This window comes from Anopheles merus, chromosome 3L (assembly GCF_017562075.2).
Source record: "Anopheles merus strain MAF chromosome 3L, AmerM5.1, whole genome shotgun sequence".
NCBI lineage: Eukaryota > Metazoa > Arthropoda > Insecta > Diptera > Culicidae > Anopheles > Anopheles merus.
This window is the reverse complement of record NC_054085.1, coordinates 6,768,785-6,912,578: the sequence shown is the minus strand read 5'-3', so window position 1 is coordinate 6,912,578 and position 143,794 is coordinate 6,768,785. Positions and strand designations below refer to the sequence as shown.

The window sequence follows — 143,794 nt, the reverse complement described above, 5'->3', positions numbered from 1 at the left end:
TCTTCTTGTCCGAATCTTTTAGCAATCCTTCGAATGTACGAGGCTTGATCTAACAAATATTGCCCATTCTGTCCTCGTTCGATTCGAATACCCAGATAATTCCTTACATCGCCCAGGGTGGTTATCTTAAAATGTCGTTTCAAAGTGATTTCGATGTTTTCATACTCTCTGTCCTCAGAGCAAGCAACAAGCATGTCATCCACATACAACAGTATGAATGACCATCGATCACGCTTGTTCTTCACAAACAGACAAGGATCTGCTTCTGAAAAATGGAACCCCAAACTCCGAAGCACTTCGGTTATAGTTTGGTTCCATACTCTTCCTGCTTGCTTCAAACCATATAGACTCTTTTTCAGCAGACACACGTCATTTTTTGAACCAATTTCAAATCCAGTCGGTTGTTTCATATAGATCGTCTCTGCCAGGTCTCCATACAAGTATGCCGACTTAACGTCCACATCACAATCAACTTTCTTCTAGCAGCGATTGATAACAACGTGCGAAAAGTGGTCTGCTTCGCCACGGGGGCAAAAACTTGGCCGCTTCCCATACCATAATTCAAATGGCGTCTTCTTGATAGACCTCGATGACGAAATGTTTTAGAGATATACTGCTGCATTGATTGTGTTACAGTTCACACGGAGAGCAAATAAAAGCCAGCTTGCTAGTTTGGTGGTTAACTATGAACTGATTTATTACTAAACATGGCATAAGCTACTATGCCTAGGAAGTGAAATTCTGCTGAGGCAAAATCCCACTGTTAGGCAGTCATAGCCTACTACATCTCCCCCTTTTTAATAAAGGTCGTATGATGAGAGCCATCGAGGGATTCTCGGTGTTCGTACGGAACGACGTAGTAAGCTTGCGATGGATTCGGATGCGACGGATTCAGATGCGATAGATTCGGCTATCACGGATTCGGATGCGATGGATTCCGATGCTGATGCAGATGGTTGTTCATTGGTTGTTGGCGGGTTAAAATCGGTTGGCGGATTTTCACAAACAGGAACATCAGCTGGCACCGTAGAGTTCAAATTAATAGCAACATGATTGCCAGCTGGTTTCACTGCAGCAGTAGTACCATTTTCTTCTAATAAAACTTCCCATGGAAGTTGTTGTTGTTCTTGCCCAGGGGTTTCGGAACCGTAGCGAGAACGCATTTGGTTGACATGCGATCTAACCAGCTTCTGTCTTCCATGCAAGTCAAGCGACACGACATAGTGAACGGATCCTTTTGGTTCAATGACTCGACCAGGAACCCACGACTTTTTGTTGTGTACGTGTTGTTCAACGTACACCAAGTCATTCTCTACAAATGATCGCTTGACCGCTCCATGCCGTTTGTTGAATTGTTAATTTTGTTTGTGGTTAACGGCTGCAGTCGGAGGAGATGGTTTCCTCAACAGATCCAACGTAGTGCGCATCGTTCTTTTTAAAAACGCTTCGGCTGGAGACGTTCCCTTAGGTGTATTCCGGTTGGGTGTTGATCGGTACACTGAAAGAAACGTCTGTAGATGTTGTAATGTTGGTGATTCCCCCTTACCTAACTTCTTAAGGCCGCGTTTGAGGGAATCCACGAAACGTTCAGCTTGGCCATTCGACTGCGGGTGGTATGGAGCAGTACGAATATGGTTGATGCCATTCTCACTGCAAAACTGTTGAAACTGTCCGCTCGTAAACTGCGTTCCGTTATCTGAGACTAGCGTGTCTGGATTGCCGTAACGGGAAAATGTTTCACGAAGCAGGTCCAATGTTGTTGTCGTGGTGATGGATCTAGTGCGAAAAATTTCGGGCCACTTAGAGTAGGCATCTACAATTACGAAATAGTGATGTCCGTCGATTGGGCCAGCGAAATCGACGTGTACTCGTTGCCACGGCCGGTCCGGAAGAGGCCATGATTCCAGGGTTGCTTTCGTCGGAGCCTTCGCTGCTTCAGCACATGCATCGCACTGACGAACGAATTGCGCCACATCGTCGTCAACATTCGGCCAGTAAATGTAGCTGCGAGCCAGAGACTTCATCCGCTCCATTCCTGGGTGCCCACGATGTAGCTGGCGGACGATCCGCTTCCGGAATTTTGATGGAACGACGATTCGATCGCCGAACATGACGCAGTTATCGACGACTTGAAGTCCCTCACGTCTGACGAAGAACTTCTTCACATCAGGATCGGTGATTAGCTTCACGCTTGCTGGCCATCCTTCATTGATGTAACTAATCACTTGCTGCAGAACAGCATCCTTACGTGTCTCAGCCACAATCATCTGATGTGTGACTGGCAGATTGTTGATGGAGTCTTCGAGAATCGCCTTTGCTTCGGATTCGACATAGACGGCAGCCATGACGTAATCCTCATCTGGTCTGCGCTGTGATGACATCAGCCGGGACAGGAAGTCTGCGTAGCCGAAATTCATCGTCGAGATGTGCTTGATCTCGAAGTCATACAGGAGAAGTGTCAAAGCCCATCGTTGCAGACGATTGGCTGTGTATACTGGTATTCCTTTTTTCGAGCCGAAAACTTTGAGCAGCGGTTGATGATCAGTTTGGAGAGTGAAATGACGTCCGTACAGCATCTTATGGAAACGGGTGACAGCGAATATCAACGCCAATGCTTCCTTTTCCACTTGGCCGTAGTTCATTTCCGCTGCCGTCAGTGAGCGAGAAGCATGTGCGATTGCCTTCACCTCACCGGTGGGGAAACGATGCATGACGACAGCGCCTAGACCATACTTCGATGCGTCTGCCGCGACGATGATCTCCTTAGATGGGTCATAGTGAGTAAGCAGCAGGTCGGAGAGTAAAATGGTCTTGAACTGCTCAAAAGATTTCTGACACTCTTTTGTCCAGTTCCAGCAAACATCCTTTTTCAGTAGGTCATCCAGGGGAGCCCTGAGGTGCTTCATCTGTGGAACGAATCGACCATAATAGTTGATAGCTCCGAGGTAGGAGCGAAGTTGCTTCACGTCCTTCGGGGGTGGCATCTTGGCAATGGCTTCTGTTTTGGACGGGTCAGGCCGAACACCGTCCTTGTCGACGATCATCCAAGGAAACCGATCTGGGGAAGAGCGAAACGACATTTCTCAAGGCGTAAATGGAAACCATACTCACGGATGCGTTCGAGAACAGCATAGAGGATACGGTCGTGCTCCTCTTTGGTGCGGCCAGCAATGAAGATATCATCAAGGTAAGGTTTCACTCCAGAGATGCCAGCCACCATGCTGTCAATAATGCGTTGGAAAGCGCCAGGTGCCGACTTGACTCCGGGAGGAAGTCGGTTGTACTGGAAAAGGCCGCGATGTGTGTTCACGGTAAGCAGCTTGCGCGATTCCACCTCGACCTCAACTTGTAGATAGGCGTCTGATAAGTCAAGGTGTGTGAAATAGTGTGACCCAGCCAGCTCCGCGAAAAGATCGTCAGGATGAGGTAGAGGATGACGGTCACATTCCAGCGCGTTGTTCAGCCCCGTAGAATAATCACCGCACACACGGACCGAAACATTGTCCGACTTCCGTACGACGACTATTGGTGCTGCCCAGTCCGAGAATTGAACTGGAGAAATTATACCGTTTGTTTCGAGCCTTTCGAGTTCCGCATCTACTTTGGGAAGAGCCGCATACGCCACTGGTCGCTTCGGACAGTAGCATGGACGGGCATCAGGCTTGAAGTATAACTTCACTTGCGCTTTTGTGCATCTACCCAGCGTGCTTCGAAAAACCTCCGGAAACTGGTGCTTGAGGCGATCAACGTATTGGTCAGAGTTTTGATGTACGACGTTGACCAAGCTGTTAATCGGTACGGACCACAGATCAAACAGATCCTTAGTATCGATTCCCAAAACGTTGAGATCGGCGCTATCAGAGATGAAAATGCGCCCTGTCTTGGTCACGTTGTTAATAGTGATATCGGCTTGAAACTCTGCGAGGAGATTCAAATCACTACCAGACGCTGTGACAGCAGATTCATCGGTCGGTTGAGTGGGTGGTCGTCCGATGGTAGCCCATGTTTCGTTCGAAATGATGGTGATGTCGGACGCCGAGTCGTGCTGAAGCTTGACTGCTACCCCGTTGAGCTCGACCGAGACGAATTTGCGTTTTCTTCCGACGTTGCGAACAGTGTAAATGCCATTCGTCTTCATGCTCTCTTTGGGCTTCCATTGCTTGAAAGGCTTGGATGCAGCGGGCTTACTGCTTGAACAGTAGCCTTCTTTATGTCCTTGCTGCTTGCATCTAGTACACATGTGCGATGCAAACGGACATTCACGAACGTAGTGCAGTTCCCCCCATGGGTTCAAGCCCCGAATAGACCGTGCCCCCATACGTAGGACTGATTATCCTGCTATGGTAAAAATAAATCACTGAAATCCAAGCTCACTTCACTAGTGGGTACAGGCAGGCCTTGACCGACAGTGGTTGTTGTGCCAAAGAAGAAGAAGAAGAAGAAGTGCAGTTCCCCACATTTCCAGCAGGGTGTCTTTGTTGGTCTTCTTCGAAGAGGAATGATTCTAGTTGCGCGAAATGGCGTTTCCACCATCTGCGAGTCATGCTTGAGGTTGGCCACACAATGATATTCTTCCACCAGGTTTTCCAAAGTCACCTTACTTGCAGCTTCTCCTTGTTCAACAACTGCAGTTTCATCAGCTTCCAGTTTCGAAATCAATCTAGCTCGGATGTCCGCATCCCGTGGCGATTGGAGTCCACAGACAAATCGGAGAGCTTTGAATTGATCCGACGTGAGCTTGGAAAGTTGAAACGCTTCGCAGTGTTTGTTGACCATGGCAGCATACGAAGTAAAATCATCCGCATCACTCTTGGTGTACTGCAGGCACTGGTAACGGGAGTGAAAAACCGACTTCTGGCGACCAAACAACTTCTTCAGTTTTGTAATGGTCTCATCCAGAGAGAAATCGCGAGGATGCTTTGGCAGAATAGTGTTCACGTACTTATCGTGCAGAGGGGTGCTTAATTTGCGTAGAAGCAATCTCACACGGGCGGCATCGTCTAGAGAATGACCATCCTGAATGAAGACGTCTTCGTATCTAGCGTACCATGCATCAAAGAAAACTCCTGCGTCCGGATCGTACAGGAAATCTTGGATTCCATTTGCCAACGACTCGATTGTCTTCTCGCTTCCACTAGCCGCCGTCGAAAAAGTTCGATTTGCTAAATTTTCGATCTGCTGCTGCTGCTTCGCGACGAGATTCGTGAGTTGGACGATGGCGTTTCGCAGATCCTCTTGGGACATTTTCGTTATTCGATGATTTTGCTAAAAAGACCTTCGAGATGCTTCTGAACTTTTCCTCGTCGCCAAATGTTACAGTTCACACGGAGAGCAAATAAAAGCCAACTTGCTAGTTTGGTGGTTAACTATGAACTGATTTATTACTAAACATGGCATAAGCTACTATGCCTAGGAAGTGAAATTCTGCTGAGGCAAAATCCCACTGTTAGGTAGTCATAGCCTACTACAGATTGCTTCGGGCCAAAAACGATACCCTAGTTTCGCATCAATCAACATGCAGCGACCCATTTCTACCAACGTCCGATTTTTTCGTTCAGCGACTCCATTTTGTTGCGGGGAGTAACCTGCTGTAAACTGCGGAACGATTCCTTTGGCCCGATAGAATTGACCCAAACGTTTGCTTTTATACTCACCGCCTTGGTCTGAGCGGATGATAATTGGATTCCTTCCAAAACGATTATGGACCATAGTGACATACTCTTCGATCACTTCAGCTGCTTCAGATTTTCGTTTAAAAAAATACACCGTTGTATAGCGACTAAAATCATCAATCATTGTTAAGAAGTAGCGTGATCCACCTGACGTCACTGTATTCATGGGACCACAGATGTCCGTGTGCACCAGGTCCAAAACTCTCATTGATTGTCGTTCCGTAATCGGCGGGAAGGGTTTTCGAGCAATCTTCCCTTCAACACAACACTCACAGGTCTGGAAAATGTCGCATTTCTTGATAGAAATTCCCTTCGCCAAGCCTTCACGCACAACTCGCTGAATTGCGTTAGGGTCCCGGTGCTCTAGCTTGCGATGCCATGGATGAATGCAGTCTTTCGTGTGATGAACAACCTTCATGCTTCGTTCCATACTGCTTTTTTAACTGATACAGTCCATCTTTTTCTATAGCAACCGTTACTAGGATACCTTCGCATTCCACTACACAGCCTCGGGATTCATCAAACGTTACCTTCGCTCCTTTGTTGACGAGTTTTCCAACAGAAATCAAATTCAACTCTAATTCCGGGACATAATACACGTCGTTCAGAGTAATCTTCCGTCGATCTCCATTTTCGTCAGAGTAGTACAAATGACCGGAACCAACACCTTTGACAACCGTCTCATTGCCATCGGCTAGAGTGATGCTCACACCTGTGCTTTGTTTGAGCTCATCGAAGAATGCTCGATCGCAACACATATGTGAGGTGGCTCCAGAGTCTATTATCCAAGACTTCGGTTGCTCTCGTTTCTTGGATACCACGCCTACTGTAAACGAAAATTCTGAAGATTTTGCTACTTTACCCTTAGGCTTGGGCTTGAAAGACTCTCTTTGTCCACCGGAAGAAGAACAATTTCCATTTTTCCTCGAATAATCACGCATCGTACTAGATGTAGACGTATTATTCGATCCCATCGGACAATCACGTTTCATATACCCGGGTTTTCGACATCGATGACACGTAATCAGTGCTGCAAAATGTTACTATCTGCAGTAGGCTATGACTACGAAACAGTGGATTTTGCCTCAGCAGAATTTCGCTTCCTAGGCATAGTAGCCTATGCCTTCTTTAGTAATAAATCAGTTCATAGTTAACCACCAAACGAGCAAGTTGGCTTTTATTTGCTCTCCGTGTGAACTGTAACACTATCAATGTCATAAAAAAATATGACTGGAAAAAAATCCATATCAGCGTCACGTACTCAATTGTGATAATCAGAGGTGATACTCAGAACGATTGCTGTGACTAATACATGCTCATGACATGTTTGCGACCATCGCTTGGTCAGTCACTATATCACGACTTTTTTTTTGCTGTGATCAATTTTGCAAAATGTCACTGACATAGTCATGACAAATTCTGGCTGAAACAAAATCATCTCAGCGTCACGAGCTCTACTGCGAAGATCTGAGGCGAGCCTCAAACAGTTGGTGCGACCATCGCATGCTTGGTGACATTGTGTGCAACCAACTCGTGTTCAATCACTTGATCGCGACATTTTCAGTCGGTGATCATCGCGATGGTCACGGGAGATATGCTTTGCGTGCGAGTGGTTCCAAGAAACAAAATGAGCATGTTTTCTCGCTCTGTTTGACCCGACAGATAATCAAAACAGATGGAGAAAGCATGCTCATTTTGTTGTTAGAGCCCACGCGCCAAGTGTATTTCAAGAATGTCGCGATTATCGCCGAAAATAATGTCGTGACCAAGAGAGTGATCAAAAGTTGGGTGCTAAACTAAATGTCACCAAGCATGTGATTAATCCACCAACTGTTTGAGTATTATCACTGATCATCTCAGTTGTGTCACGTGGGCGCGGGGCCAGTCGGTCACGTGGGCGCGGGGTCAGTCACCCAGTCTCATGAAGCAACCGACTACAGAAAGCCAAAGAAATTTTCGAAACGGATTCAACGATATCGACCCTACGCAATGCCCCCGGACTACTCTAAAAATGGGCTCATGGAACGTACGCACTCTAAGCGAAGCCGGAGCCTTGAAAAAACTTGATGACGCCCTAGCCACACTGAGCATGGACCTCGTAGCTCTACAAGAGATTCGGTGGCTAGGGAACGGTGTGCAGAACAGGCGTGGTAAGCATTGCTACGACATTTACTACAGCTGCCACGACCGCCACCGCGTGCTCGGAACGGGTTTCGCCGTAGGTCCCCGGTTGAAACCCGCAATCATGGATTTCAAGGCTATAAACGATAGGCTATGCACCCTGCGCATGCGAGGCAAATTCTTCAATATAAGCCTCATAAACGTTCACGCCCCTACCGAAGATAAAGAGGAAGAGGAGAAGGACCTTTTTTACGGCCGCCTCGCTAGAATGGTAGATGCGTGCCCCAGGTATGACCTCAAAATCATCCTGGGGGACTTCAACGCAAAAGTCGGTAGGGAGCCAATGTATCGCCAATACACTGGCTGTCACAGTCTGCATGAGCACAGTAACGATAATGGTAGTAGATTGGTCCAGTTCGCCGCAGCGAACAATCTGGTTGTAGGAAGTACCAAATTTGCGTGGAGGGACATCCACAAAATGACGTGGGCGCACCCGGATGGCGAATCCTTCAACCAGATCGACCACGTGTTAATAAGCCGCCGACGACAGTCGAGTCTGTTAAATGTCAGAACATATCGAGGAGCCAATATCGATTCCGATCACTACTTGGTTGGCTTAGTGATACGTTGTAGAATCGCCCGCCCCCGCACCAATGGGGGTGGAGAAAACACGCAGCCTCGGCTCAACACGGACTCTCTAAGGGACATTACTGTCCAACAGGAATTCAAAGCCGCTTTAGACGATTCTCTACTACCAGAAAACAGTTATGAAACTACGAGCGAGATGTGGAACGCTCTAAAAACAAAAATAATAAACTGTGCAAGAAATATACTCCCACCACGTCGTGGCAACACCAAATCTGGCTGGTTCGACGATGAGTGCAGACAAGTGACCGAACGTAAGAATACTGCATACCGAGCAATGCAGCAACGGCATAGAACGTGGGCATGCGCAGAGGAATATTCACGGCTCAGACGCGAAGAGAAAAGAGTTCACCGCTCCAAGAAGCATGCTTTGGAAGAGCAAAACATGCGGGAACTCGAGCAAACCAGAGAGGCGTACGGACCGACACGAAAGTTTTACCAAGCGATAGCAGGTCACCGAAACAACGTTGTAGCTAAGGTAACCTGCTGTCGCAACAAGGATGGAGATCTGGTCAGTAACCAGCCAGAGGTCCTCTCGCGGTGGGCTCAGTACTTTGATGAACTACTCAATGACCAGTTTAGCGAGCAGCTAGAAGCGCCACTAGCAGATGGTGACATGCTACTGCCACCTAGCATAGAAGAAACACGAAAGGCTATCCGTCGGCTGAAAAATAACAAGGCACCCGGAACCGACGGAATTGCAGCCGAACTGGTCAAAAATGGAGGTGCACGACTAGAAAACGAGATTCATCAAATTGTTACTGAGGTGTGGGATAGCGAATCGATGCCTTGTGATTGGAATCTCGGCATCATCTACCCCATATACAAGAAGGGAGACAGGTTGGACTGCAACAACTACAGGGGTATTACGGTGTTGAATACCGCCTATAAAATATTCTCCCTGATCCTTCAGGATCGCCTTGTCCCGCACGTCGAAGAGATAGTCGGAAACTATCAAAGAGGATTCCGAAACGGAAAATCAACCACTGATCAGATCTTCACCATGCGGCAGATCTTGGAGAAGATGGCTGAATACAGACACGACACATACCATCTCTTCATTGACTTCAAAGCCGCATATGATAGCATAGCCAGGGTAAAACTGTACGACGCTATGAGCTTATTTGGAATCCCGGCCAAACTGATAAGGCTAGTTAGAATGACTATGACCAACATCACATGCCAGGTGAGGGTGGATGGAAAACTCTCAGGACCTTTTGATACCACCAAGGGTCTGCGCCAGGGGGACGGGCTTGCTTGTCTCTTATTCAACCTGGCACTAGAGAGGGCCATCCGTGACTCGAGGGTGGAGACTCGAGCAGGCGGCAGAGAGCCTCGGATTGCATATAAACGAGGCAAAGACCAAACTGATGTTGGCAACATCAGCGGGCCCACCAACAAATAATCAGAATCTACGTAGGCGTGACGTGCAGATAGGTGAACGCACTTTTGAAGTCGTCCCACAATTCACCTATCTTGGGTCAAAGGTCAGCAACGACAACAGCATGGAAGCTGAGTTGCGCGCAAGGATGCTGGCTGCCAACCGGTCATTCTACAGCCTGAAAAATCAGTTCACCTCAAAGAACCTGTCGCGACGGACGAAGCTGGGACTATATAGTACCTATATAGTACCAGTACTCACATACGCCTCTGAGACATGGACACTGTCCAAATCTGACGAAACCCTCTTAGCCGCGTTCGAGAGGAAGATGCTCAGAAGGATACTTGGCCCCGTATGTGTGGAAGGACAATGGAGGAGCCGCTATAATGACGAGCTATACGAGATGTACGGCGACCTCACTGTCGTACAGCGTATAAAGCTCGCCAGGCTCCGGTGGGCTGGCCATGTTATACGCATGGAAACGGACGACCCAGCCCGTAAGGTCTTTTTAGGCCGTCCACAAGGACAGAGGAGGCGTGGTAGGCCCAAATTGAGGTGGCAAGATGGCGTGGAGGCGTCCGCCATTAAGGCCGGGATAACGGACTGGCAGACGAAGGCGCGAGACCGTGAGCGGTTTCGGACACTCCTGAGGCAGGCCAAGACCGCAAAGCGGTTGTAGTGCCGGATAAGTAAGTAAGTAAGTAAGTAAGTTCAGCATGTCATGACGCACTTTTATTGACTATCAGCATGATGCTCATTATGCTACCACGGATGTGTTCATTGTTTTCGTTGGTAAAAATCTCGTGATACTCGTGACATTTTGCAGCACTGCACGTAATCTTCTTCTCAGGACCAACGCGTAAGATGGATTCGCTTTGATGGGATTTCTCCATCCTTTTCTGCGCTTCATCTAATAGCTTACTTTTCACCAATTCCATGGTCAGGTCGTCGTCAGAAAGAGTTTCCAACGTCGTTGTGAGATGATCGTAGGATTCTGGCATACTTTTCAGAACCATGGCCACTTTCAAGCTCGAATCCAGTTCCTGGCCCGCGTTCATCAGACTTGAGAAAAGTTCATCCATTTTAAACAAATGCGCCTCCATGTCACCGCTTTCGTCGTACTCCGCCTTGCAGAGTTTCTTCAGGAGCGATACCTTAGTAGACATCGTCGTTTTTTGATGATGTTTCTGGAGTACATCCCACGTACCTTTGGCCGTCTTGCAGTCACGGATCAAAGGGAGCTGGCAGTCATCCACAAGAAGAGCGATCGTAGCCCGGGCTTTAGCGTCACCTTCCTTCCAGGATTCGGTCAATAGTTCAGGGGCGGCCGTTGACACGAACTTCCACAGGTTTTCCCGGACTAGCAACATTTCAACTTTGAATCGCCATGTTTCATATCCACCGCTACGCAGCTTATCGATACAAAACTTTCCGCCATCCATTTCAAATGTTACTTGCTTCTAAAATAATTCGTCTAGGCCCATAACCTGTTGTAACGCAGTAAATGTGGACTATTCTCTTCTAGTGATGAAAGCGAACTAAACCTTTATTGAACATTTATATGACAACTATGATGAAAGAATCAATCGTGCATGCTTGGATTCCTTCATCTAGAAGTGTTGTGGTCCGATCAGACTTAGCCTTTCTGTCCACCTGGGTGTGCCACTCACCGACAGCAGTCGACGGCTGTCTTATGATGTGTGCGTGAGTTCCCGGGCCGCTGACCAGAGAAGCAAAAGGAGAGGATAAGGGAGCGAAGAGAGAGAGCAGCAACATTCGTGCGGCTGAGCTAGGGCAGATAGGATTGAACACGGGCCCGTGGATTAAGATTGTATAATTAGGGAATAAAGTTTTTATATGTTATGTCGATGCAAAGTGAATCGTCTTCGCCGTTGTAATTACGTCCATGCATACGATCATAAAAAGAAGGCAGCGAAAATTATGAAAGCTCGAATTCAGTGATATGTGAACCATGTTTGGTTGGAAAACAAACACGAGAACCGTTTGTAAGTCGTGAAGGAAAGCGAACTACACGTCCGTTAGAGTTAGTGCATAGCGACGTCTGTGGTCCCATCTCACCTTCGACGTGGGACGGTATGCGATACTTCATCACTTTCACGGACGACTTCAGTCATCAGACAGTTGTTTATCTGATGAAGGCGAAGGATGAAGCTGTCGATTATTTGGAGATGTACGAAGCTATGGCTACTGCACATTTCCAAACCAAGTTGTGTCGTTTTCGCTGTGATAATGGAGGCGAGTATAGCTGCAAGAAAATGAAATCTTTCTGTCGGCAACGTGGCATCAGGCTCGAGATGGCGGTTTCGTATACACCGGAGCAAAATTGATTGAGTGAACGGATAGAACCATTGTCGAAAAAGTACGTGCAATGTTGGCTGGAAGTAACGTATCGGAAAATTTGTGGGGTGAAGCAGTATATGCGGCAGTATACCTAATCAACCGCAGCCCGACTGTTGCCCTGGATGGAAATCGCACACCTTTTGAAGTCTGGTATGCAAGGAAGCCAAATGTAAGTAACCTTCGCATTTTTGGTTCAGAATGTTTCGTTCATATCCCCAAGCAAAAACGCAAGAAGCTGGATGTGAAATCCGAGAAGGCGATTTTTGTTGGCTACGCTCCGAATGGTTATCGCGTTTGGAACGGAAAGAAGGTGTTTGTTGCAAGAGATATTGTTTTCAACGAATGCATAAACAGAGACGTTTCATCTGATGACATGAAAATTGAAAAAGATGAACAAGTTGTACTTTATGAACGAGTCCAACTACCAGAATTAGTTCAGGCAGTGAACTGTAACAATGGTGTACAATCAGAACACAACGATATATTATCAGAACACAACGATGATGTGGAAGCTGCTTCGGATGAAGATCTGGATAGTACGTTGGTTGACGAAACTGCTGAAGGTATTTGCGAAGAAAACGGTGTACGTCGAAGTGCTAGAAATCGTGTACCTCCTGACTGGCACAAGGACTACAATATTTCAGCGTTTGCGTTGAGTGCTGAAGAGTATGTGGACAGCATTCCAAGTGATATAGATGAATTGAAAAAACGATGATTGGTCACTTTGGGAGAAAGCAATCGAGGCCGAATTGGAATCGCTGAAGAAGAATCAATCGTGGACCCTTACAGAACTGCCTGCTGGTCGACGCCCTGTCGGCAATAAATGGGTGTTCACTATCAAGCGTGATGGTGAAGGAAAAATTGACCGGTACAAAGCTCGACATGTTGCGAAGGGGTTTACGCAGATGAAAGGATTCAATTATTCGGAAACATATTCTCCTGTGGCGAAGATGATGACCTTGAGAATATTGTTGGCCCTGGCAAATCAGTGAAATCTACATGTTCATCAAATGGATGTGAAGACTGCGTTCCTGAATGGCGGCCTGACCGAATAAATTTATATGAGGCAACCGTCTGGCTTTGAGGCGGGAAATGGACTGGTCTGCAAACTGAACAAAGCCATTTATGGATTGAAACAAGCGTCTCGGAGCTGGAATTTGCGGTTCCATACGTTTATCACTAGCATTAGTTTTGAACGAAGTGGACATGATCAGTGTCTTTACTACTGGTCAAAAGGAGAGGTAATAATTTATCTAGTTATATATGTAGATGACATCCTGATTGTTGAAAACTCGATAACGGAGATAAAATGTCTGAAGGAAAAGCTGTCCAAAGAATTTTAAATGAAGGACCTGGCTGAAGTGCGATGTTTTTTGGGATTAAACATCAATCGAAATAGAACAACTGGAGTTATGACGATCGACCAGAAGCAATATGTGAAGAAAATTCTGGAATTCCCATGGATCCACATTTAAAGCTGCTTAAGTGTGAAGATCCAACATATTTCACGAAGAAGCCGTATAAGGAATTGATTGGATGCTTAATGTATCTAATGGTTACATCGAGACCAGATATCTGCGCAGCGGTATGTTATTTTGCTAGTTTTCAGTGTTGTGCCACTGAAGAACATTGGACACATCTGAAGCGCATTTTGAGGTATCTTCAAGCTACCGTCGATTACAGTTTGGTGTTTCGGAAGTCAACAGATCAGGAAATACTTTCTGTATATGCTGATGCAGATTGGGGAAATGATCCAAATGACCGGCGATCTGTTTCAGGATACGTGTTGAAACTGCAAGATGCAACGATTTCGGCTACAAGAAAACAAACGTCTGTAGCACTATCGACTACTGAGGCAGAATTGATGGCTCTTTGTCAAGCTAGCTGTGAAGCTGCATGGGTGGTAAACCTTTTGAAAACGCTCAAAGTTATTGTTCCTTTACCAGTGACTATGTATGAAGATAACTAACCATGCATTGCTATATGTGACGAGCCAAGGAAACATAGAAGAATGAAACATATTGATGTACAATATTTCTTCCTCAGAGACCTTATTCAACAGAAACAGATCAAACTTCAATATCAGCCAACTGAAGAACAAATAGCTGACATGATGACGAAAGGTCTTCCTGCACCAAGATTTGGCAAACTACGAACGATGCTAGGATTGATCAATTGAGGCGGGATGTTGAAGTTTACAATTGATTTAAGTATACTATGAGATACTGGTGTACAATTGATCATAGTACTCTATGAAATAGTGTTAACAGAATGTAGTTAATAAAATGTTCATTCCTCTTTCAACCATCAAACAGTAAAGGTGTTTTAGCTCTGTTAATACCCCAAACCAAAAATCGCGGAGTAGGCCGCTCGTTACTCGTAACACCCCCCTACACAAACCTTTTGAAATAGTTTTTAACATGCGATCAAAACAGAAATTATTTGGCATTTTACAACAGATGAGTCAAATCAGTACAATTTGCTCAAAGAACTGTCAAATTTAGGAAACCGCGTATCTTTCAATCCTCGTATAAGAGGTACCGTGTATCTCGGGGACCGCCTGTACAGTAGAACGTCGATTGTCCGGGCAGCTCGGGACCGTGCGGATGTCGGTTAATCGATTTCCACGGATAATGGTCCAAGAAATGTCAAATACATATAAAAATTACAAAATTCACTGGTTTTACTAAGTATTCACATTAAACCAATCGATTAATCACTTCTGGAATATTTTTTTAATCAATAAAGATGGATTTAACAATTATTCTTTATAAAAAATGAAAGTTAAAAATATCACTAGACACTACATAGCTGCACAGCAAATGATTTTGCTAACCTGACCATCACAGAAAATGACGATTGACCAACTGTCAAATTCATGCGCACGGTTAAGCCGCCCGCCGGTTAATCCCCAAATAGCCAGCTCGTACTTTATAGCTGATTTGGGGCTGTTTAACGAAAAATCATTCCGATGTCGTACTTTATGGCTGATTAAGAGATGAAGCGGTACTTTGCCGAACTATGGAGCTTTTTAACAGGCACATGGTACTCTTTGGAACTTTGCGGCTGATTAGCACTATGTGTAGGGTTCATGATGGAACTTGAAGGCTTGTTAAGAAAGGGTACTGAACTTGTAGGAACTTTATAGCTTTTTAATGCATGACATCGGTACAAGGTGGCTCTTGTCAAAGTGTCAAAGACGTACGCCGGCAATAATCTTATTGCTGCTGCACAAGTTAGATACGTTAATTGAAGAATGAATATTGAGTGAAGTGATTGTGAATTATCAGTAAATTGTGTAAAATTTTGTGTAATTCATCAATACAAAGAATTTAAAAATATACATATGTGTTTAAACGAAACAAATCTTGTTGTTTATTTCATTGATGACGCCTTGCTTGAAAATAAAACACAAAGAAAAATAATCCCTGGCATCGTGGCATAAGGAAGCTGCTTAGGCGCTGTTTGAAAGACCCACATAGATCTTTGATGCTGTTTATCTACTGCAAAAGGCGAATTAGACCAGCGATCTTTAGCGTGCCAAAATGAGCTGCTTAAGCAATTCTGGCTATTTGGGTCCGTCCTCGGAAAATCGACGTTCTACTGTATGTGGAAATTTACATAAATCCTGCAAATAGTGAAACGAATAAAAAAAAAACCAAGAAAACAAGAAATCACAAGACCACTATAAAACAATGGTGTAAAATCAGGAAATATCAAATCACTGGCAAACAATCGTAAAAATCCCCTGAAAACCCCTGTATTTGACATTTCGCCCCATTTTCGCCCAACGTCCGATTTTTAGAACGTTCTCAATTTTAGTACTTGATGCACTTTGTACGAATAAACATGAACTTATGGGACTAGATAAATGGTAAAACAATTTCAAAATATATATTTTTCTTACCAAACCGGCAAAGTCAATCAATACTTTTCTGAATGTAGAACAAACGGCAACAAAACTCTTATTATTGTAAAAAAAAATCGTCAACGAACGGTCGTGCATCCAGCATCTGTCAAAACAATCGCGACGCCACCTTGGGTGTTCGTGTTCGTGTTGTTTACATTTTCACACAAAACAAAATCGGCTCGACGAGTGGCGGTGACGGGCACTGGTAACGACGGCGGCGGCGGCAACAAGCAGTCATAAGCCCAGCAGTGCAGAAATCGCAACAACTAACGCGCGACGGCAAAACAACGCAAACCAGAGTGCGACCGAAACAGGGGCCACGCGAGTGCAAGCGAAGAGGAAAGGAAACAGTACCGTTAATCCGCTTCATCATCATCATCACCGTCATCGTCATCGTCGACCGCGGCCCACGTCTTTGTTCCCCGCCAGAACGAGGCCATTTCACAACTGTGTCTCCCTAGCCTCGGCCCCATTAGGTGGAAAGGGGGCGGGGAAAGCAACAGTTGGCATTGGCTGGTGTTTGGTTGTCATCATCCGGTTTGCCCATCGCGCGGTAGACGACGAAAGTGGGTTGCTCGATGCCGCGGGTTTTACACGTACACGGTCCGCAAAGCAAGGAACGACGCTGAAAGTACGTGAGCGTCTGGCGGAAGTGATTGCGTGTGTGTGTGTGTTTGTGTGTTTGTAGAACTTCCGAAAGATGGACTACGTCTACATGACCGGCGGTGATCCGGGCAATCCGAGGGCCGAAGACATCATCACACTTACGAGTAGGTATCGAAGAATCACAACTTAGCTGTGTTGGTTTATCAGTACACACTCACACACACATACGTACATATTCTACACTTTCTTTCTTTCCTTCTTTCCTTCTTTCTTTCTCTTGCTGTGGGCGAAAAGTGTACGACAACGATCCGACCGGTGCCGTGCCGGAGTATCCAGATGCTGCCGAATACGGTGCGTTTAACATTGGTTCCTCCGAGGCGGAGTACATCGAGCACGGCATGATGCTGGCGGACGGAGGCGACCGATTCGGCGTGTCTACCGTCTGCTTCGATACGCAGGAAGAGCTGTTCTGGATGGGTAACCAGGGTGGGCACGTGACGTCCTACTACGGCAGCGCCATGCAGAAGTACACCTCGTTCCAGGTGCACGCCAACGAAGTGGTACGGCAGATAGTGACGATCGATACGGGCATCCTGGCGCTTACGCCCACCTCCCTGCGGCACCAGCTACGGCGCGGCATACCGAAGTTTACCTTCCGCTCGGAGCGCATGGTCGATATGGTGTGCATGATCGAGCACGCGCCCGCCCGCCTCTTGATGGGCGGCCATCAGAGCGATCTGATCGAGCTCGATCTGGCCACGGGTACCGAGCTGACCAGCGTCGTGGCGGGCGTCAATGGGTGTGCGATCCTGCGCCGCCATTCGCGCTACCTTTGCGCGGGCGATGCATACGGCAAGATAACGCTGCTCGATCCGAACACACTGGCGATCGAGCACGAGCTACCGACGCACTCCGGCAGCCTGTCCGACTTTGACGTGCAGGGGAACTATCTCATTTCGTGCGGGTTGAGCGGCCGCCAGGGCAATCTGACGATCGATCGCTTCCTGATGGTGTACGATATGCGCATGCTGCGACTAGTGTCCCCGATCCAGGTGCTGGTGGAACCGCAGTTGTTGCGTTTTCTGCCCTCGCACTACTCCCGGCTGGCGGTTGTGTCGCCGCACGGGCAGCTACAACTCGTCGACACGGTCGAGCTGAGCGAACCACGGGTGTGCATGTTCCAGATCAACACGAGCGGGTCGCAGTGTTTGTCGTTCGACATAAGCGCCACCAGCCAGGCGATGGCATTCGGCGACCAGTCCGGTCACATCAATCTAATTACGGCGGCCAAAATCAACACCCCGACGCTGCAATTTAACCCGTACTCGCGGGACACCGAGTTTGCGGACACAATCGAACCGGCGACACCGTTCGTACCACTGACGGACACCAACTTCCCGCTGTCGTCCGTGCTGCTGCCCCACCTGACGACCGGCGAGCGGTGGCTGAGCGATTGGCCACCGTGGATGAACACGTACGAGCACTGGCGCACCAAGCCGATCGACCCGGTCGTGATTGCCACGATGAAGATGCAGGGTCCGATCGGGTACGCACCGAACCCGCGCACCGGACTGCGCTATCAGATCCCCTACCTGCTGGACGGAACGAATGGTGCGCTGGCGGCCGGCTCTGCCGCCTCGACCGCCCACGGCTCATCCGCTGCGAAAGGTGGCGCCGGGGTGGAGCAGCAGGGCATGAAGCTTGTGCCCCGCCGGTACCGCAAGGTGGAGGTGAAGTACAGCAAGCTGGGCACGCAGGATTTTGACTTTGAGCAGTACAACCAGACGAGCTTTGTCGGGCTGGAGGCAAACCTGCCGAACGCGTACTGTAACGCGATGCTGCAGGTACTGTACTTCATCATACCACTGCGCAAAGCGATTCTGGCCCACTGTTGCGCGAAGGAGTTCTGTCTCTCGTGCGAGCTTGGCTTCCTGTTTCACATGCTCAACGTCGGCAGCTCGAGCTCGCCGTGCCAAGCGAGCAACTTTCTGCGCTCCTTTCGCACCGTGCCGGAAGCGGCCGCACTCGGCCTCATCCTGTCCTCCAACAGTGCGAACGTGAACCTGATCAGCCTGATACAGAACTGGAACCGGTTCGTGCTGCACCAGATCCACTCCGAGCTGCTCGAGGCGCTCAAAAAGAACGAAACGATGCACTTTTACGAGCAACAACCGTCACTGCAGCAGCAGCAGCACACGCCCGAACAGGACAGTGTGCAAAAGTTTCAGATCCTTAACCTCGGCAACGGGGGGAAACCGGCCGGTGGTGCTACAGCCACCGCCACACAGCCCCACAGCACCGCCGGCGGGCAGGATGAGTCGGAAATTGGGCGACTGTTCGGTACGCAGCAGCAAACGACCCACCGCTGCAACAAGTGCAACACGACGCGCGTCAAGGACAATGTGCTGCTCGTGTGCAGCTTGCTCTACCCGACCGCCACCACCAACAACGTGGAGGGCACGTTCGGCACCATCTTGAAGCATTCGCTCGGGGTGGAGAAAACGACACCGGCCTGGTGCGAAACGTGCAACAAGTTTACGCCGACGAATCAGAAATCGCGCGTTACCGGTCTGCCCGCCATCCTGTCGATTAACTGTGGCCTAGACAACGAGAAGGAGCTGGAGTACCTGAAGCGCCAAATGTCCCGGTCGGCTGGTACACACTCTTCGCCGAGCAGTCAGCAGCCGGCGGGAGGAAATGGAGGGACAGGTACGCCGGCTGGGTCGGGAGCGGCAACGGATCAGGCAGCGGGATCGGTGACGTTCAACGGGTCCGGCACCGGCACGAAGATGTGCCGGTATGGGACGAACTGTTCGCGCGTTGACTGTCATTTCGCTCATCCAAGGTAACGACGTGCTGTGGTTGCTGGGATCGTTCGAATTAGTGGTGGAAGCTCGAAACCGGACCTATACGATTCCAATTCCGTGTTCGGAATTCATTTCGGAGCCGATTCCGATCCCGGAGTCGATTCCGATTCCGATTCCGAAGCCGATTCCAATTCCAAAGTTGATACAGGAACCAATTCCGGAGCCAATTCCAAAATCGATTCTAGAGTCGATTCCGGAATCGATTCCAGAGTCGATTCCGGAATAGATTTCGGAATATATTTCGGAAAGTGATTCCGGACCTACCATCCGGAATCGATTCCAGAAAACTTCGGAGCAAGCCGGAATCGATTCCGACAAGAACTTCATTATTCCTATCACTAGTTCGAATGATATTGAAATGTTTTTTTTTCTTTTTAGAAAATCGTCACCCTGTGTGATATCGGCCGCTTCGTCCGCCTCAACGTCTGCTGCTGCATCCCATGGCATGCAGAAGTCGTGGTTCCCACTCAGCTTCCAGATGTCACTCGATGAGCAGCAGGACCTGGACATTAGTTCGCTAAGAACTGCCTCAAACGGCGAACCGGTGATGCCGAACGTTGCTCCAGAGCCCGACACGCCCTCCGATGTGGAAGGAAGGGAAGAAACTACCCCGAACGGTATGCCATGCTGCCATAAATTGTTCCTCTTATTCTCTAACCCGCTTTTTCACATTCCAGAAGATCCACCGCCAGCTCAGAAAGTTACAAAAACCTACAACCTATCCGCGGTCGTTTGCTACATCAACGACGGTTCCCAGCACAATCTAGTGTCGCTGATTCACGTGCCCGCCTACTACCAGCAGCCCAAACAACAACCGGGCGACGCTGCCAGCACCGCAGGCAGTTGGTACATTTTCAACGATTTTAGCATTTCCCCGGTACCGGTGCAGGAGGCGGTCTGGTTTACGCTCGACTGGAAGGTACCGTGCGTACTGTTCTACACCAGCAGCATGCTGGCCGAGGAGCAGTGCCGTCTGGGGCTGGGCCTGCACAGTGAGCAACTCACGCAGTACGTAAATCCCTTCAGCACCGATCTGTACGAGGACGAAAGTACGGACGATGGATCCGTCCACCGCCAGACAGCGGACGGTGCTAGTGACGCGATCGATAAAGCTGACCCGGAAGTGAAACACCCGGACCACGGTGCGGACACTGCAATCCTGTTCAAACCGCTCGGACGCACCGAACGCTTACAGGCCGGCGATCTCGTTGCGATGGATGCGGAATTCGTGACGCTCAACCCGGAGGAGAGCGAGATCCGCTCGGACGGTAAAATGTCGACCGTGAAGCCGAGCCACATGAGCGTCGCACGCATCACGTGCATACGGGGGCAGGGCGACTACGAGGGCGTACCGTTTATGGACGATTACATCTCCACCCAGGAGCAGGTCGTGGACTATCTGACCAAGTTTTCCGGCATCAAGCCGGGCGATCTGGACGCGAACTTTAGCAACAAGCGGCTGACCACGCTCAAGAACTCGTACCAGAAGCTGCGCTTTCTCGTCGACAGTGGTGTCATCTTTGTCGGGCACGGTTTGCGGAACGACTTTCGCGTGATCAACATAATCGTGCCGCCGGAGCAGGTCGTCGATACGGTGCACCTGTTCCATCTGCCCCACCATCGGATGGTGTCGCTGCGCTTTCTGGCCTGGCAGTTTCTCGGCATCAAGATACAGTCGGAGACGCACGACTCGATCGAGGACGCCCGGACGGCGCTGCACCTGTACAAGCACTATCTGCGGCTGCAGGAGAAGGACGAATTTTCGCGCGCCCTCTCGACGCTGTACGACACGGGCAAGAAGCTGCAGTGGAAGGTGCCGGATTGATGAAGGAGTGAAAGAGGAAAGTGATAGAGGTAAGTGTGTGTGTGGGTGCGCCGCACTCAACACGTTCGTTTTATTCACATTTAATAATTGTTGTGTGTTTTTTCGTATTGTTTCTTGCTGTTTGCACAGTTCAACTGATGGTGCGTGTACGCAAGGGGGAATAGGTAAAGGCAGGTGGCATTTGTTGAGACGTTGCGATCCCGCCCACCCCCTCCCTTTGTTATATGTTCGAGATGTGTGTATAGAGTAACTATTTAATACTACAAACAATACAATACAATATTTTCTATAATTATCGCGTACTATTTCCTGCCTTTTCTGCGTCCGGAAAATGTGCTGTAGCTTAGTTTTGCAAATGGTAATTTAAGTGCATTTCCACTTCGTGTTGATTGAGTTAAAATTAATCCTTTTAAAATAAACATTTTTTAAGATTCTTTCCGCCAACGAAACGCCGGTTAAATGTCGTATCGTTGTTACAGTTCTGGTGCTAGTCACTTTAATAGTCTTTAGTGTGGCTATTCTTGGCTCTTGAAGGTAGTAAAAAATCTGATTGTGCATACACTTACAGCCCCTAGGACGGCACTCTGCTGGTTTGCTTCCCCAAATTCGACCCAAGTCATTTTTAAAAAAAATGTGTTTTTAAAGCAATCAGTAACAGAAAATCAGTTTCTTAACGAAAAACACACGACAAAGTGACATCGATCCGATGCCATCGACATGCGTCTTAACCTTTAGCTCTACGACCGGATTCCCCGGGAATGATTTTCATTTTCAAACTTTATAACTTTTTATTAGAAAATGGGAGCTACTTAATTTTTTCACGTATCTTTTGGAAATTTAATTTTTACTGAGGGCACATGATGAACGTATTTTTCAAAAAATCTAGAATATTTTTAAACATATTTTCTTTTGATCCCTCTATATTTCTACGACCGGCATACCCGAGCATCCCATATATTTTCTATGGGAAGTGATAGCTTTTAATATTGAAACATTCATAACTTTTTATGTAATTCATATTGAAATTTCAAATTTGGTTTAAATATAAAGGCACTAGTCTTATTTACTCTTTTAACGAAACGGGAATTTTAGAAGTTCAGTTACTATTTTTTTATATTTTGTAATATATGACAATCATTTTTTTTTTCAAGGGCAACCTTCAATGCTGCTATTGTATGTTATTTTATGCTGTTGTATATATGTTCTACTTTTTCCTCAAATTTACTCTCTTCTAATTACATTACAATTATAAAACATATTACCAACAGAGAAAAGTGTTGCAGAATTAGTATTCTTTATGTAATTCTATATTTATGAATTTATGTAATTACCAAGCATATATTCTTTATAATATTGACTATAGTTAAAAAAGAAAAGAGTATTATTTAATTAAAAATCATATGAAGAATGAATGAAAAAAGTTTCAATGTTCAACAACAGAAAACAATATTCAAAAATAGTAAACTAGATTTTAAAATTCCCATTCCTTCACTAAAGTAAATAAGACTAATGTCCGTACGTTTGTACAAAATTTGAAACTTTAATTTTCAATACAACAAAAGTTATTGTAGTTTTAGTTTGAAAAATAATAACATACAACATGTATGGGGTACCCGGGTATGATGCCGGTCGTAGAGGAGGTGAGGGTGTAAATTAGGTCATTGAGACATTGCCGGTTAACAGAACTTATAAAATAATGTGTGAACGATCTTCCATAACGGTATCGATGTAATTCGTGCCCCATCTGGTTGACTTCCCATCCTTGATAATCCTTTACTTCGTACACATATGTGCCTGTTGTGGGAAAGTACAAGGGAAAAGGTCAATCGACCACAAATGTGCGCGTGAGTGATACAAATTTTAAGCGCCCCTTGACATAATTCCCACGTGTTTGATACGATGAATAGTTTCCATATAGTTTTTTTTTAAATTCTAGATCAGTTCAGTGAATGTTACATTCCGTGTAACGTTTTAAGGGTGTAGATAGATTGAATTCCATTATTTTTTCACAACGCCAGCTATTACGTAGCTATGAAATCCTTTTTTGGTTTCATGCTGTCTTCTCTGTCCTGTATTTAATACAAGTGCGTGTATTATTTGGTTTTAAAATGTTTTCTTCAGTTGCACTTACGATTAAATACAGATAATATATAAATATGCAAACATCTTTTGTGCACTAAAAACGCGCCTGAAAATAGAATCCCCTTCTCGTTCTCGTGTTCACATTGTCTTAAGTTTAGATTGTACCAGCAGTGTAGTGTTATTCAAAGTTCATTTAAAAAAGTTCAATCTTTGCAGAAGAAAATACACACAGTCACCGTGAGGGAGAGAGAGAGGTTTAAGCTCTAAAATCTTACATCAAGAGATCACATCGAATAGTTCATTACGATTATTCGTACACTTGGCGTGTAAAGATCGGCGAGTGCGATCGTTTACACAATGAATCACCCTTACACACTAAAGCCAACACGAAAAAGGTGGTGATACTAGTGGCGATGTAGCATCCGGACACGTCTTCGCACTTCCTGCGGTGATCCATTGCTCGGCATGGGACCCGAATTCGCCATATCCACATCCCAGAACGCATCGATCGACGTGCGCCGTCCGTAGGTTGGCTGTGCCGCAGCAAAAGTGCTTGCCGCTCCACCACCACCACCACCCACCATTGCCAGCTGGCTTCGCATCAGTGTCGGAACGGATTGGCGTCTCAGCAGCGGTGCCGGAATCGATTTCCCCACCAACGACCTTCCGACCGGCGCTGGCGGCGGCGGCATCATCGGCGTATCCTCCATGCGTGCAAACGTGGCCGCTGACTCATCGACCGAGCGCTGTATGCTCATCGACGGTTGCGAGTAGTGTTGCTTCATCATACGGAACTGCTTTTGCTTTTCCCTTATCAGGGCCTGATAGTTCTGCAGCGACAAGCGACGCTGGGCATCCTCGCGCCTACCGCCCGTCCCGGTAAGATGTTTAGCAATGTCGACACCGGCCGCCAGCACCAACACCACCAGCACGGACAGAAACACGTAGATGGACGAGTTCGGTACACCATTGTCCGGCTCGGGGTCCTTTCGCTTGCCCCGCTCACCGCCCGACTGCTGCTGTAGTACCGTGCTCTTGTAGTGTAGCCCTTCCGGTCCGTCTCCGGCCATTCTCCGCCGCACGGTCGTCGTACTTTTCGACCCAAACACAAAAAACACCTCCACATCGAGACATCGTCCCGGGTACTGCTTGGAACGGTCCCACTGCCAGCTCGGTTCCTCACCTTCCACCTCCCAATCCAGATAGGAAAAGTCGAGGAGAAACGCTTCCCCAACACTCTCCACCGGATGTGGTCGGTTGAGTGCTCCGGCACGTTTCAGTTTTGTGGCAGCCCGAACCGATGCCTCCCGTTCGCGGCTCACATGGATACGGTTTTTGTAAAAGTTTAGCACAAACACGAATATCAGAAACGTTACACACGAGTACAGGTGCTTGTACGCCGTCGACATTCTGCTCGGTCCATCGAGAACTGGGCAGAACAGGTGTGAATGTATGGGCTGCAATCGATTCACGTTCACACTAAAAATCGATATCGCTTCACGGCTGATAAGAGAGCGATTGTGTGACGGACTGTTGTTGCTGCTGCTGCTGCTTGCTTTCTTGCCTGAGTCGGCCTTCAGGGAAGGTCGTGCGTATTGCGGTGCGGTGCTACTCACGAGGATTTATCTTTCAGAACAGGTGCCATTGCACTACTACCACTCGAACGACACGACACTTTTGCACATTACAGGTGGTTGCACCACTATACTATCTCTGGTCAGCGCGCGTCGTTTGCTCGCCCGACCTCGGAGAAGCGTTCTGTTTGTGGACGAGCGAAACATGTTTTCCCCTTTCTCTGGCTCGCACGGGGGAAAGTTTGTTTTCCCCGGCCCCTACTGGTGACATTGCAATTGGCTATTGGACATGCGCGCAAGAAACGAGCGAGCGCCCGTCTCTTGTCGGTTTATTTATAATAGATTTAATTTTTGGAACGGCGCCATCAAAACATGCCTTTTGTGTGTGTACTAACACTAAGATTATTTCGCTGCTGAAATGAAACAAATAGTAATAATATTACTCTTTTTTCTCTTCTGTTTGGTGTTGTGTCTGGCAGTTTCAAGTTCATGGAGAGCGAGAGAAAAGCAAATTGTGTTTAGCGCCTGTAACGGAACACATGTTTTGCTTACAGCGCAAAAAACGCGCCAAACAAGAAACGTCACGCGTTGCGAAAATACCGTTGCATAGTGTAGACAACATGGACATAAAAATTATCCTCTTTTTTTAGAGATATTTTTGTGTTTATATTTCTGGTTCTCTATTCGTAATTATTTAAACGAATTAATTTTTAGTATTGGTATAGTTTGAATGTTGCGTATTGCACTGTCAGTGCCAGTGGCGTCAAATTTCTGTCTCAGTGTAATTTTTTACTACACTATTGTATCGGAATGGGGTAAGTATTTTTAACCTTTAAGTTGGCAACCGGATACCCGGGTATTTTTTTCAACTTCGAACTGCAATAACTTTTGATTCATTGCTTTTATTGACCTGAAATTTTCCGTAGCCTCTCAACTTTTAATTTATGATTTTTTGGTGCATAAGTTGTAATTTTAAATAGCCTGTAAGTATTTTATTTTGAATTTTTTTTAACTTTACCACGTAAGTTGGCAACCAGCATTCCCAGGTATTCCATACATTTTGTATGGAGAATGACGTTTCTCTTCTTCCTCTTTTCGTATTGTGCTTATTTTCGAGTCAAATTCAAGCGATTCAAAATTTCAATTTGACCGTTATTTTTATAATAAAATGAAAAAAACTTAATGAATAAATAAAATAGAAGAGAATATATGGTCGGCATTACTTGCTTACAGCATTAAAATATAGAAAGCATTGTTTACCTATGAAAATCGTTAATTTTTTGCATCAAAACGTGTGGAATACCCGGGTATGCCGGTTGCCCACTTACGTGTGTAAATCTGGTTGCCAACTCTACGGTTAACCATGTGCGAAAAAACAAAACAATATATAGGCGGTCCCCTAGATACACGGTACCTCTTATACGCAGATTCGGAGATACGCGGTTTTCCAAATTTGACAGTTCTTTGAGCAAATTGTACTAATTTGACAAATCCATTGTGAAATACCAAATAATTTCCGTATTGATCGAATGTGAAATACCATTTCAAATCGTTTAAACCTGTTCAATTCAGTAGAATCATACCAAATAATTAATTTGGTGGCTAAAACCACCCCCTACTTGCAAAATTTCACGAAAATTAGTGATATTTTGGCTGGAAATCACGAGATTCGACTTACGCGGAAATTCGAGATACGCGGTATTTTGCGGCCGTTTTCGGTCCCCATTAACCGTGTATCTCGGGGACCGCCTGTACGCCTAGAACTATAGCATAGCAATATGGTTTTAGATATTTTTTTTTGTAAGGATAAATAATGAATCTTTTGATGAAATATGTAATTTGTAAAAAAAATAAATTATTCAAACAAAAAATATAATAGAAAAAAGCAATAAAAAACATAAGTAATCTCGCAGTTTTTAAGGGCCGTGTCTGCGCCTTGTCGCATGGCATTTAACGATGAAAAAATAGGTTGAAGTTGTTCCTACAAAACACCATACAATTAGTTTGACAGATAACATCGGATGCGACGTCCGACGAAATCAATTTTTATTATAAACGTCCGACGTTATCTGTCAAATCCCATATAAAATGTTGACAGGCCTTCAGATCAAATCGCATCTAACGGAGCACAGACACGGCCAATAAAACTGGAAAACCGGTGAGTGTTTATCTTTACTTTTTTCAATAAGCGTTGTCGGAAAGCGTGTACCTATATCGCTTTCTTACAAGTCGCGATTCAATATTGGGGGCCGAATTAATTTCTAGTATCGTTCCCGTCGTCCGAAGCTGTTGTAAATTTTTCATAAACATTTGCGATCTTACCCAGGTTTAGCTGTCCCTCCTAAATAATATTAATAAGTACTTGCTGTAGAACTTGCTTAAAAACATGCTTATAATTTGAATTTAAAAATCATACAGAATCGGCATCTCGATCAATGATGCTTAAAAGATGCAAAATATCATATATTTATTATCTTACGAATTTATTCTTGTTCTTTTGTTAAATATCCTAAAAACCAATGTAAATAAAAAATTTTAGAAAAAACCCTTTTCAGAAAAGTAAATTCCATTTAAAAAAGTCGGATCCGTCCAGTGATGTGTATGAAGGAAATAAAATCTATTATATAATATTTTTGGAAAACAGGAGGAATTCGTTTTTATATTATTAAAATTAATTTGGAAAGCATTAAACCTCATATTTATTTGATCAACAAGCATTTGATCCTTTCTATCTCCAGTGTGCATTTCAAGAAGTCAATCCATGGGTATGGCTACGTTTAAAAAATCGTAACGATTTGTTGAAGAGGAATAAGCGGGGAGGAAGAAAAGGGCTTTATTTACCTGGCGCATCACATCGCGTTGTTTTCTTTCTGCCGCGTATCTGTACGCAGCGCTGGTGTTCGGCTTCGTGTGCTTTTACATATCTGATTTCGTGTACAAAAAAGTGCCCGTTACCCTCCTGTTACTGTGTGGAGGCGTTCACAACCACACAACCACAAGCGGCCTGGTGTCGTCACATTCTAGAAGGTCATCAAAGTGTTATTACAACAAAGTTGAGCTTTACTGCATCGATCCCGTTAAAGCAGTGGTGGTTGCGTGGTGGCCAGAAATAGTTACCGAAATAACGGAGGAACGATTGTTTCGGTACCACGCGTGGGTTGGTATCGAAAGCGAAAACTAAGCAGAGTGTGTAGGTTGCAGCAGTGTGATTCAGCTAAATGCACCACACCACCGTAAACACGCACGTCGCCATCCCACGCAAGCGCATTCACAGCACACCGAGCGCATCACATACCGTTTGTGAGCGCGCGTGTTAGTGTTTGTGTATTTTGTTTTACAAATTTTATTCCAATTCTGTGTGCACCGGTTCGTGACCCATATCGAATTGAACGAAAAACAGCCAGTTTGAAGTATAATGTCGTCTTCAATACACGTTGAGAGTGCGGCACAGAATCACAACAACGGAACAGCAGTAGTCGGCGGTGGTATTATGCCCGTCGGGGCGGAAAAATGGTACGGCAATGGGACGAAAGGAATGGCCGATGTGCAACCGCACCAGCGTCCCCGAAGGCTATCGTTCAACGGGTCCGATATGGAGCTTTCCGACCTGAAGGGTGTCCAGGGAGCTCCATCCGACCGGGAGAAGAATGCCATCGACACGAAGCAAACGCTGATCTTGCTAGCCGTCGCCACAACGCTTGCGGTTTCCATCAAATATCTGCTTCCGTCCTTCGATCTGGGTTAGTACCATATACAAAGGGTGCAGGGAAAAGGTTGCAATACATCCACTATGTGTGTATGTGTGTGTCTGTCTGTATTGAGTAACTATTTACATGTGAGATATTACCATCCCACTTTTGGGTTGGGAGGAGGGCCATGTGCGTCCACCTTCCCGCCGGTTCGGCTCGTCGTGTGCCGTCCGTTTGTTTGTGTTTGCATTCGGTCGAATGCGTGGCAGTTGCCGGACGTGCCGCGATGTTTTCGAGAGGGTTTGATGAAATCATCAGCTTCAGTTCCTCAATCTCCTCCCGTACAAAGGTTGCATGTGTAGTCATCTAATCTTGTGCCTTTATAAATAACCTCGGTCTCGGTACGTTCCGTTTAATACACGCCCCGGTGTTTTGTAAGATACGGCGAGCTTAATCCAATTTGTATGATAAATCAATCGTTATCAGGTCCTAAACTAAAATCGAGATACTAAACATATTTTTTTCCGTTTGTTCCCCCTCACACAGAATCATACCGATCGATCGGTTCCCGAGTCGTCACAGTGGTGGATAATGTGTGGCAAGATTTCTTAGACCGGTGTACCCGTGTCCGACTGCCGACCTTCTCGTGGAAGATGGAAAACCTTCTCCAGCAGGCTGGTACGGTGTCGCATACGCTGTATGCGGTCGCTTTCGGGCTGCTGCTTTCGTCGTTTACCTGGTACATCATCTACCTGGACAGCAGCATTCCGGGGGTCAATCCACCGACACCGTTTTCGGCCTCGAAGAAACGGTATGTATTATTTGTTTATTACATTTTTGTGCATGGCCTACCCGTGTGGGTAATATCAATAAAGGCTTTAAAATTACAAATTTTCCCTAGTTTAATGTTGAAGAAATATTGCACTGAGTATTTAACGTAACTGTTCCTCGGTTCTTTTCTTATTGGGTGCTTCAAGTCCAAGTGCTCCTAGTCAAATAGGACTTTAGGGTGTAAGAGATTTAATATTTATTTATTTATTTATTTATTTATTTATTGAAAACAATCTATTGCAAGGCAATTAGTTTAAATTGAGGCCATGTATGCAATCGTATGAATCGAAGAAAAAATCAGTTAAAGCTATGCTCAACTAGGAGATGGAGCTAATATGGCTTGTGGCAAAGCAATCTTATGAGGCTCTTACTTAATTTGATAAGTCAAATTCTTCAAACAGCACCTTAAAGTTAACGATAGCATAAAGATTGAATACTCACCGTAATATTTCGTCCACGTTCAATCACGCATAATCTTCAAAAACTCTTCATGGGAGCTGTTGGAGTACCTAGAAATGGATTGAAAATATTCATTGATCTAATTTTCCAATCCTATTTGTAGCTACCGTGGTGGACCACCCAGCAAGGAACGCCGGTTTCACCTACCCTACATAACTGCCCTGCTGAGCGGCGTGGTTGGATTCTTAATTGTACTTCTCGTCAATGAGTAGGGCACGCATCGTGGACCATGGAGAACGTCCCCATTAAAAACAAAACAACACACCGTGTGTGCCCGCTTTGCTCCGAAAAGTGCCTCCATGTGCTCTAATATGAAACGTGGGCAGCTACATATACTATTGCTTTCGCATTCCGGCAGATGATGTAAGGCGATGAGATTTTTTGGAACTGTGCAATCCATTTGCATCAACTATCGTGGCGCACACCGCATTACTCGTTTATCTTATTTATTTTTTTTTTACTAATTATTATGCTTTAACATTTCGTTCCTTTTTGCAACGAAAAACGGACTAACGTGCGTATGTGAAGCTTAACTCGGGTGTTGTTTTAGTCTATGTTAGAAAGTAGAATAATCAACTTGTATTTTAAGGCTTTTGTTGGTCGCTTCATTTTGTAAATAACAAAAACACTGTACTACATCATCACGTGTGCGTCTAGGGGCAAAAAAAGTTCATTTATAGTTTTCGTTTTTACAATAATAGTGCATTTAGTACAAACAATTGTCGTAATAGTGTATTAATTAGCCGATTGTGCTGCAACGGCACCCGCAAGCGCGTTTTTTGAATGTAATAAATTAAAGATAAAAATAGGAACCGCAAAAAGGAAACCGAATTTCTATCGTCTCACCTTTGCAGTGAATGCGCTGACCGTCTGCAGGCGCATAATCGTCCGACCGTACGCTTCCGTGGTACGGTTTATTTTCAGTATCTGCAACCGGCTTCCCACGGGTTGAAGCCGTCCGACACAGCGTACCAGATCGCCCGGTGCCAGCGGTGGTAAATCTTGGTCGATCTCGTAGAACACACCCTGCATTACCGGGCCTTGGTTTCGGTGCCGCAGCAGGATAATCTTCTCCTTCCCTTTCGTGCCGGGTTTGATGCTAATCACGTTAGCAACGGTTTCCAGCAGCAACGGAACCTGTCTTCCCTGCTCACGGATCGCTTTCTGCAGGTGCTCGATCGTACCGGAAAGGATGCGCAGGGAAGCTGGTTTGAGGTTCTGCTGCTGCGTACCGCCGGAAACGTCACTGGTAGCTGCCGTCAGGGTTGACGATCCTTTTGGGAAGTTTGCAGCCGTAGTTTTACTGTATTTTGAAGCGCTATGTTCTGCTGGATGCTTTCGTTTTTCATGCCCAAATGTTGTTCCGGTGTAGGGAGGACAAGTGACGTTTGAACCTCCACCGGATGATGCACCTGAACGATGCAAGTTTTGCAATCCCACTGTCGGTTTGGATGAGGCCGACCATCCCTTGAGTTCAGCGTTTGTTTTAAGATTGTTGGTGCTTGAGTTAGCTAAAGAAACTTTTCTGTTATGTACCGGTATGGATGTAGTGAAGCTAGAACTAAAACTGCAATCCAGAAAGGAACCGTTTAATGATTGTGTAGCGTTCAAATCATGTCTTTGCTGATTAACGGTTGCTTTCTCTACACATCCATTTCTGCCATTAGGCACATTAGACGAATACGACATGATAAACTGCTTTGGAGCTGGTGGATGGGATGCATTCGCAGCACCGTTCGGTTGTTCCAGCTCTCGAAACGAGCTCATTATGGAGGGAGTTTCCAGTATTGCAGCCGACATGGGAAACCGTGGCCCGGCTTTCCGCGGTGCCGGTGTATGCGGACAAGAACGGTTGTTGTACATCGTTACTAAAAGAGATGACAACTGCAAGGTTTAATGAAATTAACAATAGGAAAATATAAAACTTACTGTTTTGATGCGTTTAATTAACGTGCTTGTATATATCAAGCAGGATTGCTACGTTGTAAAAGCACATTTTCATAACGGAACGCACCTTTGCAAGGTGATTTGTTTGGTTTGAACACAATTCCCAAGCAACAAATTGTCATAGTTGTACAGGCGGTCCCCGAGATACACGGTACCTCTTATACGCGGCCCGGATGACAATTTCAGCACGAAAAATCGGGTTGACATTTGATGCAAGTCGCTTTCCGTTCCGCTTTTCAGACGAAAGCGATCTCACTATGAGCAGCGTGCTGTGAGAAAAAAGGAAGGGGAAAATCAGTGCAATCATCGTCATGGTAGTCATGGCGAAAAAAAGGTATTCCCCTCTTTCACTTTTTCCACCGTTACATCCCTAGTACACTCTGACTCTTCCTTTCTATTCAGTTTATCTGTTGACTTGTTGTACTGCCATGGTTGGATTTGATCCGCAGTACATCAAATCAGAACAGCTCTATTAAACATGTAAACCATTGAAGGCTTCGAAATCTAGGACTTTTAAAAGGCACTAGTAGACACATCCAAGCTCGGAGAAGAAATAGATCAATGCACCAGTGAAATTATTTACGATGATATCGTGTTACCTTGGATGATTGCATGGAGTTTGAGAAACATCAATGGATGATGACGAGCAAAGGATGGAGAGTGCAAGCAATTCATTTGTTTTTCGTGAATTGTGGAAACTAAATTTGATTCTTTTTGAATGGAAGCTGCTGATTTAGGATCCAGGCTAGACAAAGAAAAAAAAAGAAGATTTGAAGAATTTGAAGAAAAAAATTGAAAACAGAATGTATAAATCCTCTATGTGCAAATAATGACTGAAGCAATTCCAATGTGACTAGCAGTGGAAAAGGAGTGTACGCTCTCTAAGCATGGATGAATTTGCAAGTAACGGAGGATGGAAGAACACTGCAAAACAGCACATGGTATGTACATGTGGCCAGCCGGCTCTGTCACTCAATTTACAATACAAACCATTAAAAGTACGTAATTTCATTTAGCTTTTTTAGGGTTCTTTGCCGCGTGTAATTTTCAAGCTTATAAGGCAGGCTTTTAGGCTTTAGGCCTTTCTGTGATTCATAGGAATGTTTTAGAATTGTGCATGCAGGTCAGAACTACAAAATACATCACGAATCAATAACAATTATACTATTTTTTTAAGTAATTGATTAAATGTGTATTTCCCTCAGTTTTAATGTGTTCCATCGTATTCGGTTGTTTAAGTGTCGATCATCTGTGTCGGCCAGGGGCCTCAAAACTGGCACCTACGCACCGCTCACAAGTAAAATTGCTACTCAATCCTTCTCTGGTTAGGATATTTGATACAATCCCCTGCTAGACGCTTCAATCAAGCCTCTACTTTCGTGTGACCGATTAGGGCCTCCATTCGTCTTTATCCGCCATTGCTAACAATCACACACAAAAAACATGGCCTTTCATGTAATATTAGATGGTGTTGCGGTCCCGCCGCACTCGTTTCCTTCGCCTTTATTTTCGCGTTTTGTGGACCATTATTTTCGGTTTTAAATTCGACTCGATGCGTATTCTCTCTAGGTATTTTCAATCCATGTAATATTCCTCTTGATTTTCAACGTTAACGGTCATCGCACAACTGGGTATCTTCTTCATCGTCAAACGCTACTTCATGTTTTGTTGATGCCTGTGATGGGGAAAGAATCATCCTCTGCAATTTTAAAACTTTTTTTTACATTGGTAACAACTCTCTGGTGGGTATTTTACACTTACATAGAGGCTGTAAATCAACTATTGGTAAGGGAGGATGTTCATCGTCTTCCCATGTTGGATTTTACGTTGTCTTCAAAGTATCTTGTGTCCGATACAACATTTCACTATATTTTAACTGATTTGGGATATTTAATATGCTATTTTAACAAAAGAATCGAGAAATGTGGCTCGCGGACAATTATTGCACGTTTTAAAATGTAAACTATTCGTAGATGACCCACTATTCTCCTCAAACCACAACGCAATGGCGGCTCGATGTGGGGAATATATTTTTACTCACTCCAAAATCCGACCTCATCATGATTTCATCATGTGAGCGGCTGTTGCTTGATCATCTCATTAGAGCAACCATCGACGATAGATTTGCTCACCATACAAACAAAATCATCTCGCCTCAGCGAGGGGAAAAAACAAGCTTGCTCAGTACGCAGGAGAAAACGATGATAGCCTCTCAGTATGGGTTGAAGCAGCTGTCATTGAGCTCGCCATAGTGAGAGTAGGCTGGATTGTCATTTGGGAGGTGTATAAATGACAAGAAAGTTGTTCAGAGCAAAATGACTTTTCTCGACTTGACATAACTGTTCCGGGGGTTTCGGTATAAAATTCGGCGAAGGCTGGTGAGGGGTAATGAAATTTGTATGCAGGGATTGACATATGTCTCCCACAATGTCACCCATCAAAAGCGATAAAAATCAACCTTCTAAATACATACACCTTGTTCAGGTGGGCTTATGGTGTTCTTTCTGACCAATACCGACACACAATTTGACGGTTTGTTTCATAACAAAATCTAGTATGCTATGCAGTTGAAAAGATATCTCGTAGGAATGGTTTGTGGTTTTATTGAGGCATAGCACGAAGAAATAAGCCAAAAAACATGACGGCTTGTTCTTGGATTAAAACGAAGATTTGAAGGCTATATATTCCAAAAAAGATCATTTCTGCCGCATCTGATACATAGGCAACAATTATTGAATCCTTTCTGGTAGAGCAATAATTATGGCAAGCAAGGAGCACTGTACCAACCGAACCAAATATGATTTTATACTGAATTTATCAGAGTGCCTGCGCATATCTCCTTTGGCCCTGTTCAACAGACCACCGATTGATCTCATCTTGATATCGAGTAAAATTGTGAAAATTGTGGATAGAGTTAGGAGTTAGTCCATAAAAAAATCATCAAAGCATCCAGTTTGTTATGGACCTAACTGTCAAACCAGGTTTTCTTCATATTTTCGTGTTTACGTCAAATTGCACTGGATAAGCCCACCTGATATATCAACTCACTTTGGATAAACAGCAGGCGGAATTCCGTGGCCGCAAAATTCTGGTCCGTGTATTTTCGGCCTTATACTAACTATTAACCGATTGATTAAAGGTGAAATAATCATAAAATTAGTGAATTTTATAAGTTGTATATGAATTTGACATTTCTTGGACCATTATCTGTGCAAATTGATTAACCGGCAACTGTCCGGTCCCGAGTCGACGTTCTACTGTAATTGAATTTCTATTCCAATAAACTCGAAAAATAAGTTGAGGTGAATATAATCCAACTCGACCTGCCCCATGGTGAATATATTTTCTGATTTGTTGTTTGGGTAGTTGACCAAAATTGTTTTGATTTCCTGTCATTAATTTTCGCGAGCTAAACCCGTCTGCTAAACTAAGTTTTATGTTTGAACTATTTACACCTTTATTACACATATTAAATGATACAAAAACAATATATTGATGTCTGGGGCCGCGCGCACGAGCCGCACCGTGAGCCCTACCGGGAGCCCTGCTCGACCGGTAGCCTGTTACACACTCCTGCGTTAGGTGCGCTCTGCACACACTTAGCGCGCATCGCTAAGTGCGGCGTATTAGTGTGCGTGAGCGCAGTGTCGATTCCTGGATGTCGACCAGCAGCAGCGCAACTGCTACGGCGAATCCAGGGCTCGGCACGTCTATCCACAACACTAAGTCTTTCTATATTCCGTTTAGGCTGAGCCCTTGAGTCGTTTAGATCTCGTTTAGTGGTCGTTTAGTGGATTTGTGGCACTTGGGGCATTCTTTTATAATGGCGCAGTCCCGTTTTTTGTTGCCATACCCCTGTCCATACCAGTGGATGGTTGCTTAGACAAAAAGGAAAATCTCACTTCAAGATTAACTCAATCTGTAGTACTACCGAACGATCACATCTTACCTACCTCAAATTACGCACTGCAACTACTTCACGCAATATTGACACAGCATGTCATTTTGTTAATCTGCAAGGTAAAGAAGAGCACGCATTGTTCATCTAATGCTTAAAATTAAACATTTTTTAGCAAACTTACCCCTCTCGCCGGATGTTTTGCCTCATCACATCTCGCTCAGCTACGCCCGCAGGCGTGCCAGCACTTTGAACGGCGATCCCTTGCGTTGCACAGTAATTTAAACCCTCTCAGCAATTAATAAAATTACACGTGTCTCCTTTTTCTGTTGATTTTCATCCAACCATATTGAGCACTTATATTTCGTATTAACCACCAGGTTGTTTACATTTTTCACGCGTCGATGTGCGCGAATGTGACGATACGACAAATCGAGCGAGAACAAGCGAGAAGGAGAAAGAAACTCACCTCGAAACGAGCACCGTAAGCGATTAAAGAACGGCTAGAGAAAATGAGCGAGATGCAGCTAGTTTTGAACGTCAAAAATTCACATTTTGTCCAACGGGGCGAAAACGTACACCAAAGTGAATTAAAAATATCAGGTAGTGAATAAGGGTCTTTGGGGGGTCGCCATAGTTGAGGGACTTTACGTCATTTTAAAACCGTTAACTATTGGTTTGCGTATACAAAGCATAACAAACAGAACAGATTTATTGGCTACTACGTGCATGTTTGTATGTTTAATGATTTTAACGAAAAAATGAGATATACAGTAGAACGTCGATTATCCGGGCAGCTCGGGACCGGACGGTTGCCGGTTAATCGATTTGCACGGATAATGGTCCAAGAAATGTCAAATTCATATAAAACAACACATAATACACAAGTTTTATGATTAATTCACCTTGAATCAATCGGTTAATCGTTATTTGAATATTATTATAATCAATAACTATAGTTTAAACAACTGGTTATGAAAAAATGAATTTCGAAAATACCATTAGATACTACAGAGATGCACAAAAAACTGGTTGCCCTCTTGACTATCGCTGCAAATGTTCGCTGTACGTTTGAACAGCTGTCACATTTATGCGCGCGGTTAAGCCGCCCGCCGGTTAATCCACCCCCGGATAATCGATGTTCTGCTGTATTAACAAAACATTTGATGATTTGTTTAGGTACGAAATTTAAAATCATGTGAATAAGAGTTCTAATCTCACTTTAATTGTCCATGAGGCTTGCAGATAATGAGGAAAAAATATAAAAACAGGAAAAATAAATAATTTAATATTTTTTACCCTCAAACATGTCGAAACACAATGAACTATAGAATAAATTCATGAAATAACACTCTTCAATCTATATTTTAATGTTAGATAAGAACTCGCAAAGCCCAACATATATTTTTAAAGAATATTTAATTGAAAAATGTGGGAGAAAAATATAAGGAATCAATTAACCGTAGAGTTGGCAACCAGATTTACACACGTAAGTTGGCAACCGGCATACCCAGGTATTCCACAGGTTTTGATGCAAAAAATTAACGATTTTCATAGGTTAACAATGCTTTCTATATTTTAATGCTGTAAGCAAGTAATGCCGACCATATATTCTCTTCTATTTCATTTCCCAAGCGCCACAGATTAAGCTTAAACGACTGGAAAATTGAATATCCATAGGAAAAAATGAAAGCTTCACAGCTTCATTGGTTTGATCAATAGATGGCGTATTACAACTCATCATTATATTGCTATCCTTTTCTTGCAATGTGTTTCGACAAGTTTCATCTTATAATGACCTATATAGCCTTCTAACTTTCTGAGCAAAAATCTATATGAATGGTCATGTGGTCAGATACGTGGGTATCCACACCAACGACCATTACTCAAATCTCACTTGCTTCAGTACTGGTGGTTTCCGTTGGAGTTTAGTATTTAAACAATCGTATCGCCGTTCTAGTTCTAGCGATGCATAACTTCAATGCGAAACCATACAACAGTACAGAGGAAATGAGAAAGCTCTCCTCCAAGCGAGGAAGCTCCACAGGTTGGGTATCCCACAAACAGATGGCGCCACCAGCTTTTTTGCTATTTTTAGAATGCATGAGTCGTTTGCCGTCTGCTAAACGAAGTCTTTCTATATTCCGTTTAGGTAGAGAATTTGAGGCGTTTAGAAGGCGTTTAGTGGTCGTTTAGTGGATTTGTGGCACTTGGGTTATTCATTAAGTTTTTTTTCATTTTATGATAAAACTAACGGTCAAATTGAAATTTGGAATCGCTTCCCAGGTGACAACTGTTCTACATTTTTAGCTTAAACTCCTTGTGAACAGCTCGATTTAACCCATTGCCTCATACAACCCTTGAAAACATGGATGTGTGAGTGAACAACGATGTGTTGAAGCGTTGATGTTTATGTCAGAACTTCGGTAGAAGCCGGACAAACAAGAAGCTTGCAGTTTCGTCTCCGGTGTTCAACAACCAAAACACTGAGTAAGAAGAAAACGATCTATCCAGGAGTATCAGAATAGCGGAGAAACGCAAGGAAAGTAACAAAACAACGTGAAAGAGTATTTTATAATAAACTTTTTGTTTGATACGGATTGAAGATTACGCATGTTTTGTTTTGTTCCGGTAGCTTGTGCACAACGTGATGACAATTCTCAAAAAGGCACCAGAAAAAAACGCTTCACTCTGACGTTTCAACTGTTATAATAAGCTTAAACTCTGCAATATCGCTTGCTCTTTAAGCCAGTTTTAAGCCTGCACTTTAAGCTTCCAGCAACTCGAAAATGTCACTTGGGTTGAATTTGACTCGAAAATTAGCACAATACGAAAAGAGGAAGAAGAGAAACGTCATTCTCCATACAAAATGTATGGAATACCCGGGTATGCTGGTTGCCAACTTACGTGGTAAAGTTAAAAAAAAATTAAAATAAAATACATACGAGCTGTTTAAAATTACAACTTATGCACCAAAAAATCATAAATTAAAAGTTGGGAGGCTACGGAAAATTTCAGGTCAATAAATGCAATGAATCAAAAGTTATTGCAGTTCGAAGCTGAAAAAAATACCCGGGTATCCGGTTGCCAACTTAAAGGTTAAAAAAAAGCAAACAAAGTTTGAATCCTGGGGGCCTTACGTCAAGTGACGAATTGTCAAAATGCTTCAGATTGCACAACCTGATATTATTAATCCACCTGAACGTACACGATCGCACACACCACGATATTTCGCCGGAAAATTACAGAATTTGTGTGCTGCTGCCACTATCCATGATTTATCTCGTTCGTTCATTTATTTGACCAACTCCGTGCTGCTGCAAGAGCGTGCAAGATGAGTACGATTCTGGAAAAGATTGCTCAAATCGAGTCGGAGGTAAGGCAACAAAGCGCTGGCCACGTCCGGCACTTGTGGAAACCCATCCATCCCACCCATCGAACTGCGCTCGAGGTTATGATGATTTGTTGTGTTTTTGTGTGTGTGTGTTTTCGGTCCGGCGGTTCCGTTTCAACCCGTAGATGGCTCGTACCCAACGTAACAAGGCTACGGCGGGACATTTGGGCTTGCTGAAGGCACGGTTGGCCAAGCTGCGGCGCGAGCTCATCACTCCCAAGGGTGGCGGCGGTGCATCGGAACAGGGTTTCGAAGTTTCCAAAACCGGTGACGCCCGGGTCGGCTTTGTCGGGTTTCCCTCGGTCGGCAAATCGACCCTGCTGTCCAATTTGGCCGGTGTCTACTCGGAGGTGGCCGCATACGAGTTCACCACGCTGACGACCGTGCCGGGCTGTATCAAGTACAAGGGCGCCAAGATACAGCTGCTGGATTTGCCCGGAATCATCGAAGGTGCGAAGGATGGTAAGGGTCGCGGTCGGCAGGTAATTGCGGTGGCACGTACCTGCAATCTGATTTTCATGGTGCTGGACGTGCTGAAACCGCTCACGCACAAGAAGCTGCTCGAGCACGAGTTGGAAGGGTTCGGGTTGCGGCTGAACAAGCAGCCGCCGAACATTTCCTACCGTCGGAAGGACAAGGGTGGAGTGAACCTGAACGCCACCGTAGCACAGTCGGAGCTGGACCTGGACACGGTGAAGACGATTCTGGGCGAGTACAAGATTCATAATGCGGACATTACGCTGAAGTACGATGCGACGGCGGACGATCTGATCGACGTGATCGAGGGCAACCGCATTTACATCCCGTGCATCTATCTGCTGAACAAGATCGATCAGATTTCGATCGAGGAGCTGGACGTCATCTATAAAATCCCGCACTGCGTACCGATCTCTGCCCATCACCACTGGAACTTTGATGATTTGCTCGATATGATGTGGCAGTATCTGAAGCTGGTGCGAATGTAAGTGGTCCTTAATGGTGTGAAAATGGTAAAAATGTGGTGCTTACACACCATTATTTTGTTGCCTTCTCTTTTGCAGCTATACCAAACCGAAGGGCCAGCTGCCGGACTACAGCTCACCGATTGTACTGCACCACGAGCATACTACCGTAGAAAGTTTCTGTAACAAGCTTCACCGAACGATTGCTAAAGAATTTAAATAGTAAGTAAAGCCGTTGTATCTTTAATTTAAAAAGGCGCTTCGTTTATTGGGGCTTTTTTTGCTTTCTTTCTCTCTCCCAACTCCAACAGTGCACTTGTGTGGGGTTCGTCCGTCAAGCATCAACCGCAAAAGGTCGGTATCGATCACGTGCTGAACGATGAGGATGTGGTGCAGATTGTAAAGAAGGTTTAAGGCAGTTGATATATCGTGTTGAAAATGGGGCAATCAGCAGACGACACACCATCCCAGACTGTCCGTCGATCGGTTTGAAGAAAAACTAAAGAACGTGCGCAAATAATTATGAACGTTGATCGCTTTAATACGCCTTTTACAAGGATTACCTTCTTTTATACACCGAAATGAAGCGAAAAACACGAACAGTGATGTTAGTGAAATGGTATGTAGTCTGCAATGTAATTTATTTAATGTTTTGTGCATCTTTAATAGTTAAACTACGTCGTGCGTGGCCTTATCTAATTGTCCGGTGCTGCCGTAGTGCTACGGAATCGTCCCAGGTAGCGGTTTCGCAGTTCCGGATTAAAAAGACCGCGTCGATTGAGCACCGTGCGCGAGTTTGCCGTTGTTCTGCGCTGCGGTTCGGTCGTCGTTGGACGGGACATCCGTCGTTTCCCTGCTCCAAAACGCACCATTCGACCGTGTGTCCTTGGAGCGGGTGTGGTTGTGGTCGTGGTGGTGATGGTAGTGGTTGTGGTACTATCCATAGTAAAATCACTCTGCTCGGTAGCACTTTCGTCACCGGATTGATCAGTCACAGTGGTTAACTGTTCCTCCAAGCAGCACGGTTCACAGTCACTCTCCTCCAACCCATCACTGTTCACTCTGGGACAATTCACGTTCGCACACCGGCAGCCACTACGGTACACGTGATCAGTACGCTCCGTTGGCGCCGGTTCATCCACCATCTCAGCAACCGTTACGGGAGCCGCCGTTTCGTTTTCCTCTTCTCCTGCAACATCCTCACAATGGCCACAGGTTGCCAACAAAGCAAGCACTAGCAAAAATAGTAACCGATAGGACCGCCGCTGCATTTCGTATTTCGATTGGGCACACGAATGGCTCGTGCGTGCACTGTCGCGTACCATTAAATATAAGACAACTTAACATACGACGAGGTACATCATCATCACCCGATGTGATGTGTTCTTCTCCCCCCTCGGGACAAAAGGGGAAACAGGTTCTGCGTTTGGGGTGGTAAGTGCAAAAGGGATTCCTGTTTTCTTCTGCTCGAGGCCAGCAGGAAAATCGGCGATAGGTTCAAGGCCATCAATGGTGCGCTGCGAAGACGATATCGTCTTCGCGGTGAAACACGTTGCACACTAATTGCAACCGATGAACAGTGAGAGACAGGGAGAGAGCGAGAGAGAAAATATGCAATTTTATCATCGGTCCCAACCCACCGAGCCCATCACTCGGGGAGGCAGAAATGGGATTTTGTTGCGATTGCGAGATATGAATGATGGAAGATTAACACATTCGTCTTGCTTTACTTACGCGTGCGCGCGGGTCTCGTTCGTGTGCTGGTACATTTCCGGCAACATCGTTACGATTCGTTTTGCACGCTTGTTAAACGGTTGTTTGGATTGTTTTTTCTTTGGCTGAAGTTCAGGTTTGCATGTGCAAAAATCGATTTAATTAACTGGGTGGCTCTCCTCTTCTACGACATGAGCAGGCAATTATAGAAATGTATCTTTTTTTCAATTTCCATTCTTACACAAAGTGTAAACAATTAAACAATGCGATGAGTAATAATGCTCTTTAAGCTGCAGTAAATTCTAGATAAGAGAAGTATTTTATAATTTTCTTTCAAAATCTTTTATTCATTTTTTCAATTATCTTTTTTATCCATTTGGAATGTTATATTTGTTTTTTCATACTTTATTGTTAATGTGTACGTATTGCTGCTAAATCTTGGGAATATATTCGTTTTTAATTTTCCATTAAAAAGTTAATACTCATCTTTTCAATTTTTTTTCGTTTATTTCCTTACTTCGTCTATTTTGCTGCTCAATTGTCACTGCTATTAAGCCATTCGATAGGCTTAAAATCAATACATAGCCAATGAAAGTTGGGTCGTTCTCATGGTACATGGTACAACTTGAACACAACGATGTAACAAAACATGCCCCCGTGATGAGTCCGAGCCCCAAATGGACCGTTCCCCCATACGTTGAATAATTAAGTGGATTCGATTTATTTATACGCCATCGCCCTCAACTTCCACGCGTCATTTGAAGAAGGATCGAGAAATTCGACCGACCTTCTAAATAACCTCTTCTCTCCACATTTCATCATGCATGTAATAATCTAAAAATCGATAGATACAGTAATTGCATGTTTGATTTCTTTCTAAAACAAATCAATTTTTTGTACGCATCGTTTTGTTGTGGTTTGTGTGAAAGAAATGATTTTATTTCTTTTTTTCTATATATTAATTTATAATCTTTGCACATCTGCCCTTTCAAGTCGCTCATTTTAACGATTTTAATTGGGTAAAATAAAGAAATGCTTTAAATCATTAACAAATCATTACACTATCAGAAGGATTGACAAGCTTTGTACGTGATGCTGAGAACTTAGTGCAATTATTCTGCCAGAGAGATCCTTAAACTTTTAAACAATGGTACAATCTACGGCTCCGCTTACGTTCCTACACTTAGTTACGTGTACAGCGTTACACTGTAGCCCTTCTCTTCTATTATTATATAAATAAGCATTAGAACGAACGAAACAACGCTAATATTAAACGGTAACTGACTTTACACTTTGTACATGGGTGGGGGTGGGGAACAATATAACAAAACAGTTCGACAGGGCATCGATAACTAGCGAGTGGGACGACGCTCACTCCAGAATCGGAAACAGTGGGTCCAAGTTCCAGAATGTGTTGAAATCGTCGCACAGCTCGTAATCGAGTGACATCGTGCTGGGATCGGTGGGCGATATTGTATTGCAAGCAATCGAGGCGGGTGTTGGCGATCCGACCGATTCGTACCCGGCATCGGACACGCTCGAGAACCCACCGGGACTCTTGAGCGGTTGGGGTGCGATCGGGGACAGCAGATCCTGCAGCGGCGAAGGTGGCCTGATCGTGATCGGTGCAAGTGGGCAGAATGGTTCCGACGGGAGGACCGACGTTGGACAGTTTTCTTCCATCGGCTCCACCTGCTGCTGCTGCTGCTCCTGCTGATCTACCAGAACTAACTCCTCGCCTAATGCGACGGCCTCACCGTCCTCCATGCAGGTGACTGTCGTCGTTTCGCTGACCTGTTCCTCATCTCCCGCCAGTACAATGGTAATGCAGTTCGTTTCGTTGTCGTACGTGCCGTAGAGTGTATCACTGCTGGTGGTCGCTAGGGTTGGGGCGGGTTGGTGGTGCTGTAGGGTTGTCGCAATCGACCCTTCCAGCTCATCCCGCTCTCTCTTGGGCTGAATTGTCACTACCGGTGGCTGTGCTGGTGCTGCCGCTGCATCGGAGTGCTCGTAAAACGGCGACTTGCTGTAGTTGTGCGTGGTCAGTATTAGGCGATTTCCCGTAGGGGTCTCCGGTCGACCGGATTCCAGGAGTTCTGCTGCGGGCCCCACCACTGATCCAGACAGGCGCTGGCCGGTGCGGTCGCCTTCGGCATTAGCCGGGCGGCCTGCTCGATCAATGTCTTCCAGGTCTGCGCCGACACCTGCGAGCAGGCTTTCGGCAAGCTCTTCGAGCTGGGACACGTCGAAATCTTCGAACATGTCTTGTAGAGCAGGCAGATGGCAATGATCTTCCAGAGGGCTGCCAGCCGCGGGTCGCTGCTCGCCGTCGAGGGGAGTGTCGTTTGCGCTTCCGCCGGACCGCACTTGTACAGTCCCTGCTGCTGAGGGCATCGTGGGGATGCTGCTGATCCCGTTTGGCGCCCGGCAGTAACGCAACCCACACTACCCTTGACGACGTCATCTTCCTGCGGTTCCTGCTTCACCTTCTGGTCTTGGTTCTGCTGCTGCTGCAATTCCTGAGCCAGCAAGCGCTTCTGCAGATCCTCGAACCGTCGCTCCAGGTCTAGATACTTGTCGTACATGGAACTCTTCTCCGAGTCCAGTGCGCTGCACCGGTTTTGCAGGTGCTCGATCTGTTCCGACTGTTCCTGGATCGTCTTTTCCATTTCTTCCATTTTGGCCTTCTTCCGGTCGCGCGACGTCTGGGCGGCGACACGATTTTTCAACTTTCTGATATGGGGAAACAGGGTGAGAAATAATTGGAAAGTGAGAAATAAGGACAGGTGAGAGGGGGGGAAATCGTGCGTGAGTGATGCTGGGACACTTACTTCCGTTGAATCTTCTCCTCCCAGGTGAGATGATCGAGGCGGCGCTTCTTGCCGCGTACGATAAACTCATCCATCGAGGAGGATTCGTCGTCGGAGGCCACCGACGACGGAGCAACCGAGGCGGGCCGTTTGGCCAACGGTTTGACCGGTGTTATGCTGGTCGGCGGTTTGGCCACCACCGCTGGAGCCACGTTAATGGGGATGTACTTGGTCGGTACGGTGATAAAGATTGGGGTAGCCATGATGGTTGTGGTTGGTGATGATGACGATGTTCTAGAATTTTCACCCTGCGAGTCCAGGGGGTGGTGCCACGTTGGCGCACCGAAAGAGATGAATCCAAATGTGATGTGATGATACAAATCACGGAAAGTAGGCCACTTTGAACCGTGAGATACGTGTTTCGCTTTACACTATCATGCTGCCATCGTTTCTTCTGCTTCCACTTTTATAAAAGTTGCGTTCCTTTACTGAATGACTTTCTTTGTTTGTGTAGAACCTAACTCACTCACTGGAGGTCACTCGCACTTTTCACTTCTTTTCCGTTGGCTTGCTTGAATGGATGTGCTGGAAACCGCACACCATGCCGTTGCTTTTCTTTTATACCGTTTGCCTCTCCTTTTTCTCGAGGAACCCGCGAAGGGCGCTAGGAGGAAAAGTTTTCTGATGAAACAACCATGCAAGCGTTGCACTAGTGTGAATGGGCTACTGCAAAGTGTAGGGAATTCCACCCCATCAAGCTGCGCATTTTGTGGGCCTCGTATGTGGTCGCTTCTGATTGGTGGAATGCCGCAGTGCTGCCAGCACGGTAGTGTGTCGTTTATTTCGTTTGTTTAATTTCAATATTATTATCTTTTGATACGATTGGTGCATTTGAAGTATTTTTTAAATAATTTAAATATTTTTTTTTTTGCACCAAAATTAATGTTCACCGTCTCTCGTAGCGTTATGGTTGAACTATGATAAATAATACGTTAAAACATTTAAAATTTTGGACGATCTGGCAGCACGGAACGACACAATTTTATAAATTCAGCAATCTGGCAACCGTGTAACCGCTGGTTGACAGCTGTCGCGTGTGACATAACAAAATACGAAAATTAAAATCACAACAAAGGCCGAAAGTTGCAGCGTTTTTTGCACCGACCGGTCGCGTTTTTCTTCAACCTTTCGTCGTAATGCACGACATTGGGATGGCTTTGCTGTTGCTGCGAAGAATCCGGATCGGTCCAGCACCATTCCTGGGCCTGCAGCACTGCCAGCGGTGCTTTAGTGCCCGGTTGTCAGAGAATGTAAGCAACGACAGTGGAACGGAGCAGTCGAACACACCAGCCGACAGCAATAGCACGGAACGGCTCATCAAAGTGGCCATCGTGGGAATGCCAAATGCTGGCAAAAGTACACTGATTAATCGATTGATAGATCAACGAGTAAGTTTTGGAGGGGAGAGTTATTCCTTTCATGCGATTGTTACTAAGCTGGCGTGTTCCTCTTCCATCCCACAGGTCTGTCCCGTGTCGGCCAAGGTGCACACCACGAGAAAGGCTTCGAAGGCGATCCACAGCAAAGCAAACTCGCAGGCAATCCTGTTCGACACACCGGGGCTCGTCGGTAGCCGGGAAATTAAGAAGCACCAGCTGGACACACAATTCGTGTCTGCGTGCCGGCATGCTATCCAACATTCGGCCCTAATCGGTGTGGTGCACGATGTGTCGAACTCGTGGACACGTCACGCGCTCAGTCCGGTGCTGTTGCGTGTACTGGCAGAGTACGCCCACATACCGAGCTTTCTGATACTGAACAAAATCGATACGTTGAAATCGAAGCGCATCCTGCTGGACATTGTGCGAAACCTGACGTGCGATCAGCTGGCAAGCATCCGGAACTACGGTCCGCCAACTCGGCGCCGGAAGAGCAGGGATGCTGGCGCTGAAGAGAAGGCACCGAGCGACGGTATGGAAGGGAAAGAGATTACATCTCCATCGCGGGTGGAAGGATGGCCCCATTTCACGGAAATATTTATGGTCTCTGCCATGACCGGCGATGGGCTGCGGGAGGTAATGTCGTTCATACACGCGAACGCGAAACAGCAGCCGTGGGAACATCTGCCGGACGAACACACGGACCAGCCGCCGGAACAGCTGATCGTGCAGAGCGTTCGGGCCCGGTTGCTCGACTTTATGCCACAGGAGATACCGTACCTGCTGCAGACGGAGCTGGAGTACTATGAGGTGGTGGGGGGTCGGATACTGGCCAGCACCATCGTTACCTGCCCGAACGACCGGATAGCTCGGCTGGTGTGTGGCGAATCGAACGGGAAGCTGCGCCAAATCAACGAACAGGTAACGTCGGATCTGATCGAAACGTTCGGCATGCCCGTGTTGCTCACGATAACAACGCGGGTGCGCAACAAAGAACCGAAATCATAAACAGAGCTGCCCCGGGGTGGGGGTGAGTTTGTGTTTATGATGTGGTTGCTTTGTGGTTTTCGGTTCATTTGGAAGAGAGAGTTAGTACGCTAATGGTGGGGTGGCGTTTGGAGGTTTGCAAGTCGACTTAAATGAGAAATGCATCTAAGTGAAGCAACTTTGTGACAACGTACGTTTTTGCCAGTCTTTGTGTCTGACTAGTAACTGCACGAGTCTTTACTTTGATGCGTTTTTCATTTAAAATGAACTGCTGAAGCCTACGACGTTACTATTGATGTTGTAATGCTCTCACGGCGCTCCAACCACATGGTCAATAAAACTAAGGAACTGCTTAAAAGCAGGATTTAGATGTTAAAATAACCTTTAATACAGAAACATTTTTAATTACAAACAAAAAATAATCAAATATTGAGAAAAAAGAATATTTTTCATGCCCATACCCTTTTAAACGCAATTGGGGGTGCGTTCGGTCCACTATTTAACAAACGGCGACTCTCTAGACCCCCCCCCCCATTTAACACATTAAAGGAGTCCGGTTGATCCCGTACTTGTGCACGTACCGCCCGGATAAACTGTTTACCCAATAGAGGCGACTCAACGATTTTCAGGAAATCCCTCTTCAGTCGGCGCGCTTCCTCAACATAGCCAGAAAAAAGGTACGCAAACACTCATGCGTGAAAATTTACGCCAAACCGGAGTGTACTACACAACGTAGACTGGCAGCTGGCGGAGGACAGTGTCATCTCGCGCATGCAATTTGCTCAGACCCATCTTGAAGTGTTTTTCTGCTCATCCATCCAGCATTATGCCAAGCCCGGAAAGTGGAGCCCTGGTCAGAGGGTCGTGAAATCCATTCCGGCGCCAAACCCAAAGCTGCAAACCGTGTGGTTGTATCGAACATTTCAAACCACATGGGATACGGATTTAAGAGCCTCAAAACTACCCCTTACCCGCTTGTAACGCGAGCGCTCTGCAGAAAGGGGAAAACCCTACATTCGTTTGCTTTAAAATGTAGGGCTTTAGCATCCCTAATAAGCTCACTCTAGGGTGGGTTTGTTGTTGTTGTTTTTGCTCTGATTTTCCACATTAATCGAACATTCAGACCCGCGCGCGCGCTCCCCAACAACAAGACACAGTGTGGGGGATGTTTAAAGCGCATTGAAGTCGAAACAAAAACGGTCGACCGTCGCCAGCTTTCGTTCTGGTGACCCTTTTTTTGCTGCGTGTGTAATAGCGCCCTGCTTACGGTCAAGTGCGTTCCAGCGTCCAGCATGGGCTATGCTACCATGTCGGGTTTTTTGCTTGCAAGAACCTTACACCGTGTTCGATCCTTGCCATGCGGTGCGCTGCCCATCATCGGGACTTCAAAAAGCTTTCGTCGAAAAATCAAATCCAACCCTGGCTGCCCATAACATCGGCTTGACTGACCATGTGCCTTTGCCTCAAGCGCAACAGGCGTGTGCGTTCGCGCCATTCCCGAGCGTACGCAACGGTCGGGCGCAAAGGTCTCCGAACGCAAAAACGACCACGCCGACCACGACGACGACGACGACGGACGATGTTGATGATGGTGATGATGCTGTTGCTGCTGTTGATGACGGTTGTTTGCCCGTATCGGAATGAATGGGGGGCTTACCCGATGGGATGGCTGGCGCTGCCTTTTAAGAGTGCCGTTCGGTTCCGGTGGTGCTTCAGTCTGTTCGCAACGGTTCGAGCAGCAGGTCGCAAACGCGTCAGCAACTGTTACGCACGAACAGGTACCCCACAATCCGAGTGTCCTTTTAGTATTGCTTCCGGATCCGGCATGGTTAGCATCTGCCGGAAGGAACATTATTGTGCTCAGTGCTGGTTCGGGACTCATCGGAACAGGTTGCCAGTGACAGAAGCAGCGGACTTTGGATGAAATCGTGTGATTTTATTGGTTAAATTGTTAAGTTTGTGGTTTGATGCAGAGATAAAAAGCATTTCAAGTGACTTTATACAATTTTTGTGATGTTCATACTGTAGAATAGTGACAAAAGCCGAGAGAAAGATAGTGAATGCTTTATACATTGAGAAAATGCTAGATTTTAGTATTTGGAACCCAACAATCTGAGTTCCTTCTTCTAAGGGCTCTTTTTGATGTATATAATAGCTCATGATTTATTTTTTCGTTAGGTTAAGCTAGATTAAGTTAACAAATGGCAAAAGCCTTACATTGTTTAAATTACATAGTAAGAATATCAGATTCTTCTCTTCAATTACTTGAAAAGAGATTCGAACTTTTGATTTTTTTTCACTTTCTATTAATTGTTGTTTTGCTCGGACGTGCTTGTTTTCTGTTATTCTGTTTTCTGTTGTTCTGTTGTTTTCTGTGCTTGTTATAATAGCTTTATTATATTTTTACTTAATCTATTTTTTCGTTTTTATACACACGTGATTATAATTGATGTGTGAATTCATCTTTTATAAATTATATTTTGTTTTATTTGACTATTTGATCTGCCGACGGCATTTTCATGCTAGTTTACACGTTTTCAAGCATTGGCTTAAACAAATTGCCTTTTTGCTGTTTTGTTTTATCTTCTTTTCATATTTATTACTTGTTCAGTTTTCTTTAAATTTTAAACCAATTAGTCATACAGACTTTCTTTTTCGGTGTGTTAACACTTCCAGCGCGTGCTTTCATAATCGTCTCCTGATAGTGGCTGATAGGGGTTGACAGGGGATATAGATAGGTTTACCAGTTGAGTTTCGCGGTACTTATAGTGTCCACGCAAACGATTGGCAAACAGTAGCGAACTTGAAACTTACTCTCCCAATGCGTGGTTCATTGTGAGAAAACGGCGTGCGTGCCGAGGCAACACTATTTTTTCTTCTGTTCCAATGTGTTCAACGCGTTCCGCCGGTGCTAACGTGTAGATGTGTTTCTTTTCTTTTCATTCCGTGTACCTCAGTATGAACAATGTTAGTGCACCTATGAGCCGGGTAATGTGGTAGGGATCGAAGCTAGAGCCACGGTGGATCGAAGATAGAACTGGAAGGACAGCAGTTTAGCGCGTGGAACTGAAAATGGGTTTGGCCTTTTTTCGCCCTGTCGTCGGTTTCGGTGTTGGATCGGGGTGTAAAAATTGGTGCAAATAGTGCGAGTGTGGTGATTAAGTGGTGATTAATTTGTTGACGCAAGTGGGCAAAAATAACCATTTTTGTTCCACGCCGGACCGGCCAGAAAAGTACAAAAGCAAAGGAATCCTTCCGAACGTGCAGACGGCGGTAGGAGGAGGGACACTTGTTGGTCGCCCGATCAACAAACCGCCCCAGACATATTAGGGGTGTGTTGTCTTTGAGATTTTGTGGCGCTGTTGGTGCGGTAGCGGGGACAAACCATCGGACCTGGAGCACCGGAAGACTTCGGCTGGCAGAGACGAGTGTGTCGTGGCTCTTAGCAACTTCCAATTAATGGTATGTTTGTTTTTTGATAATTAGAATTTAAACACTCCTTCACTGTTCCTGTCTTTTAGAATCGTTTGTTTTAGCGACACATTGTTTTATTTACACTAATTAAAACATACCCATTCGCTTCTCTGCACGGTACAAGAACCGAAGAAGCCAGTTTGAAGCGAATTACTTTTGCAAACAGCTCGAATTGCATGTTAAACATAACGCAAACCCTTTCGACTCCGTAATAAATGAACTGAAACTGACAAAACATTTTAAAACATTTACATTATACTCACACGCGCGTGCGAGCGTTAATTGTCACTTGACAAAATTAGTTTGCCGTCGGCTGGCGGTGGCCAGTTGGTCAGGGTGTCGAAGATTTCGCATTTTTCTAAATAACACACATGCCATGTAAATATCGACATGCTTTTTTTGTTGTTGTGCAGATCGTTCTGTGCGCGTTCGGATCGTTTGCTAAATTGGATAAATTGGTATGGAGAGAAATGGAAACACAAAAATGAAGAAATGCTACGATTTGGCACGATCGTTACGGCCGTTGAAGAAATTTGGACTGATCAAATCGTTTTTAATTGCAACTTTATTAAACGTTTCTGTTAATTGCACTGTGAATCAGTTTGAATATGGAATGCGGTACTTTGGAATGTGAGATTCGGTGTGTTAGACTATCTTTAAATTGTTTTTTTTTTCAACGGTTCATTAAATGAGAATCATTTCGGAACGATGGAATTTTGGTGCAAATGGATGAAAATAATTATACAAGGATGCTAGGATATACAGATGTCTAGAACGCTTATCACAAAACTGTATAATGTGAATATTTTTCGCTAAAAGCTAAGCTAAACATTCATAAACAAATAATTTATAACATCGATTTAAAAAGTCCTTGTTGATTTTTTTTTAATAGCATATATATCAGTGTATTGCATTCATTTTTTACAGATGACGGGCAAAAACTACTATAGACAATAATGCTGACGTAAATCAATTTATGTAATGTAATAGTTTATTGGTCAACGAATGATCATAAAAGATCTGCCCAGTGATAGGTAATAATTGGTTTAAAAATAAAATAAAACATGATAACACGAAAAACTGCAAACAAAACATGAAACATTAAAAAAGAAAATTGAAAGCAAATTTATTCTTGTTATTTTTTGCAAGCCAAAGAATAAAATAACCTAAGTTAACATAATCGTAACAATAAAAGACACATTTTATTAGTAGACTTGTTGTATGCAGATAACTCACACCGTTATGGTTAGCAAATTAGATAACAAACAACAGACATAACCATGAAACATTTATCGACCATTATCCAAAGACAAATCAGATTAAATGATTGGTTGATGAGTATTTTCTCTTATATCTTCTTTTTTGCGTTCCATATGCGTCGTTATACAGAATTATAGTTTGGGATCGAGTAGGGTTGTTTAATGCTAAGGAATGTATGTTTCTTTTTAAGCAATGTTTGGGTAATATATAAAAAGTGAAAATTTTCTTGAAATTTTTTCAGTGCCTAATAAATCAGAATAAAAAAAAATCAGAATAGATTTGTTTCACAAAAAATTATTTTGATTTTCCTGATTGTGCAAACTATTATTATTTGCTGTCCAATCGTTCGAATGAAGAATCATTTCTTGCTATGAGTGCTTTTTATTTTTCGAAGAAAGAAAAAAATATAACTATAGGCTAAACTAACTCACTCTTATTATTACTACCCTACTGTAAGGAAACATATGTGAAAACATATCCTATAAGAACAAATATAAATCTTCTTCTACTTTCTACTAATATTTTATGTATAGGCATTATTTATGTTCCTTTCACCTAACCCGTAATGGCTTTCGTAAATTCTGCGTGTGGATTGAAATGCCAATAAGTGCCTCCATAAAACCAATTATGGTCTAATTTTTGATAAAATCAATTATTGCAACAAATCAAAGGGTTTGGCTTAATTCAAATGTGGTTAAATTGTAGTTGAAAAGAATTACTGTCGTCAACTATTGTTGTTTCAAATTATCGTTATTTTGTAAGCATGAAAAGATCAGCATGGTAAAATTCAACCGGTTTGCATTCATGACATAACATTAAAGGACCATTGTTATAAAAAAAATGTCTTACTCTATTTTAATGAAAAATGCGTTACAGAAAAATTATAGGTTCTTGTTTTAGAGCATCTATACAATTTTGTAATAATTATTATATATCTTTTTCTTCGACTTGTGTTGGTCGCAATTTGTATGTACCATACAGCATGGCGTATAACGTAAACAGGTAAAACAACTTCATGCGTTCCATAGGAGAGAGTATCAACATTATTGAATGTTTTTGAAACTCTTTGAGTAAATGTCGGGTCAGTCTAATATTACTAGCAAATTGCTCAGTTTGCAAATTGCAAATGTTTAGAAGGATCTAGCTGAAAATGGAAAACATACTATACTCTGTATACTCTGTAAACCAATAATATGTACATAATAGTTAGAATCAGATATTGTTCATTATTGAAAGATAAATAATTACCTACTGTGTTGTAAGCAGAAACAAGCAACGAATGTACATGTAGAATGAAGGTAATAATAAAATTAAATAAAAGAAATCATCAGAAATCTAAGAAAAAAAAACATGTAAGAGGTTATAACACTGAAAAAATGCAGCAAATTTTCAACTATTCGACCTGGCAGTATTACATGCAAAAATTCTGCCACTTGCAACAGCAAGTAGCTAAAATATGTTCAAGCTAAAAGCCATAGAAAACCCATAGCTATAGAAATTTGTTTCCATCACAACTCATGTGCTTTCGTTTCGTTTAATATACTGTCTGTAACATTTCAACGTTTAGGCTATTTAACAGTTTCAAGAATTAACTGGGAGCTCTTACTAGTCTTCCCATTGTGCTATTTCATCCTTTAATGTCCATGTCTGTGTAGAACAAAAGCAACGTGTCTTAAGTGCATATTTCAGCGGACATCAATCATTCCCTAGGCGCCGACGTGACGAAACTGATTTACCATTCAAATTACTTAGCATTCACCACAGTTCAGTCATCGCCGATCCGTGCTAACCTAATCAAAAGCTGTCACCAAAAAACAATTGGACAAGATTTGACCTTTCGTTCGTCACTTGACTGACTGACTGAGTGACTGACTGACTGAGTGATGTGAATGAAGATTCGCGAAATACTTTAAGCATGGCAGATTCATTAATCGGTTTTGGGTGGTTGTTGTTTCTAGTTAGAATTGGTATTCAAATTCCTGTGCTGCGGGAGAGGACAATAGCTGCTGGATGGAGCTCAGGGCAGCAACTCGACACTAATTGATTTATTTTGATATATTTGACGCCAATAAATGATTGGCCATGATATGGTTGATGTAGGAAGAATAGGAACAAAAAGAAAACATTAGTATGATCACTTTCCTTGGGCATATCTGCAGTTTAATTAAAAAAAAAAACCCTGCTTTTCATGGTAATGCACTACCGGAACGTGCGTGTCTATCGGTTCAATTTCCCCGCAAACCAGTTCCGTACGAAAGCTACCACTTCCAATGCCAAGGACACACTTCCTGCATACTTCCTGCACGCCATTTCGATCGTATCGCACCTTCGAACCGGCGGGCTGGTTGCAAAATTGCATTCGATAGTTAATCACCTTCAAAACTTTCGTTCCCGCCCCGATTCGTTAGACAACTAGCTTGTTCCGGCGTGCCGAGAACTAGAGACTGTGGCGACGGAAGTTATACCACCGAACGCAGCAACACGGTGTGGAAGGTTTCGTCTTATCTTGCCTCGAACCCGACGATCGAGCATAACGTGTGCGAGAATCTTCCACCAATCATCGACTGCAACAATTGTTGCCAACGTGGCCACCTGCAGAACCAGGACCTAGGCTAAGCGTCTGACCGTGCCTCCGTGTGGCCGGATGTTTCAGGAGTCGATTTTCTCTCAATGGTATAGTTTATCGATTTCATGTAATTCATTTTCCAGTCCCATTGCCATTGCCGTAACCCAATTATGGTAGGCCATCTTCGTTACAGTGTGTTCGTACCGTGTGCCGGGCGGGTTTTGTCGCAGCCTGCAATTACCCGGCACAGTGTTTGTACTGGGACGGCAATAAAGGGCAACAACAGCAGCCGTGATCACAATCCGGGGGGTTTCTTCACCACTGTTCTCTGCTTGGTAAGGGAGCTTGGTTGGGCAGACGGCAATAAACCATTGCTGGTTCCGGTTCCGGCTCCGAACGCAAATGACTTTTATTCTAATGTGTGTATGTGCAACACTGTGGTAAATTTCTATGGCCCGTTTAACGGATGTTTGAATACCTCATGGGAAGTACGCCTAATGGCGGCGATGCTTTTCGATGTAATTTATACGCTTTTTTATCATCGGTTAAGGTGTTGGATGGGTGTCTTTAAACGGGCTGTTGTTATGTTGAAAATGGACAAACCTTCGCCAGCGTCCATTAATGATACCGGGATTGATTTACAACGCTTTACATTTGTTCTAAACTTTGATCTCAAAACCAGCACTAATGTTCTTCGCTACTCATCGCTCTGTACATTACTGTACTCATGCTCATTCTTGCTGGCAAGGTTTAGATTACATTAATCTACTCCTTTATTTTCCTCACTGTGTGTTTGTCTCTACCGCTGCTTCGGGCTCTCTTTGTTTCCCGCGGAACTTCATTCCACTTCCTTGCAATGCAATGCGACGATGGTCGTAAGTAGGAAAAAGTGTTATTTCAGAAGGATGTAATAAGCGTGAGCCTTAAATTACGATCCGGGTTTAATTTGAAATCTCACTTTTCTTCGTTCTACGCAAATCTTAAAGAAACGAGTTATCCCTTGAACGAATGATAGTATCACGAGTATAAAAAAGGTGAAATTATGTAAAGAACGTTTCAATTGGGAGCAAATGTGTTGGAGCCTTTTATTTGCATGGCATTATTTTAAAACGTATCTTTTCAGGCACAGGCACAGGCACAGGCTTGTAGCGAAACAGCTTGAATATTTTGGAACGAAACCAAAATATTAAGATTGGTTTAAACGTTTAAGCTCCATTAATATGTTTCAAAAATTATATACAGCCACCATCGAAATCTAATGATTCAATTCGGAATTGCTTAATCCACTTTTTTTTTTGAAGATTCGTTTAAAAGCGAAATAGCTGCAAATTATTTTAAAATTATTGGCTAAATATTTTACCCCCTAAAGATCATCGTTGAATATTTTCCAATTGTGTTATGTTTAAAGGAGTGGTTTTAAAGAGTGGTCGGCTAGATTCATCACATTTCATGAAAACACTCAAATATCAGAATCATTCATTTTAGAATGATTTTGACCAGCTCCTATTTGCTGTTCATCATTGATAATTGATCATTTTGATTATCTAAGCTCGCTAATCCTTGCAGTAATCGAAAGAAAAACTTTATTTTTATTAAACTGTTAGCATGGGCTCCAGCTGCAATCTCAAACGCAACTTAAAAATAACATCAAATTTATCTCAGCCATTTCCAAAATGTAGAGTGGCGGTCACCTAAAATCGGACACCTCATATTTGTTAATTTGATAAAATAAACCCATCGTACTCATACGGTTTAAACGGGTAAATATACATAAACATAGACAGCTTTTTCATAATAAATAACAATAAACACGTTTGCTAATTTCTTAACCGAGCTAGACGTAGACGTTCCCTGAATGTGGTCGGAGGTATATCGAAATCAAATAAATCAGCGGTCTGAAAATTTGGTCAGTTTTTGTACATAATTCCTTAATTAATACAAATAAAAGATGAGAAAACAATTGAATTATAAGGAAATATTTGGATGTGGAGCAGCCTTCAAAACATCCGTTTTTGTGCGTGGTTATTACAAAAAAATATGATTCATACTTGAGACATCGAGCTTAAACCTACTTGAATATAATATTGGAACATAGCTAAAGAATGTCCTCAACAATTTGTGAAACAAGTTTTCCGATAAGGAAAAAGATAAGTGGTTTTCCGTGAAACAAGTTTTCCGATAAGGAACTGTCCAGGGTGCTGCAAAGTCAGATAATACGTGAAATTATGAGGTGTCCGACTTTAGATGACAACTGTATCTTATTCAACGATGTTCTAAACGAAACACGCTTGCTATTTATTTTAATGCTCTTTACCATTATACACTTGATAAGCACTTTATTCAAGCAATAATTGATACTCGCGTCCCAGTTACAAACATAAAATACCCGCGTCCTAGTTACCGACTGCTTGCAATCAGTAACAAGACCCAAATCTGGTCAAATTTAGCATTTACCAGATTCAATTGCCCTTTGCCTTGCCGAAAATATCATCCAGACAAAATAAACAAAAAAAAAGACGTATCAAATCCCACCAAAGCATTCACACGACCCCCGCAAACAACACCAGATAGAGATACAGATGGAAATTGTTATTATTTCATTTGCGTTTTAAATCATACCGTTTAGACTGCCTGCCACGCAGCCGTTGATAATCGCGCTAAGCAAGTGGAGTTTCTTGCAAAGCGGCCGGAACCAATTCAAACCCGAATCCGAAGTCGATCACAGACACTGTTTGTGCAGTTGTTTTGTGTTCTTACCATTTTCACACTTGATGTTCATTAGTTTCGTTTATTTGGTACAATATGGTAGAGCAATAGCGGGCAACACCTCACCAGCGCGTAATCGATACCGCAGCTCACCAACTCATCTGATGTGTTTGGACAGCTTTCTTATCATGACAGACGGCGGGAAAAGAAGAAAGGTGCCGCCCAAATGGTTTCAACGCACGAGTTTCGTTGTAAGTAAGCGACACATGGCTAAGTTCAAGTGCGTTTTGAATGAAAATGTCTTCGCGCTTGTAAACACAATACCAGTAACGCACAACTGTGCGGAGAAAACGTGACGCAAACAAATAACGAAAATAACATAAAAAAGCCTTGCCAAAAATGAGATAGAACTTTCAAACGGACAAAACATGCACAAGGTATTAAAACAAACTAATAACGTACAACGACAAAAAACATCGCGCTACCATCGTTCTGCTACAAACCGTTGAGCATCTTTGGAGACGTTATGGCGAAGCAAAATCATCATTTGTAGATGGAGCAGAAAATCGGATTACGGAAACCGAAAAAGCCTCCTTTTAGGAACAAAGTCGGGCCGTGTTATACATTATTATGGGAAACAAAACAGGAGAAGCAAATACACACAAACGAGGCAAAAAGTGGAACATTAAAAAAGGGTTGGATGTACTAAATCAGCAAAATTTGGGTTTAAAGACTGAACGATTGAAGCATGGACCGAGCAGTGTAAGTGTTTCTGCTGTTTGGGATTTCAGGGAAAACAAAAATATAAGTAAAAATGATTGTTTGAAGATATATGAGGTTTATTAAATATGGACGATTTAATTAATTCTAATTCAACGTCCCAAGTGCAGACGTACGAATGATCACTCAGCATTGTGGCGGCTACTAATACATTATCAACGAATCACTTCAGCGCACTCGAGAATGAGATTAGCAAATAAAATGCTCCTTGGATGCTTTACCTCACTCTCGTACAAATAGGACAGAACTCCCCAAACCATTCCCTTGTTTAGCTATCCAAAAGTGAATTATTTTAATTCTCTGTGGACCTACCCAACAAATAAAACCACAAACAATTGTCGGGTGTTTGGCTGTGCCGTGGAGCAGGCGCAGTGATGACACTATAAAACGAAGCTCAAACAGGGATTCTACGTTTGTTGAATTGGGATGAGGTTTTTTAAGTATTTTTTTGGTAAATTAATTTAAATGAACTTGTACAACGATTTATTTAGCTTGATGATGGAGCTTAACAATTTACAAACTGAAAATTAAAAGAAATGTCGGAAAACATTGGAAATACTCCACTAAATAGTTATAAGGATAGGCAATCAATTTTAAAACAAAATTTCATAATGTTTTTCTTGTTGCTCACTGCAAAAACCAAAGAGACTTTTTGACCCTGAGCAGCTGCAGTGTCCAGCAATCCGTTAGCAGATTTTTTTTTGCAAATACATTGACAGATGCGCTTCGGCACGGATATTTTCCGGGCGAAAAAGCCAACGCAAGCATTCGCCAGTGCTTGGTACGAATTTAATTAACTTCTCCCGCTTGGTAATGGATATCGTTCGAGCGTTTCGAATCGACTGGGGTGCGTGCGCGAATTCAATTCGGACACTCGACCATCATCACTGTGTGATTTATCGGGAGGAGAGAAGGAACAGTACTCGATGTTTGGTGAACAGAAAAGCGAATAATCAAGACCACTGCAAAGAACGGGTGAAAAATGGGTAAAATGAGGTTTAATCTGCCGGCTGGTGTGTTGATGGGACCGAGGGTGTGAATCGAAGTTAATTAGTCGTTTTGAGGTTTACACTCGATTGTTTCCCGCACCTATTCACTGCGATAGGGCTAATTTAGATTACTGATGCCTTATGATCTTTGGATTATGAATGAATGTCACCAATGGGATGGTATACAAATAATACGAACTGTGACATAAAATGTGTAACCATTGTCGTCATTTGCTGCAATCGTTTCAATCAGACAAACAACATAAATATCTCCAGAGCGTTATCAAGTCTCGCCAACGGATTCCAATGATACCCCTAAATAATCTATACCGTTACAGGCCAGGTGTACTCCAGTGGCCAAGTATTTCAAGTGCTCTAAGACTAGAAGTCCAACGATACGTTATCAACTTTATTTTTTGCTGTCTTAGAAAACCGGTTATAAAAATCATACAACAAAGATCGCAACTTGAATACGATTTGAAAGAGATCTACATCATTCTTTGGCACAACAATTGATGTCGGTCAAGGCCTGCCTGTACCAATGATGGGCTTGGCTTTCAGGGACTTATTGATTACCATAATCAGTCCTACGTATGGCGGCACGATCCATTTGAGAGATTCGAACCCATGATCGGCTTGTCTTTTAGTCGTACGAGTTGACGACTGTATCACGAGACTGGCAAATAATAACATAAGCGACCATTCATATGCTTGCATAGAGAGATTTAACAGTTAATTTAGTTTTATTTTAGACACTTAATGTACAACTCATTGTTTTATTTTCTAACGAATGTGTGAAATAAGTTTTTCACAGCTATTTTCAAACATTCAAAATGTGTTGAATCTTCGATGAAGTTTTAAAACGAAATATTATATTTCATTGCCTGTATTCTTTTAATCATGATCACAAAATGTGATAAAAACACCATAATAATTTTAGTTAAACCATTTGTAGTACATTGAAAAGAAATCAATGATGATATTTTTGCGACACATTTCGATGGTCGAGCAAATTGGACACTTGTGATCAAAATTTGGAAACAATAAAATCTTTCCAAATGCTATTGTTATTTAACAAATGAGGCATTTTATTCTTCATTATATTGGTTTTTTGAACTTTTTTTGAAAAATATAACTCAATTAGTAGAGTAAAATCAGTGCAGCTGTATCATCCATTTTGTGAGCTACTATTTAGCTGTAAAAGTTTTGAAAAAAAGTCATACTTTTATGCCACCTGTTTTTATGTCGCCTTAATAGATGATTCATGATGAATATCTAAAACCAGAGCAGTTAATAATAAAAAAGAGCTTTTCTTACATCTTCTTCTTCTTTTGGCTCAACAACCGTTGCCGGTCAAGGCCTGCCTGTACCACACTACTTGTGGGTTTGGCTTTCAGTGACTTATTGATCCCCCCATAGCAGGATAGTCAGTCCTACGTATGGCGGCACGGTCCATTTGGGGCTTGAACCCATGACGGGCATGTTGTGAATTCTTTCGCAAGCTATTAAAAAAGGAGATGTAACAACACACCACAGACTTCAGAAGTTGTACCAAAAGTATCAGAACCGGTGGTAGCCCCTGTTGCGTCTATTGGATTGAGACATTTTTTTTTAACTCGCATAGTATGACATTATGCATTATAATGAATTGGCGGTACATTGTTTACATTGATTCATTACCCTACAAGCTGTTTGATAAACATTGCTTCTGTTTGCTCAAAATCAATCATTCATGGATTGCCGTGCGAAAAACAAAGGTTGTTCGTTCTGAAGCATGGAGAGTGTAGTCATCACAAACGTTTGTTTGTTTATGACCGTTCCCCGCAGCTTTGATATGCGGTGTGATAATCATAACAACACCGGCTCTTCCTGAAGTACAGATAAGCTTGTTTGAGGTATGATTGACAGCGTACATGGTGTTGATATCATCGAATTTTGAGACGATGTTTGGTTTGGTGCCATGCTGTCTGGATCAAGGTGAAGCAGAAGTCAAAGTCCCCATTTCTCCTGGTGCTACAATTATAGCACATATATAGCACATTATAGCGTTACAGCACATACCTTCCAAAACAGGTCGCGTGGATAATGAATTTGCGATCAAAAGTACTCCCTTCTACCATCATACGCTCCAAAAGTGTTTAGCAAAGAGTCGATCAGATCTCAGTACGGACTGGCAAATGATACCGCGCGCTCAGTGAGTCACGCACATTCACCTGAGTGATGAAGCATCTTTTGCGTTCAGACAAACCGGTGTGCCATTACCGGTCAAAGTCTATCAATGCATGGGTAAGGTTTAGGTGTGAAACACACACTGTGTGTATATTGTCGCACCGCTAGCTCGTTTGATAAGTGTTTATCATTATTGATTATTCAAAATAAAAGTAATCATGCAATTGCGTGTGGGCATTAGTCACCATAGCATTGCGACTGAGCAATGTTGCACCTATTATGTAATGGTGTGGATTTGGTTGGTTTTTTGGTTTGGTTTGGTATACTGTTTACTGTTATGACGGAGAATCACGGTTCCCTATTTGAATATTTTTTGCTGCCAAATTATTTTGCTCGCAGACCGTCGGGTGAGTTATAGTTTGATTTCTTTATTTCCTTTGTTTCATGTTCAAACGGTAGCAAGTAGTTGAGTCATTTGAGTAACTCATCGGTGACTTGTTCTCTTGTACGTTAATACTTAAAAAGAGCAACACTTTGACGGTAGTGATATTGTTCATTTATTGCTCTGATATTAATAATTACTATGAATAATGCCTATAAATGATGGTAGCAGGTCCTACTGTTAACAAGACGTGATAGTCGGCAATGGGATATGTAAAAGGGCATAGGGATATTGTACCCGTGAAGAAATCGGCGGACCGCATTTCGAGTAAATTTGGCGGATTTTAACGATTCTAAGTCTTTGCATGGCTGTGGTAGTTGATGGTATCCAAAACCAACAGCAATAAAGAACTTCAGACACATAGGATCGCGTATCTCGGACGCCATACGAGATATTAAGCCAAGTAATGTGTTTGCTCTGCTAAAGACTAAGTTCACTTGTTGCTGGAACGAAAGTCATACTTCTAGATCAGCGGTCGGCAAACTTTTGAGGCAAAGGGTCAACTTTAGCAAATGATCGAGTGCCGCGGGCCAGGAGAATGCGTTTTTTTGTATTATTGCGCTTAAATTATTACATTTTAATCTTTTAGAAACATTTTAGGTATTATTGTTGTTTTTCTGTAATTATATCATCCACGCTTGGTTCTAAATTGAAGATACCTACTTTAAAAAGTAATTGTAATCTCTTATCACTTGAGAATTGGCAATAGATGGCCAAAAATGTGATCAGTCAAAAAATAACAAAAAAGGATCAATATCGCTTCTTCAAGACTCAATTCTATCACGCCGCAAAAAATATTGAGGATATTCTGGGAATGATACAAAAGTCTGAACGCCTGAACAATTATCGAGGCAAACGTGGATTCAGTAATTATAAAAATACTTTATAGACAAATTATGCGATGTTAGATAAATCGATAACTGATTCCTTATGAAAAAGCACTTTGAGAATCGTTGTACGCGTAAACAGCAACAGTGTGGAATCGTCGTTCTCCGTATGAAATCAATCAAAACCTTTCGCGGGCCGGATTGAATGTTGCGGCGGGCCGCATTTGGGACTTTGGCGACCGCTGCCCTAGATAATTCGCAGACGAAACTTTATCCAATGCAGTACCACAAAGAGTGTAGTTGAATTGTATTTTATACAAACAACCAAAAGATAGAACGAAAATATAGTAGAACCCCTCATAACGAGTACCCCTCATAACGATTTTTTCGCATAACAAGCATAACTAAATGCTCTACAAATACCCCGCTTAACGAGAAAAATCTCGCATAACGAGTAATTTTATATTTGTGCTTGATAAGAATCGTGATCATTTCGAGAGTTTCAATAATAAGAATCGTCAAATATCAACCTATTCTCAAAAGGACAGTGTATAAGTGTGGATGAATAGTTTAAGGTCTACTGTCAGTTCAAAACTGACGAATTCATACAAAAAACGAAAAAAGCCGGAGTGGGTCGTGGGCGCGTTCTCTCCATGTCCAGATAACTCCTTTCAGAACAGATAGCAGAATTGAGAGTTTTTCTGCGCTTGGGCCGCAGAATTGAGCAGAACGTAGATTTTAGTGTGTAGTGTACCTTACCACTTGTAGGTGTTCCGTTTGGTTATACCAGGGGTCTCCAAACTTTTCAGCTCGCGGGTCGCATTGCTTCACAATCAACCTTGTTGAGGGCCATTTTGACGCTACCTTTAGAATGAGTGGAAATTATAATCCCGTTTTAATAAGAAAATACTATTGAAATATATCAATTTTCTGCAGGTTTCTTTTATTGAATCTTGGTTTTCATCTTTTAGAAGTAAAACAAAAATAATCAGATAGAAAAAAAGCTATTTAATTTAACCTTAACCCAGTCCTCACGGGCCGCATCAAAGGCTCTTGTGGGCCGCATGATGCACGCGGACCGTAGTTTGGAGACCCCTGGGTTATACGTATAATTTCTATAAATCTGCACTGTTCATGATCTGGATCCAATTATTTCACTTTTCATATAAATTGTATGAAAAAGTGCCTCCCGAGTCATTCGAACGGATTAAAATCGTTATGAGGGGTTCCACTGTATATACATGACCTCAGCCTTTTTAACACTCTTTCCTTTAAAAAATATAGTTCTCTTTATCATATATATTTGACTTCTTTCTTGAAGATTTTAACTGTTTTGTTTATTTTCTAAAGAAGACTTTAAATTATATAAATTGATCCAATAACCGCCGTGGGTCTAATTTTGTCATAAGCTACTAATGAAAGACAAGGCCGAAGAGGTTTTGACAACTGATATACTGGCATAGCCTTTTTTCGTTAATGTATATATGTTTTATGGTTGGGGCGGTCCCATTGTACAGTCGTCAACTCGAACGACTCAATAATATGTCCGTCACGGGTTTAAGCCTGGCATGGACCCCATGGTCCCCCCGTAGCAAGAATTGGCTATCTGGCTGCGTGGTAATTAATTAAGTCTTGAAAGCCTGTAAAGGCCGGCATGTCCGCGTAGGACGTTACGCCAAATAGAAGAAGACGATGTTTTATGGTACTACGAGAAAAGCTCTTATTTTTAGTTGTTCAGCTATTTTGCCTAAGTTTACGAGTTTGTCCATATTTTGTCGTCGTTGTGACCAAGCAATTTTGTACATTAATTTTGAAATGGTAAACTATGCATACACTTGTTAGGGTTGTATTGAATAAAACTAATATGTAAAAGAAAATCATTTGTTTGATGTGATAACGAAACAGTTTGATAACATAACTCGGGTTATACATAATGTAGCATAATGTAGCAGATCTATAGCAGATGGATGGGCGCAGTGGCGGATCTAACGGTAGGCGGACTGGGCGGTCGCCTGGGGCCCCGCCGATTTAGGGACCCCCCCCCCGCGTCAACAAAAATGTGACTGATGATCGAAGGGGCCCCGACGGCATTTCAAGTTTACTGTTCTATATCCCAACACCAAGTTTGTTGATTGTTGATGCAGTTGATTGTTATCAAAATGGTGTCCTATCATGTTCTGGGATGTGACCGAGCCGCAAATGATTCAGGAGCTAGGCGGTACGTGAAGTGGGCATTATTGGATGATTCCCGATGTGCTGGAGTGGACTGGACGGAAGCATGTTTTTTTTTCTATGAGTACTTCTATGTCGGTGACTTAACTATGTCCTCAGATTGCACCACGTGCCAAGTATCGGTGAAGTCAGAGGCCCACGTTCTACTCGTGTGCTGTCAATGTGTCGACGGATGATGCGAACAAGATGCAAGATAACTTTCGGTGTCATACAATGAACGAAAAAGAAACATTCGTTTTGGGTCGGCAGAACTTCTCACACGCTACCATATAAGAAGATCGATCGCACCTTGAGCGAGGAAGAATGCACATATTGCTAGTGTGGTCAGTTTGATCAATCGCACACATTCGAACAAAAAAAAAAAAAAGAAAGAACACTCATAGCCTTTGGGTCATTCGCACACTGCCGCACGCGTGTTCAGTTAGTTCAGTCGCACACTGCCGCATTCATGATCAGTTGGGTCAGTCGCACTCTGCCGGACGCATGTTCAGTTGGGTCAGTCGCACACTGCCGCACTGTAACGCTCAGTTTTTGCATTAAAAACTAGATAAAATCTAGTTGCTTGAGAGTCTCATGGGGTCTCATCTAGCCAGATCTAGATCATGTCAAGGAGACAAGTAAACGAATTACCACTGTAATGTAACAGCAATGCAAAGAAGAGGAGGGCCTAATGAAAACTGGTGGTACGTGCGACCAGACGTGTACCACCACCATTGGATAACATAAAACCCCTGGCTCACTCACTCAAATCACCAATATCCGTGCACAATGCCTTATTTATCTGCAATACCGCAGATGAGACACAAGCCGAGGCAGCACATACAGCCGTAATACCGAAAACTTAATCGGGCCGGAAAAAATCAACCTGTGACGTGTATCACATCTCGAGATGGAGTTGAAACGGCAGCAAACAGCTCGCATCCCTGATACATCCTTCCCAGCCATCCTCACGTGCACACTCTCCATTGAGTGAAGCTGCCCAAGAAGCAACTCTGATCGAGGCAAAAATTGCAGGCTGCAAAGGTATTAAACTTAACGCGTTTTTGTTTGTTCAGGAGGAACGCGATTGACAAAAAAAAAGAAAGAAAGGTGAAAGGCCATTACTATTGGCTCCTTCTATAACTTAGGCCAGAAAGCTTAAATTTCAGCCTGTCAGTGGAACAATATGCATCTTACGCGGTGCACCCATTTGAATTTTACGTTCCGTCATATTGGATTTTACTATTTGTGTACAAATAAAGCTGCATTTTAAAATCGTTTGTTATATTCTGTTTCAAATGGATTACAGTTCTTTAAATACATTTTAAAATATCGAATCAAACAGTTTTTATCATTTCTTGATTAAATATTTTTCAATCATTCATGGCCAATCTAATCGAGCTAGCAATGCATCATACTTTTCAGGCTGAAATAATCTAGACTGAAAATATGTGGATAGCTTCGCGTGTGTTTTCGTATGGAGTGTTGACGTGATTTCATCCACCAAGTGTCACACTCCATATAAAAAAGTTGTGTAGAAACAAACAAATTTTGTTGAAAGATCCCTCAATGATTGAAAGATGTGGGCGAAAGCGCATGAAAGCAATGGTAGCGTAGGCCATGAGTCATGTGTCATGTTATGGCTGCAAGGTAATGTAAGGGACGCGTCTTAATAAATTTATGATCAATTTCTAACAGGAAGCTTTGTAGCTTTGTTAATAACCGGGGGCAATGGGAAATTATTTAGTGGTAATAAATAACCCTTATGGAATATTGCTACACTCGGTGTAGTTTCCGTCAAATGGTCACTTAGTTCAGATCAGTTGTTTGGCTATATAAAATGGAGTTCTGCCTTCATATTAAAATGTACCCAGATGCCGGGAAGCTGCATGTTTGATATCAGTAAGAATACAACAAAAAATGTAGTCTTCTTTCAATTTCTTTAAAGGACATTCAAAAAAATCCCATGAAAACATGTCCCGATAATAATCTCGATCTTTGAAGCCCTTTAAAATCCTTTACTTTCCCACGGCTCACTAGGCAACCTTTTCGCTGTGGATTGTTTGTGGTAGAAAGAGAAAAGCCTTTACTCCCACCCCCAATCTCCATCTCTTTTTTCTATCTCGCTCGCTCTCTCTCTCTCTCTCTATTGCGAAGGAATTCGTTAACAAAAAAAAAACGCCTTTAACTTTCATTAGGAATGATAAAATCTTTTTACGAGACGAGTATATTTTTGATTGTACGCTAGAGTGAAAAAAGCTTGCTTATTTTGTTTACAGTTAAGGTAATCACGTAAAAAATACATACAGGCTTATGTGGAAAGAAAATTTTGTTTTTCTCTCATTTTTTCATGAATGTTCACATTTTCAAACCAACGAACGGGTTTCCGATTCGGTTTCATTTTAATCTACGCCCTACGATTCTGTTAAACTGTTTGTTGTGTTTTGGGTTGCTTCATCTGCTCTTGTATAACTGTTTGACTTTCATTCGCACATAATCTACCATCCAGTGCCGCTGGTTTCCATCACTTTCATATTCATTTTGCACCTTTTTCGTTAAAACCATACCGCTGTGCGTGTTTTCATTTGGCAAAAGTTTCGCTTTGAAGCTGTTTGCGTTATGTTTGTGTGTGCGTGTATTCGAACTGATGCTCGTCATGTTTGTCATGGTCTGTTCCTGTATTTTGGTCCGTGATTTTGCACCTGTGAAAAAAAAAATATCCATGGGCAAAGAGATGCTCTAACCAAACAGACTTCGTTTACTGTGAGTTGATTTGGCGCTGGTTAGGGACGCAGCGCTGACTAGCCTCCCAACTACGGGTTACGCGATAATGATCTCTGGCAAACCGATACGCATTTGGTACGCGATTGCCCCTCTCTGGAATGGTCTGTAATGGGTCGAGTTTGTTTGACTTTGGCTGCGGTTGTCGGGATGAAGTTATTACGACGAATCACTAAATGTTTCCATTACGCAGAACGATTCTTATCACTTTTCAAGAAACTTTGGCGCAGGTAAAGGTTAAATTGCTATTGACTTTTGGTTTCTCATCGCGGTAGCGGTACGGTTGTTTGTGGGTTGATTTCTTTTTTGTGTTGCTCTTGTTATTGGCGTAGCAAAAATGATGCTTATCTGTAAAGGGCCAGGCGTCTCCATGGAAGAAGAAAATACAAGTTTTTGTTCAAAGTTTTTTGCTCGACATTTGTGTTTCAATCGAGCGATAGCTAATCAACATGAGCATGAAAATACAATAGGAGTTTGCTTTGGTTGATTGAATTTATATTTGTAATGGCAATATCAAAATCACTAAATAATTTGTACTGCATTGCAAAGCATACAAGCATTGTATACTGTGTTTCGAAAGCATTAGTACAGCACCAAAAATATGGGAAGCTTTGAATGAAATTCATGATTCTAGCAGTTAAATCAATGATACAATAGAATAGTAAGGTCAGTTTTATGATTAAACAGATTTTGTGTTTCACGACTGCGTTAAAATGGAATTTAAAACCATGTGCTATAAAAACTATTAGAGCAACTTTTAGAGAAATTTAGGACAACTCCCGTGTAATTCTAATTTTTACAAGGGGTGTAACTGTTGTCTGAAGAACCAAGGGTAGATTTTCAATACTTAAATTTATACATACAATGTCACACGAGAATTCGTGCAGTTATTTTATAACTATTATTTTTTCATTGGTACATGCCAATGTCTTACCTTTTCCATGGAGACGCCTGGTACTTCACGGATAAGCTTTTTTTTATTCAGGAGTTTAATTATTCTATACACTAAAAAAGAACAATAAAAAAAACATAGTGCTAGATATATTTCAAGGGAGTAACAGTCTGAACTGGATTCTTGATGTGTTCTTGCTTTATTACTTTAAAAGAAACTTAGATTAGAAAAAAAACATTCAAAGCATACATGTTTCGTGTTTAAGTTCTGAAAACTGAAACAAACTTGAACTATTTTTTTCGATGTGCTCCATTGTGCTGATCAATATTTTGATGAGTATTTAAAAATTTATATAAGCAAGTTCATCCATCAACTAATTTCACACTCTGGGCGCAGCAGCGATCGATTTCGATCGCAGGGTTTTTTCAATCTCCTTCTTTGTGAATAGTCTCTCAGCAACTTTCAACAGAATTTCTTGCAACGGGAAGCATATTGTAAAAGCGGCATCGTCTTTGAGGATCAGAATAGAGTAACTGATAGAAAGTCACCTAGCGCTTGTACCGCCGTCTTATCTTGTAGTTCTCGGCAGAAAGTCAGCGAGGAATGCCAGCGTTGAAAGTGCTAAGATGGTTTTTGGTCCTCATTATTTGAAATTATTTGAGATATCCAAACAGTGTGATAAATATGTTAAAGATATAATACAAATAAATTAAAAAAAAAAACTTGTTACGAGTCGTCTAGTCAACAAAGCGGCCACTTACGGTTTGCGAGGCACATGCTTCTTTGCTCCCTGGAAGGTAGTTTTTTCCCCGTCATATTATTATGTTTCCTTTCAAGCTTTCAAACATATTATGTTTGTTTTTCCTACATGTGGTACTTTAAGAAGAAATCTATTGATGGGGGAGTATTTTACAGCACTTCGATTGTTTGGCTGAAAAATTTGCTGACCTCTCATTTGTTCATCACTAAATAGCCTGATGGTGGGCTGTCAAACTGGTCCAATAAATTTATATAAATTTAAATGAAAGATTGCTTTACATTCATCAATTTTCTTATCGCTTTTAATGGCATAGGTTTGACATAATTTAATTATTGTTTCAAGCTGTTTATAAATAATTGTTAGTAAAAATTGATTAGTTATTTCAAAAGGCTCTTAAAATTATGAAAGTTTGGTGTAGTTTGCGACATTTTAAGCCAAAAATATTTTGCACTTCTGCGTGTTTGTGGTTCTGATGAATTTCCGAGAGAAAAAAATCTTGGAGTCGTAAATAATTATGCGTTAACATAGTATGTTAAAAGATTTTCAAAAACTAGTTTCAATTTGCTATGAGAACCTTATCAATGTAGTGACTAACGGTTCAAAACTGATCTGATCAAAGCGACAAAAAAACCTCAATAACGATTTTTTAGTAAATTCAAATGTTTGCTTTTCTTATATACATAGTTAAGGAATGTAATTATAACCTGTTTTTTGCCTCTCACTACTTACTTCACCATCGATGTTCTCTTAGATCGCTACAAAATAAAAATCGCTACAAGAAATATAGAAGAATGCCAGGTTCAATTACAATGGGCCTACCATAATACCCTTTCCACATACGCTTATCAATATTTAAAATACATTATTAATACATGTAAATGCCACATTACTAACCCAGTCAGCCTTTATGAATTTACCTACTGTAAACTACCTTGCGATTACACGATTAAAGCGCGAAAACGACTGTCCATAGAGTTATGACAGGCGCTGTATGTAAGGTTTGCCATTTTTTTAGCATGTTTTTTCGTGGAAGTAACACATTCTTTATGCAAGGTTCGTTCGGTTTGATGCAGCTTAGAAAATTATACTTGAACGGAATGAAACGAAGTCAACTGAAATAGGTAACGAAAAATAGTATTTATTACCTTACTAAGTTTAGACTTTGAAAACATTTTTTAGTTTTTGATATGGTATTACCTAAGATCAACATTGAATGTTTAAATCTTGGTGTTTATCATCGATACAAGCTCAAAAATATTTGTTCTTCAAAAGATACAATGAAATGTACTATTCTGCAACCGGTAAAGTAACCATTATAGCCATTACCAAGCACAGTACTAAATCAGAAGGAGATTGTAATCTACCTCGTAGCTGCAAAATTGTTTTACGAACTAACTATATATTACAAAACAATAAAAAACTTTGACAAAAATCGCAAGCCTATGCCAGATTGAAAACAATATTTGACAAATCTCCTATTGTAATGCATATCTTGAATTAAGTAAAAAAATGTATGAATACCAGCATGAAATGAACTGCTTACGAACAAAGGCTAGCAAATACTATAACCACTAGAATACTAAAAGTGGCACGCGCTATTACTTTAAGTAGCATTCTGGCCCAAGTGGTCAAATGAGTTTGACAGCGCTGATTTATAATATCATATTGTATTTTACGATACTTAAAGTGGTCTTAAGATGATGCCATAAAGCTATTTGCAGGTCGAATGTAATTTTAAGTCATTTAAGGTTAAAAAAACGTATCGCACTTGCCTTTATTGCTCTCACAACCAATTGGCATTTACCTTTTCTTACGATACCGAGCAGCAGCTTATCGTAACCGGAAATGTTTCCGTTTGCGTTCAGCAGACCCATTAGATGAAACGCATTCTACTGTTTGCTTTTCTTGCTGACCATTTAGAAATGGTCTGTGCCTTTTGGTTTTTGGAAGTACCAACGTTTGTTATGGTGAGCGGTGGGCGAGTAAAATGCAAAAAAAAAATTCTTCGACAATCAGAAAAAACGCTCACACCCGACAATGTTCGCGAATGTTTTAGAACATAGTCGAAAAAAAATCGTTATTTTTTCCTATGCCCATTATTTGCATAAAAGTTGCTTTCCAAGTTGCAGTCATCAGTTTCGTGTTCTAAAAATATCGTATTTTTCTCATTCCTATTCCCTTTCCAGCCACACAATGTCCACCGTTGGAGGTAATAATTAGCGAAGAAAACAGGTAGGCTTTGTTTTGCTGCCGCCACTGCTGCTTGCTGTGCAGACGACCCGAAGAAAAGGATCCTATCAAAACCGCTCGACCACAACCCTGTTCCTTCTTGGAAGCGAAGATGATAAGTCGGCGGTTTAATCGATCGGAGACGGAAGCAGTTACGGCTACGTTTAGGAGCGCGTTCTAGCGGGTTTTTTTTTGGTTTGCTGAAGAAGTCCTACAAATTGATTTTGTCTCAAAGTACAACGGAAAAGACTTGAGAAGCAGCTGCAGGGAAATAATAGGTTTCGTTGGAAATCGTTGCGACCGAAGACGGGCGGTAGACAGATCAAACATCGTACAAAGGGAGAAGATAAGTCTCACGAAGGACCAACGCGCCAACGATGGGTACCGAGCCGGGGACGACCAATTCCTCCGGTTCGGGTGGTTCCGGTTCGCGGGGAGCTAAAAAGCGTGACTCTTGGCATACCGCGGCGGCACCCGGCACTAACGGAACGTCCACCGATGGAGGGCACGGCGAGCCACCCGATACCGTGTCCGATACGGCAGCCCTCGCCGGGAAAGAAGCGGCCTCTAATGGAAGTTCGGCCACGAGCAAACCAACGCACCCGGCCACCACCGAGACAGCACAGGTTCTGCAGAGTGGCAAAGAGCGTAGCCTTGTGGTGGCACTGACCGGTGAACGACGGCGTGAGACCTGGAGCCAGAAGGCGGAGTTTCTGCTGGCGGTGATTGGGTTTGCGGTGGATTTGGGCAATGTTTGGCGATTTCCGTACATCTGCTATCAGAATGGCGGTGGTGCGTTTCTCATCCCGTACTGCATTATGCTGCTGTTTGGCGGGTTGCCCTTGTTCTACATGGAGCTTGCCCTGGGTCAGTTTCATCGGTGCGGCTGTCTGTCCATCTGGAAGCGCATCTGTCCGGCTTTAAAAGGTAAGTGGAGGAAAATGTTAATTAAGCTTTACATAATATAAATCAAGCAATATTGTTTAGAACTACCATTTTCCAACGTGTATCAATATTAATGTTGATGGTAATTGCAATTTAAATTAGTTACAACATATTACAAACAATTATTATAAAACATGTTTTTCCCATAATTTATTATCAAATTTCTTTTCAAGCGAATTCAACAATGTGCATGAAGCAATAATTTGAAACAAAATCGAGAAAAAACAATGTTTTAAGCTTCCTAAGGGCTCGGGGATTTTGTTTGTTCTCCGTTTCAATACAATCGTCGCGTGACAATGTGGTCTGGATGGAAAAACATAAGTACATGGTTCAAAACCAGTTCGAACAGTTATGTTACAATTTTCAATTCTTGCCGGAGTTCACTTTTACATAATTTATAATTCATGCCCGAGTTAATTTCTATATTAGTGTTAAACTTTTTAAATTCCCGTCAAACATCCAACACATTCCCAACCCGATACAGAAAGATTACTCTTAACAGAGGGACTGTCAAAGGGTTAAAGAAGGAATGCGACCGTATCAGAACAATAGAAATAGTAATAGATTCAATACAAAATCATGTACGCAATAAGCAAACGAACCACCAATTTGGCACTTCCTTGGCGTGTTTATAAAGAAATGACCAATTGCCCCCTTTTTACGTTAGATGAAGTGTTAAAAAGCATTAAAATTTATATTCAATATTGTTTAAAACAATTATAAAAGACCCGATTTTATGGGTGGAAGAAGACTCTAAAAGGCAAACCCAATTAAAACCTTACGATTTGTCATAAAGGCATAAAATCGAGAGTTTGCCATTTCACTAATTAACCCAATCGGATTGGACAAAGCAGAGAACGTAGGGCTAGAAGATGGAAAGGAAACAAAAAGTTTTACAAAGGTACCCGGTGTTGTTTTACAGTGAATTTTACCGTTTTTACCATTGCGTCTTTTTACGGCCCTTCTGAGAAATTCGTTAAAGCCTTCAAACGGTTGAGAACGAAAAGATTTCATGCAGAACAAAAAGGAACAAAAAAAAAACTTGACTTGAGGTCACTTTTTGTGGTCTAGAATGTGTTTCTTAATTTTATGCGAATTATTTGACTGTCCGCGGCTACGGTTAACGGGAAGGCAAACGAGCGAGTGAGCGAACGTACACTTGCTTCGCGAAAATCCGTACGTGACATTTCAACGTTCCATGGGATCGATCGTTCGGTCGACCTGCCCAGAACGGTGCTGGGCCAGAGTTTGAGGGAGCAACTTTTTTCCCCGCTGGCCGACATGAACAGGAGGGCGACGAAAGAAGATCGGTATCTATCGGATATGATGCGAGCAATCAAGCACCGTAGACAAATCAGGCAGGTTGGGTTGATTTGTTGTAGGAAGTGGAAATGGGCGAACATTTACACACGCAACACCATTCGTAGCACGCACAGACACAGACGTGCCTGCGGCGTAATGGTAACAATTGCTCCTTCGCGTCAATTCACGATCGAAGTGCGACTGTGAGCGGATACGAGGAATAAGGGTAAAATCAAGAAAAGCTCCATCCCCCATACGGGGAGGAAAAGGGCGAAATCGTGCGAGGATGAGAATCACTCATCATTTAGATGATTTCCCCCGTTTTGTTCACATTCGCGTGCGCGTCTAGGGAATCGCTTGGCGCTTCGATTTAATGTTTCCTTCGGGAAGCGGGTTTTTTTTGCACCTACCCCTTCGCCTCTCGGAAATACCAAAACGCTGCCTTTTTTTACACTTTGAAAGACGTTTAGACTTTTTTTTGTGTGTGTGCTCGGAATGGTTGCACCTGTTCGTGCTTGTTTTCCTCTTTACTTCATCCAGCGTTCATATCGTAATAAATCAACAAATCAATTGCACCTCTCTCATCAACTCGAGGGCTCTATTTACATGGCTCTGTCTTGTTCGCTTCTCCTTCGGCATGCGGACGGATTTCACTTTATAGCTTTGAAACGGTGCTTAGCGTAACTCGCGTTGGATATCAGTTTCACGCGGGACAAGTATGCTGATTCAGAGGGATGATCCCTGCGAGAGCAAAAAGGGCGCAATGATGGTGATGGCGGATCATCTCTGATTAAGAGGAAAGCATACGAGATGGAAAAAGCTGTAAGGGTAAGCAAAACGTCATTTCTAAAGGAGAGTTTAGCTTTCGCCTCCTAAAAAGCATCATTTTATGGTATGCATCTGATCCATACCGGGATTGCTCGTAGGCATTTTTTTTATCATAAACGGTAGTGAATTCTGAGGATAGGACTAAAAAAGGTATTTTTTCATAAAGTTTAATGTTTAGTTATCAGTTTTAACTACTAATCGTAGTCTGCATAGTGTAAAATACTTAATCCTATACAGTAAAGAATGAACGTATTTTTACCGGAAATACTAAATCAGAAAAATAATAAAATGTTCACCAAGCGCTAGATATTCCTGTGTTCGTATTCAAAAAGGGGTTTCCGCTATAGTTGTCAACTAGCACGACTTAGCAAAATGCCCGTCTTGAGTTTAAACCCTGAATGGACCGGGCCCACACAGAAAACTTTTTTTATTCCAGTTTTTTTAGGTAAAGATTCAGTAATCCTTTCAGTAAAAATAATGTTCACTGAATCATTCAGTAATGTTCGGAACCCACCAAAATGGCAGCTCGTTTACTGAAATCACAGTAAAGCTTTAGTTGGATTAGTTGGTAGCGATTAAAAAGTGATCAAATATTTATTTTAAATTGAGTTTTGTATTGATGCGCAGAGATTGCCAGTCCTTCAGTTCATATTCACTCATGTTTTATATTGTTTGATACAGTTTTTATTCTGTATTTTGCCGTAACAAGTTTTGATAGTTCAGTAAGCACTCATAGACACCACGAAATTTCAGTAAGCACAGTAAATTGTAGGCAAGATTGTAAACTCCAACACGACTGCCAATTCTTTCAAATTTACCCACGTCACATGCCGAAATCTCACCTGAAATTTTACCGGGTCGTCTGTAAGCGCTTACCAAATCAACTGTTTACACAGCATGAGCAAGAGGACATCGCGTTGTATTGTTTTGTTGTTCTGACTGACAGGTCGATTTGACAGCATGAATTGCTGCATTTTCAGTAATTTGTTTTACTGATATTCAGTAAAACGACCAATTTGATACAGATTTTATACTGAAATGGATTAATTAAATTGTTTTACTGAAAATCAGTAAAACCATGACATTTAAAAATATTCTACTAATGAACCGTTTCAGTATAAAACTTTACTGAAGCAGGATGACAAAATTTGCTGTGCACATACGTAGGATTGACTATCCTGCTACGGATTATCAATAAATTACTGAAAACCAAGCTCCACCAGTGGTACAGGTAGGCCTTGACCGGAAACGATTATTTTGCCAAAGAAGAAGAAGAAGAAGAAGAAGAAGAAGAAGAAGAAGAAGAAAAAGCAGAAGTAATCAAAATGGGCATTTAAACATCAACGTATATTTTTGCAAAAGTGTTTGGGAATGAGAATTAAAGTATTTTTGCTAATGGAATCAAATAGTATATAAATAAATAGAAATAATACATTTTGCAATTAAATAAAAGTTTTACAAAATACATCCAAACGACTTACAACACTATACCGTAAATAATAATAAAGATTTACTGAAATAGTAAGTGAAATACATGCTGTGCTCCAATGTGAAAAATCAATTCAAAAGTAAGCTTAAGGATTCAAGCAATCTTCTTGTGAACCTTTATCAACACAATCGTTCCCTTCCCTTTCAGCTGGAGTGTAAGATACTGGAAGTGTTTCCTGAAATAGTGAAGAAGTAGTTTTTTTTCTCACCCCACACACTTTACGCTACCGTAATCACATACACATATTTTATGCTTAATCCAACACTTGAAAGCAGTGGATTTTGCTTCCGCAGGGAAAAAGGCGCACAAAATCCGAACGACAAACGATGGAACAAAATGCACGGTCACAGCAGTTACAGGTAGCTAGGCAATAAAACACGTCCATAAACATTCGCTAGAAGTAATTTGAAAAAAAGGGAAACCCGGAATGAAACGGAACAACGGGAGCAAATGCACACAGTACAACAAGTTGACAAGTGCTAACGATTATTGGTTGAAGTTGTTGTTTTTTTTATTTTTTATTTGCTCCCCGTCTTCGTTGTCGATGTCCTTTGGTGCTGATGGTCTTACTTTTTTGCCCACTGGAACTTAGTTCGTATTGAGATGGTGCGTCTATGCAGAAGAATTGGATTGGAAAGCTTAATGGGAGTGCTTCGAAATGTGAATTGTTTTCGCAGCAAATCAGTGGTTTATTTTTTACTTTTATCGGCTATAATACCTGTTGCGAGTAGTTTTTACTGCAAAGACAATAGCATTTTATTGGAGTGTTTTGTAGTTATCAGAGTGTGTGTGTGTATTTACGTACAGTAGAATGCGTTTGAGAAGTATTTAAATGTCTGTTGACACAAGTATGAAAGTAAAATGATTAAGTGCGATAAACGAGTTAAGCGTGAGTTTTCAGTAGAATATAAGACATTACTTGATAATAATTGGATATTTATAAGAGATAGGGGCTTTTTTTTTTCTTTGGCTCAACAACCGATGCCGGTCAAGGCCTGCCAACCCACTTGTGGGGTTGGCTTTCAGTGACTTATTGATTTCCCCCCATAGCAGGATAGTCAGTCCTACGTATGGCGGCACGGTCTATTTGGGGCTTGAACCTATGACGGGCATGTTGTTAAGTCGTACGAGTTGACGACTGTACCATGAGACCGGCTCAAGAGATAGGGGCTAATTCAATGAAAATACTTTCTCAACAATGCTGTACAAATTTTATAGTTTAAAAATGAATCAAAATTAATTTGATCTTTGAATTCCTTTGCTAAGACGAGCAACACTTCACAAAAATCAAAAATGTTTTTTTAAACGAAATTATAGTTGCGATAATCCCGTTGTCATGGTACGAAATTATTTCTATCAGGACACCAGGTTTAGCTCTTATTATATTTAAGTATTATTTACTTAGTGCGGTAGTATTTAAGTATTTTATTCGAAATGTGTGTCTTGGATTTAAACAAGTTTATCTATAAACTCGTCTGCGGTCCCATGGTACAGTCGTCAACTCGACCGACTCAATAACATGCCCGCCATGGGTTCAAACTTAGAATGAACCGTCTCTTCCTAGCAAAGATTCACTATACGGTAGTGGGGTAATTAATTAAGTCTCGAAAGCATGTATAGGCCGGGCATGTCCACGTTCGACGTTACGCCAAATAGAAGAAGAAGTCAGTATATCTTCTTGCGCATCTTGCATTGTTACCGAGCTTCTCCAGGCAGACCTCGCAAAGAATTGGCCCTCGGTAAGAGTCACAGATTAGCCGGTCTCATGGTACAGTCGTCAACTCGTACGACTTAACAACATACCCGTCATGGGTTCAAGCCCCAAATAGACCGTGCCGCCATACGTAGAACTGACTATCCTGCTATGGGGGGAAAATCAATAAGTCACTGAAAGCCAACCCCACAAGTGTGTTGGCAGGCCTTGACCGGCATCGGTTGTTGAGCCAAAGAAGAAGAAGAAGAGTCACAGAATTGAAGTGGAAGAGATTCACACGCAGAACTTCTTGGAGTAAACACCATTCTTCAACATCCGAAATAAGACAGAGCGGCCGGATTTCTATGTTAAACACCTCCTTTCGACTGCATAGACTTCCCAACCAATGGATTAGAAGCAACTAGCGTGAAGGACAGGTTAGCAGGGAAAGTTTCAAAGAATCTCTACGATTCTGTGACTCTTCCCGAGGGCCAATCTTTCCCATGACCTGCAGGAGAAGCTCGATACGTAACAACAATTGTTATGTTCTTAATTTAATATTCTGATCCCTGAGTACTAGTGAGAAGAAAGTAAAGACTTTGTAATACTAACACTATGCAGGTAGGCTAAGAGTAGTATTGTAACGAATCAGGTTGATTGGGATGATTGGGATCGGCTCATGAACTTTGGAAATGAATAAGATTTAAAAAGGGAATAAACAGACAAATTCACTGGGACGGGATTCTAGGTTCAGAATGATAAAGTAAACAGTCACACGGCCACAGCGATCAGCTGGTGGAACACTTTAAATGTGCTCCAACTCTTTCACCTAAGCCTAGCAGATCTATGCTTGTACTGTTCTATAACTACCGGTGTTGCTAAGTTAATAAAAGACCCAACATGTGCTTCATTTTCCATACCATCAAAATTGCAAGCTAGGATTTTCAACCAGTATCTATGAAGTAAAACTGATCTGGCAGAGCTTCAGCTTAATTACTGTGGTTCCGTGGTTTAACCTTGACTCATATACATAAATGAAAACATTGATACCTTGCTCAAACCACGAAACAAGCTCAAATGTAGCAAGAAACTTTGCCTTGTTCTAGTTTTGCGAAAAAAAAAACGAAGAACATCATCTATCTAGAAGACATTCGCTATTCCAAGACTCGTCCTAATAGAAGTCACTGCCATCAGCCTTAAAAATGGCTAATAATTTAAAATTGTTTTTGAATAGACAATTTAGCATCCATTTATCTCAAACCGAGCCGCCCTAACCGACTTCCCATGTAGTACAGTGCACAAGGGCCTACATCTTCGGTCGCAAACGCTACTAAGCCATCTTGGCGCATGGTATTGATTGCGGAGATTGAGAGTTGGCAGGAATTAGATTAAATTTTGCCACCCTTTCATGCGTTGCATACGCTGCGGGACCGACCGGATGTGTGAAATTTAGACATCCTTCTGCAGGGTTATAAGAAGCTACTCGAAAATCAACGTCCGATGACGAGTGCTTTTGAACGGATTTTTTTGTTGTTGATTGCGAGTAACGCTAGTGCGGAGAGAAGATATCACCGTCATGTTGCTCAATGTCGAAGCAAAGCTTGAAGAGATCAAAATTAATTTTTAACCGTCTTTAAGATGCTAGAGTGAATGAAAAATCCTAGCGATGAGGGGGAAAATTGTGCTTAGCTAAACGAGGGTATTTGACAACGATCGTCTTTAGCGGAGGGGTTGGCTGAGACAACAAGTGACAGTTTGTTCCGGCACTGTCCCTAAAATGCCCCTATGACCGTGCCAGGAGTCGTTGTCGTTGAAGGACGCACAGTACCAGTGATAACGTCACAAACAATGTCCTACATTGGCAAGGAAAGAGTGGGCACCGTCACGATATAATCCATGCCCCGGTGGATGTCTCTGAAGACGACGGTGATGATGGTGATGATGATGATGGTAGGGTTTTCGCGTTGGTTTGCTGAAATCAGACTTCCATAAATTATGAACTTACTGAACACAGGCACACATACACACACATATATATATACACAGAGATGACAAGCCGGTTACAGGACGCATAGAGATGGCTAATGTTCATGCGGGTTTAGCGAGTTTGTAAATTAATTTCCACCATCCCCTCGGGCATCACACCACCGGCTTCCGTTTGCTTCCGGGTGCGTTAACACCAACCTGACCTGCACTATGGATGAGCCATTCCTGTCCACCGAGGGTGTGTCCGTGTGTTTTTTGTGCGTCTCTAGACCAAGGTTTGCCTTCGTCATGCAGCTTAAAGTAGGACGAGTTTTTTACGAGTTGTTACGAGCAATTAATTCACCCATCAGCTTGATAGCAAGCCGGCAGAACGGGCATGGAGCAAGTAGCTCCATCAACAAAAACGCTCCCTGTCTTTCCACGGCTCTGATTAATTGTCGGTGACTGAGTATTGACGGAATAAATGTGGAGCTGTGAATCATCGTGTAGAGTCGTTCGTACTCTAGTGAACGTAACAACAGGGAAACGATGTGATGATGGTGTCACTGTCGGCAGGGAGAGAATACGTTTGAGGGGTGTAAAAGGGAAGGTCAGTCCATTTTGTGATTACCATCGAATGTATAAACAATAACAGAAGCTTTCCATTCCGCTCCATTAACATTTTCCCATCGGAAGGAAGGAATCGGACGACTGGCCGACCGATGTGAATCTCGGACGGCTTGAGCGGTGTCGTGCCATGCATTGTCTCCTTTCAGGTCTACGTCCTTTGCGGTGGAGGTTCGTCTTATCGAACTAAAAAGGAAAGATGAACCAGGGCCGGTGCTTGTAACTTGTTGAATCGTTGCAGTATCGACGGTGCGGTAGCCAAACACACACAAACTACTGCGAACCAATTGTGCGAAGCAACCGAACCAGGAAGCAACAAGTGGTCCCGTGGACCACACTGTTTGTGTGCCAAACCACTGCTTTGAAACAGGCACGGACAAGGAACCTTCCGTCACTTCACCTCCGATAAAACTACCACAAGGGAAAAGTAAATCCCACTTGGATCCCTCAGCAAAGTCAGTGGTTACGCGGGATGGAAATACAGAACGGGTTTACTTTGCCCTAGAAAGGCAGCACACGGACGACACTCGAAAAGTCGCAAGTGTTTACCGTTGACTAAGAACACTATGCGAGAGAACGAGAACATGCACATGCGGAACCGCAAACTCGTGAAAGGCTCGAGGGAAGGTGAAGGAGACCATCTCCGATAGTGTTTGCCGGCCGCGACGGCGGACAGGGAATTAAATCCATTGTGCAAACTCGTAAATACTCGTTCCGGACAATACCACCGGGTTCGTACTTTCTGGGACGCAGCGGAATTGAATTTTTGTATGTTTCGGATCTGGCTTTGCGGTGCACGAAATAAGCCCGAGAGGGTTAGTGGCGGTTTTCTAGTCTGTGTGTCTATTCGCACGGTTCGTGTACGGTAAGATAAAATGAAAAGAGTTTTACATGAGAATTTTTTATCGTCGATTTGACAATGTGACATACATATCTACCTGACTTGCATATAACTTGTTTAGGAATTATTTTTAATCTCTGCTCGTAAACCATTTTGGAAACATTTTGCTAATAAGAAATAAGGACAATTTGTTTATAATTTTAATGCTTCAACAGGTTTATTTTTATTGCTGCTTTATGATAAAACGGTGTTAAGGATGTCAAGCCAATGTTTGTATGAACCCGAATCGAATCCGTGCTTTACAATTATAACATAAAATCTCAGGCCCATAAATATTAATCTGACATACATATAACCTGTTTATAGATTATTTTGAATCTTTGCTTGCAAGACGGTGTACATAGCATACATTCCGTAATCTAAAATAAGGACAATCCTTTTTATAATTTGAATGCGCCATTAAGTTGGTGTTTATTGATGCTATATCGTAATGCGATAGTAATGACTACCAGCCAACGCTTGTAACAACCTGGATTGAAAGTGTGCCCTACAATTGGAACATAAAATATCGAACCCACCTCGTGCATCGATCTGATTGAGAAATAATTCTCTTCCAAAAATGACCCCTCGGGGAGGCGTGTGATTGAGTTTCGGTGCAAACCGATTCTGATTGTCGGGCCTTACCCCGACTTTGTGGGTAACCGACTTTAATGGCACGGTTACACGTTTACGCGATACCAACGGAATCCCGATTTTGACCCAATACTCACCGGTACAGGGTGACAATAAATACGAACGGACGCTTACCATCGTAAATCACGCGAGCCACCAGGCAGAGGACGCTATCCGATTTTATGCGTCACTGACCAATAACTCAATCGGTTGAGGTAATATATTTTAAACCCGTATCCTTGCCGTGGGAAATGTGAATCGAATGCAAGTTTACGATGCTTTTTCGTCTCCCTTCACAGCCGCGTCTCACATGCATCTCTTAATCATGGTTTTTGTTGCCTCTTCTCTTCCCTTTCTTCGCCGCACAGGTGTCGGGTACGCCATCTGCCTGATCGATATCTACATGGGCATGTACTACAACACCATCATCGGGTGGGCCGTTTACTATCTGTTCGCATCGTTCAGCTCCGAGCTGCCCTGGACCAAATGTGGCAATCCGTGGAACACGGAGAACTGTTCACCGGTCACGGGGAGGGTAAACGAGACGGTCACCTCCACCGTGGCGACTGCAACGACAACGGCCATGTCATCGATGAGTACGGGTGCAGCGTCGGCCGGTGTGACACTGGTTGCGTCCGCACTGGGTAACTCGACAATGGGCACCACCCATTCGCACTACTACCAGTACGAGCAGCACCTGTTGTCCAGCACGCTGCCAACGATGCTGTCCAATCTGACCACCAGCACGATGGCGACGGTCGCTGGAGTGGTTGGAGGTGCCAGCGCTCCGCCTCTCTCCAGCCCAGCTAGGGAATTTTTCGAGTAAGTACCTTCGAACCGAAAGGGAATGGAGAAATGGATGATTGGAAGTGGACTATAAACTAGATGTGCGGCTGTACATTGGTTCTAAAATACGAATCGTAAAGTGAGGCTAAGCAATGAAATCCATACCACTGAGATTGATGAGGTGCCTTATTGTTTCATCTAACACGAGTGTTCATTCTTAACAATATCCTCCATCTAGGCGGCAAGTTTTGGAGCAGTACAAATCGAACGGGCTGGACTTTATGGGACCGGTCAAACCTTCGCTCGCCCTGTGTGTCTTCGGCGTGTTTGTGCTGGTGTACTTCTCGCTGTGGAAAGGTGTCCGCAGTGCCGGGAAGGTCGTATGGGTGACGGCACTGGCACCGTACGTGGTGCTGCTCATACTGCTGGCCCGCGGTGTAACACTGCCCGGTGCTGCCGAAGGTATACGCTACTATCTAACGCCACAGTGGGACAAGCTAAACAACTCACGGGTAAGTGTGCATGAAACACTTTCATGCAGAGTTTATTTCTCCTCCTCCTAATGCACGCTCATTCAACAGGTATGGATCGATGCAGCGTCACAGATCTTCTTCTCGCTTGGACCTGGATTCGGTACGCTGCTGGCGCTTTCGAGCTACAACAAGTTCAACAACAACTGCTACCGAGATGCGCTGCTCACGAGCAGCATCAACTGCCTCACAAGCTTTCTGGCCGGGTTCGTCATATTTTCCGTGCTCGGCTATATGGCCCAGGTGCAGAACAAATCGATCGAGGAGGTCGGTCTCGAGGGACCGGGATTGGTGTTTATCGTCTATCCGGAAGCAATCGCCATGATGAAAGGGTCCGTCTTTTGGTCGATCATCTTCTTCCTGATGCTGATCACGCTCGGGCTAGACTCAACGTTCGGCGGGCTGGAAGCGATGATAACGGCACTGTGCGATGAGTATCCCCGCACCATCGGTCGTCGCCGGGAGTTGTTTGTGTTGATATTGCTAGGACTTATTTACATCTGTGCACTACCCACAATGACATACGTGAGTATGATGGTTTTATTTTTAGTTATTTTATTACAGAAACACTGTGACTGTGATAATTCTATCAAATAGAAGCAGCTACAAAACTCGAAAGCATAATAAGCATTTAATGCTTTATATGCTTTAAGCATAATATTTGTTTGCTACGAAGACAATTGAGCGTTTTTGGTAAATATGTCTAATTTCCTGATGTCTGGAGTTAATTATCATTGCCGCAATGTTTATCATTAAACTAAGTACGCAATGATCTTTGATTTAATATGAATTATTAATTTTACTTTTGTGCTTTTCATCGTTGTACTATTATTTGCATATTCAACTAAACTACTTAATCTATTTGTTAAATTGATGAACGAATAATATTCCTTATTTTTTAGGCTAGTCATCTATGTAAGATTTCATAGCCTTCAAAGGGCTTTCCGGGAGTGAAAAGAACATAAACACTTTTGTACATAATTTACTTGAATCTATGTTCATATGAGAATCTTGGTTATGCTCTAACTTTTGTTCCCAAAAGTATACATGATTTGGCATTTTTGAAAATGCATAGAAAAACATAAAAACATACTGTTCAGTAAAAAAACATAGGAAAATTGTCAGATAAGCAGATATGATACGTGGTATTTTTACTTTGTTCTGTGATATTAGTATAAGATTTTCCTTCTTTTTACTATATCACATTTTTGAATTTTTTATCGAATATTTTCAACAAGAACTCAGATTCCATTTGTTAAAAACTATATATGAAATCGGCAGTGGCAAAGACCCTTCGCTATTTACCAAAAACTACCTAAGAGAATATTAAATATGCAAAGAAATAGGACGACGTCCCAGTTCAAGCCTAAGATCTCGAATTCGATAGCAGTTTTAAATCAACTGCGGTTGTTTAGCAAAACAAGAAGCAGAAGTGATGAATGCAAAGGTTCGACCATTTCTAGCATTTAAGTCTCTCTTGCTATTTGACGCCACTAAAAGATAGACGTTTAGATAATTCAATAACTGCTGTAATATCCATATCTGCCACAAAACCTTAGTATTCTTCAAAACATGACCATGGGACACTCAAGAGGCCATGAATTGCATATACACACAATAGAACTGGGCTATGGAACAATAGCACGTACATTTCTGTTTGATGTTAAAGTACGACAAGGAAATGAATATAACTACCAAGAACGGACACGCAATCGGCTTTTGTGGTCAACATAAAACGTTGATTGGTTGCCCGTTAAGTTAGGAATAACAAGTTCCAGAGAAACGCAATGAACAGGCTTCATTCAATCGTTTCTTGAAACATTGGTATAGTAAAAAAAAGAACTATTTCATCCTCGGGATACAATTGCAAAGCACAGACAAGGCAAAGAAAGCCTCCTACTAGAACGGAGTGCTAGTGGGAACGATGCTGCCGTAGTTTGGGTTGATGAGCTGTGGCATTGATGGAAGTTACATACCACTTCGCCGTCGATTGTCGGGAAGATACTGACCAACTGAAGGAGCAATGGGAAAAACAGTGAAAAATAGCGAAACCCATTTTATGTGCTGCTGCTGTCTGTTCCTGTACCATTTTAAGTACACTTTCCACAGAACAAGGATCCACTATCGCCACAGATGATAAAAGAAGTGCCCATACTGACCATTGGAAACACTCCGTCGAAATGGAGCCGGCATTCTCACGGCATTTGAATTGATAAGTAAACCTTTTTCCCTTCCCACCGGCCTGGAGTCCTGTGACTGTGTGCACGGTGGCTGGCAAGTGATAAATAATGTTCCGGAGTTAATTCAATCACTTACGATACGTGCCTACGGCGCCACGGTGAGGGTTTGAGCATTCTACCAGATACTAGGAAGGAGGTGGTGGTCATGTTTTTATTCATGAGCTAATGGAGAACCGTTTAAAGCTCCGTGTTTAATCTTACGGTTTGCGGACGAGCAGGATGAATTGGTGGTTGGCGGGTTGATGTTGGATGGGAACGATTTATCCCGCAATAACGAGTCCATCCTCACACCCTCTGTGCGTACCTTTTAGCCGTAGTGCCGTAGTCGGAGTGGGCAAGGCGTGCGAAAGGATCATCCTTTTCCGTGTCATTGCACTGGATATGTATCTTTCTCGTGTATGCATTGCTTGGTCAGCTACATTTAATCCACTCATTCACTAAACGCGAGTGTGTGTGTGTGTGCGTTTGGTCAGTGACTTTTGTTGAATTAATCGAACACAATTTATGAGATTTTGAACGCTTCAATTGTTCCGAAACCAACGTGCAACCTACATTCAATCTACGCGCCTTATCTCATTGTGCTCTTATTTCTAAACGATTCACACTTTTCGCTTGCAGGGTGGCGTGTACTTGGTAAACTTCCTGAACGTGTACGGGCCCGGTCTGGCGATACTGTTCGTGGTATTTGTCGAAGCGGCCGGCGTGTTTTGGTTCTACGGTGTGGAAAACTTCTCCGCCGATATTGAACAAATGCTGGGCAAGAAACCGTCACTTTTTTGGCGCATTTGCTGGAAGTACATCAGTCCCACGTTTTTGTTCGTAAGTATCTTCGTATGTGTGCAGAGTTTCGTTTTCTTACCGAAAATCATGTTTTTTTTCAGTGCATTTTGATATTTTCTCTGCTCGGGTATGAAGAAATGCTTGGCGAGGAGTATGAGTATCCTGAGTGGAGCGTGGCTGCCGGTTGGGCACTGACATTGTCATCGGTTCTGTGCATTCCCACGTATATGGTTTACAAGTTTTTGATAAGTCCTGGCAACTGTAATGATGTAAGTATATACTTAGATATTAATTGTTCTATGCAAAGGTTTTTTTTACTGGCTTTTCTATAATTTACTTTTTTAGTAAAACAAGGCTCTTACATTATTGAATTTTGAAGGATTCTTTTTATCAATAAAAGATAGAATTGACAACGCTTGATTCATAGATGATGAAGCGGGTGATGGAAGGGAAGAAAGTGGTTTCGATTACATTCTTTAACTATGTATGGAACAATAGCAAACATTTGGATTCTGCTAAAAAAAATTGTTGAGATTTTTGTGTTGCTTTTGTTTGATCGGATCAGTTTTGTACCGGTGTTCATTAACTTTACAAGATTCTCATGGCACTTAAAAAAAGTTTTTAAAATATGTTTATATACTTTGGTTTGTATTTTCAAAACAATCAATAACTTAAAAAAAGTGAACTTATAAAATGTCTTTATAGTCATGGTACGACCCTAAATTGTTTTGTTTTGTAATAATCATTTATTTAATAAATCATATAATTATGGTCCTAAAACTAAAAAAAATATAAAAAAATGTTAAATAATATTTATACATTCACTGAGTTCGTCTTCATATCATCCTAATTTTCCGGAAATCGTGAAAAACGACTGTTCAGCTATGGTAGGCGCTGTATGACGAATACCATCAAAGAGGCGAAAGAGGCCAATTGGCTCAAAGTCTTAAAAAAAAAGAAAAAAAAGGATACCATCATTCTGATCATAATTTAATGAAGTTATTTTTATATTTAGTCAACTTGGGTTAGACAGCAAATTATACATTTTAAATCTTATTAATGTTTGGTTGTGGAAAAACCTAAGAGGGAAGTAATGTTGTTAATACTGTCTTAACCACATGGGCTTGGCCATAATAATTGATTGGTTTATTCATAGCTTGTTTGTCCTACGCCTCGAGGATGATGTTCTTACGGGACCATTTGATGACTTTATCATTTGCTACAAGCAAAATTCTATAAGTTGATTCGTATTCATTTTTGAAACAGTGCAGTCATACCAACATTATCAAAGCTAGTGAATGTAAACTTTTATCTGTATAAAAAAATGTTATCTTATTATCAATAGTATAATTGTTATCAATAGCAATGTATCTCATTTATTTAATTATGCATTTTTAAATTACCTCTTTTCCTCTGTCCTATTAGCGCTTGAGACGCACGTTCAAACCGGAACCGTTAATACCGACAGCTATTCCCGGCCAGCTGTACACGGGCACCGCCGTCTGACATGATTGCGCGGAAGAAAGCTGCATGCGGCGTGGCATCTTCGTGCGCCTCGATTCACCAACGAACTCCTGCTGTTCCCCAAACGTCACCATTACCGTCGCTAATCATGATCGTCGTTGTCGTAGTAGTAGTAGTCATAATAGTGCTCACCGTTGTAGCCGCGAGCGTAGTAGAGGCTGTAGGAGAAGCATCAGCAACTGTAGTAGCTACAGCAGTGGCAGCGGCACCAGCTGCGGTACCAATAGATGTACGCTTGGTAGGAAAGGCCAGTGCGCTTGTGTTGCCAATGGTGGGTGTGGTCAGTATGATAGTTTTCACGGATGTGGCGCTGGAACCGGTCCCACTTGTGTGTTGCTTGTAGAGGATACGCGCACAACTCCGACCGGTTGCTATCCGTTCGGGCTGAAGCTATCCCAGGCCATTCCGTGCTATGCCGCGACGAACACGATCCGGGGAAAGCTCACATTTCCGTTGGCCACCGAATGGTTGGTGTAGATCTTCTGGTGGACAATGGATGAGAGTGGCCGCCGTCTGTAGCTACAGCCATCTGCGGACGTACGGTACACGGCTCGTTTGTCTGCGTATTAACGCTACAGGATATCCTGTAATAGATCTACATCCATCCATTCGGCAGATAGATAGCAAAACTAGAAGGAATTGTATTTTTGAATGGTAGACAAAATGATTGAGCTTGTTATTAGAGATTTATTTTTCAACTTAAGAGAACGAGTAGGTTGATGAACACTCCCGCCACATACCTGTTGTGCTAGACACAGATATCGATGTCGAAAGTAGATCAAGTTTCCCTTTCCAAGTAGAAACGTGGGATAGATGAGACTATTGATATAGGGTTATCGTTGAATAGTATCGATTGTTTTCCAATCTAGAACCTAATGTCGCGCTAACGACCTCTAACAAGAGCTCATACAAGGCGAATCGTGTACGGCTACCGGACATAATGCTTGTTGTTAGACGCTTTTATAAAGTTTTACATATTTCTAGCGTACGATACATCTTATAGTAGACTAATTGGAAGAACATATTTAAACCGATATTTATATCTCCATACACTAGGATTTATATACATACTTGGAATGTTAGCTAATATAAAATGTGTGCAGCGTAAGATCTGTTGGGTGTTGCAAGGTAGGATTATTTTTATGGAAACTAATCGTAGCAATAAGTATGGTAGGAACAATATCTGGTACACCGAACAGTACATCGGTGTAGAAAAAAGCCTGTCATGAGCAACGACCACAGATCCTGTACAAATCCTGTACAACGCATCTCACAATACGAACCTGATGTTATGAAGATCATCGATGACGATCATCGAATATGTTTGACAGTATACACTAAGTTGAGAAAAAAACGACTAAATTTTACACTTGTTTGTTGCCTTACTCTACATCTGTGCAGTTATTGGTTTTGTAAGGACAGGACAAGGAAAAGTAAACAATAATTACACTAGTGCTCGATGAATGTTAAAGGGTAGGACAATAGAAAACGAACAGCAATACAGCCATTTGCTGTTCGGTTTTTGTGAAACGTTGAATGAGCAGACTCTGCTAAACTAAAGGGCACATGCTGATGTTGGTGGTAAGGCGAGCGATATTTATTCAGTTTAGTTTGTTAACAAGGTGTTATACGAATCTCGTTCGTTGGAACACAAAAGAAAACAGTAACACGGACAATAAAGTTCTTTGATGTTTGGTTTGCTTTCATAAGTTAAATGATTGGAGTAATTAGAATTAGTTATAGAAAAATGTCCGAAAAATATAACGAGATCATTCTTCTTTACATTCAATATCCCCATTGAGACATGTATTCAATAGGGTGCTTTCTTTTAAGCGGTTTATCCTTTACCTCCATACGCACTGCTTGAACCCACCGTTGAAGATGGTCTTTAAAATGCATCCAGATAGTTTGTATAGCATTTGTCTGATTGTGACCATAAGTTGGGGTTGCAGATCCTCTTGCTAATTTTCCTGAAAAGCGCTCCTGTTTTGCGTGATATTTTTGCCAATTGCTGGTAATCATTTCGGCATCCATCCTTAATTAAATACAAAATGGTAGAAGTGTGTTATGCTTGCTTTAGCTTATTGGACCCGCTTAATGATTCAATTACACGTATATATTGCGAGTGCTGCAAAATATCACTGTCAATTGAAACAACTAAAAATAAATGACCGAGGAAAACTATTATTAATTACGAAATAAAACTCTTTTTTTTACGAAATAAATCTTTTGCTTCTTTAGGACTACAACTAATTTATTTTTATTTTTTATTCCCGCTACTGTTACACCGTATCCCGCGATCACCGACACCAGAATGGCCTTTTTTCGCCATCGCTTCGCTCGTCTCGATCGCTTCTCGCTCTCTTCTCATAATTGGTTCTCGCTGAGTGTCAGCCGCCTTCAGCTCGATCTACACACAGCCGCTTGTGTGGAGAACTTGTTGCGGCTAAGGTCGCTACACAATGGCATAGAAACTGAATAAAATCCATGTCAGTGTCACGTGAACAATTGTGATGATCAGAGGTGATACTCTAAGCAGTAGCGGATTAACACGAGTGGAGGTCCTAAGCGGTCGCACGAATATAGGCCTTTCTGAAGTGTCAAGCGAGAAGCTGTAAGACTGATTCTAAAGTAGAAAATGAAATTTGAATTTAAAACTAGAAAAGGATTGAGAAGTAAATTTACTTATGAGCGGGGAATGGGTCCCTTTTTTGGGGCCGCTTAGTTTGGGTAGTGCTTAATCAGCCCATTACTCTAAGGCAGACGTGTCTAACATGTATGCGGCCCACGAAGCCTTCAATAACTATTGAATGAAACTGAAGTAGATTGCCAATTACCAGACAGGAATAATGGGTGTACTAATTTTAATCCACTGAGGAAGAAAATTTTAACATCCAGTCTTATGTAATAGTTCGAGCAACGAAATGTGATTTAAGTTACTCACTACGGTTTTTTCCTGGGAAGGTATCCACGAAGATGGCATGTAGCATGTGTTTTAGTTGTTGTTTGTTGGCGGCACCTCAAAGACGGTCTCATATTTTGAACCATTTTTTGACTTTGAGGCTTTCCGGAAAATTCGGAAACCATGTATTGGAATACCTCTTTCTTCTCTTTCTTTCTTCAGGCGTGCATTGTATGAAACCGATTGGAAGTTGGTAGTCTCTTTTCTTTGGAAAAAAGGCCACATATCTAGCGGATATTTGCTTGCATAGTGCTAAAACTATGAGTTTTCCTTATTGGTGATTAACGTTGTCAAAATGCCGCATTTGTATCTTTAAAAATCTAGAAAAACAAAGCACTTCGAAAAGGCGTGCATTGTATGAAACCGATTGGAAGTTTGTAGTCTCTTTTCTTTGGAAAAAGGCCACGTAGCTAGCGGATATTTGCTTGCATAGTGCTAAAACTATGAGTTTTCCTTATTGGTGATTAACGTTGTCAAAATGCCGCATTTGTACTTTGTGTGTCGATATTCAAGATGAACGTGTTAAATGACTGTACACCGCTAAAGTATCCCATACGCGGACCGCCTTGGAGTCACCGTTGCCTCACGCTTTGCTCATTCTTTCCGGCCAAGCACACCCGATCCGAGACAGATTTCGGAAGTGCTAGCGAACGATCAGCAGATGTTATGATCCCGAATCTTCTGTCTGTTGATGAACTATCAGTCTTGAAGACAATAGACAGGCTTAAAGCTCCTAGGCCCGACGAGATCCCTCCATCTATTCTGAAGCGTTGCACTGGCTCTATCGCCCCCATTCTGGTCGCAATATTTCGCGAGTCCATAAGCCTTGGCGTCTAGCCAGCTTGATGCAAAACTTCATGGCTAGTTCTCATCCACAAAAAGGGCAACAAATCAAACGCAAATAACTATCGCGGTATTACATCGCTCTGCGCCTGCGCAATGGTATTTGAGCTATTGGTATACGAGTTACTGCTTGCTGCAGCTACACATCACTTCAGTCCTTCACAATATGGGTTCGTACCCAAACGCTAGACTACCACGAATCTCGTCGAATATCTTCGATGCCGGCTTTGAGGTCGATACCGTGTACTCGGACATAAAGGCAGCTTTCGATAGTGTTCCACACGTCTTGCTAATGGCCAAGCTGAAGATTCTCGGGCGATTGCGGGCCCATCTCGTCGTCTGCGCCGATGCTGTCGCTGTTGTTACTGCAGTGCTGCTGCTGTGAATGTTGTCTTGTTCTATTATTTCATTCCAATTTCATTTGCATGTTTTGTATTACCTAATTTTAGTACAATAAAACTCAATTAGGACTGAAAAGGCCCATCTACAGAACGCTGTTAAGACTACTACATAAAATCATGTATAGACCTTCAAGAAGTGAAGCGCAAATAAAGTATAAAAATTACAGCTTATTGCTTCCGATATATTCTAGGGGTGGTGAAGAAGTCGTGATTCAGAAATCATAAAAATGGTTGAGAATGATTGGAAAATGATGTCTTGATGTTATTCTTATGAAATCGCTCGCGTTTGAGCAAAGATCCGGGCCAAGAAAATTTTACTCTTGAAATACTTTATATGAATTTGAAATTTATGAAAGCGCCTCAATAATATACATCTTTTTAGATTGAACTATATTATTCTAAAAATACAGATATGTATTAAACACTAAAAAATTACACTTGAAGCTATTGCCAGGCTGTGCCATAATATCCATGAAATTTTTCATGAATATTTGTCATGTAAATTATTAATTTGATTATCAAAATAATAACATGGCTGATACATAAAGGAAACACAAATCAACAATAATTTAAATAAAAATGATTCAATTAAGGCTTAAGATCAGAACGGCTTTCCTGATCACCTCCTGCACCCAAACCGAAAAGAAATTTTACTATATTATTTACAGCATACGCGGAACTGATGGAATATATTTTTTTTTCTTTATTTTTATAGAGACTTTGAGCCAATTGGCCTCATTTGCCTCTTTCAATCGGTTGAACATTTATATAGTTAAAGACTAACATTCTTCTTTGCAAGCCATTTGTGGCCTGCAAAATACCTTATACCAGCGGTCGGCAAAGTCCGGCCCGCGGGCCAAATGCGGCCCGCCGCAACATTCTATCCGGCCCGCGAAAGGTTTTGACTGATTTTGAAAAATGGGAAGAAACTATTCGTATACAAATTACTAAATATCTTTGGGAATAGCATTTTATGCCAACGAACTCTTTCAACTTTAATTAAAGTACTATGGAATGGCAGGCCTTGACCGACAACGGTTGTTGAGCCAAAAGAAGAAGAAGACTATGGAATGACGGGTCGTTCGGTATGTTTGAACTCAAGATCAATATCCCCGCAACTTTTACGTAAAAAAATGCCTTTTTTCGGCTAGCTTTAGAAAAAACTAGGAGAGACAATTTCTTTACATTTACATCATTTGAAAGGTAATTATTTAAGCTTATTTGCACAAATTTATCTGAGACTTTGCGAGTTGCCTTTCGTCAGTTATCCCGAATTTTCACCATGATGGACAAAGGCATCCTAAGTTTTCTCGACAATTTTTTAGAGAAAAGCTTTTCCATCATGTTGGTGCAGAAAAATTCAATGGAACACATGTTACGGATGTTGTACCAGTTTGCGGACTAAGGTGTATTATCCAAATTCTGCCAAAATTAACCTAAAATGAAAGCAGTGAGTTTTGGCGTCATTGTTTGCCGCTGCGAAGCCAGTGGACGCGGTTTTTGCTTCCTGATATAAACATATGTTCATGTTTCTCAAGAACTATTTCACTGTTTAGCGGGTTGTATCGATCTCCCGATCCAGATAACGCAGTAATGTAGACACTTGTCCCTCTGTCTTCATTTTTTGCATCTTTTGGAACCTCAAAAATGAACCTGGGCTTTCTTACGATGCTTTGATGGTTGCCGAATAGTGCCAAGATGTTGGCGACCAAAACGCCGTAACGTTCTTATGCGACGACAAACTTCTGTACTAAGTCAATTTAAGACGCTACGGGGTGTTATTCGTTGATCGCGCACGCTTCTAAGTTGGTTGGTTCCCTTTTTTGGCCATCATGGTTAGAGTTCGATTGATAGAGGTGTTAAGGTAAGGTGACTGATAGAGGTTTACTATTGTCTCATGGGATACTACCATTCAAAGTGCAAATAACATTTTGTTAAAGCGGTTAAGATAACCCCTTGATAAACCCATAAATTTGTCAAATACAATGTTTTAAATATAGTAAAATAGCTCCATACATTTTCACGCGATAAATTTTTTATGTTGTTTTATTCGTTCTTCTCAATTTCACACAAATCAGTTGATTTCGCTTCAAACTATTTGAGCGATATTTTCGATCGTATTTGAAAGCAAAAGCGAACATTTAAAACCCCCGTTGTTTTAACGAGAACGACGATTCCACACTGTTGCTGTTTATGAGTTCAACGATTGTCAAAGTGCTTTATCATAAGGAATCAGTTATCAATCTATCTGACATGGCATGACTTGTCCATAAAGCATTTTAAGAATTACTGACTCCACCTTTGCTTCGAAATTTGTTTAGCCGTTACGACTTTTGTATCATCCCCGGAATATCCGCAATATTTTTTGTAGCGTGAAAGGATGGGGTCTTCAAGAAGCGATATTGATCCTTTTTTTGTTATTTTTTGACTAATCACATTTTTGGCCATCTATTGCCGATTCTCAAATGATTAAAGATTACAATTAGTTTTTAAAGCAGGTATCATCAATTTTGAACCATGCTTAGATGATATAATTACAGAAAAACAACATTGTAAGTTTAAATTGTAATAATTTAAGCACAATGATAAAAAACCGCATTCTCCTGGCCCGCGGCACTTGATCATTTACTTAATTTGGCCCTTTACCTCAAAAGTTTGCCGACCGCTGCCTTATACCGTGTAGTCTCGGTTTATTTAAAGCTATCCGTTGATTTTATTGTCTGTTACAAATGTGGTTTTGGTTAGAGTTGTTTATAAAGGTGAGTGATACGAAGGAATTTTAACACTTTACACTGGCAATGGCTGTCTGGTGGGAGGATGGTGTCGATGCTGTGGTCCAATTTGCTGGTGATGCGTTCCGCAGAATATCCATGGCATTCGGTTAAGATGTGACGGACGGTGATGTCGACGCCACAGAAACTGCATAGTGGTGGGCTTGATTTTTGTAATAAAAAGGTGTGGATGAGCCGGGTGTTTCCTATCCGAAGTTGTGATAGGATTCTCCGGTCTTGGTATGATGGAGGGTCTTTCCATGGTGGTGTTGTGATCTTGATGGTTCTCAGGAAAGAGCGGCCGCTGCTAACCCAATCACCATTCCAACTATTGGCGATGATGGTTTTGCTAAGGCGAATGAAGTCACGGCATGAACGAGTGTTATGGCAGCAGGTCGAGTTATTACGTCCTACGTTGGCTAGTCGGTATGCTATTTCGTTTCCCTGGATAGCTATGTGACCTATTTCCGTGAAAAAGGAAGTTATTGTATTGCTTTATTTTTGGAAACATTGTTCTTAATATGCTTAAGAATGTACAGTACGTTGGCATGACAAAAATGAGAAGTTTGCTTCAAGAAAAAATGTTTTTTTTTTTCCAAAATTGATCAAAATCACTGTGCCAAAATAAAGTGCCCACTTTATTCATTCCACACAAAATATTGTTCTGAACAAATATTTCATTAAGCTTATAATTTATATGCAATCCTCTGGCATTCTTCACTTGTTGGAGGATCTTTGACATACTTTATTTTGTTTTTATTTGCACATATTTGGTATTGGTTCTTCCTAAGAGTATTTCAGAGCTTGAACATATTTTGTTTTTCTTGAAAACGTTGTTTTGTATAAAAATTTACACATGTAATCTCGATAGGATTAAAATTAAGACTAAGTGGGAGCCATTAAAGAAGTTTTATACGTTTCGATTCAAAAAATAAATTAAAAAATCTTCATGTATAGCTTGAGTCATCTTCCTGTTGGAACATTAATTTATTTACTAACTCTGTATATTTCACAGAAAACGGATAAATTCACATTTGATGTTTATATAGGTATAAGCTTTTATTATGCCGTCGATTCATTCCATGCTTCCCACTTCTTGATCATATCAAAACCAATTGGCTTTGTCAGTCTTCCTGTAGATAGGGCGAGAAGCTTGAAGGACGCCACAACTAACGGACAGTACATTAAGAAAATGGCAATGTGATAGCTAGCGGGTGTTTATCTTCAGGAGTAGCGGGAAAACTGGTGTGAAAGTACAACTATAGTTGATATCTATTTTAACATCTTTCATCAATACTTTGGGATATTTCTTTTTAAAAAATGGGTTTTGAAAACTAAAAACATGTAGGAACAGGCTAACATTTCAACACACACAATCAATACAAAAACACACACAATTTCTCAACTCGTATCGTATAAAACACCTTGCATGTCCTCCATAAAGTCTAACTCTTGGTGCCATCGAGAATTTGTGGCAGATTCTAGGTGCGAAGGTGGATACAACTGGTGTAACAAACAAATAAATTCAAATTTAAAGCTCTGGATAACGCTTGAGAAGAACCAGATGCAAAAACTAGATGTAGAACTAGATGAACCATTAAACATTAAATAAAAAACACGCCAAAGATCCTGGAACATGTGAAGAATGTGAGAGGAACGCATATAAATCATATAAAGTGCATATAAAGTTTGATGTTATATTTGTTTAGAGCAATATTTTGTGTGGAATGAATAAAGTGGGCACTTTATTTTGGCACAGTGATTTTGATGAATTTTGGAAAAAAAACATTTTTTCTTGAAGCAAACTTCTCATTTTTGTCATGCCAACGTACTGTACATTCTTAAGCATATTAAGAACAATGTTTCCAAAAATAAAGCAGTACAATAACTTCCTTTTTCACGGAAAAAATGTAAAAAATGTAAAATTGTAAGTAGTGGGCACTTTATTTTGCCGACCACTATAGTTGCCCCAAGCTTGCGGGGCCTATGCGGGCGGAAGGGGAATCCAGCCAATGTCGAACACCTTGGTCAGTTCACATGAGGGAACGAGCCCGGTTAGTTAAGGAAAGGATGGTAACCACGCCTTCTCGCCAAGTAGTGTCCAGTCAAGATTGCCTTGGGTAGGGTCTCGAAGGGAGTACAGGGCTCGTGTGGAACGGATCTAAATACTTTCGGAATAATCGGAAGTAATACCACGCAAACAATGAGACCCCAAATTTTGAGTGATTCAGGCCGAGGGGTATGAGGAAGCTTGAGGAAGCAAGGAGAAACGCGCTGCGATGAGAGTTCGCATTCTGTTTTACACGCCCGCTTCACTAACACCTATACAAATACCGTGCTTTGACGAGCCGTCTGTGAATGTGTGTGTGTCTTCTTTCAGCGAGCTCAACAAACTTGGAGCTGCTCGTCACATCGTGTTGTCTCGCTTACACTACAGCATCGAACCATCGCTCCGTATGTCTCCGCTCCTACGCATACAAAACCACCAGTACAGCGCGACGCTTTATCGGAGATGGTTGTGCGCGTTTTGTTTTAAATCTCGCGCGCAGTGTTTGTGCGTTGGTGCTCATTTCGTTCAAAGTCTCGTGCGCTGGTGTGTTTTGGTAAAGTGTGAAGTGAATAAACAGTGTGCACAGACGCACATGCAGTGCGTGCATCGACAGGTAAGAATTTGCTGAACAGAGGCAACGCAGATTGTCGACAAGTTTCCCGCAGCCTGGCTCGACCCGGTACTTTACAGTGTGACGCCATTCGTGAGTATGAAGGATTCTAAATGTGTTGTGAAAGTGTACTTTATGTTTCAATAAAGTGTTTAATGATATAAAAAATAACCGTGTTTGTGTTTGTTGTTAGAATAAGTGCGTATTTGCGATCGTGTATATGCATGAAAGAAAGCGAATAACGAAAGAAACAAATATCTTTGGATGTGTTGGTAGCATGACTGGAAAGAACACGAACACATTGAGAACTGCAGAGCGCACCGTGCGTGGAGGAGGGCTCGCGCGAGGGTGTAACTCATTCCTCCAAGAGTAACTGCTAACGGGGGACGGTACTCAAATCACTAAAAAAATACACTCATTTTGGCGGACGGGGTTGGCTGGTATTATTGATTCCGTTCGTAGCGGGAACTTACGGCGCTCACATGAAATTCTAGGGATGGCAACACATTTCATGAGCCCGGTCCTACTACACCACGGTGAAGAACTGTAGCAACCATCTAGTACGTTAGGAAAATGAGTGTCGGGACGTACGCCGCCGCTACGAACGGATTCAATAATACCAGCCGATGTTGGTTTGTTAGTTGATGTTAGGTCCGGATAGCTTGGATGATTTTTGTACCGTGTTGGTTTTCTTGCACACTTTGCACCAACATAGCGATACATCGATGTAGGCGTGGGACGAAAAACGACAACCATGTTTACCACAAACAAACATACGAATATCATCCATACGTATGTAAAGTTGTGTAATATTTATGAACTGATCTAAAAAGTTTAAATATTAAATTAGTACAAGTAAACTTAAAATTAATTGGTACGGGTAACCAGTGAATCGCACACTGCTGTCAGACTGATATCGTTATTGGCCGCATGGTGTACCGTTGATGTCTGGATTGCGGAAGGACGACACCAAAATATCCAAGACCCTACAGGAAGCAGTTTCATTTGAAATGCTCAATATCTGCGTCACCTATTTGCCCTTATTTTGTTGGAGAGTATGTCCCAGAATCCTCTTTTATTGTATGACGAAAACGTGAACCGATTTTGTTAAGACTTTTACCGGTGAAATCAGGACCGGTACACCGTACACACTCCGAGCAGAATTGGCTGCTGCGAGCTGTCCAGTACCTCAAAGTACTGCAACTCATTGACCAGCACCTGCGCGAAATGGCGCCGCAAAAGACGCTGACGATGTTTCCGAGTATGCTGCAGTTATCCGACTTCATCGGCAGACCTGCTACAATGCACTTTATCCGTTGCCGAAATATTTTACCTGGTGGGCGCGGAGCACTCTTATGCTATCGATGTGCTGGACAACATATCAGTATGCGTGAACCGATTGAACAACAAATAACGAATTACGATGTAATTACCGCATTAGTGGACAGCTACAGTTTGTCAGAACAACATCCATGTACAGTCAGCACAGGCTGAATTAATGCAACAGACATCACTGATCTTATGGAACGAAACATCCATGATCAGCTGCTATGTTCTATAACACGGGTCTCCAAACTTTGCAGTTCGCATTGATGCATTGCTTCACGTATAATTGTGTTGAGGGCCATTTTTCCGTTGCCTGTAGCTAATGCGAATGTTTAAATTTCGTCTTTATTAGAAAATACTAAGATAATCTACAAAACTCCTATAGCTTTCTATTATTAAAGCTTGGTTTATGTCTCTAAAAAGCAATAATTACATTTTCTTTCAATTAAACAATTACACGGACAGTCCCGTGGTACATTCGTCAACTCGAACGACTCATTAACACGCCCGTAATGGGTTAAAACCCGGAACGGACCTGGTACTATCCGGCTACGTGGGATCTGGTACAATGGCTGACTATCCGGCTACGTGGTATTAAATCATGTCTTGGAAGCCTTTATAGGCCGGCATGTCCGTGTAGGACGTTTACGCCAAATAGAAGAAGAAGACATTTTCTTTAAAAATAGTCACAATAATTAGCTATTTATTTTCACACAAAGTTTCACAAAGTTGCCACGGGCCACATAATAGGCTCTTGAGGGCCGCATGCGTCCCGCGGGCCGTAATTTGGAGACCCCTGCTCTTCCGCGTGGTACCAGCGTCCAGGTCCTGCAGCAGTGCATCTGGTCGAGCATGCTGGGGGCAAATTTAGGGTATTATGTTTGCCGGAAAACATGCGTGTGCTGACAGCTCATACTATTTACGATGCAGAAGAGTGGAAAGAGTTCGGCGAATATTGGCTTCGCATCGGCGTGAGTCATACGATGTACGATATACGACATTCCCGGGAATCGATAAAGCGTATGCCAAGATACCACGGGACTTGATGTTACCTGGAATATATAATCCGAAAGATAAAATAAATTTACCGCAAACAGTGTTTATTTTGAAATAAAATATTTATTCCAACCAGTACACCATGCACAATTCAATTGGTAGTATATTAATAAAAGAAAATTGTGAAATTATAATCCTATACACTGCAATGTTTGTTGTAAATAATATTAGCAAATACAAAAATTATTTTACAAAAGATTCAAAAACAAAATGATTGATTGAAAAGCAATTCTTATATCGTCCATAAGACGTATATGTCCAAATGAACGTTGCGTAGCCCTGTAACCGGGCCATTTTAACTAGTAATCATAAAATTTTACGATATTTCGTGGTGTTTACGTTGCAACTCAAATCAATTAAAGAGCAAAATCTCAACTCAACAAAACAATTGTTCATCGAAAATAGAGAAATGTCTAACATTAGTGTAGAGTGGCTTTTCTATATATGATCAGATGATCGGCACTAAGATATTTGACATTTCGATAACATGTAAAAATTTTACTTTTTATTTATTTTTTATTTATTTATTTATTTATTTATTTATTTATTTATTTATTTATTTCATATATAACCGACGGACCATTGTGTCTAATCGGCAACCTTACAGGGTTTACTAGCATAATAAACAACTGTACACTTGTTTATAACAATAGTCGTTTTAAATAGACACCGCGGTCTACCACTTGCTCACACGTCAGATGGTGTACGCTACTCTGTCCAATTCAATAACACAATTTTCATTTTCACAATTTTACGTGGTCTACGAACGAAAACTACAAATCTTTGCCTGGCGCTATCAGAATCAGAATATGATTTTATCATTCTCACTGAGACTTGGCTTACTCATTCCATACCTTCTTCGCTTCTCACTGACGATCATTATCATATCTATAGGTGCGATAGGAATCTTTCCAGCAGTGTTCTCTCACGCGGTGGGGGTGTTTTAATTGCATGTTCCTCTTCAATACCGACATGTGAAATCGCATCGCCTAATACCATACTGGAACAACTTTGGATCAAAACATTGCTGTCAGGTGTCTCTGTTTACATCGGCGTTGTTTACATTCTGCCTAGTCATGCGAAAAACCCCGCAGTGATGAACGCTTTACATGATAGTGTACGTGAAATTTTAAGCCGCATTAAAGAGAGTGATTTATTATACGTCTTCGGAGATTTCAATAAACCTGATATCAGATGGGAGCTGACTAATACATCAAAAGCCACCGATTGCTCTCCATATTATTCTCCGATTCTGCATTATACACCTTTATGCAATTCCGTGGCTAATACCGATTTCGTTGATGGGTTGCATAGTAGCGGTTTATTTCAGTTGAGTGGTATTGCAAATCAATCTGGGCGTCAATTGGATCTGGTCTTCGCAAACCTAGCCGCAACCAATATTTTGTGCGACTCAATCACATCTCTGTACTCTGTGAATGGTACTTCGGCTCTAGAAAACTCCCTCGTATACGTAACACACTGTAGTATTCCACTTCTCAGTGAGGACTTTCATCATCCTTCATTGGATATGATGATTTATTATCCCGTACAATTATCCCACACCACCAACAGTCACACTCGCAGTACAGTCAATATAAATTTCTTCAAATGAATGTGGAACGTATGAATTCTCTAATTGTGTCGTTTGACCGCAATTTTGACTGCTCCAACTTTGCCACTATCGACGAAGCCACTGATTTCTTTAGCGTTTTTATGCGCTCAGCGATTAATCCCTGCGTTCCTGTTGCTCAACGAAAGTCTGGCCCCGATTAGTCTAATGCATCTTTAAGACGTTTGAAAAAAATAAAATCTAAAGCCTACGTGGATTACAGTAGAACGAGATCATAGGAGAATATTTTTCGATGCACTGAACAATTATCGTTGACAAAATCGTGTGTTCTAGCGCTCCTTCATTCGTCGTACTGAAAGCAGCTGTTTTCTAAGCCGACACGATTCTGGAGCTTCTGGAACAAACGGCGCAATATAAGTAGTATCCCTCCGTCAATGAGCTACAATGGCGAAACTAGTATCGATACATCCGATATTTGCAACATTTTGGTAGTAGATAGAGATACTAGGATGAGCTGAGCGAGGTGCGTCGCCGGATGCAGAGCTAGATTGCTATTCATCCGACGGGCCAGCGTCAGCAGATTCATCAGTCCGTTTAGCGTTTATGCGACGCGGTCTTTTTTTAGGAGCGGCTAAGCTTTCGGGAGGTGACTTGGTAGGTGTGGTGGTAACAAGCATTCGCTCATTAAGGTCTTGATGTGGTTCGTTTGTTAACAAAGCTGTATCTGTAGAGGTCATGGCAGGTGAGGAAATCGTAACAGGCTGTGCGAGCGTATCTGTTGTAGTGGTTGGTATCGGGACACTCCCTCCAGAATATGAGAGAGGATTATGATATGTGTCGGTAGCGAGAGTAACGTTTTGATCGACCATCGAATTTGTATCAGCTGTTGCACAGATATTAGTGTTATAATTATTGGTCTGATAGTCACGGAACTCTTGGTAGGTAAAAGCAGAGGGCCATGTCTCAGGTGAGAGAGCCTTGTTGCGTAGAGTGGCTGGTATGCCCACCTTAAATGAGATAAATGAGAGTGTACTAGTGTCGGCACCAAGTTTCGTTAGACGGTGTACAAACACATCCCGCTTTCGAGTGCTAGACGTACTTGCACCTTGAGAGAAATCTGCTCAGTAGTAACCGATGGAAAAACAAACGCGTAAAGAATAGCCACATTTGCGTATCAGTGTGTGGGATGGTGTCTAGTGTATCAGAATTGAGCGGCGATCCCGATCCTCTGAGTAGTGGTGTTTGCGGGTTGTTAAGTGGTGGCATATTGGTGAAGGATGACGGTTCGTTCGCACTAACACTAAGAGAAGCGGCTAATGATGGATACTGTTGTAGTGTGGGTGTAATAGTACCAGGGATATTTTTGACCACTGAAATAAACAATTTAGGGTGAGACGACGCTGGATTGTGATGAATGGGCCGTTGAGACGGTAAATCGGTGGCGGCATGCGTAGAACGCAAGCAGGAACGGATCTCCTCCTTTAACACTTCCAGAAGCTAAAACTTAATAGCTGTGGTATGCTGTGACAGCTCGCTGCGGAGGCCCGCTTTAAAGTCAGCTATGCTGGACGATAGGTTGACAAAAGTGTGGGTGTAGGGGGTGGAAGACCTCAAGACGGCCGTACGCGGATCCTTATGAAACTTCACACAGGCCTTACAGGCCCAAAAAAGTTGTGCACAGGACTCAATAGTAGTATACAGCTCCTCAGAAAGTCCGCTGCATGAGAAGTGAAACTCAGAGTTGCACCAACCCTGACACTTCACAACGCGATCAGCAGCTACGATGTCATTGGCACAGGCGGAACAGATACCGGCCATTGTTTGTGGTACAGTGAATGTTGAAGCGATGTTTTGATTGTAGACCAGGAATCGTTCCCAGGTGATTGTAGGTGGGTGATCTGATTGTAAATGAAAACCAGGTACTTGGATCCACTGCGCTAGCAGACAGGTTGTGCAGGAAAGTTGTTTTCACTGAATAATATTGAAAACTTTCCGGAGCACAAAGAATCTTCGACCAGACACAAGGCGTTTGACGTTTCGATTCGTTTGTTTTGTTTTTGTCATGAACTTACCCAAATAACCAAATCGGCCTTAATCCACTGTAAAGCCACTTCAAACCCATGTGGTTTTGTGGTGGTCGATTCAGTCGTTAACCCACCAAATTTTAGAACAATCGGAGCTGCCAGTTCCGATCCGATGTATTTATCTTGCCCACCCTTAACCCACCTTTTCCAAAAATGCTTTGAGGAAAAGTTTGGTCAAGGGTAGGCTAAGGTCAATATGCTGAACAGGATTTTAACTCCTTGATTGATTAAATCCATTCTCTTATATCACTGCACTTCAACTTCAGCAATATTATTAGTCTATAAACTATGCACTGACCAGCGAAATGAAAGAGTCCATTCGCAAGTAAACAAACACACATATTACACATGGATGTTTTACAACAAACCAACTTAAACACACACGTTTAATTGCTTCCTTTGCGTAATTAAATCACATTTAACATAGGTGAGACATGTTGAGCGAATAAATTACTTGTGCATAAAAAACTTACTTCAACAATATTGAAGTGGCCGCTTATGTGGCCGCTTACTCACCAAACTGATAGTTTTTTGGCATTATTCGATACGACTTGATTTTTCTTACATGAAATTGGTGGCGTTTTCGGTATCTTGGTTATTTGGGTATGCACAATTTTCTTCCATGAACGTTTTATTGAAGAAATTACAAATAATGGGCCCCGTTCGGTTTTAAGATCGTAGGCTAAAATTTCAGCCTTTAAGCTGTTTGATAGCTGCTCGAAAATTATTATAAAATGCAATGTGGGTATAATATACAGGGCTTATCCGAAGGTGCATGTATTTAAGAGGATAGTATTCATCGTTTCTGCTTCTGAATGAAGATTTTAAGAATTTTTTGTGTATTCGTCAATCTACGAAGTAATACATATGCCATGAGACTACCTGAACTATATACACTTTGATTATAGATTGGGATAAAAGAAAATCCTTAGGATAAAAGAAAACACGACCTTGTTTTGACATTTTTTTGAGCTGGTACTCGAATCTAGCTTTGAGACTGAAATAATCTAGGCTAAAAATCGGAGGCATGTTTTGTGTGTGGTTTTGTATGGAGTGTTGATGGTTTTGTATGGAGTGTTGTTGTTGTTTTGTATGGAGTGACATGATTTCAGCCCCCAACTGTCAAACTCCATATTAAAAAGCTGGTTAGTATCGCGAAAGGCCTCAATTACAGTATTTTTATTAGATTTTTTGTTTAAAGCAAGAAATTAACCAGTGAGCAATGAACGAATCACTTCATTTTCATTTCAATTAAAAGAACAGACTCACCTCTATTCCCACGCAACATTTTAAATTTCATCATAATTTAAAGTTTTTGTTAGGCTTATTGCATGTTCTATTCCATTGGGGTGGTCCCATGGTACAGTCGTCAACTCGAACGACTCAATAACATACCCGTCATGGGTTCAATCCTAAAATGGACCGTCTCCCCGTAGCAAGGATTGACTATCTGGCTGCGAGGTAATGAATTAAGTCTCGAAAGCCTGTGTAGGCCGGCATGTCCGCATAGGACGTTACGCCGAATAGAAGAAGAAGATTCCATTAAGTGTTCATTTTTCATTTGAAACTCTGAATAAAACTTATTCAAGACCGAAAGGGCTCGTGTACAGAACTCAACCTTTTAACAGTTAAGACAACCTTTTAAGATGTGAGATGCAACAAAACTTTCAAAATTACAGCTTATTGCTATCGATATGTTCTTGAAATGGTAATGAAGTAATACATATGAAGTCATAATCATGGTTGAGAATAATTTGAGAATTATTATGATGTATTAATATTTTTTTAAAGAAATCGCTCGCTTATGAGCGGAAATCTATACCAAGAAAATTTTATTGTTAAAATACATTATAATAATTTGAAAAATAATAAAGCGCCGCGATAATATGTATGTTTTAATAAAAACGCGTCATGGTTTCAAGTCCCGAATAGACCGTGTCCCCATACGTAGGACTGACTATCATGCTACGGTAACAAACAGTCACTGAAAGCCAAGCCCACTTCACTAGTGGGTACAGGCAGGCCTTGACCAGCAGCGGTTGTTGTGCCAAAAGAAGAAAAAGAAGAAGAAGAAGAATAAAAACTAAATTATTTTAAAAATATGAATTTGTTTCAAACGCCCTCAATTTGCACCAAAAGTTTTTTTAAGGTTGTGCCACAATAAACAAGGCGTGAAAAGTGATTTGAAAACTGCCATTTTTTTTCTATTTGTAAACAATGAATTTGTTTATGAAATTATCAACATGACTGACACATATTGGATGTACAAGTCAACAATCAAAGCAATAAAAATGGAATCAATTGGCTAAAGATTAGAAGGACTTTCCTGATCATAAGTTCAGTCAATTTGTAGTGCTATCTTTGTGGCTAAGATAGTTTTAAACAGCACATTGCTTTAGGAAACACTTGTGCAGAACAACATGTTTTAACCTTTAAGTTGGCAACCGGATACCCGGGTATTTTTTTCAACTTCGAACTGCAATAACTTTTGATTCATTGTTATTATTGACCTGAAATTTTCCGTAGTCTCCCAACATTTAATTTATGATTTTTTGGTGCATAAGTTGTAATTTTGAACAGCCTGTATGTATTTCATTTTGATTTTTGTGTATCCTCTTTTCGTATTGTGCTTATTTTCGAGTCAAATTCAAGCGATTCCAAATTTCAATTTGACCGTTATTTTTATAATAAAATTAAAAAACTTAATGAATAAATGAAATAGAAGAGAATATATGGTGGGCATTACTTGCTTACAGCATTAAAATATAGAAAACATTGTTTACCTATGAAAATCGTTAATTTTTTGCATCAAAACGTGTGGAATACCCGGGTTGCCGGTTTCCAACTTACGTGTGTAAATCTGGTTGCCAACTCTACGGTTAAGACTCTCCAGGTTAAGACAGGTATTGTCCGAGATTTGCAAAACCTGGTACAGGTGTTCCCCGAGATACGACTGTATTTGGGACCGAAAAAAAGTCCCAACGCAAGGCGTAAGTCGAAAAAATCGTATGTCGAATATCTGTCAATGTAAAGTTTATAACCGAAGTTGAAGAGTCGAAATCTATTATATCGTGTTTTTTACTTGAAATAATGTTCGATAATGTATACATTTTACACAAAAAGTCGTTTACACAATATAGATATTCAATATCGGGTAGTTGTGGAATCTTTGGAAATTTGTGTGTAACGGTTATCAGCTCAGAAATTCAAAAATATACATCAATTTCTGCTCGATGACAACTTTTCACTGTCAAAATCAAAATCGTCGTATCTGCGAATCGTCGTAACTCGAGGGGGTCGTAACTCGGGGGACGCCTGTATACGCATATTTACACAATCGCGGTGTTCTGATTTGATACTATATCACTGGAAGCTAAAGTAAAGGAACCTTAATTATATAAAGGCGGAAATCCGCTTCTTCACGTTTTGCGTTAATAGCGTATCTTAAATACAGCCTGTATAGTTAGTTCCATTTTCGCTTCATCCATGACTTAATATACATTTAATAAGATCAGTGGATCTTGATGACTCAGTCTCGAATAACAAGTCGTAAAACGTGCTTAAGAATACATTTACAGGATGATTAAAGTCAGTCATGTTATAAGTCTTATAATCCAGCGTCTTCAGAACGTATTAAAATTTAACAACTTTAATGAGTGTTAAACTTTTTCAAAAGACATATTAAAACTATGTGGCTCCAATTTTAGTTTTAACAGGCTGTCTTCTTCCTCTTCAGAACGTTTTAATGGTTTCATAACTTTAAAGACTATTAAACACCTTCAAAAGACAAATCAAAACTATGTGGCATAGTAAAGTCATAGTAAATCATTTTTTAGATATGTGTAAGTGTAAAAGGTGTAGGAAATGTTGTTAGGGTTTTGTAGATCATTCATTATTTACATACCTCTAGGAAAAGATAGTTAGCAAAACGTAACAACAACAGATAGATCAATGGATAGGAATAAAAATTGTGAAATCATCTATAAAAAGCAGATAATGTATACAACCAGAATGAATAATATTGTATTCAACATATTGCTTTTTGGTACACTCGAGTTCCGCAGTGGCATTTCCGTTCAAAAACTTTTTGATCAAAAGCTACCGTAAAATTCATGTAGATCGCATGGACCTGATTTCCGGATCCGGATGTTAGCACGGTAGATCTGCCAGGCACGATATGCACTTGATTAGGAAAGATGGTTGAACACTAAAAATGGTATATATTTAAATTTATCGAATGGCCTGAAAAGTAAGTATATTCATGAATCACGCCAGCTGGAGTGTAGCTTAAACTCTGGGAGACTGTTGAAAGTTCTGCTATGGGTTCTGAAATTAGCCAAAAGGTTTGCTATATCGCAAGCAAAAGAGCCTAGTTATTTTCAACATTGCTGAGGCTGTTGTTGTTGTTACAGTTGTTTTCCATGTTGTTGTTACAGCTGTTGCTGGAGTGTCTACTACTGTTGTTGCTGCTGTCCGTGCTGCTGCTGCTGCTGTGACGGTGGTGCTCACTAGTGGTAAGAAATACGATTCATTTCACTACCTGACTCGGAGTTGGATGCGAGCCAGTCGGAATCAATTCCGACCCGTGGATGCAGCGAGTGCTCTAAGTCGAGGCCGATCCGACCCAAACTCGTCAGTCAGTTTCTTCGACTTATTTCTGGCCGTCGTGCTCTACTGAATGACAACTGGCATTTTGGGATCTGGTGCTTTCTTATGAAAATCAACTCACACCTAACGGGCTACGCATCAAAATCATATATTTTCTTAACGAAGAACAACAACTTCTATTGAAATTATTAAATGGTAAACACTGTCATTTCTTGTCTTGTGACCAAAGGAGCACCAGATACATATCTGCAAGTCTTGTTTCTTTCGACGTAGAGTATCAATCCTTATTTGAACAGATTTTACTAGTTGTGGACACTCAAAGCAAATAAAAAAAATACCATAACACACTTTTGTCAATAAGAGTGCCTCACTGCTTCAAATACACTTTATTTTGCGTGAACAGTAACGAAGTATTGGAAATTTCTGCTTAAAATACAGGGGACTGTTTGCAGCATTTCCATAGTTGTATCAGCGATAAAGCAAGTGTTTAGTCTAGTGCTTTTGGGACTGCTGTGCAGCAATGTGGTTGCTGCACCAGCAGAATCGCAATGTGCAGTACAGCGAAATGATAAGGTTAACGTTGAAGCAACAGGAGCAGTGCAATCTGGACGCATAGTCAATGGTATTGGAGTGAAGAAGATCGAAAGGTATCAATTCGCTATTAGTCTGCGCTATGACGGTCAGTTTCACTGCGCCGCTAGTATTATCACTCCTACTCACGGAATTACATCGGCTAGCAAAATGTTTCCGTTGCTTGGTTTCTTGTCAAATGTAAGTTGCTAATTGACACTGTATATGTGAACACCACTTTGACGAATTCATATTACAGGTAACGGTCATCGGAGGTAGTACATCTGCACTATCTGGAGGCATAGAACTCCCTTTGATTGATGTATTCTTTCATCCTAGCTATAAAGCATCCTTTAATAGCTTAGATTTTGATGTTGCGGTTTTTACTGTGCCAACGAATGCATTCCAAGGCAAAACTAATATGGCACCTATAGCACTTCAAACATCTGAATTACCAGCCGGATCTCGTTGCTATGTAGTTGGATGGGGTAGAACGACTCTTTTAGATCCATCAGTTGGAAATGAATTGCGTTACGCTACCATGAACATAGTGTCACAGAGGGCCTGCATTAGATCGTGGGCTGATTGGAAGATTATTTCTACAAAGTAAGTAATAGTATGTCCGTGGATATGATCATTGAAACATCATTATTTATTTTGCACTGATAATAATACAAATGATTCGCTTCCTCCTATTAGCCTGATGTGCACCAAATATTGCTTTGGCGTGGATACTTGCTGGGGTGATGAAGGTAGTGCGTTGGTGTGCGATGGAAAACTTACCGGAATAGCTGCATTCACCAATTTCAACTGTGACGGTGTTATGCCAGCAGTATTTAGTAGGATTGTAGACCCTAGCATTCGCAGCTTTATTCGCAATCAAACTGGTATCTGATATGTTCTTCAAGTGACACGGGCAATTAAGTGACTCTGTGTACAAGAGAATTTAACAATCTTTGGGCCGTTTCACATTCTGTGCAATTGCAAACGTGATTGCAACTGCCATGCTGTCAGTGTTGCCATTATTACTGCACAATTGTTAATTGTTCTCAGGTTCATCGCAATCGAAGTAAATTAATGTTCTTTGAACGCTCTATTTGGCCGCAAGATCTATTAGCTATAAGCTGATAATATGATACAGAAAGCTATTGTATTTTTTTTGAAATTAAAGGCATTTGTCAAATACAAACTAACCTCGGTGTTAGCAGAAACAGATTCTTGTTCTTCATCTTTGGTTGTTGAACTATTGACCATTAACTATTGAGCATATCATGAGTAGGTTCCTAGCTATTATAGAGGTTGCTCGGTCCATGACTACCTTCTTCTATCGTTTTCTCCTCAAAATGCCCGACAAAATTGTCACTAGCTGAACCAATCACGGTACATCAGCCTCTACACCTAATGCCGGATTGCGTGTTGTGTTATGTTTAAACACTTTTGCTTTATTCAAACACTTAGAACATACATAATAAATAAAACACACAATAAACAATACACTTTAAAATAATACAAGTACGGTGGCCGCGCGCCAGCTGCACCGGGTGCCCCTGTCGAGAGCTCCTGCTCGATCGGCCTTCGTGCACACTCTGCTCGGCGCTCGGAACACACTAAGCCTTGCGCGCTTAGTGTGTGCGACAGTGTGCGTGTACACACTGTCGTCCCCCTGGACGTTGACCGGTGGCAGCGCAACTGCCACGGCAAGTCCAGGGGTCGGCACGCACGGCCGCCCACAACATTTTGCTAACAAATACCGACCTGGAGCTTGATTCGTTACACATACTCTAGCCAATGTGTTCTGTCAGCTACTACCAAAGTCAGAAATAAAAAAAAAACGATTCGTCTGTTGCGCCAAATCTGCTTCGACTCCTTTGCCAGGTCATGTTACTTGGTTCCCTTGTAGGAGAATGTTGTAAATTGGTCTAAAGGTACAGCAATGTCGATGTCCTCGTAGACTAAGATGTTGGTAAATTGTAAATTGGACTAACGGTACAGCATTCCATAATGGTTATTCGGTTCTAGCTTTCCTCGTAGACTAAGATGTCAGGCCGATTAGCGCGGATGAGAATGTTTGTTATTGTTGCGCGCAGCAACAAAGCTCTTTCTTTCGCGTAGTAAAAAGGTGAAAACTTCAGTTTTCTTAATGCAATTAAACTGTATTAAACAATTTACTAAACTTACTTTTCTTGGTGAGATGGTAGGAAGAGGTCGATTTTCGTCTTCGTGCCCGTTTTAAAACCTCGCGCAAACCCGATTGCGCTCATTCCACTTAACTTGCGGAGGTGCATCCTAACTTAGGTGTAAATTAAATTGCCTATATTTAGGCGCATTTCAATCCTAAACAACACCTTTCGCTTGGGGCCCTACTCAACTTTTGTGGTCAACTTACAAATAGGGGAAATCGGGAAGGGGTGGTGTTGTGTCCGCACAAAACAAACATAGTAGACGGTGGGTACGTTGTACGACACAAACAGAATATATATTTAACAACTAATCTTTGGTATGGGTAGTACAATAAACACACGCAATGGGGGGAGAGGGCGACTGATCCTGCTCGCGCCGCGATCCTCACTGAGGACGTCACCGGATGACAGCCCTGCTGTCAACAGTGAGCCCTCAGGACGAGGCAGCGGTCTGTCCACAAGACTCTCTTTTTTGAACATTTTCCACAGTCCCTTCATTTCCAGTACATTTTTGTTCCTCTAATATGGAAAACCTTTCAAATCTGTATCCCTTTTATTTGTGTATGTTGTTGCCATGGTTATTGATTGATGTATGCTCAAATTGGCTATCGTGTTCGCAGTTTCCTATAGCAACAGTTAAAACTGCATACTAAATGTTCTGTCTCTTTCTTGTTCCCAAATAGCCAGCTCGTACTTTATAGCTGATTTGGGGCTGTTTAACGAAAAATCATTCCGATGTCATACTTTGGGGCTGATTAAGAGATAGACGGTACTTTGCGAAACTATGGAGCTTTTTAACAGCCACATGGTACTCTTTGGAACTTTGTGGCTGATTAGCACTATGTGTAGAGTTCATGATGGAACTTGAAGGCTTGTTAAGAAAGCGTACCGAACTTGGTGGAACTTTATAGCTTTTTCATGCATGACATCGGTACAAGGTGGTTCTTATCAATGTGTCAAAGACAGACGCCGTCAATCATCTCATTGCTGCTGTACAAGTTAGATAAGTTAATTGAAGGAGGAATATTGAGTGAAGTGATTGTGATTTTTTAGTAAACTATGTAAAATTACGTAATTCAAGAGCTTTTGGAGTTTTAGAATAAACATGCACATAACAAAACACAAATCGTGTTGTTTATTTCATTGATGACGCCTTGCTTGAAAATAAAACACAAAGAAAAATAATCCCCGGCACCGTAGCATAATGAAGCTGCTTAAGCGCTGTTTGAAAGACCCACATAGAACTTTGATACTGTTTATCTACTGCAAAAGGCGAATTAGAGCAGCGATCTTTAGCGTGCCAAAATGAGCTGCTTAAGCAATTCTGGCTACTTGGGTTTGTACGGACCTCTCATTCACTTTCAAACTCTGTAATTTGAAAACCCCTCTTATTCGACAATCCCATCGCCTCTCAAATAAGAGAGAGTTGACTGTAGCTTGTAACTAGTGAAAACAATAACTTTCCAGCATACAACCTGTAACCAAAGGTGCGAAACCTTTAACTTCTCTTGAGTATAGGGTAAGTGTACCAATTATGGCTATAATATGTCATTAAGATACCGATTTTACGCCTGTAAAAATAAGTATTGGGTAAAATTTCAAAGTTCTTAATGTTTTTATGTAGCCTGCAATGTGTAGAACACGACGGTATTTTTTATTTTTACTCAAAAATCAAAATACTAGAAAATTTCAATTCAAAATTGCATCTTAAGGTACCAATTATGGCTATAGTGTTCCTAGCAATTGTATTGTATTGTATTGTTTATTGTATTAAGTGATTGGCCAAACAAACGGCCTTATCACTGAATCTAAACTAAAATTTAAATAACTAACGCAGTGTACAATGACAAAACGGATCAACAAAATCTAGTAGGTAGGTGCCAGTCAAATGAAATGTAACGCTGATTAAACTTACGGGCCATCGCAGTCATTGGGTCGTTCTCGCTGTATGCACGTCTTGTAAGGTCAGTTCTTATTAGTCTGTAGTTACGGAACACTCTAGGAGGGACATTTATGTTGACTCTAGCCAGTAGTTCTGGCGAATCTATCTCACTGACAATAAGTTTGGACAAAAACGTACATTGGGCATTATCACGTCTCCTAGCAAGTGTGTTCAGACCAAACAACAAACAACGAGTATGATACGATGGACGAGGGGTTACATTACGCCACGGAGTGAAGTGTAGGACAATACGAGTAACTCTCTGTTGGACAGCTTCTATTCTATTGGACCAAACACTAGAGAACGGACACCAAACTGTAGAACTAAACTCGAGGATGGAACGAACATAGGACTTTTACAGAGTTAACAGGCAGTGTGGGTCATTGAGTTCTCTCGAATGTCGACGAATAAATCCTAGCATTTTGTTAGCTTTGTCTAAAATATCACAGTAATGTTGTCGGAAATCTAGTTTGCGATCCAGGGTGACTCCTAAATCCCTGACCGTATTGCACCGCGGTAGTTGTGTCCCTGATATGCTATAGATATACCTTATCGGACTAGCTATTCTAAAGAAAGACATTGACGTACACTTATCAACAGAAATTAGCAGGTCGTTGTTGATACACCAGTCAGAGAAAACATCAATCGATCTTTGCAGAGAAAGAGAGTCGGAAGTGTTCCGTACGATACGAAACAGCCTAACATCATCCGCATAAAGCAGACAATCTGCTTCCGTAATGGCCAGTGTGACGTCGTTAATAAAAAGCGAGAACAGCAGTGGTCCCAAGTTGCTGCCCTGAGGGACGCCAGATGAACTCTCGAAAACGTTAGAGGAGACACCATCGATTTGTACGTAGTAGCTACGTTCAGAGATATAGGACCTGAACCAATTCACCAGCGGAGTAGAGAGACCGATCCGGGCGAGCTTAGCCAACATATCTGTATCAATTGTGGCTGTATTCTAAAACTCGTGGATATTTACACCAAAAATTATTTTGTAACCTTGTTTTAACTGGAATCGAGTAATAATAAGTTCACTGCACCAATATAAGCAAGTAACCACCATTAAATACGTAATATTAGCATTTTAAAATATCCGTTTTCTATCACTGGTTGTATTGATATCCACGCTCAATTAATCGAACAATTGATGAGGCTACTCCGAAAAATTACTTTCGTACTCCTTTCTGATGACACCGTGCTTGGACACACACACCTGACAATCCATCATATCACCTGGAAACTATACCGAAGCCAGCTACCGTTTCAGCGCGATACGAAGAATAGAACAAATCAAGGTGGTCTATTTGAATTTGTTTAAATGAAGAATCGTCTTTGCAAAAGCAACTTTCTTTTGGCCAAGATACTTCCGGTCAAGACTAGCACTAACTATTGATCAGGGAAGAACAAGAGCGCATTAGGCATTCAGACATTCAAGACTGCATTATTTTGGTGAAACTGATTCGATTACATTCCACTGATTATTCCACTGATTACTGATTTGAACACTTTACCAATAAATGGTGCTCAAAACACATATTAACACTTTAGATTGCGAAATTAACAACGAGAACCCCGAGTTGTTCACTTGTAAACTTCGCGCTACCACCAAAACGACAATTGTCAACAAAGAATCCATAGTATACTGCGATATTTGGTGCATCAAAGGATCAATCAAAGGTTATTGGTACAACTCAATAACAGACATACGCAAAAAGGCATATTTTCGATGAAATGTTGGTAGATTTTGATGTGTAGTCGTTAAATAACTAATATTTTGCACCAAAATGATGATTTTGAGATAAAATTATGGTCAGGTGCTTGAAAATCGCTAATATTCTACAGTGCTGCTCTTAGCAAAATGCCAAAAATCTTGGCAACACAATTAAAAGGGGTGATATTTAACAAACGGAAGTGAGCAGTACGGAACCAATGAAGCACACATGTGTTAAAATGTTCATAATTGAAATTAAAAGTCCTTCCATGGTTTTAGAATGCAAATAGGCTGTTTTAGAGCGAAAATAGTGTTCGTTATAGCTATAATTGGTGCTGTAGCCATAATTGGTACATGTTGTGACCGATCGCTTTGACTCTTTATTCTAGACTGACCGCCCGACCTTTCACTTATATCTTATAATGCACATTAAAATCTAACACATTAATACTAACACACTATGTACACTATTTACTAATTCCATATACTACATTCTCCCCGATAAACGGAGTGTGATATCTCAGCGGATATTTCGACTCAGTGGACACGGTTTCAACTGTACGCACAATAATTATTAATTGCGACTTAACTGCTTCGCGGTTTTCACCAGACTTACTCACTCCACTCGGTCACAAAATAAATTTCATAATTCCCTCTCTCACTCTCTTCTTCTCTTCATTCCCTCTCTTTTCCCCCTTAACCTGGTCCAGCGAACAGCAGCAACTCGCTTGCTTCTCTGGCCCGTCCGACCACACAAGCCGCACGCTTGCATTCTACGGTGGGTTTCGCGGAATCCTGGCCTGTGTCGCTGTGGTTGAACAACAATTGTGGCTGCCGCCGTTCCAGACAATTGTCGCCAAAACAGATGCCACTCGGACAGCCTTCCCTACTAGCAATGAGAATGAAAAAGTGTGCGACTTTCAGGCGAGGGGCATGAGGGGAGACGGTTGGAAATACGCGGAATTACGCGGAGGCGCGAGCGTGTTTTGGTTTCTACACAGTTTTTGCACTCACACAATTACACATGTGTGAATGTGTGCGTTCATTTTCAGCCTGTGCGCTCAGTTTGGTTTTCTCGCAGCGGCATGCGGGTATCGGTGTCTCGCTCGCACTAGTGCAGTGAGTGTTCCTCTGTGCGCTCCCTTTCTTGCCACCACACGAAATCGTCAGTTCAGCTCAAGCGTTCGCCGTGAAAGGCCGCGCGCGTGTTAGCCTAAGTCCCGGGCGATCGAAGTTTCGCTAAGTGTTGAAGTGTTGTGCACATTGAAATGAAGCTGCGCTTATTTTACACCATTTATCTTAAATGTGTGATTTGCGCTGCTTTATTTCAATATTTTTTTACTGCATTGAACAGCAACAACGGTATTCATGCAGTTAAGCGACTATTTGAAATACGACGATTTTTTAACATAATGAATGTGTGTGGTTTGAAGCAAGATTGTGTGGAGCTATGTATTTAAATGTTCTTTTATTCGCAACTAGTTAAGGCCCGGTAAAATCTACCGGATGTCCTCAAATTTCGAATTATTTTCAAACTCTACACTTGCAACAACCATAACTCCTATTTGCTCTTATGCGTTAATGCATTTGTGGTAACAAATGTGTTAACCTTGTAACTTCCTGGACAGTTCTACAGAACCGTTAAATATTGATGAGGCTACTTTTGAGCCAAGTCACGCAATTTTGTAATTTTCAAACTGATACGTTCCATGCCTCTGTTGACACAAATGTATAGTTTTTTGATTATTATTTTTTAGTAGCAGCCTCAACAACGTGTTCATTGAATAACGTATTGATGTGGATTAAAAAAATAGGGTGCCGCTAATATATATATATACAACATGTTTAGATCCAATCCCAATTACGTACTTAAAACATACGATGTTTTGAAATGCTCACTTTTGCTTCAATCCATTTTGTGTTTTTTTGTGCCCATAAATGTAAGATTGAACTATAAAAATATGACATCGCACATGGTTCGAATTCCATTTCTACTCTTTTTTTGGACTTATGTTTCATACGTTAGGTAATTAGTAATAGATGTTTAGAACATTTTCAGTGTAAATTTTCCCGGTCTTAAATTTCAAAAAGGTTTCCAAAACCGCCGTCAAAATTTTATTTCATTATTCTTAAATTGGTTTTGAAGTATTGAATGGAATTGGTATTTGTGTATGAGACAATTGTTATTATTGCGCCAAATATCCAAAAATTTCAACAGTGAACATATACCCTCATATAACCATTCCAAATGTGTAGTTCTAATATTCCGATCCATACTGTTATATAAAAGAATGGTTCAACACTGTTATAGCCTTTCTTGAGCAATTCACTAAATTTGCATTTACTTCCAAACTACTTTATTTACTCTTCCCGCCTCACATTTTTCAGATTTTGTTTCTAATTTGACGTGTACTTCATTATAACGTGGTTGTTCTTAGTCAACACCATAGTACGGTGATAGCATCACATGGTAGATATAGCCATCACTCTTGATAGATACAGGCAGAATCTTTTCAGCCCTCTTGAGCACGTTACCGTAAGCATAGTTTCATTGTGAATCATTCTGCAGTTGATGCTTAGTTGTTCCGGAAGGACATCCTGAAATAAGTAGTTCTTCCCGCACGCGAGCAAATCGTTACAAATTCAATTTAAACTTTCAAGCCATCAAAATCCGCCGCTTTCTTGCTCGAAATTTCAGCAAGGCTTTATAGCATATGGGCGCTTAGGGTCTCTCGGCTACATCCGCATCTTATTGTCATGCGTTTTCCTTGTCCCGACTCAGCCAATATTGCGGAGTAGTAGATTTGAGGGAGTAGTAGATTTGGGGCGGTCCCGTGGTACGGGGTCGTCAACTCGGACGACTCAATAAAATGCCCGTCATGGGTTCAAGCTCAGAATGGACCGTCCGCCCATAGCAAGGATTGAATATCAGGCTACGTGGTAATGAATTAAGTCTCGAAAGCCTATACAGGCCGGCATGTCCGTGTAGGACGTTACGTCTAATAGAAGAAGATTTGAGGGAGTGTACATGTTCGACGTCCTGGGTATAGCAACCCGTTTTTCAGGATATTCTGTACCACATTTATCTGCTGATGACGACGGTGTATGCAGTATTCGAGGTGCTTAAGCACCGATAATGATTATGGTTGGCTTTATTAATGATTGAATGAATTGGAATATCAACCATTTCACAATTAAGCTATTATGCATAGTTTTCAAACATGTTTTTTTAAATATTGCCTTGAATATCTTGATTAATAATGGGAAGGGGCATGAGATGGGACACGTTATCATCTAGCCACCTGATTTGCCACTTCAATTATTAAAAAAAATCATTATATCCACTACCATGTGTTTTCAAATTGATTTGTGTAAACAAAAAATCTAAGTAACCATTCATTACTCGCAGGCTGGCAATGTGGCATGGAGCAAGTCCTTTCGCAGCAACGCGCGTTGCTAAGAGAGCTCTGCTCTCAACGCTTTCTCTCTCTCTCTCTCTCTCTCTCTCGCTGAATGTTTACTCTCACGTCATTGTGGCGATTTTCGATTTTATATATAGTGAGATAAAAGTGATAAAATATAAACCGAGTTTGATGTGTTCAAGTTTTTGTTTTGATTCGGGTGCACCAAGTTCGTGTGAAGGAAAGCGCACAGCGCGCTACGAAAGAAACGAGCGGGAGGGGGTGTCAGTCCAACGCAGCGCAATTCGCTGGAATAGGAGTTCAGCTCTGCGCAAGCCGAAAGAAACGGGAAGGAAGGGGTATGATGAAACAGCGCGAGCGAGCGTTCTTTACAGCGAGAGCGCCTCGTGTATTTTAAAGGCAAGCAAGAGAGCGCATTCTCTCCGTGGTAGCGCTCCATCCGCCATTTTTAATTTCGAGCCCAAAACAACGGACTTCGGATCCGATCTTGAGCCGGGCCCCCACCGCATGTTTATACCTACCCCTCGCCTGAAAATTTCGTTCTCTTTGTCTGTCGGGTGCGCATCTCGCTCGTTCCATCGAAATGGAACACGGAGTTTACCTTGCTGCTTATAAAATCCATAATCTATGACTTATTCTAACGCGGATACTTTAACCTAGGTTGTCCTCGAAGTCTATTTGACCTTCGAAGAGGTGGGGACTTAGACTCACTACGTTTTCTTTTCCGCAATGGTACTGCACTTATTCTTTTCAATATTGTGGCTGGTATCCATCGAACAATCTCTTTAAAATGATTTTGATATAAAACGTTTTCTCCTTCATGAAATTCTACTTTCTTTTGACATCGCTTAATCTCTTCAACTGTTTGTCTCAGAAACTGTGGTATTTTTTCTTTTACTTCTAGTTTCATCGGATTCACCTTCCCTATTCTAGTGTGAGGCACATAGCATAATATTTTTTCAGCTGGAGTTGCGTTCGTTATGGTATGGTACACGGTGAGTTTCTATAATTAGATAGGAATTTGTTCACTTTTCGCTGCAACGTTAAGGCTTTTTTTCCTCTTTATTATTTATTTATTTCATCTTCAACGGGCCGTATGGCCTAATTAAGATGTAACAGTTCAATAAAAAAAATACATAGCAAAAACAAGATTTGCATCGCAATTCACTGCGGCCACGGCAAAAGCCGGAGACGTTCCTTGAAGCACTGAGTTGAGATGTCGAAGTCGAAGCAATCCGAGACAGTGTTGAAGACAGCCGACATGCGGAACATAGGGTCAGAACGACCAGCACTGGAACGGGGTTGAGCGAGCCGTAGAGTTTCTCTAGAGCTAAGTGTACGGGATGGTGCATAGATATCGACTTGATGCAACAAAGGCGATGAGTCGATAGAGCCATTTAGCAATCCAGCGATGAAAGAGCACTGTGCATTGCGTCTTCTAACCGAAAGAGGTTCAAGGCCTAGAAGACGGCACCGCGCAGCATACGGAGGAAGATTATTGCGATCCTGCCAGGGAAGTAGGAGTAGAGCGTATCGCGTGAGCTTACGTTGAATCGCCTCAAGTCGAGCAATTGAAGAAGCGGTAGTTGGGCTCCAGACTACGCACGAATATTCCAGAACCGAACGAACGATACAGTTGTAGACAGCTTTGATGCACATGGGGTTGCGGAATTCATTAGTTGTCCGAATAACCACGCCAAGTAATTGATTTCCTCTGGCTACAACGTCATCGATATGCTGTTTAAAGTTCAAACTAGAGTTAAGCAGAACGCCCAGGTCTTTGGCATAATTTTGTCGATTAACTGCAGTGCCGTCCATGAAGTAGGTCCCAGTGACTGGGCTCCTGCATCGACTAAAAGACACACAGTAGCATTTCTCGATGCAGATAGTCAGTCCATTACGCTTGCACCACGAACAGAAAATTTCGATGCAGCCTTGCAGGAATGTACAATCACCTGTGTTGTGAATAGGCGCACAATGTTTTGCATCGTCGGCAAACAGACTGACACTGTCGGGAGGTAAAGCGAGGGTAACATCGTTGATGAACAGTATGAAGCGAAGCGGGCCAATATTGCTTCCTTGTGGCACACCCGAGCTGCTGACTATTTCTTTGGACATGTGCTTATCAATTTTCACGATGTATGTGCGATTAATTAGGTAAGACTTAAGCCACTGTACGAGCGAGCTGGGAACTCCTAGCTTATCGAGTTTAGCGAGAAGAATTGCGTGCGGAAGAGAGTCGAATGCTGCTTTCAGATCTGTATAAATTGCATCGACTTGAGCTCCGGCATCAATTTGACTAGTGCAATAGGTTACAAATTCAACCAGGTTCGTGGTAGTCGACTTTTTTGGCACGAATCCATGTTGATACGGGCTTCGGTAGCTGCGGCATGCATGTAGCAGATGTTTGTATATCACTAGTTCGAACACCTTGGCAATGGCACACAAAGATGTAATACCCCGGTAGTTGATGTCATCTGTCCTGTCACCCTTTTTGTAAATAGGAACCATCCAAGATTTCCTCCATGTTTTGGCAAAGTAGCTATTGGCTAGCGATGCATTGAACAATTTTGCAAGGATAGGTGCTACTGTCGTTTGACAGTGTTTCAGCACGGTAGAAGGAATTCCGTCGGGTCCAGGAGCGAAGGAAGGCTTTAGTTGCATTAGGGCTGATAAAACGATCTCACTGTCGATGAAACGAGTGCTCATGTTAATTGCGCCAGCCGGAGTGTTGACGAGAGCAGCATCAATGGTATCGGTATCATTCATGGCCGGTGAAAAGCAATCTGCGAAGCGATCCGCGAAGAGATTGCACATTTCATTAGCGTTTGCACTTGTTGCTCCTTTGTACGTAATGGATTTCGGTGTATGCGTGGATTTTGTTTTGCTGTTGTAGAAACACCAAAACGAGTTAGGCCACCTGCAGAGGTTACGTTGAATATTACTCAAATATCTGCCATATCGAAACCTGTTATAGCTGCAGTATAAAGAGTGCGTGTCAAAGTAGATCGAGCGAGATCTTTGGCAGCGGCGCGTTTGGTAGTGAATATAAGCAGCTCTTTTTACACGTTTGAGTCGTTTGAGTGTGCGGTCCGCCCAGGGGGGGTTAGATTTAGGACGCTGAACTGGGACGCATACAACAAAGGCTTGCAGCATGAAGGACGAGAATGAACATACTGCATCGTCAAGTGAAACAAAATTGGAACAATGAAAGCTATTGTTAAACATTGATATCATGTCGTTCAGTTTCACATAGTCAGCTTTAGCAAAGTTATAACGATAAAATGCGGTTGTCGTCGAGTTTTGTCGAGTCGTCGAATTGCGTCGGGTCGACGAGTTAATACGTATATTGAAGTCAAACGCCGGGTGATAGGAGTCAAGAGGTACAAGCGGAACAACACTTGGAAAGACAGGCGAACACAATTTAGCTGCAGCATTGTTAGCGTAGAGCAGGTCAAGCATGCGTCCGTGCGAATTATTGATGTGATTAAGTTGCACTATTCCGTTAAATTTAAATCCATCCACAAAGGTGTTGTTGGCCAGTGAGCGCGCAGTTGGTTCATAGTGCGTGATTGATGAGTATGCTGGCGAGGACGAAGGATCAGCTGTGGACCAGCTTATGCTAGGCTTATTGAAATCGCCAATAACAAACAGCAGATCCGAAGGCTTCAGTGTGAGAGTGAGGCCGCTGATACAATCATGTAGAGAGCGAAGAGTCGATATCTCTTGAGCTAAGCTGCGGTGGAATCTATACTACCATGACGTACAGATGTGCGTTATTGCAGGTGACGCACACACAAATATACTCGAGGGAACGATCACGGGTAATTCTATCGACTCGTATGCGTTAGAAACGGCTAGCAAAACACCACCACCGCGAGAGCTAGAGCCGCTGAGAGAGCGATCACAGCGGTAAACAGAGAAGTTGTTGTTGAAGAGAAGAGCAGATGGAATGTTGTCAACAAGCCAAGTTTCCGTGAGGGCGATGAGGTGACTTCAACCTCCGATACAGCTAGGTGAAATTCTTTTGTTTTAGTACGCAAACCTCTAACGTTTTGATAATAGCAGCTTAAATACTCAGCGGTAGCGTTGTCATTGTGGCGGTTGGATAAAGCGAGTATACGGTAAGTCAATTGAGCTGCGTTGTCAGAGCATGAGGCTTGGCGTGTTTGTTGCGTGCAACGAGCGGAACTTCGTCTAGTTGAGAAAAAAGCGATCGATTATAGACTGGTGCAGGTGCGGAGATGAAGCGCGGTGGTTTTGGGGCGGTCCAGAAACAAGTGTTGAGTTGGGTGCTTCCAAGATATCATTCACCGAGGGGTGATAATGTTGTGATGATGTTGTTTCAGGACCAGGTGGAGTAGACGTGCGGTTAAAGCGGTAAAGCGGTTTCTGGTGGCTATAGGAGATGAGGTTTGGTGGTCGTGTTGACGGGATGGAAAAAACTCACGTACACCGATACCGACGGGCCAGGTGGATGGTGTGAGTGCCGCATCTCGAAGGATAGCCGGGACTCTCACTTTGAATGAAAGCCAATTCATGCTGTCCACACTAACCCCTCTTCTCAGCAGGCAATACGCTATAACGTCATCGGTGGCTAAGCGACGCTTTACTTAAGCGACCACTTGTTCCACAGTGACGGCCGTTGATAAGCGGGAAAGGCGGGTCCAGATCCTATCTGCGAATGGCTCACGAGGTGCAGCTTGAAGCGGTGATGATAACGGATCGGTTCCCACCAGTTCATGCGGTTGTGTAGGTGCCGGCTGGACGGCAATCGTGGTATTGGTGTATGCGTTTGGCGATGACGCGGCACAAAGGATGTTACCGCGACTTTTTACAATTATGTTTACACCAGGAGATGCCGAATCCTCGATTAAGCTCCTCCGTTTTCTACCAGTAGCCGGTCGAGGATCAGGATTCCGAATGTGAGGCGTGGATGCAGTTTGAAGGAGGGTAAAACCACTGCGAACTTCGGCGATAATATGCTCAACGAGCTTGCCGATAGCTGCTACAGCTGAGGTGAGGGCGGCTTGGAAACCGACCTGGGCGCCTATTTCTTTTACCGAACGGCAGCGCGGATTTTTAAGAATGTTAGTGCAGCCAATGCAGCTCCAGTGCAGGTCGACATTGGACAATACTGCGTCAATCAGCTCGGGGAGCAATTTGCAACAGCCGCGGTGGAACGTAGCGTCACAATATGCACATCTGATGATGCAGCCGGTGACCTCTAGCGGTTCAGCACACGAGAAGCAAATAGCCGCCATCGCGAAATCACGCGTAATCACAGCACAACACTGCTAAGCCGAGCAGGAAAAGTATCTAGCTAAAGCTTAAGTCGATTTGTTTTGGTGGAATAATGATGTATTCTGTTTTTGGAATTATTGAAGTTAATTTGTGGTTTTTACCGGATAAAATTCCTCTTTCTGGAATGTTACTTTGGTGGTTGTCTTTGGGTTTATTTAAAAAAAAAATTTGACCCAAGATAGTTTTTTTTTTTGCAAATTTGACGACTTCTCTTGATTTCCGATTTGCAACTGGGGCAACTGTTTTATTCGACCAGGGGACGGACTTTCTGCCAACTGTACCCTTTGTAACAGGGATCTCTCTTGTCTCTGTAAAGCGTGTAAGGAAGTGAGGATCATCTAAGGCTGCGCTTTGGCACCAATCGAACACGACATCCGACTCGAACAAACCCATATAATCATATGGAGGTGCACTGTCAGACACAAACAAACAAACAAACAAGACAAACATGTCAAATCCCATACATTTTTCATGTTCGATGTCGTGTTCGATTGGTGCTAAAGCGCCGGGTAAGGGTAGCGTGTATATCATTTCTATTTTGTATTTTTCCCAGTCAGCCTCCTCATATTTCCACCTGGGATGTTTTTGTGGGCTGTGGGTTGGTTGATGGCTATGGACAAAAAGTGGGTGGTGATCACTGCCATGGGTATCGTTATGGATGGAAACAAAAAAACTATAAGCTGTAGAAGAGGAGAGAGCACAAAAATCTAAAATAGTAACTAGTTCACTAGTGGGACAGGTACGTGTGGCTGTAGTGTTATGAATGACCTCTATGCTACAGGTAGCATATGGTCACGAGTATTACAGCCAGGATTACCCCAGGTAGCATGTTTGGCATTGAAATCGCCAAGTATTATTGCAGGTGACGGAAACTGTGGTAACACAGTATCCATCTCCTGAGCAACAATAGAAGGAGATAGAGAAGAGGGAAGGTACAGACAAACAATTGTGGATTCTATTGGTGAAGATATTTTAAAAGCTATTGCGGGTATACTGGTAGAAACATTAATAAGGTTACAGGGTATGTGTTTTTGTATGCCTATGCCAACGGAGTGATGCATGTTGGTTAGTGTTTGGAAAAAATGACAGGTATAGTTGTTGAATGGAGAACTGTTTAGGTTTGGTATGGTCATTATTTCTTGTAAAGCGACCAATGTTGTAAACTGTTGACATTTTTTTTTGACACGACTGTCCAAGAACGACATTCATTTGTGTAGTTACCTTCAGTGTCTTTGCCAAAGTCTATATAATACAGAGGTCGATGCATCCCGTCAAACATTGCAAGGGTTGCAAGTGGAATCATCTGCTTGAAATATTAAGATATTTTAAAAAAAAATATTTATTTTTTATTCATAATTTTTTTTTGCTGTGTAATTTTTTTAAAAGATCACTTGTCCAATTTTTTTGGATTTTTGCAAAATAAAATTTCAAAATTTATGTGTTTTAGTTAGCTATAATTTGAAATGTTATACCTGCTGCGGTTGCGGCCAAGGCTCGCAAGCTCTTTAATGCGAGGGCTCTGGGGCTGTGAACTTGTATGGCGTGCGAGCCCTCGCACACCCTCGCAAATCGCTGTCAATTGCATGGCGGGATAGCTCGATTTTGGTCCACCATTTTGAAAGCTTGGTTTTTACAGTTAGATGAGAAAGCGTTCCAAACTATTCCAAACAACCAAACACTTTTCAGGGCTAATTGTGCATTTTGTGCAAAACTTTGTGTAACTATACATTTCTTTTCAAGTAAATGTATAAGTAAAGTAATTCATAAAAACGACCACAATCAGAAATCTAGCCTCTTAGCTTCGGTCCTCTTGAACTGCACATGATTTAGTCGTAATTTCGGGCACTGATCTTATTGTAATTGATAATTACACTATTATTCTATTATTTTTTTATATTCGTCAACGTTTTCAAGAACAAGATTATGAACAAAAGTCGTAAAAATTACCGAAAATGCATTTAGGCGCAGCTTCAAGTTTGTTGAGCTCGCTGAAAGAAGACACACACACATTCACAGACGGCTCGTCAAAGCACGATATTCGTATTGGTGTTAGTGAAGCGCGTGTGTAAAACAGAATGCGAACTCTCATCGCAGCGCGTTTCTCCTTGCTTCCTCAAGCTTCCTCATAACCCTCGGCCTGAATCACTCAAAATTTGGGGTCTCATTGTTTGCGTGGTAGTGGAGCCTGAGAGTAGTTGCGTTCCATTGAGTGAGGAGCAGTAAATGAGTCGATGATATCTTTCACGGAACGAATTGACGATGCTGACTCCTGTTTCATCAAAGCTATCTCGTTTCTAAAACAATCCAGTGAAGAGGAAAGTTCAAGTCGCAAGCCAGCTGATGTCGCCTGCACAGAACGTGAGGTATCGCGGAAATCGGACTGCAACGATTCCAACAGGTAGGCAGCGTCACGAGAAAGGCCGTGCGAGAAGCGTAAAGTGTCAACGGCCCGCAAACGCTGAGCACAATCCGCGCAAGCCCAGAATAAATTTTGTGACTTCCTAAAATCACGCAGGAGCGGGGTTGAAAGTCCAATGCACTTATCGTGGTAGTAGTGTTCACATAGACCGAAGCACGGAATTGGATCGTTGCTAATAGCACCTTCACATTTCTTACAGATCACAGTCGCAATCGCAAAAAAGCGCAAAGTTCGGCTGCACAGTAAGGGGTCACAACAACCGCAGGCGGAGTGCAATGTTTATATGTTGAACAGTACAATTCACAGGTGCCGCAAAAATGTGTGATACGTGAACGCGCGAGAGCAAATTAACCGAACTAAAAAAGTTCAAGCACTTAATCACCAAGAAAATTGCGTTAAAAATTAACTTGGAAATAGCAGAGAGAGAAAGCACAACCAGCCGCTATGAGTGACAAGTAACAAGTGACAAGTAAATTTTTTTAAGCACAGCTCGAAGGTTTTCCATATGGGCTTCTTCATTTGGTCCACCAACCACAATGTCGTCCAAATAAACAGCAACGCTACCCAGACCTGCCAGCATAACCTCCATCGGCTGCTGAAAAGCACCCGGTGCTGTTTTCACCCCTGGGGGTAATCTGTTGTACGCGTGAAAACCTCTATGTGTATTAACAGTAAGCAGTTTCCGGCAAAGTTCCTCGACCTCTACTTGAAGGAAAGCATCCAAAAGGTCTATCTGGCTAAAAACCATACAGGTGGCCAGACTTGCAAAAATATCTTGAGGAAGAGGAAGCGGGTATTGGTGAGGTTGCAGCATATCGTTCAAGCCCGTCGAGTAGTCTCCGCACACTCGTATAGTTCCGTTTGACTAATGCTCAACAACAATTGGCGTCGCCCATTCCGAATAATCCACTTTATTCCATCGTTTTCCAGCCGTTCAAGCTCCTTGTCCACCGCTTGAAACATCGCATAGGCTATAGGCCGCTTCAGACGAAAAACAGGCGTTGCACCTTCTTTCAGCTCCAACTGAATTTTCGCCTTAGTGCAGCAACCTAGCTTGCCGGAAAAAAGTTTTGGGAACTCCTTCTGTAATATTGCACTGCACGGTTCATCGAAACCAATGCGATTACAAACTGACGTCAGCGGCACATCCCAAAGGTTGAATATATCCATAGAATCTTTCCCAAAAAGTGCCAAATCTGCCGTAGTCACTCGAATCACGCAACTCATGCATTGTTCCGCTACGATCATGGAACCAGCAAATTCGCCTACGATGTGCAACAAATCACCAGATGCAGTTCTCGCTTTAACCATTGAAGGTTTCAATACAGGTTTTCCAACATGATGCCACAGTCTACGCCAAATAATCGTTATATCAGCGCCTGTATCAAGCATCATTTCCAACGGTGTGCCATTGATGACAACTCTGACGCATCCACGTCCACTCCTGACCGTATTAACCGTCACGCTTCTTACATTGCGATTTTGCCTCATTCTGTTCGTCCACCGAGACGCTGCATTGCAAAATCCTTCCTTATGTCCAAACTTAAAACACTTGCTGCATTTATGATGCTTAAATGTGCATTTTATAGCCCAGTGACCTTCGCCGCATAAAAAACATTGCACTCTGCTCTGCTTTTCCGGACTTTGGTGTAGCTTCCGACTACCTTGCCACTTTCCCTTAGTGCTTCGACACTTTTCTTGGCCAATCATTTGGACTTTACCTTCACCCGCAAGCAAGGCTGTATCTCTTTTGAGGTTCGTTAGTTTTTCACACAGCTCCGTTAGTTGTGCCAGAGTAATATCCTTCTTTTCTTCCATACGGCTCAGCAATTTTATGCGCACATCGGCATCCTGCTCATCTTTCAGGCCACACACGAAAATCAAACACTTCTGTGTCTCTATGCTGAGCCCGGCTAGTTCCGCTTCTTCGGTAGCCTTATTTATCCGGCACGAAAACGTAACGTAATCCTCAGTGCTCGTTTTTTGCATTTGATAGCACTTATATCGCTTGCTGACGCACAATTCTTTCAATCCAAACAGCGCGCGCAGTTTCACTACTGTTTCCTCGAAACAAAAATCGCTTGCTTTCTGTGGCAATATACATATAACTGTTGTACCGCTCATGTTCTGCCACTCCAAGATTCCGCAACAACAATCGCACCTTGGTATCATCTGGCAGTTGAGCAGCATCCTTCTCAAAAAGGCCCTCGAACCGCCTATACCACGCAGCAAAGGTAACATTTTCCTCAGGATCGTACAGAAACTCCGTCACTTGTTTCGCCAATGATTCGACTAAAAACTCCGGCCCGTTCGGCTCACGCACGTTCATCGCCGACATCATCCGGGTTAAAAAACTTTCCTGCTGCTTCATAAATGCTTCCTGCTGTTGGTGTAGGATGCACTACTGCTGCTTGAACATTTCATGTATATAAGCGGTATTCGGATCAGGGACGCTGCTTTGCCGGTGGCTTTCATGGCTGCTCCGCGATGGCTGTTGGTCACTGTTGAGGTCATCTGTGTTCAGCATCGTGTATCTTCTAACGTGGTTTTGTGTATCTACGTAGTGAAGTGAGCCCACTGTACCCACTAGTGAAGTGAGCTTGGCTTTCAGTGACTTTTTATTACCATAGCAGGATAGTCAGTCCTACGTATGGGGGCACGGTCTATTCGGGACTTGAACCCATGACGGGCATGTTGTTAAGTCGTACGAGTTAACGACTGTGCCACCAGACCGGCCCACAGTAAAGTATTAGTACAATTTAAATAAACAACACGATATATAAAAAGCGGTAAGGAAGCGATACTGTCTCGTCGACGGTCGGTACAGGAGAGTGCGATTCTCCGTTCGCTCTCCAGCATCCCGGTGCACACGTCATCAAGGTGATCAGCAACTGTCACCTATGAGTGGCACATATTTCATGGTAAACATAGGCTCCCAACAGCTCTATTTCATCATAATTGCATATACGTGTCATATGTCCTTGTTGTTCGTATTCATTCACGAATCTTTTGTACTCCTGGGCCAGATTGCTGTCGCCCTTCATTCTTCGTTCCATGCTTATAAAGCACCTCAAAGCTGTTTCCTTAGATTTTCCCAGCATTTACTCAAAATTTGGTACCTTTGGTAGTCGAAAGATATGTCTATGATCAACCTCTGAATACCTTGTAATTTCGCTATAGATTTTGTTGCATTCAACCTCATCTTCATGTAAGACAAATGATTGTCGCTTTTGGAAAGTCGTGTCATGGTAATCATGAATATCAAGATCAAAAAATAGTTTTTAAAGCCGCTTACTTCGAATATCATAAAAAATGTCGACATTTCACAACATTGGTTATGATAAATTTACGAAAAGTAAAAATTAGGATTAAACAATAAGGTCGGGGGACACTGTCCGTACTCGCTAGTGTAATTTCGATTTTCACTGGTGGCGGCTGGTGGAAGCTTTTTTTGGTCCTCGAAGAAATGGTCATGCCGAATCTCAAAATTTAGTAGTTTTTCCATCGTTTTTTGTCATGAAAATGGATATAATGCGTACAGGACATGCACGCATCTACCTTTTACAAAACTTTTTTTCCTCAGATTTAAGTAAAAAAAATAAAAAATAAACTTATTTTTTGGAGCAGCTCCAAATTGTTTGGCAAAACGCTTCGGTCAGCCGCCACCAGATGCACTAGTGAAAATCGAAATTATACTTGCGAGTACGGACAGTGTCCCCCGGCCTATAAGAATTTTTAGTATTTCACTTCAAAATTTTAATTCCGTCATATTGCCGGGTTCCGTAAACACAATGTTAAATAAAAGCTGCTAGTCATGGCTAGTCAACACCAAACACGATAGATGTATCTCTTTATTTATTTATTACAATTTTCGATACAGATCAATTTCATTAGATACCAGTTTGGTCGCGAATAAAACTGCGAATGCTAGGCACTACAATATTAGTAAATAATGATAGCATATTGGAACAACCGCCACGTGAGACAATTCCCGAAAGTTTGCCATCGCACACCAACGCCGTTCCTTCATCGCCTTTGCACAAATCCACTCCATAACAGTACCTGATACAGCTTAATCTAATACGACAAAACGTAACATTTACTATCACTATAAAAATCAATGGAACCAACGAAATTTCTGTTTATATGTGTACTTACTTATGCGCATTGGGCATAAATACCCAGAATCCGATGCAGATACTCTGCGAGACTATGTTCATGCTGGCGTAACGCAATTCGTTTGAATCCGAATATGCGCTAGTGTTCGTTTGACCCCATCCAACCACATAGCATCGAGTACCGGCTGGTACTTCGGATGTGTGAATGGCAATCGGAGCTATATTAGAGTTACCTTGGAAGGCATTCGTTGGTACAGTTAGAACGGACACATCAGAATCGGATGGATAAAAAGTTAAACCGTCATAGTTTGGATGAATGGCTATTTTAATCACCGAGATTAAAATTCCTCCAGACCGCATGTATGTGCTACCTGCGTATATATTCACCTGAAATATTGACTCGGTAAATCGATGTTTACAAATCCAATGGTACTTTATGACTCACATATGAAGGATAATCCTTAAACTCAAACACACATTTGGCGGCAGTTAAGGCATGCGAATGAGTGATTATGCTGGCACCACAGGAATGGTAACCGTAAACGCGTAGACTAACAGCAAATCTGTACCTTTCGATCTTCACTCCGATGCATTAATAATGCGTCCAGATTGTACCGCTCCCTTAGCTTCTAGTTTGGCAACATCGTTTCTCCGCACCTCACATTGAGCTCCTGCTTGTAATACGATCTCATTGCTGCAGAGCAGCCCCAAAAGCACTAGACTTATCACTTGCGCCATCGCTTAGTTTGTACAGCTATGGCAATGCTATACATGTCCCAAAGTATTTAAAGCCAACACGGTACTATCACATACATTGAAACGAGTGTTTAAAGACGAGAGGTTCTTTTAAAGACACACATCTGTTCTTTAAGGTTTTTTTTCATTTCGAGTGTCTACGAACAATAAAATCTGTTCAAATAGGAATTCCAGGCCTACGCCGCAAGGAGAAAACTGTTCTGATTGTTTATTTGTGTCTTGCTAACTAGCCATGTCTCAAGTGCCAAACAGCAGTTTAAAATCTAACCGATTTTTTTTGTCAAATTGCTACCTAAACCTTAATAAATTTAAGAAACATTTTCTTAATTCTGTTGCGTTATAAGAGTACGACTTGAAATGAAATTCAGCTATGCTGGCTGGACACCAGTGCATGCGTGGTACCAACGTGACCGAGCTTCCATCAGAACCAGAAAGATCTTACGATCGCACTTGCATTTTGACATCTAAATAGCTTAGCAAATAGACAGAAATAGGCACTAGCTTAGCAAATAGACATAATAAGGCATTAGTTAGACACAAAACAGTCAGTGCATGTCATGTAATGTAAGTTTTAAGCAATATCATTAGATGGAGAAGTCTATTTTCATTTAGGTCCTTTAACGCACACATTTCAAGAGTAGCTAGCTAGTAAGAGACTGCAATAGAAATAGACAGAGAGTAGCTTTATTTCAATATTTAAATTTTTGTTTATATTACTTTTCGTTATCAGTTGGCTAGCAAATGCTTCATACGTATCTTTAACTCCAATCCCAACCTCCTCGTGACACTAGCAAGAATGTAATTGAAGCATGCAGATGCATTGCTTCACAATTATGAACTAATACGAATGGAAGAACTTTTTATATTAATAGATGTCGTACATAAATAAATGTTGAACTTGATTCTTGAAATTGATTCCATAGTTAGTTTTTTTTTTCAATATTTTTTTTATTTCCGTAACAATTATTTCAAACTTCTCCTCTTGTTTGGCACAACAACCGCTGTCGGTCAAGGCCTGCCTGTACTCACAAGTGAAATGAGCTTGGCTTTCAGTGGCTTATTGTTACCATAGCAGGATAGTCAGTCTTACGTATGGGGACGCGGACTATTCGAGACTTGAACCCATGATTTCAAACTTATTTTGGACTAATAATTATCTTAGCTTCTTAAATTATGCAACTTTACGTAAAGTTTCCAAGATCAAAAAAATGCGATTTTTGGATTTTTATTACTAATCCCTGGCCAATATTTAGAAAAACATCTTTAGTAAACAATAGATCTATTATTTGGTCTTTTTTTAACATATTTTATATATATAACCTATTGTTTTCAAAAGTGAGCTGAGCATCTCAGTCACATATGTGTTAGCTTCTAAGTTAGCATTAAATGCTTCTAATGCCTCTTCTGTATCAATGGCAGTAATGGCTGCATTGCGTGATGTTGTCCCTGCTATAGTATCCATTGCGTAAAACATAATTTCGAGCCGTAGTCTGCTTCGATAGCTTAATAAGATTGTCCACTTGTTTTCGAGTTATAAAACACTCATGTACACCGGATGATGAAAAAGTATTAGGTAAAGACGGCAGACTGGTTGAGGATGACGATCCGGAAGAGAATCGCTGTCCCGGCATAGCTGACGATTCGGAAGAGAATCGCTGTCCCGGCATAGCTGACGAATCGGACAAAGATCCATCGAAAAGGAACGTACCGGAAACATCAGGGATGGTTGATGGTGGCGATGAAGCGGTCAACAATGACGTTCCGGAAGAGGATCGCTGTCCCGGCTTGGCAGACGAACTGGGCATTGATCCTTTGAACAGAAACGAACCGGAAACATTAGTGATGGGTGGTGGTGACGATGGGACGATCAACAATGACGGTCCGGAAGAGGATCGCTGTCCCGGTATGACTGACGAACCGGGCAAAGATCCACCCAAAAGAAATGTACCGCAAACATCACGGATGGGTGGCGGTGACGATGGAACGGTCAACATATCTGACGAAACAAATATAGGTGGTGGTGACGATGAGACAGCCTACAATGTCGAAGCAAGAATAATAGGAGTAGCGGGCACGACCGATGAAACTGACGTCAGAGCAGAAAAAAACCATTAGATAGGACGTAGTTCCATCATTTCGGTACTCGGTTGCAAAAGTGTTCAAAAAGATGGGGAGTACGACTATGTTTTTTGCACTAGAGCATTTTTATATATCATCTGTCGTTTTTTTGAACTAACGGCAGCCATGATGGAAATTGAGTGCCCAAGATGGCTTCAACTTGAGTACCACTGAGTTCCCCCGCGAAATAGCATTTCGGGGGATGTCACCGTAAAGCTGTCAAAAATCACCCATCATTGCGGCTCGGGGCTATCTAATGAATGAAAATGAGCGTCGCGATCAAAGTCTATGGCTGGTATTATTGAATCCGTTCGTAGCGCATAGCATAGCACATGCATAGCATAGAACATGCATAGCTCGATTTTGGTCCACCATTTTTAAAGCTTGTTTTTGACAGTTAGATGAAAAATCGTTCACAAAAGCGATTCCACTCAACCAAACACTTTTTAGGGTCAATTGTGTATTTTGTGCACAAGACCTAGTGTAACTATACATGTCCTTTTCATGAACGTGGCATGGAGTAGTTTTTTTCAGTAATTCATCACTTAAAAACGACCACAATCAGGAATCTAGCCTCTAAGCTTTGGTCCGCTTGAGCTGCACATGGTTTTAATGGTTTTATTTTAAATTTTAAACATTCAATGTGGTAAAACAATTACTACAGTTGTGAAAAACTGTGCGCACACAAAATTGTGCTATAGCTCAAAACTATGATCTACCACAAAATTGTGCTCTACCGCAAAATTGTGCTCTACCGCAAAATTGCTTGCGCACAAAATTGCGCTAGAGCACAATTTTGCGCGCGCATAAAATTGTGCTATAGCACAAAATTTTACGGTACCACAAAATTGTGCGGTTGCACAAAATTGTGCAGTTGCACAAAATTCTGCGGTTGCACAAAAGTGGTACCACCAAAACACGCCCAACAAGCAATGTTTACGTTATTGCGGCTGCTTTGAGCGACCTTCCCATAGATGCGACTCACGGACGGTATATTGGTGGTAGTGCGGTATCTCTCCAATGAGGGCCCGCCTTGCGCGCTACCGGCAGCCATCTGCATTATTGTTCAACTATCATTCTCTCTCATCCATTTCATCATCATCTCTTTTCCCCGTAGAAGACGTTTGAATAAAACCGTTGGAGAGCTGTTGCGGTGTAAAATGAATGAAAATGTTTGATGCCGATGCCATTTCAGCATAGTATGCTTCCACCGGTTCGATTCTAACGTCTGGAGCAGCACACAGATCCCCATCCCCGACTAAACGTAGCGTAGACGGTGGTGGTGGTTTGGTTTGCAATTCGTCTGCCTAGAGCGACCACCTGAATTGTTAACATTGGATGGTTCGTGATGAGATGTAGCTCCAGCAAGGAGCATTCCATCACAACCTGGATGGCTGAATGGCCAATTTTTCACTCTTCGGAGGGCGTTTTACTTGTAAATGCTTAGAGTTTCAAATCGTCATTCAATCCGCCACTGAGGAAGGGGAAAGAGATTTCTGTGTAACAGAGAAATTAGTCTGAACTAGCCAAAAAGCATTTACAGAGGAAGCGGTTGCTGGAAACATCCATCACGCATCCGCTCTCGCGCATTGATGACACGCTTGGCGTAATGCGTAGTCCCGAAAAGATCCTTACTCCGCTGCAGCATAATTTCGTTAGTGTGCTACAGTGTCAGCATCCGTTCCTATGGCACAACTGCAATACTGCTTTCTCTTAAGTGCATCGAAAAAGTCATTGCAACAGAAAAGACGATCGCGCATCGGCTAGTTCTGTTTCAGCTCAACATTCATTCACATACTCTCTCTCTCTCTCCTTCACACACACACACACACACACACACACACACACACACACACACACACACACACACACACACACACACACACACACACACAAGAAGGCATGCACGCCTGCACGCACGCACGCCTGCATGCACGTACGCATGTACGCAAGCGCAAGTGCACGCACCCACATACACACACACGCAACGTGGTATGAGCCATGTTCTTGCTACGCATATTTATTTGACAGAAAAGGGGAGGATTTGGATCACATTAAGAAGGGGGAGGGGGGGGGATGGTCAGAATGGATGTGTGCACTGTGCATCTTTTTTTTCAAATCCTCGAAATTTGGTCTGAGTAAATCATTTTTATTGTGATCGTAACATGTGCGGCACGCATCACTCGATTGGTCAAACCAGTATCTCGAATAGATTTCTCCATAAAAAAATACCAGTCGAGGAGATAAAGTGCAAATTAGTCGCGGTGCATACAATGGAAGCTGATTTGTAACAGTTCGTCCCAGTACCGCACAGCAAAGTACTACACAATACCTATAGTATTTTGTCCATAATTGTGTACTTGTTAATGTTTTTTTTTTAAATAAAAGATTCCCTTATGTAGCTTGAGTAAGAGTATGTTGTATTTAATTAGGTTCGAACTTTAAAGGTTATGTTATTCGTGTTCAAAAAATTCTCTGTTGCGCGGTCCACTTCGGCGCAAGCCTTCCTGATTGAGACGGCTCTGGGCATATCGAAGTATGTCTTTAAAAAAATTAGCCACCAACGCCTCGTTCACGGACACATATCGGTTGCTACACAATGCTTGGAAAAACTTCACCACCTTTCTTCGCTCTCGTAGTGGATGTTTCTGCTTCTTGCCCGTGCCAGTCCAGGAACACTGTGCTTGGAGCTGTCTGCTGAAGATCAAATCCTTTGCTTCAAAGAGTCTGGCGTTAGATTCCTTCGTGGTAATGCGATTGTTCGCCCATCTCAACACACTTTCGAAATATGCTCGAAATATAAAATTCCACCAACTCTTCTACGCTGTCTAACATGTTGAATTGGAAATTCTCGTCATCTGTTGTCCTCGGGCGTCCGCACACGCTGTTTTTGACGTCATCCAAAGTCACCTGAAGCAGTGAGATATCTTTGTCTCGCCGAGTTAACCGCTTTTCCAGCTTGTCCACGGATGACTGTAGCTGATCGACCTTCTGGAACAGCAATGTGACAAGGTTGGGTGTCCAATTCATTGGTTCCGTTTTGGAAAATTCGGCCAGAACATGATTTGATAGTGACGCTGGCTCCAAAGTCGGTGCTGCTTCAAGGTCAACCACGGTAAATCCCGAAACAGTAGAAGGTGCAGCTCGACACGTGGCTGAAGCTGATGACGACGGTGATTTTGACGGTCCAGCTGAAGATGATGATGGTTGGGGCGGTGCAGCTGATGATGATGGTTTTGGCGGTCTAGCTGATAGCTTTAGCGGCCCTGATGATGGTGGTTTTGGCGGTGCAACTGATGATGATACTAGCTTTAGCGGCCCAGCTGAAAGCTTTAGCGGCCCAGCTGATAACTTTAACGGCCCAATTGATGATGATGGTGGCTTTAGCGGCCCAGCTGATAGCTTAAACGGCCCAGTTGATGATGATGGCGGTTTTAGCGGTGCAGTTGATGAAGATAACTTGAGCGGTCTAGCGGATGATGATGGTTTTCCGTGCATTGTCTCATGAATTGTCGACCCCATTCCAACTGATGGTGATGCATGCTGTTGTGCCCATAACGGTTTTGCTGGCACTGCTGACGTTGATGGCCGTTCTATTGGTGGGAGTAAGACGCGGATCCCTGGCTGTAGTGGTATATCGAACCCAGGTGCTGACTAAGTTGACGAATTGGTTCCACTATCACTACTGGTTTCCGCTGCTCGCTCCTTGAATCCGGTTCTTGCCGACATGGTAGCTTCAAATGAGTCTGAATCTTCTAACAGTTGAACTGCACTGCGTACGGATACGAACGAAAGTATGACATATATATGTTTGCTAACACACACACACATACACACGCACCCTAATGCAAGAACAGGGTTAGAGAGGCAAATGCTATGGAAATTTGTACCCGCTCCGCGCAACGGTGCGGATTGCGTATTTATGCACGGGTATGTTTTGCGAATTCACCCTCTTCGCATTCTTCCGTTTTGCTAACGGATATTTGCATTGTCCCATTCTGTATGTATGCTTTTTTATTGTACTCATTGTTGTAGGTACTAAATGATACCCTTAAGTACAGTGTCGATACCCCAGAACTGATCGGAAATAAGTTAAGTGAGTTAACACTTTCACATTGTATTACCTTTTCCGGTAGGGACTAAACAAACAACATGTTTTAAAAAAGAGCAAGTTGGGTAAAGGAGAAATACGCATTCCAGAATATCCCACTGTTCCCATTGTTATATATTGAAATTCAATTTGAAAACCGTAGTCATTTTTTTTTATTTTGAACCTAACACGCAAAGACACTTAAAAAAATCGCCAAAAGCGCCATACAAAAATCGCCTTCAACTTGGTGTTCAAGAAAGCCGACAAAACCATTAATATTGCGTTCGTAACGTAACTGACACGCAACACCCGATTGGTCATGCCAGCATCGTGAGGGGATAACAATAACTAGCTGATGTTCGTTCAATACCAGTGTAGCATGTATGCAAGGAGAATACGCTTCAACGGGAAAGATGAAGATGAAGATGGTGCCGCTCCGGAACAGCGAGAGAGAGAGAGAGAGAGAGAGAGAGAGAGAGAGAGAGAGAGAGAGAGAGAGAGAGAGAGAGAGAGAGAGAGAGAGAGAGAGAGAGAGAGAGAGAGAGAGAGAGAGAGAGAATCATATTATTACAGGGTTTTCGAGGATTATATTGACATGTTCAGCGAGTTGTAGATTCGTTCAGGTATATAATAGACTCTTTCAGCGAGATATAGAATTGTTCGGAAGTAGGCGTAGACATGTTCAGCGATTCTGTAGAGCTGTCATTTGTTTTGTTTACACACTGTGCCGCAGGGTTCAATTTTTCATTCTTAAAAGTCCTAAAAGTAGTTAATAATCATTACCCAAGCTGTTTAATACATAAATTAGTTGAAAAAAGCTTATTTTTTGGAAAAAAGTTTGTTTACCTCCTGATGAGAATGATCCAACTTGCAGTCCAAGGGGTACGAAAGTGACAGCTCTACAGTATAACCGAAAATGTCTACGCCTACTTCCGAACAATTCTATATCTCGCTGAAAGAGTCTATTATATGCCTGAACGAATCTACAACTCGCTGAACATGTCTATATAATCCTCGAAAACCCTGTAAATGTGTCTAATGTTATATGTTGTGTTTCGGAACGGGACGTACATTTGACACACTTAAATAAAACGGCACACCCGGACTCTTATTAAAACTTATACTCTATTACAACAATTATCGACAATTATTACAACAATTAAAACATCGACCATCCTGGTCCGCAGCCTGATACCGAGTCGCAGCGATTAATACTAGTGGTTTCTCTGCTTTGGTTCGGTATAATGCGTTTACGTAGCTGATTTATATGACGCCTGTGTAACTGATTATTGCCAGTTCTAATCTCATACATAACATTTCCGATTCGCTTACTAATCACACCAGGCATCCATCTATACTTATTGTTTGCGTAAACCTTTGCGAATATTCTATCTCCTGCACTCAAATCTCTTGTGGTCTTCAACGATTCATTCTCGGTTTTGCTTGCAGTCGGTCTTATGAGATCCAAATCGGTACGAATAGGTCTATTAAACATTATTTCAGCGGGTGTTTGATTTCGGTCTAACAAAGGGTTCGGGGTAGTGCGGTACGTTAGCAAAAATGTATCAAGAGCTTCATCGAGTTTTATATCGGCTATTCTTATTTTCTTCAAAGCTCTTTTAAACGTATCAACAAAGCGTTCGGCCTGTCCATTACTTTGCGGGTGATATGGTGCAGTGGTTATGTGTGCTATGCCGTAACGCTTGCAAAAATCTTTAAAGTCCTGTCCGACAAATTGCGGGCCGTTGTCGCTTACGAGGGTTATAGGCGCTCCGTATCTAGCAAATACTGCTCTTAACAAGGCTATGGTTGCGTATGCTGATATAGACGTGGTTTTAATTATCTCTGGCCATTTAGAAAACGCATCCACGATCACAAGGAAATACACTCCGTCTATCGGCCCGGCATAATCAATGTGTATCCTTTTCCATGGACCTAACGGCTTGGGCCAAGCTGCTGGTTCCACCTTCGGCGGAGATCTCGATGCGCACTGACACGATGTACAGGTACCCACTGTCTCAATAATGTCTTCATCCATATGCGGCCAATACACATAACTACGCGCAATTGCCTTCATGCGTACGATTCCCGGGTGTCCCTTATGCAACTGCATTAAACATCGCTTTTGTGGTATTCTTGGTATCACTACCCTCTCTCCAAAAAGAATGCACCCTTTTACGTTGCTCAACCATTCTCTTCTTCTATAAAAGCTAGCAAGTTCTGAGCCATGTTCCATCGTTTTCAGCCATCCATTCACTATGTAGTTTTTCACGTTGCGTAAAAGGTAATCTCGTTGCGTAGCTTCAGCAACCTCGTTGAACAAAAGCGGGAAAATACTAAGCGCGTTGACTGCCACGTACGCTAAATCATTGTCGGTCTCTATATTCGCGATTACGCATTCTGGCTCTGGCTTACTGTGGTTTCCGATCAACCGCGATAAAACATCTGCTCCTCCAAATTCTTCCGATCGCACATACTGGATTTCAAAATCATACGCCAACAGAGTTAAGGCAAAACGCTGCAAGCGATTCGCGGTATAGGCCGGGATCCCCTTCTTTGATCCAAATATCCTCAATAACGGCTTGTGATTAGTTTGCAAAAGGAAGCGGCGGCCAAAGATCATCTTATGGAACTTTGTGATGGCAAATACTATAGCAAGTGCTTCGCGATCTATCTGACTGTAGGCCTGCTCAGTTTTTGTTAGTGCTCGCGAGGCATGTTGAACTACACGTACCGATCCATCCGCATACTTGTGGCTTATAGTAGCGCCTAAGCCTATTGACGATGCGTCCGCGGAAACAATAATTTCTTGTCTTGGATCGTAATGGGTGAGCAAAAGATCAGACGATAGCACTGCTTTAAACTTCTTTAAACTTGCTTTAAACGCCGCCCTGCATTCCTCAGTCCAACGAAATGGCTTGTCCCCCTTCAGTAAGCAATCTAGAGGGTATCGCAACTCCCTCATACTCTTCACAAATCTCCCATAATAATTAACAGCTCCTAAGAATGCACGGACTCCGGTAACATCAGTCGGTTCTGGGAGTTTCAAGATAGCCTCAATCTTTGCTGAATCCGGTCTTAATCCTCTACGATCTATAACATGCCCCAAATAGCTGATACGCTCCACGTTAAATGCACACTTTTCCGGTTTAATAGTAAATCCATACTCTTCTATACGTTTCAGCACCTCTTCTAAATTGGCATTATGCTCCCGAACTGTTGAACCACCGATAACGATATCATCCATATATCCAAATACGCCATTCAAACCAGCTAACATGACATCAATAATCTGCTGAAAAGCAGCCGGTGCTATTTTTAAACCGGGTGGTAGCCTGTTGTAACTAAAAAGCCCACGGTGCGTGTTGATGGTCAACAACGACCGATACTGCGGATCTATCTCTACCTGGAGGAAAGCGTCAGAGAGATCTAGCTTGCTGAAGACGCTGCAGTTTGCCAAACGTGCGAAAATATCCTCCGGGAGAGGCAAAGGGTAATCATACGGCTGAAGTGCATCATTCAGTCCCGTGGAATAATCTCCGCAAATTCTCACTGCTCCGCTGGCTTTCCTTACTACCACTACTGGTGCTGCCCATTCTGAATGATTTATCGGGGTTATCACACCAATCTCCTCTAAGCGCTGAAGCTCTTTTTCGACGACCTCTTGCATGGCGTACGCTACTGGTCTTTTTGGTCTAAATACTGGCTGACAGCTGTCCTTGATCACAAGCTTTAAAATTGCCTTATTACACAGCCCCGTGCCTTGGAACACTTGCGGAAACCGTTTCTGCACATCAAGAGGTTTCGAATCTGAGCCCTCTACGTAGCAGCAAAAACTCTGTATGGGTAACGACCACAAATCCAAAGCATCAAACAGATCTGCACCACAAAGCAGAAGATCTTGCTTTGCCACTCTTATGGTTGCCTTTGTCGTTGCATTCCCTAATGTGGCCTCACATATAAACTCGCCTTCGAGCTCAAGTCCAGCTCCTGATGCAGTTTTCGCTATAACCGATACGGGCGTAAGCTTTGGACTCCCTATATACTTCCATGCGCTTCTATTGATAATTGATATGTCCGACCCTGTGTCGAGCTGCATGCGAACTGGCGCATTATTCAGTAATACCTCCACATATTTTCTTCCGGATTCTATATTCTGCACTTTTACCGTAACCACCCGTGATACGCTGTTATTCCGCTTCTTATATCCACGATTAAATTGGAACCTTGGTTGTCCAAATGACCTTCGGTCTTTCCTACAATGGCTCGCCTTGTGGCCTATCCCTTTGCATTTGAAACACTCTTTGTTGCGATATGGACAATCGCGCGCCCAGTGCCTATCACCACATGCCCAACATGGTTTACTTGGTCCCATAAACTGACCCGGTTGCGACCTTTTAAAATGTACTCGTTCTGACTGGACTGCCAACACACTTTCCTGTGCTGGGGACTCTATCATGGCACTATCTTTCTTGAAATTCACTATTCGGTTGCACTCTGTCGACAATTGTTGAAGCGTCAGATCAGCTTTATCCTCGATGCGCGCCAAAAGCCTCGTACGAAATTCGACCTCATGTTCTGACCTCAAACCACACACAAAGAGCAAGCACTTGAATTGCTCTTCCGATAGCTTGCCAAGCTCAAACTCAACGCAAGCCTTATTAAGCCGACACGCATACGCTAAGTGATCCTCATTCCTTTTCTTAGTTATTTGCAAGCACTTAAACCGTTTACTTAACAAGGATTCCCGTGTATCAAATAGGTTTGTAAGCATCCGAACCGTTTCCACAAAAGAGATATCTCCCGCCCGCTGCGGTAATATGAATGACGCATATCTTTCATGCTCGACCGGCCCGAGCTTCCGCAATAATAATCTGACCTTTGCCGCATCATCAATACGCTCCGCGTCCTTTTTAAATAACTCTTCGTACCTCGCAAACCACCCACCGAACGTAACTCCACCTTCCTCATCAAATCTGAATTCCGTAATGTTCCTAGCTAACGTATCTATTATTTGTTCGGGTTGTATCGCGGCCGTAGGTGCACTAAGGTTAGTTAGACGCTGACACAGCATTTGATTAATCAGTTGTTGTTGCTGTGCCTTCTGCTGCTGCAGATGCTGAAGCGTTTGCAACATCGAACTTTCGGTAGCATACGGACCTGAAGTTTGCTGCGATGGCGGCGCTGGAGCTGACTGCGATGGCGCCTGACCACCGTGGAAGTGAGGCAATGACCCCAAGTGCGATGGCGGCTGAGCACATGTCTGCATCGCGGCGGTTTCACTTCGCGGCATACTCCCGAGCATGCGTTGGTCAGCAAAAGGATGTAATTGTGGCTGCAACAGTCCTCCGTTCTGCGGATTTAACCCTCCGCTGGCGCTGGCCAATCCAAACGATGCACGACGCTGCTCCTCATCGATCCTCATTTGCTCTTCCGCAGCACCCGTCTCCTCGGTGCTCATCCTTGGTCGCTTGCGGCGCGGAATTTTTCTCCCCAGAAGATAAAATAATACACAAAGAATTAGACACTCGTCGCCACTGTTGTGTTTCGGAACGGGACGTACATTTGACACACTTAAATAAAACGGCACACCCGGACTCTTATTAAAACTTATACTCTATTACAACAATTATAAAACATCGACCATCCTGGTCCGCAGCCTGATACCGAGTCGCAGCGATCGATCACCCGATCGCTGCCGAAGTCCTTCCCGGCCTTTTTGACATCACATGCTGTCAGTTACGTGACAGCATTGAGTCGCGGCTACACCTGTGCTACCTACACAACATTATAAAAGCTAATTTTCGTTTCTACCTTATGTACCTTTCGTTCTACTTGATGTAACAGTTATGGTTTGTTATTTTTAGCAGACATATTATACTTCTTAAATAAGTGTTTTATCACAAAATGTCTTCACAATTCACAAAAAAACTTGATAAGCTTTCCATGTTCTATTGTGTAAGAAACAAGTTTGCAAACGTTTGCACACACATTTCATGAAGGAGCAGACATTTAAGCAAGCATAGCTGAATTTCATTTCAAGTCGTACTAAATGCAAGTCGCAACAAAATTAAAAAGTTCCATCAATTTATTAAGATTCAGAAAAAGAAAAGACCCCAATCCGATAAAAAAATGGGCTACATTTTAAACAGCTGTTTGGCACTTGAGACATGGCTAGTTAGCAAGACACAAATAAACAATCAGAACAGTTTTCTCCTTGCGGCGTAGGCCTGGAATTCCTATTTGAACAGATTTTATTGTTCGTAGACACTCGAAATGAAAAAAAACCTTAAAGAACAGATGTGTGTCTTTAAAAGAACCTCTCGTCTTTAAACACTCGTTTCAATGTATGTGATAGTACCGTGTTGGTTTTAAATACTTTGGGACATGTATAGCATTGCCATAGCTGTACAAACTAAGCGATGGCGCAAGTGATAAGTCTAGTGCTTTTGGGGCTGCTCTGCAGCAATGAGATCGTATTACAAGCAGGAGCTCAATGTGAGGTGCGGAGAAACGATGTTGCCAAACTAGAAGCTAAGGGAGCGGTACAATCTGGACGCATTATTAATGCATCGGAGTGAAGATCGAAAGGTACAGATTTGCTGTTAGTCTACGCGTTTACGGTTACCATTCCTGTGGTGCCAGCATAATCACTCATTCGCATGCCTTAACTGCCGCCAAATGTGTGTTTGAGTTTAAGGATTATCCTTCATATGTGAGTCATAAAGTACCATTGGATTTGTAAACATCGATTTACCGAGTCAATATTTCAGGTGAATATATACGCAGGTAGCACATACATGCGGTCTGGAGGAATTTTAATCTCGGTGATTAAAATAGCCATTCATCCAAACTATGACGGTTTAACTTTTTATCCATCCGATTCTGATGTGTCCGTTCTAACTGTACCAACGAATGCCTTCCAAGGTAACTCTAATATAGCTCCGATTGCCATTCACACATCCGAAGTACCAGCCGGTACTCGATGCTATGTGGTTGGATGGGGTCAAACGAACACTAGCGCATATTCGGATTCAAACGAATTGCGTTACGCCAGCATGAACATAGTCTCGCAGAGTATCTGCATCGGATTCTGGGTATTTATGCCCAATGCGCATAAGTAAGTACACCTATAAACAGAAATTTCGTTGGTTCCATTGATTTTTATAGTGATAGTAAATGTTACGTTTTGTCGTATTAGATTAAGCTGTATCAGGTACTGTTATGGAGTGGATTTGTGCAAAGGCGATGAAGGAACGGCGTTGGTGTGCGATGGCAAACTTTCGGGAATTGTCTCACGTGGCGGTTGTTCCAATATGCTATCATTATTTACTAAGATTGTAGCGCCTAGCATTCGCAGTTTTATTCGCGACCAAACTGGTATCTAATGAAATTGATCTGTATCGAAAATTGTAATAAA

The 143,794-nt window shown here is 42.3% G+C and overlaps 10 protein-coding genes and 1 long non-coding RNA gene across 15 annotated transcripts; 6 read left to right on the top strand and 5 right to left on the bottom strand.

Annotated features, from left to right (window-relative positions):
- Window positions 1–793: 793 nt before the first annotated feature.
- LOC121599628 (uncharacterized protein K02A2.6-like) lies at window positions 794–4,275 on the bottom strand. Its single transcript, XM_041927583.1, is given in 2 exon segments — window positions 794–3,043; window positions 3,046–4,275. Coding segments are annotated over 2 exon segments (2,883 nt in total). The 5' UTR covers window positions 4,241–4,275; the 3' UTR covers window positions 794–1,355.
- An 11,930-nt stretch (window positions 4,276–16,205) lies between these two features.
- Window positions 16,206–22,009, top strand: LOC121598640 (PAN2-PAN3 deadenylation complex catalytic subunit PAN2). 2 transcript variants are annotated; one of them, XM_041925770.1, is made up of 5 exons: window positions 16,206–16,860; window positions 16,991–19,541; window positions 19,942–20,180; window positions 20,244–21,417; window positions 21,518–22,009. In XM_041925770.1, exons 1-4 carry the CDS (start codon window positions 16,791–16,793, stop codon window positions 21,386–21,388), a joined length of 4,005 nt encoding a protein of 1,334 aa, XP_041781704.1. In that variant the 5' UTR covers window positions 16,206–16,790; the 3' UTR covers window positions 21,389–21,417; window positions 21,518–22,009. The 2 variants fall into 2 exon arrangements, with proteins under 2 accessions (XP_041781704.1, XP_041781703.1); XM_041925769.1 differs by having other exon boundaries at window positions 16,207–16,860; window positions 20,241–21,417.
- A 5,863-nt stretch (window positions 22,010–27,872) lies between these two features.
- On the top strand, window positions 27,873–30,849 carry LOC121598642. The gene is made up of 3 exons (XM_041925772.1): window positions 27,873–28,784; window positions 29,280–29,544; window positions 30,127–30,849. The coding sequence occupies exons 1-3, from the start codon at window positions 28,460–28,462 to the stop codon at window positions 30,233–30,235; spliced, it is 699 nt and encodes a 232-aa protein (XP_041781706.1). The 5' UTR covers window positions 27,873–28,459; the 3' UTR covers window positions 30,236–30,849.
- LOC121598641 lies at window positions 29,563–32,136 on the bottom strand. The gene is made up of 4 exons (XM_041925771.1): window positions 31,953–32,136; window positions 30,870–31,891; window positions 30,006–30,073; window positions 29,563–29,630 (listed from the first exon to the last, which is right to left on the bottom strand). The coding sequence occupies exons 2-3, from the start codon at window positions 31,884–31,886 to the stop codon at window positions 30,053–30,055; spliced, it is 1,038 nt and encodes a 345-aa protein (XP_041781705.1). The 5' UTR covers window positions 31,887–31,891; window positions 31,953–32,136; the 3' UTR covers window positions 29,563–29,630; window positions 30,006–30,052.
- A 3,578-nt stretch (window positions 32,137–35,714) lies between these two features.
- LOC121598644 lies at window positions 35,715–36,251 on the bottom strand. The gene is made up of 3 exons (XR_006005596.1): window positions 36,053–36,251; window positions 35,920–35,983; window positions 35,715–35,848 (listed from the first exon to the last, which is right to left on the bottom strand). It is a non-coding gene; the product is annotated as an uncharacterized LOC121598644 (long non-coding RNA).
- Window positions 36,252–39,045: 2,794 nt separating this feature from the next.
- On the top strand, window positions 39,046–40,745 carry LOC121598382 (GTP-binding protein 128up). Its single transcript, XM_041925115.1, has 4 exons — window positions 39,046–39,244; window positions 39,388–40,223; window positions 40,303–40,425; window positions 40,515–40,745. The coding sequence occupies exons 1-4, from the start codon at window positions 39,203–39,205 to the stop codon at window positions 40,615–40,617; spliced, it is 1,104 nt and encodes a 367-aa protein (XP_041781049.1). The 5' UTR covers window positions 39,046–39,202; the 3' UTR covers window positions 40,618–40,745.
- A 2,077-nt stretch (window positions 40,746–42,822) lies between these two features.
- On the bottom strand, window positions 42,823–45,488 carry LOC121598383. Its single transcript, XM_041925116.1, is given in 3 exon segments — window positions 42,823–44,175; window positions 44,178–44,649; window positions 44,748–45,488. Coding segments are annotated over 3 exon segments (1,602 nt in total). The 5' UTR covers window positions 44,990–45,488; the 3' UTR covers window positions 42,823–43,287.
- A 332-nt stretch (window positions 45,489–45,820) lies between these two features.
- Window positions 45,821–47,533, top strand: LOC121598381 (GTPase Era, mitochondrial). Its single transcript, XM_041925114.1, has 2 exons — window positions 45,821–46,174; window positions 46,250–47,533. Exons 1-2 carry the CDS (start codon window positions 45,923–45,925, stop codon window positions 47,171–47,173), a joined length of 1,176 nt encoding a protein of 391 aa, XP_041781048.1. The 5' UTR covers window positions 45,821–45,922; the 3' UTR covers window positions 47,174–47,533.
- A 1,303-nt stretch (window positions 47,534–48,836) lies between these two features.
- On the top strand, window positions 48,837–89,175 carry LOC121598380 (sodium-dependent serotonin transporter). 4 transcript variants are annotated; one of them, XM_041925110.1, is made up of 9 exons: window positions 48,837–48,930; window positions 50,110–50,614; window positions 71,196–72,165; window positions 81,969–82,422; window positions 82,625–82,898; window positions 82,968–83,441; window positions 85,775–85,975; window positions 86,038–86,205; window positions 87,362–89,175. In XM_041925110.1, the coding sequence occupies exons 3-9, from the start codon at window positions 71,616–71,618 to the stop codon at window positions 87,440–87,442; spliced, it is 2,202 nt and encodes a 733-aa protein (XP_041781044.1). In that variant the 5' UTR covers window positions 48,837–48,930; window positions 50,110–50,614; window positions 71,196–71,615; the 3' UTR covers window positions 87,443–89,175. The 4 variants fall into 4 exon arrangements, with proteins under 4 accessions (XP_041781044.1, XP_041781045.1, XP_041781046.1 ...); XM_041925111.1 differs by lacking the exon at window positions 48,837–48,930 and adding an exon at window positions 48,968–49,082; XM_041925112.1 differs by lacking the exon at window positions 48,837–48,930 and adding an exon at window positions 48,968–49,102.
- Window positions 89,176–129,144: 39,969 nt separating this feature from the next.
- LOC121599884 (trypsin-1-like) lies at window positions 129,145–129,993 on the bottom strand. Its single transcript, XM_041927998.1, has 3 exons — window positions 129,856–129,993; window positions 129,451–129,797; window positions 129,145–129,369 (listed from the first exon to the last, which is right to left on the bottom strand). The coding sequence occupies exons 2-3, from the start codon at window positions 129,768–129,770 to the stop codon at window positions 129,183–129,185; spliced, it is 507 nt and encodes a 168-aa protein (XP_041783932.1). The 5' UTR covers window positions 129,771–129,797; window positions 129,856–129,993; the 3' UTR covers window positions 129,145–129,182.
- Window positions 129,994–142,951: 12,958 nt separating this feature from the next.
- On the top strand, window positions 142,952–143,762 carry LOC121598891 (trypsin-1-like). The gene is made up of 3 exons (XM_041926247.1): window positions 142,952–143,089; window positions 143,148–143,494; window positions 143,576–143,762. Exons 2-3 carry the CDS (start codon window positions 143,175–143,177, stop codon window positions 143,760–143,762), a joined length of 507 nt encoding a protein of 168 aa, XP_041782181.1. The 5' UTR covers window positions 142,952–143,089; window positions 143,148–143,174.
- Window positions 143,763–143,794: the final 32 nt, after the last annotated feature.

What these genes read in the sequence shown, in the direction of transcription:
- LOC121598640 (XM_041925769.1), top strand. Translation starts at nt 16,791, where the DNA reads ATGGACTACGTCTACATGACCGGCGGTGATCCGGGCAATCCGAGGGCC. An exon ending in AGACATCATCACACTTACGA is followed by an intron (nt 16,861 to 16,990) that starts GTAGGTATCGAA and finishes GTGGGCGAAAAG; the next exon opens with TGTACGACAACGATCCGACC. An exon ending in GGAAGAAACTACCCCGAACG is followed by an intron (nt 20,181 to 20,240) that starts GTATGCCATGCT and finishes TTCACATTCCAG; the next exon opens with AAGATCCACCGCCAGCTCAG.
- LOC121598642 (XM_041925772.1), top strand. Translation starts at nt 28,460, where the DNA reads ATGTCGTCTTCAATACACGTTGAGAGTGCGGCACAGAATCACAACAAC. An exon ending in GCTTCCGTCCTTCGATCTGG is followed by an intron (nt 28,785 to 29,279) that starts GTTAGTACCATA and finishes CCCCTCACACAG; the next exon opens with AATCATACCGATCGATCGGT. An exon ending in TTTTCGGCCTCGAAGAAACG is followed by an intron (nt 29,545 to 30,126) that starts GTATGTATTATT and finishes TCCTATTTGTAG; the next exon opens with CTACCGTGGTGGACCACCCA.
- LOC121598641 (XM_041925771.1), bottom strand. Translation starts at nt 31,886, where the DNA reads ATGTACAACAACCGTTCTTGTCCGCATACACCGGCACCGCGGAAAGCC. An exon ending in TCAGCGCATTCACTGCAAAG is followed by an intron (nt 30,074 to 30,869) that starts GTGAGACGATAG and finishes ATCCATTTCTAG; the next exon opens with GTACTCCAACAGCTCCCATG.
- LOC121598382 (XM_041925115.1), top strand. Translation starts at nt 39,203, where the DNA reads ATGAGTACGATTCTGGAAAAGATTGCTCAAATCGAGTCGGAG. An exon ending in TTGCTCAAATCGAGTCGGAG is followed by an intron (nt 39,245 to 39,387) that starts GTAAGGCAACAA and finishes TTCAACCCGTAG; the next exon opens with ATGGCTCGTACCCAACGTAA. An exon ending in ATTGCTAAAGAATTTAAATA is followed by an intron (nt 40,426 to 40,514) that starts GTAAGTAAAGCC and finishes CAACTCCAACAG; the next exon opens with TGCACTTGTGTGGGGTTCGT.
- LOC121598381 (XM_041925114.1), top strand. Translation starts at nt 45,923, where the DNA reads ATGCACGACATTGGGATGGCTTTGCTGTTGCTGCGAAGAATCCGGATC. An exon ending in ATCGATTGATAGATCAACGA is followed by an intron (nt 46,175 to 46,249) that starts GTAAGTTTTGGA and finishes TCCATCCCACAG; the next exon opens with GTCTGTCCCGTGTCGGCCAA.
- LOC121598380 (XM_041925110.1), top strand. Translation starts at nt 71,616, where the DNA reads ATGGGTACCGAGCCGGGGACGACCAATTCCTCCGGTTCGGGTGGTTCC. An exon ending in TCAGTCCCACGTTTTTGTTC is followed by an intron (nt 85,976 to 86,037) that starts GTAAGTATCTTC and finishes GTTTTTTTTCAG; the next exon opens with TGCATTTTGATATTTTCTCT. An exon ending in GTCCTGGCAACTGTAATGAT is followed by an intron (nt 86,206 to 87,361) that starts GTAAGTATATAC and finishes CTGTCCTATTAG; the next exon opens with CGCTTGAGACGCACGTTCAA.
- LOC121599884 (XM_041927998.1), bottom strand. Translation starts at nt 129,770, where the DNA reads ATGCGGTCTGGAGGAATTTTAATCTCGGTGATTAAAATAGCCATTCAT. An exon ending in TTTATGCCCAATGCGCATAA is followed by an intron (nt 129,370 to 129,450) that starts GTAAGTACACAT and finishes TTGTCGTATTAG; the next exon opens with ATTAAGCTGTATCAGGTACT.
- LOC121598891 (XM_041926247.1), top strand. Translation starts at nt 143,175, where the DNA reads ATGCGGTCTGGAGGAATTTTAATCTCGGTGATTAAAATAGCCATTCAT. An exon ending in TTTATGCCCAATGCGCATAA is followed by an intron (nt 143,495 to 143,575) that starts GTAAGTACACCT and finishes TTGTCGTATTAG; the next exon opens with ATTAAGCTGTATCAGGTACT.